A 144179-nucleotide genomic window follows, 5' to 3' on the forward strand; every position below is an offset into this window, starting at 1 on the left:
CTCTGGGGAGCGAGCGCGTGCCCGCGGAGGCGCGGTCACGGACCCCCCCGCGCGTGTGACCAGCGGACCCGATGTCCGCCGGTCACTCGGCGATCGGCGGGGGAGAGGGAGAATGTCAGGCAGCTTGTGTAAACAAGCCACCTGTCATTCTCCTCGCTGTAAAGACACTGATCACATGGATCTAGTATGTAGATCCGTTGATCAGTGTCCTTACAGCTCAAGCCACAGCCAATCACAGTAGAAAGCACGCCCCTAGGGATACACACAGCCCCTCCCTCCCAAATAAAGTTAACCCCTTCACTACCAGTGTATTTTTACAGTAACAGTGCATATGTATAGCACTGATTACTGTAGAAATGTCACTGGTAACCCCAAAAGTGTCAAAAATGTCAGTCAAGGGTCCGATCTGTCCGCCGCAATGTCGCAGTACCGCAAAAAAAAAAAAATCGCAGATCGCTGCCATTACACGTTAAAAAAAAAAACAACAAAAATGACAAAAATCTTTCCCTTTGTTAGTAAACGCGATAACTTTTGCGCAAACCAATCAAAATACGCTTTTTGCGATTTTTTTTACCAAACATAGGTAGAATAAAACAAATTGGCCGAAAATGTTAAAAAATTTTGATTTTTACATTTTTTTTGGGGGGAATTTCATATAAAAAAATGTGAAAAATATTGTTATTTTTGCAAAATGTACGCTCTTTTTTTGTTTATAGCGCAAAAAGTAAAAATCGCACGGGTGATCAAATACCACCAAAAGAAAGCTCTGTTTGTGGGGAAAAAAAAGGACGTCAAATTTGTTTAGGTACAGCGTCGCACGACCGCGCAATTGTCCGTTAAAGTCACGCAGTGCCGAATCGCAAAATACCCCCTGGTCGTTTAGCAGGAAAATCCTCCGGGGCTTAAGTGGTTAAAGTTCATGTAAAGGCAGGAGTCCCAATACTTTTGGTAATATAGCGTATGTAAACCCAGTCTAAGGCTCTGTTTACACTAGTCCAGCCTGAGCGTTCCGGTTGCAGGAATCGTATTGATTACCGCACCCGCAACTCAATTGCACTGCTTTTGCGGGACGCGCGGGGCTGCCATTCATTCTGAATGACACTCCCATGCATCTTAGACTGCAGCACCGTCGCGTATGCAGGAACATGCAGTTTCCCTGTGACCACGTTTTTTAAAAAGGCAGATGCACCTTTTTTGTGCATTTTATATGGCATAGCAGCCTATCCAAATAATGAGCTACCATGCCTACGCCAACGCAGGGCGTACAGTGTGACCCGAGCCTAACTTAAAGTGGAGTTCCGGCCACAAAAAAATATTTTCAATAAACATACCCCTGGGACAGTCAGGGCTAATACATTCCACAATGGCTAGCCTCTGATCTGTCCCAGTTCGCACTTACCTGCAAGAAGAAATACTTACTTTTAAAATTTCTTCTCCAGCGTTGCCATCTCTGATGTGGGCAGCTGAAGCCAGCGCGACCCTATTCTGCGTCCTCTTCCGTGTCCTCTTCTCCCAGAATGCGCCTTCACCGGCCCCTCTCGTCACTTTCCGGTGCGGCGCCGCATTCCTCCACAGCTTCTGGGCATGCCCAGAAGCTGTTTAGCGGGGAATGCGGCATCGCACCGGAAGTGACGAGCGGGGCCGGTGAAGGCGCATTGATTCCTGGGAGCGATGACATTCAGCTCCCAGGAATCATTGCAAACCGGAAGTGACGGAGCGGGCCGCGGCCGCCGAGGGAGGAAGTGGAAGAAAGGTGGGTATATTTTTCTTCAAAAACAAGGTAAGTAAAAAATCGTAACTATCCATTTATTTTCAGGTGACGAAAAGCAAGCGGATGGCCACAAAATCGATTATGTGGCCGGCAAACCGGCTTTAAGATCTATATAGGAGAATCAGGACCTCCTTCCTCCTTCTGGTGACCCCTCTTCTATTCTTTTTGCTTTTCCCATTTCCTGGTCACACTATTTGCTCATTTTGAAATCATCTAAAATAAGTGCCCCCAAATCTTTTTCCTATGTAATGCTGGCTAACACTGTACCTTCAATGTTGTACTCAAGAGATTCTTTTTTCCCCTAGGTGCATTATTGTACATATATGCAGCCCATTAACTTCAGAGAACAGTGAGAAGTTCACTTGTCGTGGGTGAGAGACTGGCAGAATGGAACCAGGTGGTGCGGCATTCCAGGAAGAAATATGGGCGATGACTTGCTCCATCTATATCACCTTAGAGCTCCCAAATCAGTTTCCTACCATCACGATGACGTCAATGCGTTTACACCGCAATGTGGGCGGACCGGTGTTCCTTTGTTTTTCGTTCTACCCTTTGACAACGATTCAATTGGCTGCCACAGACAAAGTAGTGAAGCCGCGTCAGCCATCTTTGTTCCGTGCGCTCTATTACTGCGGTTGCCGTAAAACGCGAAACTCGAAAGCCACCAAGTAAAGCCACAGGTTATACTCAACGTTTCACGGCAGCGCCTGAGAAGGCTTAGCTTCTGAAAGGAATAGCTCAAAAAACGGCTTTGTTTTGCCCGTAGTAAAGATGTCCGCTCGGTAGATCACGTGACGAGGGTCTCACCGGCTGCTGGAGAGGGATGTTTATGGCAACGGGAGTTGAGCGAGAGAGAACTGCAGGGCGGCCGCCGAGCCGTACACCAATCAGTGAGCGCTAGTGGCGAGGCTCCGCCTGGAGAGCCCGGCTTGGGAAGGAGCAATATGGCGGCGCTGTGTGTGGGATCGATGAGAGGTGACGCTTACAGAGGATAGGTCCATAGACATAGGAAGAGAGAGCGGCCGGCGTACCTTGTGACTGCTCAGTAAGTGTGTGTGGGACCGGCAATGGTAGGGGAGAAGAGAGCGGGGTATATGGTGGAGTGTGGGCTGAGGGAGCTGTGTATACTAAGAGCCGGGCCGTACGTTTCCCAGCATGCTGTGCGGCGGACAACCCGAAATCTGTCCAGTCATGGTGTGTGTGCCATTGTCACCATAGAGGAGGCTGGTGACATTTCTGTGAACGTGGCTGGGGGGTACAGGGCCACACAAGACACATGTATGACTGAGGGGGAAGGGGGACCTCATCCAAAAAGGAAAGTTCCTCTTTTAACCCCCTTGCCCTCAGTCTCTAATGACTATACTTTTTTTGGGGAGCACCTGGTACCTTTTTATTTTACAGGTACCCACTTCCTTTCTCCGTGGCTAGGCGAAGATGACATCCCATCAGACCACACCTTTATGGGATAATAAACATCCCAGGAAGCTGTGGGCTCAGTCTTCCTGTGCCGCAGGAAGTCACAGCTGGTGTTCTGTCCAATAGTGCATCCCTCCCTGACGATCTGCGCATGCGCAGTACGAAACGTCACTCTAGCTGATCTCTTGATCAGCTGGTGTGACGTCAGCCCTGCGCATGTGCAGATCGTCGGAGGCATCAGGGAGGGAGAATCAAATTATAGGCAAAAAGAAACAAAAAAAAGGGGTGCACCGACCTAGCGCATTATCCTCAATAAGGCTTTATTTGTATAACATATAAAAGATGGATACTCACAAACAAAGGTAGAAAATAGTCATATCAAGCTCAGTCGCTCCAGTGTCAGGAGTAGTTCATGTGTTAGTCCATATTCCTGTTAAGATGACAGCTGACGCGTTTCGAGGCTCAGCCTCTTCCTGAGTGGCTCTGAGGAAGAGGCTGAGCCTCGAAACGCGTCAGCCGTTATCTTAACAGGAATATGGACTAACACATGAACTACTCCTGACACTGGATCGACTGAGCTTGATATGACTATTTTCTACCTTTTGTTTGTGAGTAGCCATTTTTTATATGTTATACAAATAAAGCCTTATTGAGGATAATGCGCTAGGTCGGTGCGCCCCTTTTTTTTTTTTTTGCCTATAGTACCGTTGGACTACCCCAGTCCTTTTGTGGGCAGCAAGACTCTAGCCATCCGAGATGCCTTATGTGAGTCCCGTGGGAAGTGGGGCCGGGGAGCTTGGATTCTAAGCACAGGAGAAGGGTGTTATCACCGTATTGTTAGGGAGAATCAAATTGTCAGATGCTGCCTCACTTTCTCTGCGCATGGGTGAGACTCGAGCGAGGGAATCCGTCCTGCAGCACACCCAAATCCACACAATAACAATAGTATTCCACCTATGCCATTGCTCAAGTCTCTCACATGCGCAGAGAGAGCAAGGCAGAATCTGACAATTCAATTCTCCCTCTATGCTTTGCAGATTGTCGGATAATGCCTCTTCGCATGCGCAGTATTGCTGATCAGCTGGAGTGACATTCCATACTACACCATCGGAGGCATTACTTGACAGGATGCACTAATCGACAGATAACTGTCTTCCAAATCCAAGATTGCGTCACCTGGGACCCATGGGCCTTAAGAGAATCGGCTGAAGGAATGACAGCGGCGGGATTTGCGCTGGTAAACTCCGCTTTTTATCTTGTACGTACAGGTTAGTCCATAAGACTTGCCTGTAGGTACAATAAATATCTCCTAAACGTGCACCATTTAGGAGATATGTACATATGTAGCAGCTGGTGGCATCACCGGCACACTGCCCTTTCAATGGACGGGATGCCTTCCTTTGAAAGAGCTGTACCGTGGCAGTGACCCCTGCACTGACATCATCACATTTTGGCCGTTTAAAAGGTCCGAGCCCGCAAACCCAAAAGGAAGACTGGGTGAAAATGGATTCCCTGTCAGCGATGATGGCGCAGTGCTGGAGGGATCTTGTTTTTTTTTTTTTTAGGCAAGTCTGTCATAAAGTTCTAGTAAACAGTGCATGCTAGCACATTATGACATGAGCCTGCGGGAGGACCAGTATTTTCTTTTTTTTTTTTTGTTTTTATTACTACTGCTTTAATTTTCACATGCCAGGCTAAAGTTCCTCTCAACTAATTTCTGACCGCCCACCTGCAAAATACTGCAGGTAAGTGGCTGCTATAGGCAAAGCAATGTACCTGTATATCGTTGCCTACCTCTGGGTTTGTCTCCCGCTGTGATTGTACACAGCGGAAGTCTGTCAGCAAGTCCCAGCCAATGATTCAGGGCCGGGACCTGCTGATCGGCTGTGTACAATCACAGCCCAGAGCTCTGTGTAGGTAAACAACACAGTGCTCTGTACAGAAGGAGTGACCTGTCAGTTCTCATCCCTGCAATGCACAGAGAAAACACAGCCACATCTATTATTAAAAAGCAGCACATAATTCCACCTAGTTAGGAATACTTAACCCCTTGATTGCCCTAGATGTTAACCTTTTCCCTGCCAGTGTCATTAGTACAGTGACAGTGTATAGTATTATCACTGGTGATGTCAGTGGCAGTTAGTCAGTTCCCCCCAGCGTCAGATTGACCACTATACTATCGTAGTTCCATTCTAAAATGCTAATCTCTGCCATTAGTAGTAAAAAAAATTCCAGTATATGTACATTGGCATGGTCAGATATATGCGACACTACTATTTGGGTGTCCCCAATATTAACCACTTTACCACCGGAGGATTTTCCTGCTAAAAGACCAGGGGTTTTTTTGCGATTTTTTACTGCGTGACTTTAACGGACAATCGCGCGGTTGTGCGACGCTGTACCTAAACGAATTTCACGTCCTTTCTTTTCCCACAAACAGAGCTTTCTTTTGGTGGTATTTGATCACCTGTGCGATTTTTTGATCACGCGCTATAAACAAAAAAAGAGCGTAATTTTTGCAAAAACAACAATATTTTTCACTTTTTTTTTATATGAAATTCCCCCCAAAAAAAATGTAAAAATCAAAATTTTTTAAAATTTTCGGCCAATTTGTTTTACGCTACCTATGTTTGGTAAAAAAAATCGCAAAAAGCGTATTTTGATTGGTTTGCGCAAAAGTTATCGCGTTTACTAACAAAGGGAAAGATTTCTGTCATTTTTGGTGTTTTTTTTTTAACGAGTAATGGCGGCGATCTGCGATTTTTTTTTTTTTTTTTTTTTTTTTTTGCGGTACTGCGACATTGCGGCGGACAGATCGGACCCTTGACTGACATTTTTGACACTTTTGGGGGTACCGGTGACATTACTGCAGTAATCAGTGCTATATATATGCACTGTTACTGCAAAAATGACACTGGCAGGGAAGGGGTTAATAGTATTGGACAGGGAGGGGTTAAGTGTGTCCTAGGGGCGTGTTTCTAACTGTGCAGGGACAGGTCTACTAGTGTAAAAACAAAGATCAACAGTTCTACATAGTAGAACTGTCTGATCTTCACTTTTACACAGGGAGAACTGACAGGCGGCTTGTTTACATAAGCCGCTCTGTCTTTCTCCCGCTGTACCGGCGATCGTAGTGTGACCGGCGGACATCGGGTCCGCCAGTCACACTCCCGCACTCCTCCGTGAACGAGCCGAGGCGGGCGCGCGCCTCAGCGGGCGCGCGCCCGCCCGCTATTGGCTCTGGAAGGAGTGACAGGCGAGCGACGTAGACCTACGTCACTCTGCCTGGCCGGGGCCGACTGCCGCAGTAAATATACTGTGCGCAGTCGGCAAGCGGTTAAAGTGTTACCATAAATCTTTGTATGTGCCTTTAAATCAATACTCAATCATAAAGTGCTGCATGACTGCAAAGTATCAAAAAGGTGCTCTATATCTTTAGGCCCCTTTCACACAGGCGACCGTTCAGATCTGCCTGTCAGTTTTTTTGGTGGATCTGAACGGTCCCCCCATGTATCCCTATGGGGCATCGGATGTCAGCAGAGACATGTCCGCTGACATCCGATCCGTCGAATCTGGACGGATTGAAACCCTATTTTCCGTCCAGCGGATCGGATGAGAACGGACCGACGGTCCGTTCCCATCCGATTCCCCCATAGAGATGTATGGGTAACTGACAGCTAGGGCTGAACGATATTCGATGTAACATCGAATATCGTACTGCGGGCGTGGGTGATAGTCACATCGCCGGATCATGCGATATTGGGGACTCGCAGTGAAGGTAGAAGAATACAGCCCGACATCTGTCCCACATGTTAAGTCCGTCCTACAGCTCTCCTGACTGAGTGGTGAGCCTGCACACCTGATTGGTTCGCTGTACCGCTACTCACGACGTGATTGGTTCGCTGTGCTGTGGGGCGGAAGTGTATTATGGGGACTGGGAGTGTGCTTCCGGTGCGAAGGAGCTGCCTGGTGGAGAGGACTACAACTCCCAGCGTTGCCCCCCACTTCTCGCGTTTCCGTCTGCCCCCAGCCAGAGAGATTCCCCCTCCCTCCGGGAGAACCGACTTCACAGCCCGATCATGAGGGACAAACAGAAGAGGCGGAGGGAGCGCACGTGGGCCGAGGCTGCCAAGAAGGTACCAAATACGGAGGGGAGGCGACTGTACCATGTACACCAAGAAGAGGCGGGTATAAATACCGCAATATATATTGTTGGGGAAAAAATATCGCAATGTGATTTATTTTTTTCCCAATATCATGCAGCCCTACTGACAGCTGTCGCACAGCGCAGAGAACAGCTGTCATCCTCCTGCTCAACGGGGGATCGGCGGATTGATCCCCCGCTGAGATAAACGGAGTCCATCCGACGGACGGACAGTCTGAAAGGGGCCTTAAAGCGGAGTCCCGCCTCCCCCTCCACCCCCTCAAAAAATTAAGTCAGCAGCTACACCTACTGTAGCTGCTGACTTTTAATATTAGGACACTTACCTGTCCTGGAGTCTAGCGATGTCGGCACCTCAGCCGATGTTTCCATCGGCTGTCAGGTACTGCCGCCGCCATTGCCGGTAAGGGAACTCAGCAGTAAAGCCTTGCAGATTCACGGGTGGGTCGCTACTACGCATGCGAAAAGCGTGCTGCGCATTTGGATTGGCCCAACGACCGGGGGAAGGAGGAGGGGGCCAAACTTCAGAGGGATGGCGCCGCAGCGACGTCTCTCGGAAGTGGGGAAGGGTACCTGTCAAAAACAGGAACCCGTTCTCACCCCCCCCCCCCCCCCCGAAAGGTGCCAAATGTTGTCCCGGAGGGGGGAGGAAGCAAAAGAGAGGAAGTTCCTCTTTTGGGTGGAACTCCGCTTTAAGTGGCTATACTGTAAACAACATGTATGAATCTATGTGAAAGAAAGTCCATATCAAAAAAGTGCTCTATGCTTTACATGTACAACTCCATATATTAAAAAAAAAAGTCCATATTGTGTAAAAATAAGTAGAAAATAACAGAAAGTGCTCTGTGCTTTTAATCCAGCTTCCTTGTGAAAGCCACTCCATGCTCCCCTCTACACTCACCAGAAGCTTAAAAACTATAAGCATCTCATGTGTGAATTTCACTGATGACTGTCAACCTGTCCCCCGTGGCCCTCATAGGGTTGAAGCAGGCCCCTTTGATATTACTTTATCATGTATGGGGGAGATAAATCAAAGTAGCCGAGTACCTGTCATCAGAGTACCTGATGGACTTGTGACAGGTACTCGGGTACTCTGATGGGCTGGTGACAGGTACTCGGGTAATCTGATGGGCTGGTGACAGGTACTCGAGGAATCTGAGGGGCTGGTGATAGGTACTCGGGTACTTTGATGGGCTGGTGACAGGTACTCGGGTACTTTGATGGGCTGGTGATAGGTACTCGGGTACTCTGATGGGCTGGTGACAGGTACTCTGGTACTTTGATGGGCTGGTGACAGGTACTCGGGTACTTTGATGGGCTGGTGACAGGTACTCGGGTACTTTGATGGGCTGGTGACAGGTACTCTGGTGCTCTGATGGGCTGGTGACAGGTACTCGGGTACTTTGATGGGCTGCTGACAGGTCCTCTTTTTAGGGGGGGGGGGGCAATCAGCGTGTTTTAGAGTGCACGATAATCGGTAACCGTGGTCTTTGTTGACATTCTGTGACCGGCTGTGATTGGACACAGCCGGTCACGTGGTAAAGAGCCAATTTCTTTGGCTCTTTACCCTGATCAGGAATGAACTGTGCCAGAGTGACACTCTCCATCCCCGTTCGCCGCTCTGTGCGCCGTTCACAAGGGAAGTGCATGTGGCGGCTGTGATTGGGACACAGCCAGTCACATGGTAAAGAGCCATTTTTTTAATGGCTCTTTACACCGATCGGGGATGGGCTGTGCACCGACAGACACGCCACATCTCTGATCGCCGCGCTGCATGCCCCCGGGGGACAGGAGCTGGCGGACGTCATATGACGCCCACCCGGATCGACTGAGTATTACTGCCGGCGTCATTTGTCTGTGGCCCGATAAGGAAGTGGTTAAAATGTACATAAAACATTGAATATTACTCACATCGTATATAGGCTTGCATTACACAAGCATATATATACCATAGTGTGTAGGCGCTATAGCTTTCACACAAACTAATTATTGTACACTTATTTGTTTTTTATTATAATTAAAAACATGTAGCAGAATACATTTTGACCAAAATTTATGAAGAAACTTGATTTTTAAAACATTATTTTTTTAATGTTTTATAGTAGAAAGTAAAAAATATTATTTTTTCCCCAAAATGTATAGTCTTTTTTTTCGTTTATATAATAAAACCAAATAAGACCCGGTCCGCACTAGTGCGACTTGTCAGCCTGGCAAGTCGCGCTCCCTCGCAGTCCATTGACTGCTACGGGACCCGTTCTAATAGGAGCGACACAAGTCGCTCCGACTTAGAAAAAGGGTCCTGTACTACTTTGGGGCGACCTCGGAGCGACTTGCATACACTTCCATTATGTGAAGTCCCTGCAAGTCGCTCCGAAGTCGTGGTGCATGGGAATGCACAAGTCTCCCCCGAAGTAGTACAGAGTCGTGTCGCCTCAGTGTGAACCGACTCTTAAACAAAAACCCAGTGGTGATCAAATGCCACCAAATGAAAGCTCTGAGCGTATAATTTTCAGGTGTTTTTTTTGCAGGTTTAGGAGGCAGGCATTGACATCTAACAAAAACGCCTGTAATCTGCCAAAAAAGAAGCTCATGTACTTTTTTGAGCTTTAGGCGGCAAAATGCACATATGTGAACAGGGGTCATTGAAATGAATGGGATTTTGCTTGTTGGGTGTTTTGAGACTTCAGAGATGAGCGTTTTACGTGCTGAAAAACAGGGCCTTAGTGAGGACAGTTTAACCTCTTAAAGGCTAAGCCTTTTTCTGACACTTGTTGCTTACAAGATAAGATCAGTATTTTTTGCTAGAAAATTACTTAGAACCCCCAAACGTGTGTGTGTGTGTGTGTGTGTGTGTGTGTGTGTGTGTGTGTGTGTGTGTGTGTATATATATATATATATATATATATATACACAGTGGGTACGGAAAGTATTCAGACCCCCTTAAATTCTTCACTCTGTTATATTGCAGCCATTTGCTAAAATCATTTAAGTTCATTCTTCTTCCTCATGAATGTACACATAGCACCCCATACTGACAGAAAAACACAGAATTGTTGACATTGTTGCAGATTTATTAAAAAAGAAAGACCCTTTGGGCTCCATGCACACAGGGCGTCATAAAAACGTGCTCCAAAGCTGTTTACATAACGCCGGGAAACAGCAGCTGTAAAAACGTGCTTTCAGTAGCTTTTTCTACTAGCGTTATTGCACGTTTGGCCACAGTAGCTGTTAGCAGCGTTTTTTCTGCCTCCATTCAAAATCAATGGTTCCCTATGGGAGCCTATTGATTTGAATGGAAGTCACACCGCAGGTCGGATCAAGGTGATCCGACTTGCGGTGCGACCTGCACTGTGAGAATCTTGAGGGGGAACTCCACGCCAAAATGGGGAAAAAAACGGCGTGGGGTTCCCCCCCAGGTTCCAAACCAGGCCCTTCGGGTCTGGTATGGAATTTGAGGGTAGCCCCGCGCCGAAAAAACGGCGTGGGGTCCCCCCCAAAATCCATACCAGACTCTTATCCGAGCATGCAGTCCGGCATGCCAGGAAAGGGGAGGGGACGAGCGAGCGGCCCCACCCCCCCTGGATCATACCAGGCCACACGCCCTCAACATGGGGGGGTGTGGGTGCTTTGGGGCAGGGGGGGCTCTGCACCCCGCACCTCAAAGCACCTTGCCCCCATGTTGATGAGGACAAGGGCCTCATCCCCACAACCCTGGCCGGTGGTTGTGGGGGTCTGCGGGCAGGGGGCTCATCGGAATCTGGAAGCCCCCTTTAACAAGGGGGCCCCCCCAGATTCCGGACCCCCTCCCTATGTGAATGGGTATGGGGTACACTGTACCCCTACTCATTCACCCCATAAAATGCAGTGTATGGAAATAACGACAGGAGACGTTTTGGAAAATTTATTAAAAAACTTCATCCGGCTCTTGTCCTCTCCGGGGGTCTTCTCCTCTCCGAGGGTCTTCTGCTCTTTTGCTGTCCGCCCTTCTTGTCTTCTCTCCGGGGGTCTTCTGCTGTCTTCTCTCCGAGGGTCTTCTGCTCTTTTGCTGTCCGCCCTTCTTGTCTTCTCCTCTCCGGGGGTCTTCTGCTGTCTTCTCCTCTCCGAGGGTCTTCTGCTGTCCGCCCTTCTGCTGTCCAATCTTCTTGTCTTCTCCTCTCCGGTCTTCTGCTCTTTTGCTGTCGGCTGTCGGCTGTCCTTCTTCCTCCGGTCCTCCTCCGACGACGTCTTCAGCGATTATGCCGGCCTCTGGTCTCCGCAGCTTATTATATAGCCATTAGGGGCGTGGCCGCCAGATGACGTCATCGGGAGACCACGCCCCCTTGTGTCACAGGCGACGTCGCCTGTGACACAAGGGGGCGTGGTCTCCCGATGACGTCATCTGGCGGCCACGCCCCTAATGGCTATATAATAAGCTGCGGAGACCAGAGGCCGGCATAATCGCTGAAGACGTCGTCGGAGGAGGACCGGAGGAAGAAGGACAGCCGACAGCCGACAGCAAAAGAGCAGAAGACCGGAGAGGAGAAGACAAGAAGATTGGACAGCAGAAGGGCGGACAGCAGAAGACCCTCGGAGAGGAGAAGACAAGAAGGGCGGACAGCAGAAGACCCCCGGAGAGGAGAAGACAAGAAGGGCGGACAGCAAAAGAGCAGAAGACCCTCGGAGAGAAGACAGCAGAAGACCCCCGGAGAGAAGACAAGAAGGGCGGACAGCAAAAGAGCAGAAGACCCTCGGAGAGGAGAAGACCCCCGGAGAGGACAAGAGCCGGATGAAGTTTTTTAATAAATTTTCCAAAACGTCTCCTGTCGTTATTTCCATACACTGCATTTTATGGGGTGAATGAGTAGGGGTACAGTGTACCCCATACCCATTCACATAGGGAGGGGGTCCGGAATCTGGGGGGGCCCCCTTGTTAAAGGGGGCTTCCAGATTCCGATGAGCCCCCTGCCCGCAGACCCCCACAACCACCGGCCAGGGTTGTGGGGATGAGGCCCTTGTCCTCATCAACATGGGGGCAAGGTGCTTTGAGGTGCGGGGTGCAGAGCCCCCCCTGCCCCAAAGCACCCACACCCCCCCATGTTGAGGGCGTGTGGCCTGGTATGATCCAGGGGGGGTGGGGCCGCTCGCTCGTCCCCTCCCCTTTCCTGGCATGCCGGACTGCATGCTCGGATAAGAGTCTGGTATGGATTTTGGGGGGGACCCCACGCCGTTTTTTCGGCGCGGGGCTACCCTCAAATTCCATACCAGACCCGAAGGGCCTGGTTTGGAACCTGGGGGGGAACCCCACGCCGTTTTTTTCCCCATTTTGGCGTGGAGTTCCCCCTCAAGATTCTCACAGTGCAGGTCGCACCGCAAGTCGGATCACCTTGATCCGACCTGCGGTGTGACTTCCATTCAAATCAATAGGCTCCCATAGGGAACCATTGATTTTGAATGGAAGAAAAAAAACATAACGTGGCTTAACGCACGTTAAGCAACGTTATGGAGCCTTTAGCAGCGTCAGACGTTTTTTGCAGCTTGACGCTGGAGCTCCTGAACCCACAGTTTCTGGGTTTTTTTTGGAGCTGTAAAACGCCTATGCCACTTGGAGCTCCTAAAAGCTCTATGTGTGCATGAGGCCATAAAATAACATGGATGGGCGTTCTGCAGCTGCAAAAAAAAACGTCTGACGCTGCTAACAGCAGCTGTAAAAACGTCCAGTGTGCATGAGGCCTTGCTGTGACACTCATATATTTAACTCAGGTGCTTTCCATTTCTTCTGATCATCCTTGAGATGGTTCTACACCTTCATTTGAGTCCAGCTGTGTTTGATTATACTGATTGGACTTGATTAGGAAAGCCACACACCTGTCTATATAAGACCTTCCAGATCACAATGCATGTCAGAGCAAATGAGAATCATGAGGTCAAAGGAACTGCCTGAAGAGCTCAGAGACAGAATTGTGGCAAGGCACAGATCTGGCCAAGGTTACAAAAAGATTTCTGTTGCACTTAAGGTTCCTAAGAGCACAGTGGCCTCCATAATCCTCAAATGGAAGACGTTTGGGACGACCAGAACCCTTCCTAGAGCTGGCCGTCTGGCCAAACTGAGCTATCGGGGGATAAGAGCCTTGGTGAGAGAGGTAAAGAAGAACCCAAAGATCACTGTGGCTGAGCTCCAGAGATGCAGTCAGGAGATGGGAGAAAGTTGTAGAAAGTCAACCATCACTGCAGCCCTCCACCAGTCGGGGCTTTATGGCAGAGTGGCCCGACGGAAGCCTCTCCTCGGTGTAAGACACATGAAAGCCCGCATGGAGTTTGCTAAAAAAAAACATCTGAAGGACTCCAAGATGGTGAGAAATAAGATTCTCTGGTCTGATGAGACCAAATAGAACTTTTTGGCCTTAATTCTAAGCGGTATGTGTGGAGAAAACCAGGCACTGCTCATCACCTGTCCAATACAGTCCCAACAGTGAAGCATGGTGGTGGCAGCATCATGCTGTGGGGGTGTTTTTCAGCCGCAGGGACAGGACGACTGGTTGCAATCGAGGGAAAGATGAATGCGGCCAAGTACAGGGATATCCTGGACAAAAACCTTCTCCAGAGTGCTCTGGACCTCAGACTGGGCCGAAGGTTTACCTTCCAACAAGACAATGACCCTAAGCACACAGCTAAAATAACGAAGGAGTGGCTTCACAACAACTCCGTGACTGTTCTTGAATGGCCCAGCCAGAGCCCTGACTTAAACCCAATTGAGCATCTCTGGAGAGACCTAAAAATGGCTGTCCACCAACGTTTACCATCCAACCTGACAGAACTGGAGAGGATCTGCAAGGAGGAATGGCAGAGGATCCCCAAATCCAGGTGTGAAAGACTTGTTGCATCTTTCCCAAAAAGACTCCTGGCTGTATTAGATCAAAAGGGGGCTTCTACTAAATACTGAGCAAAGGGTCTGAATACTTAGGACCATGTGATATTTCAGTTTTTCTTTTTTAATAAATCTGCAACAATGTCAACAATTCTGCGTTTTTCTGTCAGTATGGGGTGCTATGTGTACATTCATGAGGAAGAAGAATGAACTTAAAGTGGAGTTCCACCTTAATTTTATACTTACCTCCATCTTCTCGCTCCGGATCACCTGAAAAACAAATGGCTAATCGCATTTTTTTTTTTTTTTTTTTTTTTTACTTACCTCATAGCGAAGAAAATATACTTACCTTACTTCCTTCTTCCTCCTTCCCCGGCCGCGGCCCGTCTTCACTTCCTGGCTCTGCAATGATTCCTGGGAGCTGAACGTCATCGCTCCCAGGAATCATTGCGCCAGCACCGGCCCCAATGTCGGTTCCGGGGCGCGCGCGTCATCCCCTTCTAAACAGCTTCTGGGCATGCCCAGAAGCTGTGGAGGGATGACGCACGCGCCCGGAAGTGAATGCGGGGCTGGCGCAGGGCATCGTGGGACCGAAGAAGGCGGAAGAGGACGCAGAAGAGGATCGCGCTGGCTTCAAGCTGCCCACATCTGAGATGGCAGCGCTGGACAAGACTTTTTCAAGGTAAGTATTTGTCCTAACAGGTAAGTGCAACCCGGGACAGATCAGAGGCTAGCCATTGTGGAATGCACTAGCCCTGACTGTCCCGGGGGTATTTAAAACAAAAAAAAAAAAAATTCCAGGGTGGAACTCCGCTTTAAATGATTTTAGCAAATGGCTGCAATATAACAAAGAGTGAAAAATTTAAGGGGGTCTGAATACTTTCCGTACCCACTGTATATATATTTAGCAGAGACCCTAGACCTAGAGAATAAAATGGTGATGATTGCAATCTTTTATGTCACACTGTATTTGCGCAGAAGTCTTTCAAATGCAGTTTTTTTGGGAAAAAAAATTCGCCTCCATGAATTTAAAAAAAACTAAACCATAAAGTTGGCCCGGTTTTTTAGTATAAGATGTAAAAGATGATGTTACGCTGAGAATCCTTACATAGTTACATAGTAGGCGAGGTTGAATAAAGACAATAGTCCATCCAGTTCAACCTGTGTAGGTGTGTGTGACTGTAATCATCTAACATAGCCCTCAATCTCCTGATCCTTGAGATGTAAGTCTAAGAGTCTTTTGAAAGTCACCATACTACCCGCAGAAACCACCTCTTGTGGTAGACAATTCCACAATCTTGTAGCCCTAACAGTAAAGAACCCCCCACGTTGCCTGAGGTTAAAACGCTTCTCCTCTAATCGCATTGTATGTCCTCGAGTCCTCATGCAATTCCTTCGAATGAACAGCTTTTCTTCTAAGCTGAGATCCCCATTAAGATATTTATAAATTGCTATCATGTCCCCTCTCAGACGTCCTGAGAGGATTGTGATCTTTATTCTGAGAAAAAACATTGTAATTCTCATTTTATCCAGAATGGTGCAGCTCTAATTTAATCCCTTTTAATTGTTTAAGCTGGGTTGTCTTCAATTCACCTACTCGCCCGCCCCAGCAAATCCAGCCTCATCCTTCTGCGGTCCTCCAATCAGGTGTCACAGATCAACTTCTGTTCAACCACAGTGCCCATACATGGGTTGAAATTTGTCTGGTCCCTGTTAAACCGACTAGATTTAGATCCATGTGACTTTAAATAGTTTGGACCTAGCTGGGATGACTAAGTCCCCATCTTGCTGGCAGAACACAGCATTGTATACTGTATACATACAGTTTATACAGCGCTCCCAGCGGATGCATCTGTTAGTGAAGCAAATAGTTAATTAGGACTAGCTTGATCCAAATTAACTTTTTGTTTGCATCCTATTCCCTCATCCCTACCCCCACCGCTACATTTGGCACTTTTTGGGGGGAGCGGGTACCTGGTTTTGGCAGGTACCCCCTCTCACTTCCAGCCAGCTGCACCTTGGCGATCTAAGCCTTAAGTTAGCCCCCCCCCCCCTCTCCTTCCTCTTGATTGAGGAATCGGCTTGGGTGATATAAACCTTTTTTTGCTTTAATGCTTTTCTTGCATTAGGTCCCATTCACACCTGGGCATTTGCAATCGCACGATTAAAAGCAGAATAAATCATTTTGTGCAAAACTTGTTGCCCAAAAGAAGTTCCTGCTCCTTTTTGAGTAACAAGCTTCGTGATGCGGTTGGCCGTGATTGCAGCGTGATTTATCATGGCAGAATCGCACCCGCCTTTAGGTGCCATTGCAATTAAGTGGCACCTTAAAAAGTGTGGTGCAATTTGTTAGTTTTGCAGAGCGAGTTGAGTTCCAATGCCCAGGTGTGAATAAGGCCTTAAGAAAATTTCCCACTACTTTTTCTGCTCTACCCCACCCCTGTCCTTTTAAACACTTACCTGTCTCCTCTCACTCTCCAATGCTCTCCCCCAGCTGTAGGACTGCTGTTCTTTCTTCCTGGTCTCACAGAAAAAAAACGGAAAGGAAGGAAAATCGGATGTCAGCGGTGTCACCCGCTGACATCCGCAATGCCCATAGACTTACATTATGTCCGCATATCATCCGCAAACGGATGGGATGATATGCGGACTTACGGAGCGGATGACACAAATGTCATCCGCTCCGTGAAAAAAAAAAAAGTCCCGCAGCGGAGCTTTCACACGGAGCGGCCATGTGAAAGAGCCCATACATTTGACATGACTGAACTGAAGCTATTTCAAGGGTACCTGCGTGTTATTGAGGCCTTCAATAACTTTGTTTTGATGTTTTTGGTATGGATTCATCATTTTATCTAGCTGTACTTGTCCTTCATGTTTATTAGAGTCCATTCAGACTAGCGCGACTTGGTCACCTGACAAGTCGCGGTCGGTCGCTCGCCGATGAGTAGTACAGGACCCGTTCTAATAGGAGCGACACAAGTCGCTCCGACTTAGAAAAAGGTCCCTGTACTACTTTGGGGCGACCTGGAGGCGACTTGCATTGACTTCAATTATATGAAGTCTGTGCAAGTCGTGCCGAAGTCGCTTCACAGGTCACCCCACAAAGACGTGTCGCGCCAGTCTGAATGGGCTGTAAGGGTTTTGCTGTTTGACAAGTAGATTCATTGTTTTGGTCTACACAAATGGCATCACAAAGTGTTGCCACGGTGTGAGATTTGTGCAGATTTTGTAAAATGTTCAAACTTTTTTAAAATGTATTCTAAAGCAGGATACACACTATATAACTTTTGTTGTTTACCTTTACTATGTAGTGCACGGGCCTGCCAGATTGCATACCAATTGAAAGTGTTTAGGTTTGACCTCAGATTATATGGTTTTGGTAAATCTAAAGAGGATTGTATAGTGTGTATGGCCCATTAGGCTCCTTTTACATGGCCACCTTGTTCTGTCCCAGCAGACTGATCCCTTATGAACCTGAATGGCCCCTTATGTAAGCGGTGTAAAGACACACAACCACTTAGTACATGCAGCTCCCCTGGCAGATTGCAGTCCAGTTTTGATCTGTCTAACCTCAGGTCAAAACAGTGTTAGAGGGACCTAAATGTATGATAAATGTTACATAATTTAATTCTAGTTTATTCCCAAAAAGAAGGGACTATGCTGCATTATTGAAAAGAAAAAAGAATTTGGTGTGTATGGTTTAAAAGTAGATGTAGATAGATAAATGACACCATCAGAAACAACTGCCATTTTTTTTAACCGAATACTTGCTTTTTACTTTTATCATGCTTTGTTGTATCTCAGTGCTGCTCATCTCATGCAGCCTCTTTGCAACCACTCTGTCCTTATGCAATGCATGGTGTGTTGAAATTGCCACTTCTCTCAAGTGGAAGTGTGTGTGACGGGATAAGGCAGTCATTTCATTGGGAGACAAAGACAGAGCATTGTCTGTTTTTACCAGGAAAAAGGTCTTTTATGCCAGCATCACCATGTATTATGTTAATGAAAGCTGCAGATTGAATGTATTGAACACTACATTTGAAAATGCTTTAGGCCCCTTTCACACTTGTGCGACTTGTCCTGCGATTTGGGACTGCAAAGTCACATGACAAGTCGTACTCTGTGATTTCCAATGAGTACCGTTCATATCTGTAGGACTTCAAAGTAGTCCCTGCACTACTTTGGACCAATTTTAATGCGTTTTGAGGTCCAAAGACATAGGCATTGCTTCAAGTCCAGTCAAAGTTGCGGTAAAAACGCGGCAACAAAATCACACGACTTTTAGGTCGCACAAGTGTGGAAGGGGTCTTAAAAGTGGATGTAAATCCTCTCATATACCCAGTGAAGTGAACCGCCTCAGATGATTCACAGAGATGAAACAAATCTCCTTACATACGTTTTACATGCATATCTGCTGTCTTCATTTTTATATCTTTAGAAAGTGCACATCGTGTTTAGAAATTTTCTCTTCTGTTCAGCACTGGGAGTGCAGAATTTGCATACACTGTGAGACCGCTGATTGGAGGAAAGGCACACTCCCCTACTCCTTAAGAGGTTTGAGAGGAGGTGTTTCAGGAGGCAGAGTCAGTACAGGAATCACTGCTTGCAGGCAGCAAGGTACCATGGGATATGTAGTCCTTAGAAATGGCAAAAGCTGAGGAGAAGCTTCAAAGCATGCGGTATATCCAGGAAGTTGTGGAAAGAGGTGGCCAGCAGATAAGCAGCAACATGAAAGGAGATGTTTAAAGTAAACTTGTATGAGGTTGTCAAAATGAAAGTGCATTCTGTGACCATAGAACTCACCCCCCCCCCCCCCCCCCCAATAAATAAGCCTTAGGGCTGTTCCCACGACATGGGTTATGGCAGCCCTTTCACTTATTTTGTCTAATTTGCAGAATGAGCCAAAAAATATGAATAAACCACTACTTCTGGCACTGCAGCACATTAGTGCATCCCAATGCAATGCACATTCATCAATAAAGGTGTGTTAGTGCCATCCAAATTCACTAACACTGTGTTGCACCAATGCAAGCAGTGTGCATTGTTATAAGGGTTTGTTCACACTTGACTAAATTTATACCAAGCCTATAGTGTTAGTATGGGCATTAGACTAGCATTAACAAGCTTTTGTATATGGGCGTTAGGCGTTTTTCAAGGCATTATGGGCAGCTCTGAAGTCAGAGGCGTAACTAGAACCTTCGGGGCCCCAGTGCAAGAAACCATGAAGGGACCCCTGGCCGGGGGCCCTTCCCTTCAAGATTGGGGCTCTTCCCACTGATCCTGGGGCCCACAGGGGCCCAGAGACAGCAGAACACAAGTGAACAGGATAAGAGGAGTGGCGGGGGCAGCATACAGAGGAACCAATCTCTTCTATTTTGCTCCTGCAGCTACAGGAGGAAAAAGGACAGTGATTTCTCTACATGCTGCCCCCGCCCCCCCTCCTATCCAGGTGTACAGGGAGCCACACAGGCCCCCTGGAGTGTGGGGCCCGGTTGCAATTGCAACCCCTGTAGTTACGCCCCTGTCTGAAGCGTTGACAAGCGTTAACCACTTAAAGACCAGGCCTATTTCTGACACTTGTTTACAAGTTAAAAATCAGTGTTTTTTTTTTTCTAGAAAATGACTTAGAACCCCCAAACATTTATTTATATATATATATATATATATATATATATATAATAAAAAAAAATTTGCGGAGACCCTAAAGAATAAAATGGAGATCGTTACAAACGCAATTTTTTTTGGAAAAAAATACACCTATTTGAATTTAAAAATAAGAAAACAGTAACGTTAGCCCAATTTTTTTTCTGTAATGTGAAAAAGCATGCTTCGCCAAGTAAATTGATACCTAACATGTCATGCTTCAAAATTGTGCACGCTCGTATAATGGCGACAAACTTTGGTACATCGGCGACGCTTTAAATATTTCTACAGGTTATTAGTTTAGAGTTGCAGAGGGGGTCTAGTGCTAGAATTATTATTATTTTTTTAAAGGTAGTGCTAGAATTATTGCTCTCAATGTAGCGATACCTCACGTGTGGTTTGAACACCGTTTACATATGTGGGTGCAACTTGCGTATGTGTTCGCTTCCGCGCACGAGCTCGGAGTTCCTTAAAAAAATTTTTATCTTATTCTTTTTATTTTTAAATCGTCCCTTTTTAAAAACATATATATATATTGTTTTTTATCACTTTTATTCCTATTACAAGGAATGTACATATCCCTTGTAATAGAAATAAGCGAGCAGGTCTTCTTTATTGTGAGATCTGGGGTCAAAAGACCTCAGATCTCACATCTACACTTAAAAGCAATAAAAAAAAAAAAATTTGGCCCTTTAAGGCCGTTGGGCGGAAACGACGTCTGACGTTGCTCTGGTCTCCTGAGGGCATAGGGTCGATTGGGGGCCATCTTGCCCATCAAGCAAGTAGATAAGATCATTTTCCCCTCTACCGACGGCTCCGGTAAGCGGAGAAAAGGACCAGAAAGTGGCGTGAGGGGGGTGGGCACCTCTCCCGCCACCCATAAGTGATCCCACAGCGAATCCGCCGCTGGGGCCACTTTTACGTGAAAGAGGATCACCGGCCTGTAAGAAAATACTGGGGTTATGGCAGCTAACCTCAAGGTAGCAAAGTAAATACGCGGTGGGCGATCCGGAAGTGGTTAAGGTGCGTTAAAACTGCTTCACAAACGCCTATTTGATTACAGCAGCCCTGGATTTTTCACTCGCCTTATCACGTACCTGGCGGGTGGAGCCTGAATATGCTGAGGAAGGCCTCTCTTACATCTCTGACTCGGGGCCCCTGGTAGTGTAAACAGGAGGCGCAGGAGTACAAAGTCGCACGAGTGCCTGATGGCGTGCTGGTTAATAGCAGAGTAGGATGTCAGGTGGCCACAGAACTCCAGTGGAGAGAAGGCAGCGGGTGTGACTGGGAGCTTCCAGGAACTGAAAGTAAGCAGAGTTAAACAAGCCAGGTCATACACAGGAAGAGCAGATCAGATTAAATCGTTGGAGCAGAAGGATGGTCAAGGTCAAGCCGAGGTCGATGCAGGCAGAAGGCAGGGGTGGTCAAAAGCAAGCCGGGTTGGTATTTCACAGGAGACAGGTAGCAGATGCAGGAACAAACAGGGGAAGCTGAAGACGAGACAGCACTGAACCTGTGTTCTGATCCAGCTTAAATAATGCTGTTCCTTGATGAGAAGGGTGGAGCCAGGATTAGCCTGTGGGTTTAACTAATCCTCTGCCAGAGCTTTCCTGACACGCCTGCTCGCATTTTGAGAGTGGAAAATGATTGAGGGAGAGTGTGGGGTTGCCTCGTGAGCCGTTCTCCCAGCAATCACCCAGGGGAAGGGAGAGGAGAGGAAGAGGAAAGCTGGGCGGGTAATCGGAACGGGGATCGCCCCGCTGTAACAGCTTTCATTTGAATTGCCGGGTGCTCGCCGTCACACACAGCACCTCCTCCTGGCACGGCTCCTTTGATAGACAGAATACTGGTCCAATCCTGGGATGTGTGACATCTATCATAGGAGGCGATCCAAGAGGCGGGACTGTGTGTGAAGGAGAGCGCCTGGCATTTCAAATGAAAGCTATTACAGCTGGGCCATCCTCACACATTTAAGTGTAATTTTATGAAATAATTTATGAGGGCGTGTTTAGGGGCAGGGTAGGGCTTGGGAGGGGCAACTGGTGGTGAGTAACTGTTTTTAGGCCTGGCTAGTAGCTTAGGACATTAAATTTTGAGCCCTGCATTAAAGTTAATTAGCTAATCTTAACACTCCACAACTGCCTGCCAGAGCATTTGGGAAAGCATTACTATAGACTTGAATGGGAGGCGTTGAAAGGCTTGAAAACGCCTCACCACTAGACATGAGGCTTCAATTTTGAAGCAATGCGACGCTAATGCTTCGTGTTTTGATAGTGTGAACAGCACTGTGTGCTGTCTATTGGATTTTGTGCATAAGTGTGTTAATGGGCACAAATAGAAAAACAATTTTAATTTTTCAGAGCTGAAAAATCGAAGGAACTGTTTGGAAAGTTCTGGCGAACGAACGATAAATTGAAAGGTTAATGTGTTTCTCGCCCAAACTATTTGCACTAGGCATTTGTGACAAAATGAACAAAAAACTGATTCTTTTATGTCCATTGAACAATTTATTGTTTAAAATTCGGTCACTACATGATGGCAAAATCACGGGTGTTCCTTATTTGAACTAGTGTATGGCCAGCATTAGTGTTAACGAGCCTTAAAAATGGTAAATCTGTTTTATAAACACAAGTTCAGCACTCTTTGTAGGTAATGAGTTGCCATCACTAGCCATTGTATAGGGAATGTAAATGGAATGAATGTAATTGTAACCACCCCATGTTGGTAAATGTATATGTGAATAGAACAGATTACTGAGCAATTATTTTATAAATTTGCCCCTCAAGGAAAAACCTTCCACTGCCCGTTCTTTGCTGTGAAGTAGACTGTGTAAAATATGATTTTAGGCAATTAAACTAGCCGTATTTAAAGCAGAACTAAAGTTTCACTGTCACAAAATGCAAGCAAGCAGGCTCTTTATTGTAGAATAGACATGCTCTTCTGCAATAGGGTGCACCTAATTGCCTGCGTGATGTGTTTTCGAGCATGTACACTGAGCTCCACATGTGCAGCTCGGCTAGCGTCGCTGGCATGACTCGTGCAGTAGTGGCGGCATCCCATGGTGGGCCGAAGACTGGCACCCAGCAGAAGATACCGGCAAGGGACAGGGACCGTTGAAGGGATGGGAAGTTTAGCCCTGCTTTAACACTGATATTTATTGAACACTCAGCAAAACTAAGGCTGCATTTACACATGATCGAGGGCAGAATCGCCGCAATTCCGCCCCGTGATTTAAATGGCTGCAAAACGTGGGACACAATTGTGATGCCTTACTTCTAATTGCACCCCAATCGCGCTGCGATGGTCGCGCGGTAAATCGAGCTGCAGTTGCAATGCACAACGGTTGTCATTCAAAAAGGAACATACAGTACTCTTCTTTTGGGCGACAGCGTGGCAATTTGCTGAGATTGCGGCACGATTGGGGTTTTGTAGCAATTTAAATTTGCAGGGCGATTCCACCCGCAATCATGTGTGAAGGTAGCCTAAATTCGGTTTCTGGATCTCACTTTAATAACCATTTTGATTTCTATTTTAGATGTGGGACTAGCTATCTGGAGTCAGAATGGACAAGATTTTGGAAGGCTTGGTGACTTCTAACCATCCTCTGAATTTGAAGAAAGTTATCGTTAAAAAAGTTGTCGAGTCTGCTGAAAATTCTATTAATGAGGAACAATGCAAAGCTATGTTCAGTCTCACCACTCGTTTGATATTAGAAGGAGATGACTACTTTCAAAAGCAAGTTGGGCACCAAGTTTTGGAAGCCTATGCAAGATATCACCGTGCTGAATTTGAAAATTTTTTCAACAGAAACTTCGTTCTTACCCTCTTGCAAGAAGGCTATGGATCTTTAGACCGGAAGGATGTAGCTATGATTGACTACATTCATAGTGGGCTCAAGTTAATTATGAGTTGTCCATCTGTTTTAGACATATTTGCTGTTTTGCAAGTTGAAGTATTAAGAATGGTATGTGAAAGGCCAGAGCCTTTGTTATCTGCTAGGTTAAGTGAACTACTAAGTGACTTTGTGCAATGTGTGCCCAAAGGTAAAATGTCCATTGCATTTTGCCAGCAGCTTGTTCGGACAATTGGACATTTTCAGTGTATCTCTACTCTGGAAAAAGAGTTAAGGGAGTATGTTTCTCAAGTTACCAAAGTTAGTGGTTTGCTGCAAAAAATCTGGAAAGCTGAGCCATGCACTTTACTTCCATCTTTGCAAGAAGTGTTTGCAATCATTTCTTCCACAGGTAAGTGTTTTAATATGTCTGCTAAATGTTTTACTTTTCTTTTGTTACATGATTTACAAGCCAGTTCATCAAAGGTCAGTTTTAGCACATGTTCTGATGGCCCCTGGACTGAGCTGATGGATTCCTGACTGTTACATTAAAGCGGATCTTCACTCTTTCAATTGACTTGGCTCCTCTCCATCCCACCCCTTCTGCTACACATACAGTATAATGATTTTTTTTTTTTGCTTGATTTTTTTTACATTAAGTTTTGGCCCTCCCCTTATCCTTCACTTTTCACCTAGGTAAATTACGTCATGCTTCCTGGAATATACAAGGAAGGTGTGATCTGGATCTCCCATAAGAGGGGTAGCCTCCATACCAAATTTAGTACAAACAGGAAATGCATTTGCCGGTGGACTTTAAATGAGGCTACACACTCAAAAATAACATGGTGCAGTGTTATACCAATAGTTCAAATGTTTTATTAAACAGCCATATGGATAATAATCACATTCAATAAAACCATGTTGGACTGATCAATAGTAAAATACATGTACAATGTGTACAATATAAAATAGAGTATACAAGTAACAGCATCAACATGCATTGTGAGCACATACAAGCATGTACAAAAGACATAATAAAATATAGCACCCTTTATACTCTGCGTGTTTCGCTAACTATAATTCACTTCCTCAGGAGAAGGTGTACATCATAAATCTATAAGGTAAAATAGTATTGTAAATGATATGTGTGTGCACATATGGAGTGTCAAATAAAGGACGCAGCAAACATGAAGGCTCCATACTTACTAAATCAGTCTTAAGCCTATCACACACGCAACGATTATCGGCCGACCGATCGTCTGTCTTTTGTCCAGAGTGGTGTTTTGTTGGTTGGAATGTGCCTAGACTGCACACGAATTTTCTCGCCCCACAAAATTCTACTTCAGAAGTGATGTCATGTGTTGGTTTGCTTTCTTTGTGTTCTTTCTTCTCTGAGCATGCCCAGTCTTGCTCATTAGATTTTTCCCTGTCGAAATCTGTACCGACTGCATGAAAATCGGACAAAAATTTTATAGCCTGCACACCAGATTTTTTTTGGCCGAAAAGTCGGAGTCGGTTGTCGGAAGCATCATACTAACAAGCCGAAAATCGGCAGATCGGTCGTCGGACGAAAATTCCCTGCCGATTTTCGACGCGTGTGTACGAGGCATTAGCATGGAAGCACTGGAAACGGTGGTCTGACCACCTCTGTCCTTTTAAGCTTTATATTCCTTACATTAAACTAAGCCAGGAGCAGCATGCTTGTCTAAACAGAGCCCACAGAAGACTATTGATAAAGTTTTTCCCTGTAATGGGAAGACTTTGAAGATGTCCTTATCAGACAGGAAATTTGATATTAAACCATATACAGCTCCCAAAGGACAAAAAGTAAATTAAAAAAAAAATCATAAGCTTGTAATCGTATTTAAATATATAAAGTAAGTTAAGTTAGGCTAAGTTTAAATGTTCCTAAAGCCCAACTCAAAATCAACACTTGTATTGGTAATAACGTGTCTCTTTTTTTCTTAGCGCCTTCTGTAACTAATCTTAAGCTCCTCTTAACTGAATGTGTATAAAAACAAAATATGAATGAAAAATATCTTAATAAATTATTTTTTTATGTGTGTGTGTATATAGTGTATATGTGTGTGTGTGTGTGTGTGTGTGTGTATATATATATATATATATATATATATATATATATATATATATATATATATATATATATATATATATATATATATATATATATATATAATAAATAAAGTCCTCATGCACACAGGGTGTCAGAAAAAATGAGCTACAAAGCCATTACCGACGCCAGAATAGAAGATCGCGCTTTTAGTAGCTTTTTGCATTGGCGTTAATGCGCCTTTAGCCCTTTTTAGCAGTGTTTCTTTACCACTATTCAAAATCAGTGGTTCCCTCTCAGAGCCAAGGTCTGGAGACTGGCTAGGCCACTCCATGACCTCAATGTGCTTCTTCTTGAGTGAAGGACTGAAATCCTGCAGTGCCCACAAGGTCTCCCTGCTTAAGAAAGCAGATGTAGGGGGCCGTTTGAAGTTTGCTAATGAACATCTGAATGATTCAAAGGAGAACTGGGTGAAAGTGTTGTGGTCAGTTGAAACCAAAATCAAGCTCTTTTGCATCAACTCAACTCACCGTGTTTAGGGGAGGAGGAATGCTGCCTATGACCCCCAAGAACACCATCCCTATCATCAAACTTGGAGGTGGAAACCTAATTCTTTGGGGGTGTTTTTCTGCTAAGGGGACAGGACAACTTCACCGCATCAGAGACGATAGACGGGGCCATGTACCATCAAATCTTGGGTAAGAATCTCCTTCCCTCAGCCAAGGCATTGAAAATGGGTCGTGGATAGGTATTCCAGCATTAAAATTACCCAAAATACACAGCCAAGGCAACAAAGGAGTGGCTGAAGAAAAGAAGCACATTAAGGTCCTGGAGTGGCCAGGACAATATGTGGAGGGAGCTGAAGGTTTGAGTTACCAAACGTCAGACTCAAAACCTTGGGTAGTAAGGATAAGGGTGTCTAGTTTATTTTGAATTGCACTGTGAAAAAAGACCTGCTGCCTCTTGTATGTGTGTGTAACACAAATAAACATGATGTAAAATGGGTAAAGTGGGCGCTGGTGCTAGTGTATGTAAATAATAGATAAATAAAGATCTCGTGTATTTAAATGTTTAAAATACCAACAGTATATAATAATCCAGCAGTAATCAAAAAATGTGGAAAAGTGCTCAGATAGGACCAGTGAATTATACCATAAAAGCTGTGTGGTGTACCAAATATTCAAAGATACGCTGTGCTTGGGTGTGATCCTTAAATAATATAGTGGAAAAAAACAAGGAGCCACTCCTTCACCTCAGTCCTTCATATAAAATCCCCTGGATATTGGTCTCAATCGAGTACAGAGTGGGAAAGACAGGAAGCCAAAAATAGTGTAAAGGCCCGTACACACGTGCAGATTGTCGGCCGATTGTAGGCTTGTTAGTATGATGCTTCCGACAGCCGACAGCGCACTTTCGGCTGAAAAGAATCTGTCGTGCAGGCATTAAAATTTTTGTATGCCGACACCAGAGCAGCCGATTGTTCGCCAGTCAATACAGAATTCGGCCGACAGACAGCAGATTTGCAAGACTGGGCATGCTCAGAAAAGAAAAAACACAGGGAAAGTTAACCATCACATGACATCACTTCTGTAGTCGGCGGACAAAATTCTTGTGCAGTCTTTTGCACTTTTCAACAGACACGACAGCCCGGGGACAAAAGACGGCCGATCGTTCGGCCGACGATCTGCACGTGTGTACAGGCCATTAGGGCTCTTTCACACGGTCCGCATTCCGTTGCGGTCCGTGCTCTGCTCAGTAGGGATCGATCCGCTGAGCCGGCGGATGACAGCTCTGTCTCCGCACTGTGTGTCAGAGCCCTGCTGCTCTCTATGGGGAACCGCCTGTCCGCTCTCATCCGATACGATCCCCAGGACGGATGGAAAATAGGGTTTCCATCCGTCCGAATTTCACGGACAGGATCGGATGCGGATGGCAGTGGGTGTCAGCGGACATGTCACCGCTGACATCCGCTGCTCCATAGGGCTGAATGGGGCATCCGATCAGATCTGCCTAAAAAACTGACAGGCGGATCTGATCGGACCGCCCGTGTGAAAGAGCCCTAATACTGTTTATTAAATCTTTTTATAAACAAAAGTAGTAAAATGGGTGCTTCTATGAATCTGTGCCCACCTGGCACAGGAAAGGTCGCTTTTAGAAGAATGCCCAAAAGTATATCCTAATCGTGAAGAACACTTAGGCAAAATCGATTTTATTTTAAATAATCCTACTAACAAAACAAGGTAAAATACTGTATATGGGCATATTGCAATGTACAAAGTAACGGCCCCAATCTGGCCTCACTACACAGGTCTGATGCCTTCTGTAAACCTAAAATTGTGACGCATACAGTTATCTTTTTTTTTTTTTTTTTTCAAAGTCTCTCTATTCTTGTCCTTGTTTCTTGTCACAGGACCAGACACGCTATCTGCATGGTGACGGGTCCCCGCCATATAGTTTTTGGCCATGCTAATGAAAACATGTCACTGTGAGGAGTAACGTGGGTGGGATTATTACAGTACTGATATGTGCAGCTTTTCTGACCTGTTCCCATTCCGCCTCCCTTTTGGTGTCGATGCCAAGCTTGTATGTAGTTATCAGTTAACCAGTTGCCAACCGCCCGCCGCAGTTATAATGCGGCAGGCAGCCGCTCCTGCGCAAACCGGCGTAGGTATACATCGGTTGCTCGCCTGCAGCTAGGGGGCGAGCCACGTGCCCCTGGCAGTGCGCTCCCGCTTGTCAGCGGGGACTCTGATGCATGGGGCAGACGACTCCGATTGCCGTCTGACACCCACGATCGTTCCCCGGTGAGAGAGAAGAACGGTCAGCTGTTGTAAACACAGCTGACCGTTCTTCTCCCTGGAATGATCACGGAGCGCCTGTGATCCTGTTATATAGGAACACAGGTCTCTGTGATCATTTCACAAGCCACGCCCCCCACAGTTAGAAACCCACCCCTAGGTACACATTTAACCCCTTGATCACCCACAGTGTTCCCTTCCCTGCCAGTGTCATTATTATAGTAACAGTGCATATTTTTAGCACTGATTACTGTAGTAATGTCACTGGTCCCCCCAAAAGTGTCAAATATGTCTGTCAGGGGTCCGATCTGTCCGCCGCAATGTCGCAGTCCCGCAAAAAATCGCAGATCGCCGCCATTACTAGTAAAAAAAAAAAAAGCAATAAAAATTACACAAATCTTTTCCGTAGTTAGTAGTCGCGATAACTTTTGTGCAAACCAATCAAAATCCGCTTATTGCAAGTTCTTTTACCAAAAATATGTAGCAGAAAACAAATTGGCCTAGAATGTTAAATTTTGATTTTTTTTTTAAAAAAAATTTTGGGAATGTTCTATAGCAGAATGTGAAAAAATATTATTTTTTTATTTTTTTTCAGAATTGTCGCTATTTTTTTTTGTTTATAGCGCAAAAAATAAAAACTGCACAGGTGATCAAATGCCACCAAAAGAAAGCTCTATTTGTGGGAAAAAAGGACGTAAATTTTATTTAGGTACAGCATCAATTGTCCGTTAAAGTAACGCAGTGCCGAATCGCAAACTATGGCCTGGTCATTAAGGGTGCAGATCCTTTCCGGTCCAGAAGTGGTTAAAGGAAATTGTTCTAGTACACAAGAAACCTCTGAAGGGGGATTCATGTGACCAAAAGATACCAGATGTAAAACTATCCACACTGTCACGTTTATCTTGTTGGCCCATGAACTCCAGCTTGCTCTCCAGGGCAGAAAAAGACCACTATTCAAGGAATCAAGAGTACCTAAAGTAGAAGAAACATGAAGCAAGCATATTAGAAAGCATAAACATGATGTGCCTCATATAATGTAAGAACAATCTGTTCCATACTTGTTAATATTATGTGTCACTATGAGGTCTCTTGCTTGCCAGCCTTAGCAGTAGTCTAGTTCTAAGTAACCTGGTTTACCAGACTACCGCTAAAGGAGGATTTCTAAGAGCAAGAGCTCTCATACTGACAGTTATAGTAGTAAGTGTGGAATGGTTTTACTGATTTACATTTAATTTTACATTATATCAGGCACTTTGATATGCAGGCTTCATACTGTTTGCTCTGCTCTGGGTACGGTTTTTGTTTCCTTGGATAGTGTTCTTTTTTAGTAGTGGATCTGAGGTCTGTAAATCCATCAACAACTCCACTTGCAGTTACATTCAAGGACAGGCAAGAGATGGTGAATCATGGCACATGTAGTTCAATAACACAGGAGGAAAGGATGGGACATTGCTGCAAAAACCCTCCTTCAAGCACCAGAATATGACTTAAAAAGTGGCTGCAGCATGATGACATCACAATTGGTAAAATGGATTTCTCTTCTCTGCAGGTGGTTATTACAAAATTGAATTTATGGATGGGTATAAGTACTATATAAGATATGTCAGGAATCTCAGAGTTAGGCTTTGATGATTATTAAACCAATGTAGATCATAATATACATGACTATATGGCAAATACAATGTATCATATTAAAGCAACGTTTTAGAAAGTAATAACATTTATGCCAAAAATATGTATCGGAGGCCTTCCAGTTATGTTTTTAATGCTTAAGAATTAACATTTTGTTTTCTTGTTTTTTAAATGTATTAATAGCCAAATCTTCATGTAATCTAACCTTCTATGGCTAAAAACTGACAACTTAAATTCTGTGTTTCAGATGCTTCATTTGAACCATCTGTTGCTCTGGCAAGCCTTGTGCAGCACATTCCCTTACAGATGATTACTGTTCTCATCAGAAGTTTGACCACTGATCCTAATGTGAAAGATGCAAGCATGACTCAGGCTCTCTGCAGGTATTTTATGCCATACTGGCTACAAAGTACTATTTCCACACAACTTGTAGACAAAGGAAATTACTGTGGAAGTCTTAAATAACCAATATAGGCTAGGGATAGACAGATTATCGGCAAAGCTGATATATCGGGGGCTGATATGCACTTTCCCCGATATATCAGTATCGGCCCCCGGAACTGGGCGATATTGCCAATATTTTTGTGACGTCATTCTGCCTTCTTAGGCTGCCTCCCTCACCTTGGACAGCCTTGTCTGGAGTCGGGACTAGTCTCGCGGGAGTGTATCACAGCCATACACCCACCCACCCACCCACAGCAGCCCGGTGCCAGCCATCCACATCCACCGGCCCTGTGCCAGCCAGCCAGCCACCCACCCACCACAGGGTGCCAGACACCCACAGGCCCTGTACCAGCCGCCCACAGGCCCTGTACCAGCCAGCCACCCACCACAGGGTGCCAGCCAGCCACCCACCACAGGGTGCCTGCCAGCCACCCACCACAGGGTGCCAGCAAGCCAGCTATTAAGCATTAAACAAAAATTAACATGTTCAGTACCAGATTTGTGTCAAAAATTGTCTTTTATTTTTCAAAACTTTAAATGTACAAAATATCGGCTGATACCGATACGTTGTGACCAGTATCGGCCCTGAAAAAAACATATCGGTCTTTCCCTAATATAGACATTGCCTAATGGCTACACTCACTATTGGTGTTAAAGTGATTCCTCAGTCAGTTCTGCAAAAATTAAAAAGTCAGCAGCTACAAAAACTGTAGCTGCTGACGTTTAATAAACAGACACTCTTTTGTCCAAGGATCCAGCGCCATCCTCACCCGGTCTGGTTCTTTTTCGGTTTTTCTCTTCAGATCCCAAGAGCTAGTATGTTAATTGTGGGCCAGCCGTCTGTGACTCCTGCGGCTTCACAACAGTTGGGCACATTAGTCAGCAAAAGTGTGGATAAAACAGCCGGTGAGGCGGCATCACATCACTTCCTCACCACCTATCAGCAGCCTCTGAAACACGATCCGAACGCTGATCATGCTTCAGAGGAAAGGGTAATTTAGATGTGCATCTAAATCTACTCTAAAGGCATGACCGTAAAACAAAGCTGAACAGTATCTACTGGTGCCTCTGAACTTCATAGGCTATTTTCTGAAAAAGGTGAACCAAAGAAGCCAATTGAGCATCTATTTATACTACTGCTGGTCGTCTCCTTTAAACCTCTGTAGTGTGCAAACTAGGGATGCACCCATACCAGTTTTCTAGAACCGAGTACCGATAATTTTTTCTAAAGTATTCGCCAATATCATGTGCTTTTCGGTGAGTTTTTTCAGCCTGTTCACATGTGTGGGACGGACGAAGTGTGATTTGAAAAAGAGTTCTGTGCCATTTCAGTCCAGTTCAGGTGTGATTTAAAATCTCATACACTGTCAATCGCATCTGAACTGGACTGGGCTTTGAAATCACGCTGCAAACCGGCCCACACATACAGTGGGTACGGAAAGTATTCAGACCCCCTTAAATTTTTCACTCTTTGTTACATTGCAGCCATTTGCTAAAATTATTTAAGTTCATTCTTCTTCCTCATGAATGTACACATAGCACCCCATACTGACAAAAAAACACAGAAGTACTTGTGCAAATGCTTTGTTTAAATGCAACGCAAGTGAAAAACAATTCGATGCTCCAGAGTCCCTTCTTTTTTCCCCCCATCTTACTTGCTCTCAAGTGTCAGAGAAATTATCCATTCACCAGGACATTGAGCTAAAAATACAGTACACGGGCCATTACATTAACCTATTACTCAGATTCAGTTGCTTCCTATTTCTGAGTTACCAGTTAACCAGATAGTGGCAGAAATCTATTGATTTCAAATGATCTTCTGGCTTTAGAATTGTTGACATGCACAATAGCTGCAATCATTTGCTTAAAACTGGGAAACAAATGAAATTGTGGGTGCCGTATTGCAATAACATTGTGAGGAATAAGGCCAACATTTGACTCTTCCCATCTTGGCTATCCCATATCCTACATCCTACCAAATGGTCATCGGGCTTGTGTAAGCAGATGCTCGCTTGCTGGGGTTGTTGCAAACTTTCTTGCATATTCTGCTTTTTGTTTTTTTTTCAATACTTTTTTTACCTTGCGTTTTCTGGCTTTGATCACTTTTAGGAGCAAATTACTTATAGGATGTTGTCTGTTCACTGAGTCTGTATGGCAATGTTCAAGGAAAACATAACCATGTTTACTTCTACTAGACTGGCTCATTAGTACTTCTCTCATTAGAAAAAATGTCTAATTATTTATTGAATCTCTTGTGGCTAGAGAAGCTCAGTGCTTAGAACCCGATGTCCCTTCTCTTTCAGGATGATTGACTGGCTTTCCTGGCCTCTAGCACAGCATGTGGAGACATGGGTGATCGCTCTGCTGAAGGGACTGGCAGCAGTCCAGAAATTTACTATTCTAATTGATGTTACTTTGCTTAAAATTGAACTGGTATGTAAGTTAATATTTCTACTAAATGGTTTCAGCTATAGATGTACTTTTTATTGCAGTTCCTGAAGAGCAAGGGTTATATAAATTTGTTCTGCATAAGTATCTGAGTACTTGCTAACATCTGTAATCCTGATACTTGCAAACTACTATATATAAATAATTGGATCTGACCTTTCTGCCAGGTCAGAGAGGTTCTTCATTTGATTGCCGCTTTGACAGATTAATTACTTGGAAAATTCTAAAACTAAGCTTCGCAATTTTGAACATCAAGCTATCAGTTTGTAAATATACTGAGTTTTAAACTTTTTTATTTTTTAACCACTTGCCAACCACAATACCCTGATCGCCCCTGGTGTTAACCCCTTCCCTGCCAGTGTCAGTACAGTAACAGTGCATATTTTTTAGCGTACTGATTACTGTAGTAATGTCACTAGTAACCTCCCCCCCCAAGTGTCAAAAATGTCAGGTTTCCAATCGGTCTGCTGCAATGTCGCAATTTTTTTGATAAAAATCACTGATTGCCACCATTACTAATAAAAAAAAAAAATAAATAAATAAAAATGACATAAATCTTTCCCCTAGTTTTGTAGATGCCATAACTTTTGCACACACCAATCAATATACGCTAATTGGGATTTTTTTTTTCTTTTTTCCCCAAAATATGTATCAGAATACAAATTGTCCTAAAATGATGAAAAAAGTAGATTTTTCGTTTTATTTATTTTTTTTAATGGAAATGTTTTATATAGCATGTAGCAGAAAGTAAAAAATATGTTTGTTTTTTTTTCCCCAGAAAACTTTTTTTTAGTTAATAGCGCAAAAAATAAAAATACCACCAAAAGAAAGCTCTATTGGTGGGTAACAGAAAGGACATCAATTTTATTTGGTTACAGCGTCACAGGACCGCACAATTGTCAGTAAAGTAACGCAGTGCCGTATCGCAAAAAATGGCCTGGTCATTAGGGGGGAAACCTTCCGGTCCAGAAGTGGATAAAGTGGTTTGTCCAGATGCAGTGGACAGCTTTAAAGGCCTATGGGCATATATAGGCATGAGGAGATGGGTCAATTAAATCTATAATTTTACTGTTGTACTCGCCCATTTGGGTTCTGCGTCGCCTCTTTTTAGCCGCCTTTTTTTTTTTTTAGTTTAGGATAGAGTGGTGAGAAATGATAGCTCCTTGTAGATTTTTAATGCTGTCTATATCCCAGCTGGGGAGATTTATCCTATTTGTTCTGCTGACCATTATCCTAGAGACTGAAAGTGAGGAAAATTCACTGCTGCATAAATTAAAAGAAAATCTTCTCAATGGGACATAGATTGGGGGGAAAAAAATCTAACGGGAGTTCTGACCATCCCTACTAATATCAAAGTTTAAAAAAAAACAAAAAACCTTTCACCAGTTTATACTGCGATGGGTCAAAAGGATTTAAGAGTCCTTTTACTGAAGTACTGCAAAGAAGAATATACCTTTATTAAAACAGGTTTGTTGTAACTTTCAGTATGCTGTCTCTTTTTTAACTACAATGATTTGGCTCTTTACCCATGTGATCGGCTGTGTCCAATCACAGCCAGTCACATGTAAATGAGGAAGTGCTATTTATCGGCTCTCCTCGCCTCACACAGTCAGTGTGTGGCGAGGAGAGCCGGTCAGCGGCGGCTCCTCAAAGGGGAACACAGAAAAGGTTATCAGGGCTGCTGCTGCCCATCAGTGCTGTTCGTCAGTGCCACCTCTTAGTGCACATCAGTGCGGCATATTAGTACCTCCTCATCAGTGCCACCTCATCAGTGCGGCATATTAGTACCTCCTCATCAGTGCAGCCTATCAGTGCCCATCAGTGCTGCCTCATGAGTGCACATCAGTGAAGGAGAAAGATTAATTATTTTCAAAATTTACTGACAGAAAATAAGAAAAACTTTTTTTTTTTTCAAGATTTTCTGTTTTTTTTTTTTTCTTTTTTTTTTTTTTATAGTAAGAAATAAAAAAACCCAGCAGTGATTAAATATCACCAAAAGAAAGCTCTATTTGTGTAAAAAAAAATGGTAAAAATTTCATTTGGGTACAGTGTAGCATCACCGCGTAATTGTCATTCAAAGTGTGACAGCGCTGATAGCTGAAAATTGGCTTGGGCAGGAAGGGGGTGAAGTGCCCGGTATTGAAGTGGTTAATATAAAACAAAAAATAAAGGTTTGATTCCCCATTTTCAGTAAATGCGTGGAGCCATTCACGTGTCTCTGCTACTCTTATAGCACATATACAGCTTACATTAGAGTCATTTATTCTAACTTGTGTATAGATGTTTTCTGGTATTTGCCTCTCATAAGTGCTAGGCATGGAACACATGACTTATAGGAGTATACAAAGGACATAAACTCAGTGTGATGACATGAGGTTATGTTTTAGGATGGCTAACGCTTTTTTTTAGTGATGTAAAAGGGCCTTTTGGTTGCTTTCAGCCTATCTCAAAATAAAAAAAAGTTTTCCTAATTGGAGTATTGTTGTGTTAAATAGTTGTGAGAATTGCAGGTTTGAGTGGGGCTCAGGTAAGTATTAGGGGATGCTGGGGAGCCTGCTGCACACAGGTTTTTTTGTCTTAGAGGTTGTAAACTCCGTTAATTTTTTTATTTTTTTTTTACAAGCTGAAAGATAAACACATAATGAGCTAGTATGCATCGCTTACTAGCTCATTATGAAATACTTACCTTAGAATGAGCCCCTGTCGTGCCGTCCTCTCACCTCTATGACGGGCGACATGTCCAGCGCCCGTCTTCCGGGATCGCGGCATCCGCCATCTGATTGGCCGGAGCAGCGGTGACGTCACTCCCGCGCACGCGCGCGGGAGCCGACAGTCACGGCACGGGTCTCTGAAGAAACGGCACCAGCAGCCATTCCTTCAGAGCGCATGCGCCAGTGATGTCACTGGCTGCATGTAAGGTAAATATCTCCTAAACAGTGCATGTTTAGGAGATATTTACAGTACCTATAGGTAAGCCTTATTATAGGCTTACCTATAGGTAAAAGTGTCAGAGGAGGGTTTACTTCCTCTTCAATGCATTAAGATAAAAAAAACCTTCTGACTTTTACAACTCCTTTAGGTGTCCCAGACTTCTTTTTACCCTTAAAGTGGAGTTCCACCCTGAAATTTTTTTTTTAGATAAAAATACCCCCGGGACAGTTAGGGCTAGTGCATTTAAGCAACGATAGCCTCTGAACTGTCCCCTGTTTCACTTACCTTTTAGAAGAAATACTTACCTTGAAAATGTCTTGTCCAGCGCTGCCATCTCAGGTGTGGGCAGCTGAAGCCGGAGCGTCCTCTTCGGTGACGTCGGAGTCCCAGAATGCCCTGCACCAGCTTCTGGGCATGTCCAGAAGCTGTTCAGCAGGGAATGACGCCTGCACCGGAAGTGACGAGCAGGGCTGGTGCAGGCGCATTGACTCCTGGGAGCGATGACGCTCATCTCCCAGGAGTCAATGCAAGCACGAAGTGACGGCGCGGGCCTGCGGTTGCAGAGGGAGGAAGAGGAAGGAAGGTAAGTATATTTTCATTAAAAAGAAGGTAAGTGAAACAAAAAAAAAATTAAATTATCCAATTCTTTTTCAGGTACATTAAAGCAAGCGGATGGTGAAAAGTTGATTTTGAGGGTGGAACTCCGCTTTAACACTGGTTACAAATAGATAATTCAATTTCTTGTTTCAATTAACTTCATTGTGATGAACCTATTTGAGGTTTGCATTCTATATGGTGGTGTACTTGGTCAGATTTGTCTAACAGAATCGTAATGTGTGCGAGTAAATGATCAGATTTTATTATTTTAATTGATCACTAAAAAAAATTGAAAGTAATCAAATAAAAAAAAAAAGACAGAGTGTGTGGCATTACTTTAAGGAAATTGTGCTATGTTGTCCTTTGGCTAGTCTTAGTAGACCATGTTGTAAATAGATCTGAAGGAGATCAAATTACACATATTACCAGCGGAATGGATACACTGTACTCCAGCCTTTTTCAACACCCTGGTGTGCCTCCTGGGTTCTTCAGGGGTGCCTTGGCAAAATGGCATCAAATTGCTGCAGGTTTTTACTTTGTAGAATTACAACTCTGGGCACTGTGCGGGTCAAGCCACTGGCACCCTGACAACCAGTGACATCCCTGGTTGATAAGGAGAATGCCGGGTGCTTGCGCAGCATCCTTATTTACTCCTCCTCCTCCCTTCTCACATTAGCAAATAGAAGAATAGAACCCGAGGGAGAAGAGAAACCCTAGAATACTAGTCCATACCAGCTTGTAATAGTGGAGGAATAAATCACTTCTAATGTTGGATGACCCATGTGTATGGATGTTGCTGCCTTATGTAAAACTATTAGTTTAGGGTTTTTTTACATTTTAGAATGGGGTGCCTCAAGATTGTGCAGAATTGTTAAGGGAGCTACAACTGAAAAAAGGTTGAGAAACACTGCTGTACTCTTATCTCTGCTAGCAGAGACTAGGACAATTTGTAGCAGTAAGCCCGGCCACAAACACGGTTCGAATCCGAGTTGTGAACCATGAATGGGCAGGCTGAATGTACCCTAGTTGATCGATCGATTGATTGACTTGGGTACAACCACCTGCTGGATTTTACATGCGATTATCGCTAGTGGCTGGTATAGCCGCTAACATAAATCACTGTGCTCTCCCAGCATAAACAGCCCGTGGTTGCAGGAAACAAATTTGGTCCGTCTATAGCCAGCTTTAGTTGAACAGAGCCTATTAACAAGTATTCAGGCAGCACTTCATATAGTATTACTATTCAGCATGTATTTAGCGCCAACAGTTTGGGCAGTGCAATACAGCTAGAAATGCTATGGGTGCACTCTGAGTTAAATGATTTTTTGTTAAATAAAGGTTTTAAAACATAATAGTGAAGATCATATAAACTATTAGTAAATTGACCAAAAATGACTACAAAAATAATTTTTCCTTTTTTTGAGAGCATTTCCAGGCAACAAATTATGCCAGTCAATGAGATATATTTGTAACCATCAACACTGAAACTGTACTAATCACCATTCTAAGCGGAGTTCCAGCCATTTCTGTGTTTATTATAAGTCAGCGGCTACAAAAAGTCTAGCTGCTGACTTTTAATAAACACACTCTCGCCAGTCCCAACAATCCAGCAATGTGGCGGCCCAAAGCCTTGGTTGTCTCCCTCGGGTCTCCCCGGCGTCACTAGTGTGGGCACCCGGCTGTGACAGCTAGCGGCTGTCCTGAATGGCCGGGCAATCTTCTTGGATCTGTGATATGTCCCAGGAGATTGCAAGCAGGGAGGGGGGAGAAGAGAACTTCTGCTCGAGCTGCTTAGGCAAAACTGGGTAACCGCTCCCCCCCCCCCCCCAAAAAAATGTCAGGGGGTCAGGAGTCCTTTTGGGTGGAACTCTGCTTTAATGTACCAGAAGCCAAAATAGCTATATTCTCTCTAAAAGCCAGTGCCTCACAAGTTCATTGGGAGTGTGCTTTGTGTAGCTTGTGCTGTGCAACATGCTCAATCTCCAGTCAGTTTCAGGCTTTTAAATCTGAGTGGTGGCTGGATTACATTTTCTTTTTTTTTTCTTTCCCCTTTAATTTCACCTGTTGCAAGTAACACCCTTTCAGTCCTTTGACCAAACTCCTCTATTGTTCTCCATAGAAGAAGATAGTTTGGAGAACAATGTACTTGATAACAGTCTGTACTGGACGGAAGCTATCGGGTCACAGGAACTATAAAGCTTTATCAGATATAATGAAAGTCCCTCAGTGGTATGTTTAAAAGGCAACACATAAGGTGAATGCGAACCTTAAAGCGGAGTTCCACCCTAAAAACTATTTTTGCATGTCCGCTAGCTTGGATGAACCTGAAAAAGAATTGGATAATTAAAATATTTTTCTCTTACGTCCTCCGACAGTCGCCGCCACTCCATATTCATCACTAATGGGGTTATTGACCTTTGCTTCGCAGGAGTAGCTAGGCAACAAAATTTGTTAATATCAAAGCTTTTAGCATATCCCACCCCTAGGGGGTGGTCCCCTCAGTCAATACCTCCCTGCTTCCTGCATTCCCAACTCAGTTTCTAATGCCTAGCTTAGGAGTAGCAAGGCTGTTTCTGTGCTGGGGCTCTCAGTCTCAGCCTCTTTTCTCTTTTTGATTTTATTTTGAGTTTTTTTCTCTTTCTTTTACTTAGCTGTTATTTTTCAGCATTAGTTAGGTTCTTCGGATGAAGATGATTATGCGGAGCTGGGTCTCGGACTGGCCACCCTGGATCCCAGGGTTCAGGGCCAGGGGCTTCCCAGCCTGCCATCGAGCGTTCAGCTCAGGTTTCCCTGGCATATTGAACGACCCATCCCTGTTCGCTGCAGGGATGCTATCGGTGAGGTGGCTACCTCACTGGACGCCATTGCGGTTTCGCACCGCAGTTCCACTGCGTCCTGGCTGCGACACTCCCTGTCCTCAGTGCAGCGGTTTGGTCGCTGGAGAAGGCTCCCCACGCCATCCGGACTGGTAAGTGTACATCTATGTGGGGACCTGTCTATTTGGGTGTCAGTCTGGGACTGTGTGACCCTGCATGTCTGTGAAAATGCTGAGCTCCCTGTCAGATTCCTGTGTGGAATAGCTGCCTGTCTGTGGGCTGCGAGGGGGGGGGGCTCTCCCGCGCTGCTGTGTAATGCATGAAGCAGTCTGGGCTAGACATGCAGTGCGGCGTTCGCTACTGCAGCCCGCCATTTTTTTGCGCATATTTTATGGTGCCCGGTCCTGTGAGGTATGGCGCGGCGTTTTGGCGCCAAATGCCACCATTTTGGCGGCGATCGATCAGGCCACATGTCGGCGCCATTTTCCCTGTGCCTCAGGAATCCTCAGCCGAGTGGCCATGTTGGTGTAGCCTTGCAGAGGCTTTATAGGGCGGTCAGTCATTGCATCACTTCCTTTTGCTCTGGGACAGTGATCGGTGGCAGCAGCCTGTGTGATCTCTCCAGGTTTTTACCTTTTCTTTTTCCTGTATTCCTTGCCCAGTGTTCTTATCCCTGTGGGGGTCGGTGTATTCAGTAGGGTGCGGTGGGCTACGCTCACCGCGGTCTTAAAGGGGCAGTACTCCTTTTTTTCTACTTTTACTGGGGCATGGATTCTCAGGATTGCAAGTTTCCTCCCACCTTGGTGGGGGGCCAAGGGGCTGCTGCATCCCCCGAGGGGGCTGATCTGGCTACTATTGTGGCGAACTTGGCTGCTCAGGTGCAGATGCTGGTGGCTGATCGATCCACCAAAGGGCCCAGAGTGTCTATTTCCTCTGATTCAGAGGGCGATGGGGCTGCTATGGCTGGAGTGCCCTTCTCAGAGTCTCACTCATCTCTAGACCTTGTGGGGTCTGAGGGGGAGGCTGAGGTAGAAGGGGTTGATAATTCTCCCCCTGGCTCGTCTGAAGAGCTTGCACTTATGGATGAGTTGGTTGCTTCTATCAAGCAAACGCTGCATTTGCAGGATGAACCATGTCCTCCTGTTTTGATGTCCTCTTATGGGACGCAAAGAAAACGCAAAACATCTAAGGTTTTTCCTTGCTCTGTGGAATTTCAGCGCGCGGTTGATGAGCAATGGCGCAATTTAAAGAAGCCTTTTGCTGTGCCGAGTAGGTTCAAACTGCGTTATCCATTTACAACCACCACTGATGAGCGTTGGTGTGTGCCGCCTCAGGTGGATCACGCGGTGGCGATTTTTAATAAATCCACTGCGATCCCTGCTGAGGATACCCCGGTGTTCCGGGACCCGACGGACAGGAGATTGGAGTCTCTGGCCCATCATGCTTATACGGTTGCTGGTTCTATGCTGAAGCCTATTTTTGCTTCCATTATGGCAGCCCAGGCTATTGCGGATTGGACGCAGGTGCTCAGGCGCACCCTGGTGGCTGACTCTGCCCCGCCGACAACTTTGGCTATGGTGGATCAAATTCATCAGGGTGTCATGTATTTGTGTGATGCGGACTTAGATATGGTCCCTTTGGCTGCGCGTCTTTCAAGTGTGGCAGTATTGAACCGTCGCCTTATATGGCTGAAGTGTTGGTCTGTTGACCAATCTTCTCGCAAGACTTTAGCTAATTTGCCCTACGCAGGATCTCGCCTTTTTGGCGAATCTTTGGATACTCTGATAAAGGAAATTTCTGGGGGTAAGAGCACTCTCTTGCCCCAAACTCACAAGAATAAGTTTGTTCGTGGTAAGAAGAATACCTCGTTTAGGCCCTCTCAGGGGTCCTTTCGTGCCTTTCGGTCGCACTATAAGGGCAAGCTCTTCAAGGGCCAAGGCTCCCAGAAGAAGCCGTGGACGGGTAAGCAGAAGTCCGGCCAGTCCGGGTCCGCTGCCCATAACAATACGGCCTGAAGGGACGCCCTCACCCAGTTCTGGGGTGGGGGGACGTTTGCTCGGTTTTATTCAACCCTGGCTGGACCGCATTCGGGACAGGTGGGTTCAGGAAATCGTTCGATCTGGATACAAGATCGAGTTTCTCTCTCGGCCAGCGGGCAGATTTTTCCCCTCAAACCTTCAGCTGACTCCGGAGCGCTTGTAGGATCTGCACCTGGCGGTGCGGGACCTGCGGGCCCAGGGAGTGGTAGTTCCGGTGCCTCATCGGGACAGATTTCGGGGGTTCTATTCCAATCTGTTCACTGTGCCCAGAAAGGAGGGCAAGGTACGTCCGATTCTGGACTTGAAAGCTCTGAACCACTTTGTGCGGGTTCGCAAGTTCCGCATGGAATCCCTGCGCTCGGTGGTGGCTTCCCTGGTTCCGGGGGAATTCATGGCCTCCATCGATTTGAAGGATGCGTATCTTCACATTACAATTTTCGAGGGTCACCAGAGGTACCTTCGATTCGCCATTGCGGAGGACCATTTCCAATTCGTGGCGTTACCCTTTGGTCTTGCTTCGGCTCCACGGGTTTTCACCAAGGTGCTTGCACCGGTCCTGGCCTTATTGAGAGCCCAGGGCATCTCTGTATTGGGGTATCTGGACGATATCTTGATTCGGTCTGCGACCAGTCAGGGCCTGGTGAACGACCTGTCCATCACGATGCAGACTCTGCAGGAGTTCTGTTGGACGATGAATTTACCAAAGTCAACGTTGTGTCCGTCAGTTCGTCTTCCCTACCTGGGGATGATACTGGACTCTGTTCAAGCGAAGGTCTTCCTGCCGGAAGACAAGCTCCGGACACTTCAGAACGAAGTCATGTCCCTCAGGGACAATCAGTGCTCGTCCCTCCGGACGTGTATGAGGTGTCTGGGTTTGATGGTCTCGGCCTTCGAGGCGATTCCCTTCGCCCAGTTTCACACACGGGATCTTCAGGCGGAGATCCTGGCCAAGTGGGACGGGCGTCCGCAATCTCTGGATCTGCGGGTTTCGTTGAGCCGCCTCACCAGTCCCCAGTGGCTCCAGTCCCCGGCGGTGTCGGGGGGGCAAGTCCTTTCGTCCTTTGTCGTCGACGGTGATCACCACGGATGCCAGCCTGTCGGGCTGGGGTGGTGTCCTGGGCGTTCTGTCCGCCCAGGGAACTTGGTCGGAGGAGGAATCTTCCCTTCCGATCAACATTCTGGAATTGCGAGCGATAAATCTCTGCCTTCTGCGTTGGACGGACAGGTTTCAGGGCCGTCCGGTTCGGGTGCAGACGGACAATGCCACAGCGGTGGCCTACATCAACCACCAAGGGGGCACCAGGAGTGCCCGAGCGGCTCGGGAAGTAGCCGACATTCTGTCTTGGGCCGAGACGCACGTCCCGGCGATATCTGCAGTTCACATTCCGGGGGTGGAGAACTGGCAGGCGGATTATCTGAGTCGCCAGACCCTGGACCAGGGAGGATGGTCCCTTCACCCGGATGTCTTTCAGATGTTGTGCGCGAAGTGGGGTTCCCCAGATGTGGACCTGTTCGCGTCTCGTCTAAACAACAAGGTGGAAAGGTTCGTGGCAAGGACGCGCGATCCTCGGGCAGACGCCTCAGACGCGTTAGTGGCGCCCTGGCATCAGTATCGTCTGATGTATGCCTTTCCACCGATTCAGCTGCTGTCGAGGTTCCTTCGCAGGTTGGGCTCGGAACCGCACACGGTGGTTCTGGTGGCGCCAGACTCGCCTCGCCGGTCTTGGTACGCAGACCTCGTGAATTTGGCGGTCGACGCTCCGTGGCGTCTGCCTCTTCGAGAAGATCTCCTGTCTCAAGGACCGATCTTCCATCCTGCTTTACAGTCGCTGGCTTTAACGGCCTGGCTGTTGAAAGCCAGGTCCTGAAGGATAGGGGTCTCTCCCCTGAGGTCATTCCCACTTTGATCAAGGCTAAAAAAAGCCTCTTCGGGGAAGATTTACTACCGTACTTGGAAGGCGTAGTTTGCCTGGTGTGAGTCCAGGGGGTATTCCCCTCGCTCGTACTCGGTATCGAGAGTGTTGGCTTTCCTTCAAACGGGCGTGGACCAGCGTTTGGCGTTGGCCACGATTAAGGGTCAGATTTCTGCGCTGGCCGTTCTCTTTCAACGCCCTGTGGCGTCTAACTCTTTTTGGTTAGCACCTTTGTTCAAGGGGTGCGACACTTGGCCCCTCCTTGGAGGGACCCTTTACCTCCATGGGATTTGAACCTTGTTCTGTCCGTGTTGCAACATGCTCCCTTTGAAAAGATCAGGGAGATTTCGTTGTCTCTGTTGTCCAAGAAGGTTGCCTTTTTGGTGGCGATCACTTCGGCTCGCAGGGAATCGGAGCTGGCGGCCTTGTCCTGCAGCTCTCCCTACTTGGTGATTCACTTGGATAAGGTGGTCTTACGACCTAACCCTTCTTTTCTTCCGAAGAGGATCTCGGAATTTCACCTCAATGAGGACATTGTCTTGCCTTAGCTTTGCGCGAAGCCTAAGCATCCGAGGGAGGTGGCTTTGCATTCCTTGGATGTTGTTCGGGCGATCAGGGTTTACCTGTCATCGACGAAATCCTTTCGCAAGTCGGATTCTCTTTTTGTTCTTCCAGAGGGTCCTCGGAAGGGCATGGCAGCGTCGGCTGCGACCATCGCCAAATGGATCAGACAGACCATTGTGCAAGCCTATGCTTTGAAGGGGAGGGTTCCTCCTTTCCCTGTGAAGGCGCACTCTACCAGATCTCTGAGTACGTCTTGGGCCTATCGTCATCAGGCTTCTGTGGCCCAGGTGTGTAAGGCGGCGACTTGGTCGTCTGTTCACACCTTCTCCAAATTCTACAAGGTGGATGTTCAGGCATCGGCAGATGCTTCCTTTGGCCGCAAAGTTCTTAGTGCAGCAGTGCCTTAGGGTCCCTTGTTTTGGGTCCTTGGCTGTTGGGATGTCTTTATCCCTAGGTTACTTGTTTTCCTGGGTTGTTGCTCCTGTTGAGCACTGTTTTTTTCCTGTTGCCCAGTTGGTTCTCTTACTTTGGTAAGGTTCCTTTCTCTGATGTGGGTACTGCGTTGCTTTAGGCGTGGCTGCGTTTTTTCCCACCCCTCATGTCTACACTGCTATGGGACGTCCCCATTAGTGATGAATATGGAGTGGCGGCGACTGTCGGATGACGTAAGAGAAAACTGAATTTTTGTAAAATCTTACCTGTAAAATTCCTTTCTCTGAGTCCTCCGACAGTCGCCGCCCCCGCCCCTCTTTTGGGGTTTGTTTGTGTACTCTACTGCTATGCTACTGAAACTGAGTTGGGAATGCAGGAAGCAGGGAGGTATTGACTGAGGGGACCACCCCCTAGGGGTGGGATATGCTAAAAGCTTTGATATTAACACATTTTGTTACCTAGCTACTCCTGTGGAGAAAAGGTCAATAACCCCATTAGTGATGAATATAGAGTGGCGGCGACTGTCGGAGGACTCAGAGAAAGGAATTTTACAGGTAAGATTTTACAAAAATTCAGTTTTTTTGTTTCACTTACCTTGTTTTTAATGAAAATATACTTACCTTCCTTCCTCTTCCTCCCTCTCCGACCGCGGCCCGCGCCGTCACTTCCTGCTTGCATTGACTCCTGGGAGATGAGCATCATCAATCCCAGGAGTCAATGCGCCTGCACCGGCCCTGCTCGTCACTTCCGGTTCAGGCACGTCATTCCCTGCTAAACAACTTCTGGACATGCGCAGAAGCTGTGCAGGGATGACGCGACTGCACCCGAAGTGGCGAACAGGGCATTCTGGGACTCTGACTTCACCAAAGAGGACGCTCCAGCTTCAGCTGCGCACACCTGAGATGGCAGCGCTGGACAAGACCTTTTCAAGGTAAGTATTTCTTCTAAAAGGTAAGTGAAAGGGCATAGTTCAGAGGCTATTGTTGCTTAAATGCATTAGCCCTGACTGTTCTGGGGGTATTTTTAGGTACATTTTTTTTGCCTGGAACTCTGCTTTAAGGTCAGCTATAGATAGAGCGAATTTATTTTCTGCAACCATGGGAACAGTGTTGACAGGGGAATCCCTCCCGGCGAGGGAAGCTGTTCCCGCTGGGAGAAGACAGTGAGTATAGCTAGTGTTTATTACAGACACTAACGATAATCGCATGTAAAATCCAGCAGGCCGGTTGTACCCAAGTGGATTGATTTAACTTGGTTATATTCATTTAGTCTGTACATAGTTTGAATCTCGAATTTGAACCGTCTATGGCTGGCCTAATCCACAAAGGGGATTTGTTTCCTTTGTCCTCAACAATGTACTTTTTTATAAATTTATAAAAAAAAATTAAAATACATTATGTACCTGGTGATCCTGTCAGCCCCCTTCATTAATACACCTGTCTGTTCCCTTCTGACTATGCTAGGCATGGAAATGGATCCATCCTATCATGGTCAGTTTGCATCTGTCTTCTGCTTCGGAGCTCCAAGGTGCTGTACTTAAACATATAGTGTGCCTTGTACTGCTTTGGTCAGACTGCTGTTCACAGGCACCCTCAGCCCTGCACATTTTTGGTGACAGCGTCTGGGATATGTGATGTCTGCAGAAGCTGTCAATCATCGTATGGAGTCTCCACTCCGCAGAGCAGGTCCTGCATAGTGGTCATGTAACCACTTGTAAATAATAGATGAAAAGAGACCTTTAGGCCCCTTTCACACTAGCGGACCGTTCAGATCCGCCTGTCAGTTTTTCAGGCGGATCTGAACAGATGCCCCATGCATCCCTATGGAGCAGTGAATGTCAGCAGAGACATGTCCGCTGACATCCGGTCCATCAAATCTGGACGGGTGGAAACCCTATTTTATATCTGTCCAGCGGATCGGATGAGAACGGACAGGCTGTCCGTTCCCATCCGATTGCCCCATAGAGAACAGCGGGGACCTGACAGCTGTCTCTGCACACAGCGCAGAGACAGAGCTGCCATCTGCCTGCTCAGCGGGGGATCGGCGGATCGATCCCCTGCTGAGAAAAAGGGAGTCCGCTGACGGACTCCCATGTGTGAAAGGGGCCTTTTATTTTTATATATAAATATATATATATATATATATATATATATATATAATATAATATAGTTTTGCTTTACAGTAGTATTATAGAATGCTCATATGTTTTAATTTTTAGGGTGAACATATATTTCAAACATTATTGTTGCTTTTATTTATCCCTGCCACAGTTGAAATGTGGTTTTCAGTATTATCATATAAGCATGGCACAAAATGAATTTGTTCTTTCAGTAGTTGGGAGATACATGTAGTATTTACAAATACAGTATATGATATACATGATCTCTTTCTATGTATTTATTTATAATATTGTTTCAGGTATTCAACAGACTGTGGTTTCCACTGGTAAGACCTGGAGCATTGGCCGTGCTTTCTCACATGCTGCTTAGCTTTCAACATTCTCCAGAGGCTTTCCATATGGTAGGTTTTAAGAAAAATATATATGAGCATAATTTTTCACCATTCAAATACAGTAATAAGTCTTCCATAAACCATTTTTCACCTCACTTTAACACAAATTGTTTCATCAGCATTTTTATGACTATCACTCTAGGTATGTATTATATTGTGCACATTTGTTTCATTTATGGTGGAGTTCTTGCAATAATGCTGCGTATCCTGTAAAAATCTTCCCAGTCATAATGTTTTTGAAGCAACCCTGTTGCTATTTCAGACATAAAGTAACTTATACTTGTGTAGAGTGTATACTGTTCTGTATATTTGCCTCTCCTGCTTCTCTCTGATCCCGAGAATTGGTCCAGCAAAGTCCACTTAGGAAACTGTCACTTCTGGAAGTTTCTAGCTCTCCATTAGTCTGCAGTTCTTCATGTTGACCTCCCTATGTCACTACTGTATTCTGTAACGATGACCGCAGGAGGAATTGTTGAGGGACCAAGGAGATTGATACTCCTGGAAGTGTCCCGGTGGACTTTGGTGGGCATTTTCTTAGGATCAGAGTGGTGTTCAGGGGCATGGATAACAGGAGAGGTATATACTTCTTTTTACTTGAATAGTTTGCTTAGCCATGTTAATATAATGTCTTTCAACATAGTGTGTTTTTTTTTTTTTTTTCTCGAAGCATAATATAGTAATTCCTTATGTGCACTGACAGAAATAAGGTATCCAGTTCTACTTTAAAACATTCTTTACTGCTTGCATGAGTTGAACTTACAGCATATTTTTCATAAAATGTAAAAAAAAAGATTTAAGCCAGAACGTGGCGCTCGATTACCGTTTTATTTGTTTTCAGATTATACTTAACTGTTGTATTGAGTAAAGCCTGTTTTACAAAGCCCGGTAGCTGGAGCTTCAGTTTACACACATGAATTAATGAACAATGGTGACTCATCCTTCCTTCTCTTTCACTGCCTGCTCAACTCAAGAGTTTTGACATGTCAGTTGGTAGACAAGAGCGTATGAAAGTAAACCGCTTCTGCTGTGTTCTTTGTGCAAAGTGCATCACGTTAGGGAAGACAACAAACAACAAAGATTTCATGCCAAATGACCCCAAAAACATTGCTGTTTTCTCTAGAAGATGATCTACAAACTTATATCTAAATAAATAAGAGTGCAGGTTCAGATTTGTTTACTTTTCCAGCATATGTGTAATACAAACTTTGTCAGTTAGAAAGGATTACCTATTAGGTGAACAGATTATATAATTATGTAAACTTAAGCCCCGTACACACGTACCGATTGACGGCCGAACGATCGGCCGTCTTTTGTCCGATGGCTGTCTTGTCTGTTGAAAACTGCAAAAGACTGCACACGAATCTTGTCGGCCAACAACAGCCGACTGCAGAAGTGATGTCATGTGATGGTTAACTTTCCGTGTGTTTTTTCTTCTCTGAGCATGCCCAGTCTTGCAAATCTGCTGTCTGTCGGCCGAATTCTGTACTGACTGGCGAACAATCGGCCGTTCTGGTGTTGGCCAACAAAAATTTTAATGCTTGCACGACAGATTCTTTTCGGCCGAAAGTGCGCCGTCGGCTGTCGGAAGCATCATACTAAGAAGCCGAAAATTGTCCGATCGTTCGGCGGCCGAACATTTTCGGCCGACAATCGGTATGTGTGTACGGGGCTTAATTCTAACACTAACACCTCAATATGGGCCAAAGAAATCTTCAACAAAAATAACACTGTAATTCACCATTACATGAGTGATAGGTTCTCAGACATACAAGGAGTTATTTACTAAAACTGAAGAGTGCAAAATCTGCTGCAGCTCTGCAAAGAAACCAATCAGCTTCTAGGTGTTGTTGTCAAAGCTTAATTGAACAAGCTGTGAAGTTAGAAGCAGATTGGCTACCATGCACAGCTGATTCTGAGTGCACTAGGTTTAGTAAAATCTCCCCCACAGAGTGCGGTTATTCACTGTATATTTCTCAAAGGGTTTAATGCTATTTGGATGGTATTGAAATATTCTTTATCTCAACGCTAGATGAAGCAGTTTTTTTTTTTTTTTTTTTGTATTGACATGGCAATATATTAGGATCTTCTATTGCAAATGTTGATATTTGCTTGTCATAGATACATTCTTGGTATCTAGTTTCTTAGTATCAATGAGGTTCTACTGGGAGGTGCATAAGTTCCAGCTGTTCTTTAGAAAGAGACCTGCAAGGTGAGGTTGCGAAGTAGAGGTGACACCAATTTCTTGCAGACAATTTTAGTAAAGTTTCTTAATCTAGTAAGATGTCAAAAGGCAAAATGTGAATACAATGTAAATAACTTGCACAGGTAAATGGATATTAATTATGTGTCAATATTACTAATTGACTCCAATTTACTGTATAGCTGCTCATTGGTCAGCATGTGTTTCAAAACAAACTAGTGTAATACAAAGCTTATGAAGTTCGCCAAGCAAAAAAAGAGTGCCAACTATGCATCAGCTTGCTTTCCCCTTCAAAATTCCAGAAACTCTAATAGTAAGCTGAGCCAGGTATGATTCACTAACACTGTAAACAAATGCCCAACACTTAAGGATAGGAGGATTGAGGACAAAATCAAAGGATAGAGGAGAGTACAACCCAGGAATCACAAACATTGATTCTCCTTAATGTATCCATGTAGACTTGACCAGTTTGTGGAGAAAAATATAACCTAATAATTATTGTATGAATTCCAAAATGTGTGATTCTCTAGACAGCTATGCAATAGTTCAGGTGAAACAAAATGTGCAAGTTAATTTAAAGGAGTTGTAAAGTCAGAAGTGTTTTTTTTATCTTAATGCATTCTATGCATTAGGATAAAATAGCCTTCTGTGTGCAGCAGTACCCCTAACACTTACCCATTAGTTTCTGCTGCTGTCAATCAAAGTCAGCTAGCCGATCGAGAGAGAGGGGGCAGAGCTCTGTGTCTGAATGGACACAGGGAGCTGTGACTCGACTCGGGTTCCTCCATAGCAAACTGCTTGCTGTGGGGGCACTGAACAAAAGGGAGGGGCAAGCATCACAGAAGAGGGACCTGAGAAGAGGAGGATCCGGTCCACTCTGTGCAAAACCAACTGCACAGAGCAGGTAAGTATAACATGTTTGTTTTTTGTTTTTTTCATAGGAAAGAAAAACAAGACTTTACAATCGCTTTAATGATCACCAGTGCTGGGTTGCCAGTAAAGCCTAGCGCACGTGGGCCGAATGTCGAGCGGAATCGGCCGGTTCAATAGAAACCGGCCAACATTCAGCCTGTGTGTACTGCAGCCAATCTGATAGAAGCTTGCTATTCGACCAGCTTCTGTCGATGGGGCATGATCGGAAAAGGTCTGCCGAGCGGCTCCCAATCAGCGCTTTCAGCCAATGGTTGAGAGCGCTGACCGGAGTGTTCTGGCGGGGGAGGGGGTGTCAGTCTCCCTGTCAGGACACAGTAGTACGGCGGGTGAGATGGCTGTACGAACATTGGGTAGTTGGTACAGCGGCTCCTCCTGAGCTGTCAGGTTTTTTTTCATTCAGCCCGCTAGGTTGAATGACAAAAAAACTTCTGGTGTGTACTTGGCTTTAGGGCTTACATCTGTGGGATATTAATATGGGTGGAAGAAATTTGGGGAGGAGAAAAAAGGCATATGCAAGAATGAAGTCTAAACCGCCAGCTTTATTAAAAAGGCTATGGTTCCCTTTAAGATTACTCCACATCATGGGGGTTGGTTCTCTAGCCCTAGGTTTCTTAACTCCGGTCCTCAGGGCACACTAACAGGCCAGATTTTAAGTATTACCTTGGGGAGATGTAGACTACAATACTGAAAACACTGAGCAGCAAATGATATCACCTGTGATGTATTTCAGTTTTCTTGCAACCCTGGCCTGTTAAGTGTGCCCTGAGGACTGGAGTTGAAAAACACTATATAATTGGAATAATATAGTTTATGCCTTTGGCACCATGGGTTAACAGTCTCCAATGTAGTTGAATCTAGTGGGTTTTTTTGGGGGTTTTTTTCTTTGTGTGTGTGTATATAGTTACATTTTTCCTAATTTTTTTTTTTTTTTTTTTTTTTTTTATTGTTTTTTCTTTTAGATTGTGCCACATGTTGTAAATCTGGTCCAGTCTTTTAAAAATGATGGCCTCCCATCCAGTTCAGCATTCCTTGTACAGTTTTCCGAACTGATGCACTGCATGATATATCACTATTCTGGATTTCCAGACCTTTATGAACCTATCTTGGAAGCTCTTAAGGTAAAAGCTACCTGTATCTAACAGCAATCTAGAACTGCATGGTAAATGTTTTATGCTAAATAAGGATCCCCACGGAGCCTTCTTTTGTTCACTCAAACTTTTCCTCAGGGTCCCCTAGCAGACTGTCTTCTCGATCTTCCTAGTTGAATGTGGGAAATACTTAAGAGTGTTTAAAGGATAAGTTCACCTTTTGTTTCACTCACTACAGCTGCAGCAGAAGGGACTTTTACTCACTAACCACAAATTGCTCAGCAGCCACTGAGCCGTTATCACAGGGAGCTGTAAGGGACATCCGCCGCCTTCTGCTGCAATGCCCGGGTCTCCCGTCCCACCGACAAGCCAGAGTGACCAGCCAGCACATTCGCCAGCACGAAGCCGGTCCTGTACGAATTACAGTATTCAAAAATGCAGATTTTGGCATTTTGCATACTTTTAAATGCAAAGGAGGGATTTGGGGTCTTTTAGACCCCAGATTCCTCCATAAAGAGTACCTGTCGCTGCCTATTACTGTCACAATGGATGTTTACATTCCTTGTTACAGCAATAAGTGATCATTTTTTTTTCTTTTAACCACTTAAGCCCCGGAAGATTTTACCCCCTTCCTGACCAGGGCCTATTTTGCGATTCGGCACTGCGTGGCTTTAACGGACAATTGCACGGTCGTGCAACACTGTACCCAAACGAATTTGACGTCCTTTTTTTCCCACAAACAGAGCTTTCTTTTGGTGGTATTTGATTACATGTGCGATTTTTACTTTTTGCGCTATAAACAAAAAAAAGCGTCAATTATGCAAAAATAACAATATTTTTCACATTTTTTTATATGAAATTCCCCCAAAAAAATGTAAAAATCAAAATTTTTTTAACATTTTAGGCCAATTTGTTTTCTGCTACATATGTTTGGTAAAAAAAAAAATCGCAAAAAGCGTATTTTGATTGGTTTGCGCAAAAGTTATTGCGTTTACTAACTAAGGGAAAGATTTTTGTCATTTTTGTTTTTTTTTTTTAACGCGTAATGGCGGCGATCTGCAATCATATAATCTGATCATATGTTAGTAACGCCTGCAAATGTAAGCGCCGTGATCGTCATTTTAGCAAAAGACCTCCTCTGTAACTCTAAACTGGTAACCGTTCAAAATCTCCATGGCATCCTCTTTCACAATATACAAAAAAAAAGGAATTCAGCTAACTAAACTGTTTAATTTTTTTTTTTTTTTTCTAATTCAGTCAAGTGTATTTTTTTCAAAAAAAATTGCGTTTGAAAGACCACTGCGCAAATACCGTGTGACATAAAATATTGCAACGACCGCCATTTTATTCTCCAGTCTTTGCTTAAAAAAAATATATATATATATGTTTAGGGGTTCTAAGTAATTTTCTAGCAAAAAAATACTGATTTTAACTTGTAAATAACAAGTGTCAGAAATAGTGACATAGAGAATAGTGAAATAGCTTGGTCCTTAAGTGGTTAATAAAGCCCATACAGAGAAATACAAGGGGTCCCATTTCTGAATTGTACTTTTTTTTTTTTTCCTACATGCTAAAACAAGTGTTAAATGGTGCACAGCATGTAGTTAGCTTTTAAAAATGTATACATTTAGTGCATAGTTTAACTCAAGGGTGCTGATTGCAAATTTAGAAGTTTGCTTTAATGCAAAAGTATAACAGAATCTGAAAATTTTCTGTTTTTCTTTTTTTTTTTATTATTATAGTAGCCGTACTAGAAAACACAAACCTCATTTATAGGCCACATAAATGTGTAATTTGATCACATCGTTTGTGGAAAAGCAAAGCATGAGACTGATTTAAAAAAAAAAAAAAAAAACTCCCTAGTACAAAACACACAGTACCCTAAAATGCTTCATTGTGTGAACTGTACAAACTAGAACAATGGTAAATCTATACAATGCATGTAACACTGAACAAAAGCACTTTGTGAAAAGAACCTTCATAGAACAAGCTGAAAGCGCAACCTATATAGAATGCAGAGAAAGTGAGACTAACCATATTGTTTCAGGGACTAACCCATTGACAGATTCCATTGTTCTAGTGTGTACACCTACATTTAGCAGATCACATTCATAATTCTATTTAAAATGGAGTTACACTTTCTGCTTTAAAGAGAAAGTGGGCATCTCTGTGTCGTAATGCGCATATATATCCATCCAAAACTCTTGCATAGATTTAGTACGTATGTACAGTATATAAAACGGGAAGATGGTATCTGCACTGAAACTGAGGTCATTGCCTTGATGCTCTGATGAAGTGAAGACTCTGGGCACTCTGAGAACTTCAAAAAAGGAGTAAAATGGCACATAAAAGGTTTAATCCGGACTGATGTTTCATTGGAATGCACCTTGAGAAACCTTTTGAATTTAAAGCTAGTATTAGTTATTCACATTCAGCTGGACTTGTTCTGAAATGTTGAAGACATTTTTGTATTTTCTCCAAGTTTTTTTTTTTTTTTTTCAGTTGTAAAGATTATTAGGAAGATACTAGCGATGCACCAATCTGACTTTTTTGGACCCGATACCGAAATCTGGTGTTGTGAAATCGCCTATACCGGAACCGATCCAGAGCTACACACAAAGCAAGCGGCTGCAGTACAGAGCAAAGCCACTGCTTCATGTGTATGGCTCCTCCATTTACAGGCGGAGTGCACCTGATATCACTCCGCCTGTGAGCCGGGACTGTACAGGAAATAGCGGCTCCCATCCCATACTACTACTGCACCAAGTAAGGGATGGCTGAGCCTTTACTAAGCAAAAACCGGATCGGGCAGTGGATCGGTCAATGTTACCGATCCCCCGATCCAGCTATAATGGCCATATCAGCGCCGATATCCGATCGGAATATTGGATCGTGGCATCACTAGAAGATACCCCAGCAATCTATATTAGTTTGTTTCAAAGAATTTTTATCTGCCATCATCAAGATGTGCTGTATACATTATTCTAAGCAAAAAAATTTGTGATTCTCATGTTATTTAGAATCGTCTAGCTCTACTGTTGATATTATTAACACCTGCTGGCCAGAACCAACCATTAGACACCTGCAATTCCATACAAAATTTAAGTGCCATGCAAGTCCTGCAAAAGGTAAGAGCCGTTGCAGTGACTCAAGGCAGGACGATATTAGCCAGGAAGAGCCCTGGCCTGCCACAGCTTACTTCAGGTTTCCATGTCAACGTGTACACAATCTGTGAGGCTGGCCTGTTGATCTGGCACTGCCTCTGATGTCTAAACAACCTACACAGTCTGGGAAAGGTTGTGGATCACCGAAAAGCAGAAGGTCGAGTAGGATGTCTGTGACAAGTGAAGGAAAATGGCAACCCATAATATCAGAGTATGTAATATAGCACATAGTTAAACCACACACAAAAAGGGCTAATATAAATAGCTTGCTTAACACACATTACTATGCAATGATAATGTAATAGAATGATAATCTTGAAATAGAAGTCCTAAATCTATTACTAGGATGTAATGTAATTAAGTAGAAAGATACCTTTTAAAAATTGCATAATATAAAGAAACTTGAATTTCATAATGAATGAAAAGTAACAAATAGCAGATGGGGTGCACAGACATTTATTAAAACAGATGGGTAAAATTTGCTCCCAGCTCATAGTGTTGTATAGTTTATAAGATCACTCCTCCAAAATTATATGTTAAAAAAAAATATTAATATTAAACATCATTTTTAATGTTTTTACAAAGTGCTGTATTGGGTCCTTTTTAATAATGAAATAAATTATGGTTTACTGTTTTTCCTTTGTCACAGACATCTTATGCAATCTGCTATTTATCTTCTACCTTTCCTAAATTGTTTACGAGTTGTTTAGACAACCAAGTGGGCATAGCGAGGGGTAGTGCCACATTAACTGGCTAGCCCTGTTTCTGACTGCCAGACTTGCATTATTCAGGATTGTGTACAAGCTGTTATGATGACATAGGCTGCGGTGAGGTGCTCCTTTTTTTGGCTACTACCACAGCTTATAAACACCTCTTACCTTTTGCATGACTTCTATGGTGCTTGAATTTTGAATCCTGTATGGAATTGTACAGGTATTGAATGCCAGTCAGTTTCTGTTGAACAGTGTGTATAGCTGTCTTTCCAACAGAAGCCAGTCCAACAGTCCATCTTGTCAGAACACAAAAGCACAGTGGGAAACGTTGCCGTATTAACATTGCATGTGTTAGTACAGCCATCTATCTGTTTTTCTGGGGTTTTTTTCAGCCCACTGGGTAGAACATTTCTTATTTTTTTTATACATGGTGTACCAAGCTTTAGGGCTGGTTCTGGTCAGCAAGGGTTTGTAATATAAGCATCACTGGGGGTGAGGAAAAGGGGTCGAGCCCCAGAAACACATCAGCCATTTCCAGCTGTTGGTTAAACCTCTTCTTGCATGCTGTCTGATGAATGATGTTTAAATGCTGATATACACATAAGTTGTATCTAGTTTTTTTCTATCCTATAAGTGTCCATTCACACTGGTACGACTTGTCAGGCGACTTGGTCAGCCTGACAAGTCGTGCACCGTCGCTCCCATAGTGTAGTACAGGACCGGTTCTAATAGGAGCGACACAAGTCGCTCCGTCTTAGAAAAAGGGTCCTGTACTACTTCGGGGCGACCTGGAGGCGACATGCATAGACATTCATTTTATGAAGTCCGTGCAAGTTGCACGCAACTTCACAGGTCGCCCCCTAAGTCGGAGCGACCTAGTGTGAACCGGCACTAAAGAAGCTTTTGCAGACTTCACAAAGCCACTGTGCTCTGTGTGTTTTGATTTGCATTATGTCTGTCAGAAGTATTATGGCAATGCTGATACAGGGAAAGAAAAAGATAAAAGGTTTGCGCACACATGAGTTTTGGAATGCAAGTCACAGTCTTTGAGTTTCAAATATATAGTAAATGAGGGGAGAGACTTTGACCTTTCAACATTGGATTTTTTTTGTAAGCTCTTTAAGAAATTTTTGTTTGCATGTTATTCAAAGTTAATAAAGGGTTTTATCCCTACAAGTGACAGTAACGTGAGAATTCCATGATTTTCTAAATGCATTTGCTAAAGTGAAATGCAAAAACTGTTGACTGAATATCTTTTTTTTTTTTTTTTTTTCTTATACGTTTAGGACTTGCCAAAGCCCCCTGAAGAGAAAGTAAAACTCGTATTAAACCAAAGTGCCTGGACATCCCAATCCAATGCTTTGGCATCATGTCTACCCAGGCTATCAGGGAAATCTGAAACTGGAAAAACTGGTCTCATTAATCTAGGGAATACCTGTTACATGAATAGTGTCCTGCAGGCACTTTTTATGGCTACAGAGTAGGTTCTATCATGTTTATTTTACATATTGTACACTTGTACAGATATACAGCACTGTGCAAAATGTTCAGGCAGGTGTGTAAAAATTCTGTATTTCGGAAATAGAAGTGTTAATAGTTTTATTTTTATCAAATAACAAAATGGAAAGTAAATAAACAGAAGAAAAATCCAAATCACCCTTTGCCTTCAAAACCGCATCAATTCTTCTAGGTACACTTGCACGCAGTTTTTGAAGGATCCTGGCTGGTAGATTATTCTAAACATCTTGGCGAACTAGCCACAGATCTGTGAATGTAGGCTGCTTCAAATCCTTATCTCTTTATGTAATCCCAGACAGACTTGATGTTTAGATCAGGCCTCAGGGGGAGGGGGGGGGGGGGGTTGTCTCCTGCTGTAGAATACATTTTAGGCCAATCACACACCTCTCTGATGGTTTGGCATGATGGATAAGTATCTGCCTGTATTTCTCATCCTTGAGGACACAATTGACCCTAACCAAATCTCTACACCCCAGCACCTATGTTTTTGTGCGTTGGACATGGAAACAAGGCTAAGCGATTTAAAGGTCCTAAGGGTTGGAAAAAGTTGATCATTAACTACTTAAGCCCCCGGAAGATTTTACCCCCTTCCTGACCAGGGCCTATTTTGCGATTCGGCACTGCGTGACTTTAACGGACAATTGCTCAGTTGTGCGATGCTGTACCTAAACTAATTTGACGTTCTTTTTTTCCCACAAACAGAGCTTTCTTTTGGTGGTATTTGATCACCTGTGCGATTTTTTTTTTTTTTTTTTTTTTTTTTTTTTTTTTTTTTTTTGATCATGCACTATAAACAAAAAAAAGAGCGTCAACTTTGCAAAAAAAAAATGTAAAAATCAAAATTTTGTAACATTTTAGGCCAATTTGTTTTATGCTACCTATGTTTGGTAAAAAAAATCGCAAAAAGCGATTTGCCTGTGAGGGGCTGACCGCCGCAGTAAATAGTCGTGTGGCGGTCGGCAAGCGGTTAAACAATATAGAGTGCAAGTAAGAAAAGATGATTGCATGGGAGTTTCTTACTTTATGTAAGAGAGTATTGAAAAAAATTTCTGGGATACACTCTTTTCTCACGCAGGACAAAGTGACATGAGCTCATCAGAACAGAGTGGTGAATCTTGGTAATAGCAGACATCAGTAAAAGCTTGACATTGGGGGTGTAATTCTTCTCCATGCCGTCCAAAACTAAAAAAAAGAAAATGTCTAGTAATACGCTTTTAATTCTTAGTGAAGTTTCATAAAATGTAAGTTAACTGATCTTGCTGTATGATAATGGCATGACTTTGTAATATAAATCTGTATTTAGTTTCAGGAGGCACGTGTTGTCACTGAATTTGAATGGATGCAATTTGCTAATGAAAAAACTGCAACATCTATTTGCTTTTTTGGCACACACTCAGGTACTTTTTTACCATTCTAGACCTTGACCATTGCCTTTTGTCAGTTGTGACTAAGAAGAAAATAACTTTTATTTCTCTTTGTGCAGAGGGAAGCTTATGCACCTCAGATTTTCTTTGAGGCTTCTAGGCCACCTTGGTTCACACCACGATCCCAGCAGGACTGCTCAGAGTACCTCCGCTTTCTTTTAGACAGGTAGCTTCATTTTCTTACAATTTTTGCTCTTAGTATATAAGGCAAGAAAACACTATGTTATATCCCTTTTTTTTTTTAAATAGATGAGTGTACTTTTAAAAAAGAATAATGGTTGTCTCTCTAGCATATGCTGGAACATTTTACATGAACACATTTATATGCCTCTTTTAAGTCAAAATAACATTAGAAAAAGACTGTGGATTCTTGTGGTATTTGGATGGATATTGCAAAGTGCCCATAGCAACTAGTCTGATTTCACCTTACTGTACTTGAAAGAAAAAAGGCTTCTATTGGCCACTATACCCTACATATAAACATTGCTTTGTTGAATAAGATTGGTTATAAATCTACGGGGAATGATTTTCTAGGAAGAAGTAAAGAAATAGCCTGCTATTTGTCAAGAAACAGTGATTTAGAGCTGAACTCTCTGCTAAAAAAAAAAACTGTGAAGGCTGGTTAATTCAAGGGGTACAGGAATAGGAAGTAGCACTTGCCTTAGTCTCAGCTGTAGTAAGCTTCTTTCGTCCATGTGACCAGTCCAACGCTGTTGTCTCTCAAAGGTGCTCTTCTGCAGTTGCATGATCGCCGCCTCCATGTACAAGGCATTGTACATGATGACGACAAAGAACCACCCAGAGTGCCAAGGAGAATAGGACCGTACAGACACTACCCGGAGCGGGGAGTATGTTAAATAATCTCTTCTAGTAGCCCTAGGAATAATACGGTCTCTTCCAGTACCCCTAGGAATAACACATATTTAATGCATGCAGTTCATACATAGTTTTTTTTTTTTTTTTTTTTTTTTTTTTAATTCCAGAGTTCAGCTTTAACTTCATCTCTGTGAAACTTGCAAACAGTAATAGTTTTTTTTAAAGATTTTGAAATGGTCATTCAGTACATTAATGATGTAATTCGTGAAAGAGTTTATTAATTTATATCTTTATTTATAGACTACATGAAGAAGAGAAATCCTTCAGAGCTCTGTCCTCCTCCATGCCTGCTGCTGATCCAATGGTTACTGATGGTGGTGGGCAATCACCAGCATCTGGGGGGACAGACATCCTTCCCCGAGTGCAGAACACAGAGTGGGGTCATGAAGAGAAGACTTTGATAGAGAGTATGTTTGGGGGCAAGATACAAACTACCATTTGCTGCCTGAACTGTAGAAGCACTTCTCAGAAGATGGAAGCCTTCACTGACCTTTCTCTGGCCTTTTGTCCGTCATCTGATAAACCTGTCCAAAGCATGATCTGCTCCCCGAAAGAGAAAGATGATGATTGCATAGAAATAGATGTTTCTCCATCTGGTGAAGCACAGAGCGTTTTTGTTTCAGCAAAAGAGGATTGTGGAAAGTCCCCTAAACTACAGTCTACTGTAGGTGGTTTTCAGTCCAGTAGTAACACCTCTGTGGATGCACCAACATGTGACAACACATTGCCGCCTAACAGTGACCAATGTAGAAAGGCTGATAAGGATGAAACCCTTTCTGTTACGGACTTGTTGAGCTATTTCCTAGCACCAGAGATACTTGATGGAGAAAATCAATATCATTGTGAAAAATGTGCTTCCCTCCAGAACGCTGAAAAGACTATGCATATAATAGAAGAACCAGAATACCTCATTTTAACTCTGTTAAGGTTTTCATATGACCCTAAATGTCACGTGAGACGGAAAATCCTGGATAATGTGTCCATTCCACTGGCACTTGAATTGCCAGTTGAAAGGTCTACCTCAGTGGCCTGTTCTGCAGATAGAACTCAAGATGCAGATGTTCCTGATGTCAGTGAGAACCTGGCTAAAAAGCTGAAACCATCTGGTATTGAAGATCTATGCTGCACAAAGCTTGTCCCCTATGTTCTAAGCTCCATTGTGGTCCATTCTGGTACCTCTTCAGAAAGTGGCCATTACTATTCATATGCAAGGAATGTCACCAGTACATCACGATATCTCTGCCATGAGAAACCTCATCAAGGTCATTTAGTGAGCAAAGAGACCTCAAACTCAGTTGTTGAAAATAACACTGCATGTAATGACATGACTAAAGAATGGTTTCTATTTAATGATAGTCGAGTGACATTTACTTCATTTCAGTCTGTTTTAAATATCACCAGTCGGTTTCCAAAGGACACAGCTTATGTGCTGTTATATAAAAAGCACAGTTGTAGTGATACCAGTAATGTGCATCCTAGTTTAGTAAATGGACTTTGGGTAAATGGGGAGCCACCACTTCAGAAGGAGCTGATGGATGCCATTACCAAGGACAATAAGCTCTACTTACAGGTACAATTACATCTAGTATTCTGTTTTTTTTCTCCTCACATGCCTACCCAGCAATTCAAAGAAACAATTCTAAAACCTGTTGCAGTTGTTAAACATAGTAATTGCACTGAGAAATCTGTTATTACGCTAAATACAAAAGACGAAAATAATTTACAGCAGACTTATGCTTTCCCAGTTTAAGGCAAAGTAAAATGTGTGCTTTAATATCTATGTTGAGCCAAAACTTTTTTTCTAGAGTGGGTGTCGATTAAAACTCTTGTTAAGTTTTTACGGTTATTCGGGGTTCCTTTAAAACGGAGGTCCGCAACTCATCAATTGCGAGCTACCTGTCAACCACTGGCAACCGACGAGTACATCGCGTTTGAGTCCCCGCTCTGCCAACCTTTCAGGGCTCCTTATCACCTGATCTCTCAAGTCGGGAAGCAGTCAAAGTGAGTCCTAGGTAGCGGAGCCATTCCCCGTCCCACATCCGTACATGCAAGAGGCATGCTGCAAGACAGGGAATGCCTCTGCCGCCTTAGATTTGCTGTTGGATGTAACAGCACTCAAGCAAGTTTGGGCTTTTATCTCGGTGGGGTTGATTTACCAAAGCTGGAGAATGCAAAATTTGGTACAGCTGTGCATGGTAGCCAGTCAGCTTCTAATTTCAGCTTGTTCAGTTTACCTTTGACAAGAGGTGCAGAGCTGCACCAGATTTTGCACTCTTCAGTTTTGTAAATCAACCCCCCTGTGTGCAGTATGCTGATCTCCGCCGGCTCTCCTACTGTGTTCATTTGAGGCTATTATGGGTAACATCATGTGATGAGAGAGGAGGCCTGGTGGGGTTAAGCAAACAAGAACAGCTACATCTGGCCTAGCAACTTCCTTGTGCTGCTCTGGATTAAAAAAAATAAGACTCACAAACCCTCCTGATCCCTCTGTAGCATGTCCTCCTGCTGTAATTTGCCCTCCTGACCCCTCAGGACTGTGCCTTTCTAAACCCCAGTACTGTGCCCTCCTGACCCCCCCCTGTACCAGGCTCTTCTGACCCTCCCCCCCCCCCCCTTAGCAGTTCCTCCTGACCCTTCTGTATTGTGCCTTCCTGAAGACACCCCCCCCCCCCTTACATTGCCCTGCTGACCCCTTGTCCTTCGCCCTGTTGAAAACAAGAAACAGAGGGCGCATCGGCCCTGTGCATTATCCTTAAAACAGTTTAATATATAAAGGTATAAAAGGGGGTACCTATGGATGTTTTTATTCATCCTGTTGGGATACTGTGGACTTCATAGTCCCTTTTATGATATGCCTATACCAAACACATGTTTGTGAGTACCCCTTTTTAAAAAATTAAACTGTTTTAACAATAATGCACAAGGCCGGTGCGCCCTGTTTGTTTTTTGTTTTTAGCTGTACAGACTTCCCCGGTCTTGTAAGGGAGGCAAGGCAGTATTTACTTGTACCAACCTGTATACAGAATCTCTGTCTGACCCCTCTGGGACCCACCTCTTTAGCGCAGAAGTTTTTAGAGTGCCTTTGCCCTGTTGCCATGCCTTGCTAACCCTGTCCTGCTCATCCCTTTCATCTGCCCTATTGATCCCTGTACACTGCTTTACATTCTAATGACCTCTGTACACTGCCCTACCGATTAACCTTTGTACACTGCCCTGCCCACTACTGACCTAAAGGGGCTTGCTAGTTAACTTCTTAAAAAAAAAAAGCAAGCAGTGGCTTTTACAGTGATCTTTGCTCTCTTCTATGTTGTCATGGTAGATCTCCACCTCTCAAAGGTTGCCTACCTATACTTCAGAGAGATTTACCCCCACTTCTTATCATATGGACATTGTGTGCACCAGACAGGAAAAATCTGCAACAAAAACACAGATCGATAGAAATAAAATGGCTGCAGAAGAGCAGATATATTACAAAAAGTTTCTCAAGGGTCATTTAGGTGGTTTACATATATAAAGATATGTATCTATTAATAAAGGCTCCCTTTTAATTGCAATTTGTCTGTTTACACAGGAACAGGAACTTCATGCCCGTGCGCGGGCTCTGCAAGCAGCATCTGCTTCCTGCTCCTTCAGACCCAATGGATTTGATGACAATGACCCTCCTGGAAGTTGCGGGCCAAGTGGTGGTGGTGGAGATGGGGGTTTCAGCACCATCAGCAGACTTGTCTTTTAAAAAAAAGAAATAAATTAAATAGTGTCCATTATGCACTGATGACTAGACCACACTGGACATTTTGACTTTGAAGTCCAATCTTCTCACTTCTCCAAAGTGTTGACATATCACATTTTTCCTTCAAACACAAATATAATTAATAGGCAGCTTATAATTTATATTTGCAGAGATAATGCGTGTGATTTGATACACACCAACATTTGTTTCTCATAACGCCTTGAACTGGTTAAACAAAGATAAATGTATATAGTGGTGCTTTAATGTAAGAACTGGAGTGGTAACATATACAGATGGTTTTTGTTCCCCATGCAGAAATTTGTCCAGAGATAGTATTGTGTTATATATGGAACACCTGGATTTGTGTTCCATTTTCCCAACATATTGAAAGCTTTATGGTGCAACCTATGCGGAAAGCAATAACTGTCTCTATTGTGTTCTAGTTCAGGGTATTTTTTTCCCCCCCACTAAAGCTTCATATAAACATCAGAGGATGTATGTATATAATCTGTGACATCACTTTTTAAAAAAGATTGCATGAAATTCTACAGTTTTTAACCAGAAAAAAATGCTAACTTTATAGTATTTCTAATTTCTCAGAATTTTTAAAAAAAATTCTATTTCAGGGATTACATCTGCCATGTATAAATGAGGGAAAATTATGTATGTGCCTTGCAGTCCTGTAAATGAGAAATGAAATCCCTTTGGATTGTAGAGTGTATTATGTATTCTGCATTGTCAATATTAAGAGTTGCATCTTGAACTTATTTTATTGCCAGAAAAAAAAAAAAAAACGTTGGTTCCATAAATTGCTTTGAGTCATTTATTGCAGTTTTTCTGGTCTTTTTATGTATTGTATTGGTGTTACTTGGTGGAATTAAGACATTTGTGTAAAGGAATCTAAATCCAAGAGCAAAAATGTCATTTATTGCAGCTTACCAGTCATTAGATATTGTGGCTGCATTTGTTTTTGTCTCTTTCAGGTTACAAACATTTTCTGCAATTACAGAAAAATATTGGTTTGAAACTGCCAAAAATCCATTGTACTTGTAACGTTTTGTTTACTGAACCAAAATCTCAAACCATGTTATCAGCCTTCCCACTCCTTTCTGTGTTTGGAGATGAGGGGTAGAAAAGGTGTTTTGTACTAAAACACTGTGTCCTAGGTAGACAGCACTGCGTGTTCACATTTTTTTGTGTATGTATATGGTGTGTGTGTGTATGTATGTATGTATATATAGTGTATGTGTATAATACAGTGTCTTGCAAAAGTATTCACCCTCCTTGGCATTTTTTCGTGTTGTTGCCTCACAACCTGGAATTAACATGGATTGTTTGAGGATTTGCATCATTTAATTTACAGAACATGCCCACAACTTTGCACTTGTGAACAGTAATCTTTAAGTCTGACCACAGATTTTCTATAGGCTTGAGGTCTGGGCTTTGACTAGGCCATTCCAACACATTTTACATGTTTCCCCTTAAACCACTCACGTGTTGCTTTAGCAGTGTGTTTGGGGTCATTGTCCTAGAAGGTGAACCTCCGTCCTAGCCTCAAATAACGCACAGAGTGGTACAGGTTTTGCTTAAGAATATCCCTGTATTTAGCACCATCCATCTTTCCCTCAACTCTGACCAGTTTCCCAGACCCGACTTCTGAAAGACATCCCCACAGCATGATGCTGCCACCACCATGTTTCACTGTGGGGATGGTGTTCTTTGGGTGATGTGATGTGTTGGGTTTGCGCCAGACATAGTGTTTTTTTTGATGGCCGAAGTTCAATTTTAGTCTCATCAGACCAGAGCACCTTTCTCCATACATTTTGGGAGTCTCCCACGTGCCTTTTCACAAACTCAAAACGTGTCATTTTGTTTTTTGCTGGAAGTAATGGATTTCTTCTGGCCGTAAAGCCCAAATCTATGGAGCGTACGGCTTATTGCCGTCCTATATATAGATACTGTAGTCTCTGCTGTGGAACTCTGCAGCTCCTCCAAGGTTGCCTTAGGTCTCTGTGCTGCCTCTGATTAATGCCCTCCTTGCCTGGTCTGTGAGTTTTGGTGGGTGGCCGTCTCTGGCAGGTTTGCTGTTGTGCCATGTTCTTTCCATTTGGTTACGATAGATTTGATCGTGCTCCTGGGGATCATCAAAGATTTGGATTTTTTTTTTATAACCTAACCCTGACTTGTACTTCTCAACAACATTGTTACTTACTTGTTTGGAGAGCTCCTTGGTCTTTATGGCAGTGTTTGGTTAGTGGTGCCTCTTGCTTAGGTGTTGCAGCCTCAGGGGCCTTTCAAAAAAAAAAGGTGTGTGTATGTAATGAAAGATCATGTGACACTTAGATTGCACACAGGTGGACATCATTTCCCTAATTATGTGACTTCTGAAGGTAATTGGTTGCACCAGAGCTTTTTATGGGCTTTGTAAAACAAAGGGGGTGAATACATATGCACATGCCAATTTTCTGTTTTCTATTTCTAAAAAAATAGTTTTATGTTTATATTTTTCTCTTTTCACTTCACCAACTTAGACTATTGTATTCTGATTCATCACATAAAATTCAGATTAACAAAACCTTGAACTTAAGGCTGTAATGTAACAAAATATGTGAAAAGTCAAAAGGGGGGTGAATACTTTTGCAAGGCACTGTGTGTGTGTGTGTGTGTGTGTGTGTGTGTGTGTGTATATATATATATATATATATATATATATATATATATATATATATACACACACTTTATTAGGTACACCTTGCTAGTACTGGGTTGCAGGGCCACTGATAGGGCAGTACAACCAGCCCTGTTGTACCGGGCCCGGGCTCCATCACAGTTCATTTCTGCATGTTAAAAAAAAAAAAATAATAGGTTTTTCTAAACTTTCCTAATTTTTACTTTCTTGGGGGGTGTAAATACATTTTCCTGGGCCCTATTATGTCAACAGAAGGGCCCAGGAGGTGAGTGCAGTAGATGGATTTATTTTTTTTAAATAATTTTCGGGGGCGCATGTATACATAGCGTGCAGTCCCATGTTTATTTGCTGCCATACAGTCCTGGCTGCCGCACTCCACTGCCTTCCCTGGCGGAGGGATTCATTAATGCTCTGATCAGCCCCGCCTCACATACCCAGATCCCGAGAGGGATCATGTAAGGCGGCAGAAGGCTCAGCAGCTGACAGGGAGCAGAAGGAAGACAGCGTGGCTGCATTGGATTTGGACACAGTGAGTGAAGAACAGAGGATAGAGTCCTCACTGTGTCCAATGATCATCAGCATGAAAATCACACAGGCTGCAGGTGCCCTGTCACAAGGTCACATGGCTGCTGAGAGTGCTGACTTAAGCTATAGCTGTACTAAGTGTTACCGCCATAACAAAGTCAGCAGCCATGTGACCCTGTGCCAGGGCACCTGCAGCCTGTGTGATTTTCATGCTGATGATCATTGGACACAGTGAGATGCAACTTTAAACTTGCATTTGAGGGACAGTAAACATGTGCAGTCAAACCACTCCCCTTCAACCTCTTCCCACCCATTGATGTATCGGTGTTCTGTCAGAATAGTGCTACCTATCGGATTCTGCTACCGGAAGTGACATACAGACTAGAACAACTTGCTGCGCATGAGTTCCAATATGGCCGCTATGCGTTCCAATAGGTTTCCTAATGTGACAGAACACGAAGCAGCAGCGGACATCTTCTTACACCCACATAAGTCTTGAATTTTACTTTTTTTTTTTATCAGTAAACTCACCTTATATACTGTGGTAAATGTGAGACAGCGCTCAATATTGTGAATCAAATTTGAATATGTAAATAAGTGAATAAATTAAATACACAAATCCCAAAAAACACAATCAGTGAAAAGAAAAAAAAGGGGATAGAGTCTGTATTCTCCAGGATAGAATACATAGATGTTTTTCTACAACTTCTGGTACCTATACTCCCTCCCTTCCTACAGGATAGCAAACACTTGATTAACATCTTGAAAGACATGACGGTAGAAAGAGACACCTTATTGGTAACTGTTGACGTTGAGTCCCTTTATACTAGTTTACATGAAAAGGACGTAATGAAAATTACGGAGCTAGCCCTTTTAGAAAAATCTACTATCAAGGAGGAACAAAGAAGATTTATATGCAATGCCTTAGAACTTGCCATGAATAATAACTATTTTTGGCATATTATTCCAACCAAGTTAAAGGCGTCGCGATGGGCGCAAAATATTCTCCAAGTGTAGCGAATATTTTATTAGGAAAATGGGAGGAAGAAGAGATTTTTGCCAAAATGGAATCTCCATTAAAATTGTTTAAGAGGTATATAGAAGACATTCATTCTGTGGGAGGGCTCTGAAGAATCCCTTGTACAATTTTTTAATAGAATCAACCAGAATAAATATGGACTGAAATTTTCTGCCAATTGCGACAAAAAACAAATACATTTTCTGGACTTGACTCTAGAATAAGAAAATGGAATGGTAGGTACGAAAACATTCTTTAAGGGAACAGATCGCAACTGGTATATACCTACTAGCAGTTGCCATCACCCTAAATGGATTAAAGCCATTCCAAAAAGGCAATTTATGAGAATTCGAAGAAATTGCAGAAATAACTCGGATTATGAGACACAATCAAAGATATTACTAGAAGGATTTGAAGAAAAAGGTTACGACCCAAAGGAGTTAGGAAAAACCCAAGAAAGAGTCAAAAATATGAATCGAGAAGAAATGCTTAGATCTAGGAATAAAGAGAAAAATAAACAAGGAGAAATGGCAATTTTAACCGCGACTATAGACAATTTGAGGCTGTTATCCGTAAACACTGGCCTATATTAAAACAAGACAAGACACTTAATAATATTTTACCTAAAAAACCTGTCTTTATATATCAGAAAGCAAAAAGTCTTAGACACATTTTAGCTACAAATATACCAGATCCACCAAAAAGGACTAGTACTTTTTTAAACTCAGAATAGATTTTATTATTGCAAGAGATGCAAAGCCTGCAAGAGCACTCTGAAGAATAAACCTAGAAAGATCAACTCCTTTCTATCAAATACTACTAGAAAGGATTATGAAATCAGAAAATGTATAACATGCCAATCCACTTTTGTGACATATCTGTTGAGGTGTCCCTGTGGTTTGGAATACATTGGTAGAACAACCAGAAAATTGTGCATACGAATTAATGAACACATCAATAATATCGTTAAAGGCTTCCCAAAACACAGAGTCTTGAATCATTTTCGTCTACACAACAACAAAGATCCATCAGGACTCCTCTTTTTCGGGATAGATAAAGTAGAACCGCATTGGATGGGGGGAATTAAAGTTCAAATGATTTCCAGAAATGAGACAGAATGGATCTCTCATTTAAATACGATCCAACCATACGGGATGAATGTAGACATAGATCTTAACTGTTTTATATCTAATTATTAATATTTATAAATGATTTTAAACAATCTTATTTATCCATCCTCATCAAATAGACTAAAGCTTATATTCCAATAAGTTCTTTATATCATAATTTCAGCATCGATTAATATTTATTAAATAATTGATTATTGATTAATTATTAATATATTAATAAATTAACAATAATTTATATCATCCAACTATTGCATCAGTATTCTATAGGCTTCAAAATATATTACAGATACAATATTTATTTAATAAATAAATTTGGTCCATATTAAGATTTTAGTAACAATTTACTTAGTTTTTAGCGTCATGATTGAACTAATATATTTTAGGAGTTTTATTTAATATAAATTATATTTAGGAGTTTTTATTATTTAATTAAATAAAATGTTAAATCATAGGTGCAATATGTATGGTGAAATGTATGTATAATTATGACTTTGTAATTTATATACCTCAGATAACCAAATTAATTCAATATAAAGTGAACAATTATGGTGGGTTTGTTGATGAGCAAATTAGCTAAATTCCCCACTAGATGGTGCACTATTTACAACTATAAATGTCCATCCTGTGCACAATCTCCAAATGTCCACCAGAGGGCCATTGATTATGTATGCATCCCCGCGCATCCTTCTATTGGCCATGACTCGCTTCAGAGGTTAATAAATAAGCAGACATTGAGCATAGCACGCAATCCCGGATGACGTCATACGCTTGATGATGAAACGGGTTGGGTCCCGTCCTACACCCTATGTCACTTCTGGATTCTGGAACGCAAACCGGCCGCGGCACTGTTTTTCAGTTGATTCTATGAAACTCCAATTGTAACTGACTACTTTCTTTTATTAAACCGGAATTTATGCATACTACACCATGAGATTCTTTGCATCTTTTATGTCATGCTAATACTGCCCTACGCTTGAACGGGACGGAGATTGGGATCCAAAGCCAGCCCTTGTAACCAGCCGTAGGAGATCCTGGATATTTTCTAGCGGGGAGATAGGAAACACTAGGAGTAAGAGATTTCATTTACCTACGTTAGACCCCAAGGGGTAATCTGGTAAGTGAGCTGAGCATCAGGTGAAGGATTCCCCATTTGCATGAAGAAATGCAATTTTGCTGCACATGAAGCACTTTAAGAATGAGCACATAATTGTTTTTGCTGCACATTTTTGCACCTGCACTTTGAAATTACAAAGACTGCCAATATATGCACAATCACTTTAACATTTGGGCACTTTGGGGATAAAATCCCCCTTTTTTTCTTTTCACTGATTGTGTTTTTTGTGATTTGTGTATTTAATTTATTCACTAATTTATTTACATATTCAAATTTGATTCACAATATTGAGCGCTGTCTCACATTTACCATATTTTACACAACCTATTGTTGTTTAGACTAGCTGCTCAAATTTCTTTTCTTTATTGTATATACACAAAAGTAATTTACATTTGAAAATACCTAAGCGCGATCACGTGAGTAATTAATACTTACAAACCTTTTCCATTACCTTATATACGGACATAGACTATTTCACCGCGAGTGGGTCAAATAGTCTGTTTCACTATAGAATCAGTTTGCCGAGCACTGCGGGGTGTACCAAGATGTCTGTCACCACCTTCTGGCTGCAGGATTCTTGCTATACTTACTAGAATACACTTAATAAAACAAATGTAATACTGTTATTTTTTTTCTATAAGGTGAGTTTACTGCTAAAATAAATGTAAAATTCAAGACTTATGTGGGTGTAAGAAGATGTCCGCCGCTGCTTCGTGTTCTATCACATTAGGAAACTTATTGGAGCGCATAGCGGCCATGTTGGAACGCATGCCGCATTCGCAGTAAGTTGTTCTAGTCCCTACCTCACATCCGGTAGCAGAATCTGATAGGTAGCGGTATTCTGACAGAACACCGGCACGTCCCTGGATTGGAAGGGTGATATCTTGGTCATCCCTGCAGCATTATAGCCCCAGTGACTTTGCATAAAGTATAAGTAATCCTAGTGGCTAAAAAGTCACTGGATTACTTTTACAGGTGACGTGTATTTCATAATTTCTGGTTTCTGTATATGTCTGTCATCAGTCTGGCATGTTCCAACTTCTAGGTTGAGTGCTCCTCTTTTCTTGGGGCGTGCAGATTGTTTATCCCTACTCTGCAATAGTGTGATGGGAAACCATATCTCAGAACTTCTCATTACTTATCCTGCAACTTTTTCTGTATGGAATAGACAATTACCTAGCCCTTGGTATCCTGTAGGTCTTGGTTGGGCCTTCTATAATATTTTACAAACACCTTGGATTCCACTCTCTCATTACACTCTCTTTGCAAGAAGTTGCTCTTTTTTGTCTCATGCTGCAACCTTCTGTGTCCTTTTGGGGTCTTCTTTAGATGCTCTTGCTCAGGCAGAGCCCTTTCCATGTGTTCAAAGGCTCAAGCCCCGTACACACGATCAGATTATCGAGCAATCTGTCGTCCGTTTTTTGTGGCATGCTAGTCTGATGTGGAAAGTGAAGAGGTTATTTTCATACGAATTTTCCCGTATGACAGAATTCTACTTCAGAAGTGATGTCATGTGTTGGATTGCTTTGTATGTGTTCTTTCGTCTCTGAGCATGCCTAGTCTTGCTCTTAAGATTTTTCCCCGTCGAAATCTGTACTAATGAGACGAAAATCAGACGTGTGTTGACGGAGGACAAAAATTTTATAGCCTGCACATCAGGATTTTGTCAGCCAAAAAGTCAGAGTCGGCTGTCGAAAGCACCATACTAACAATCCGAAAATCGACAGATCGGTCGTCGGACGAAATTTCCCTTCCGAATTTCTTATCGTGTGTACGGACCTTTACTCCCTTACAAAGTTCCCTGTAAGACTGCAGCCTTCTTTTCTCTATTGCCCCTGGCAGCTGTAGATCTGCCTTGGCTACCCCAATTTCCTCTTTGAGAGCCCCCTCTACTTCATGGAGACAAAGTATCCTGGAGGCCAGTTCTTTTTGCTTTCTTAGTGTTCTTATCATCTTCTGTAGAAATAATCATTCTCCCGCCCCATGTCCTGCCTTGAGTAATGTCAAACCCTTTATGATTCACTTTGTGGGCAGGGTCAGGACTATCATCTATGACTACCTGCCAAATCTTCCTTTGATTCCTCTACTGTAGGATGGTCCCTCTATGGGGACCCCCCCCCCCTTTTTTTGCACCCAGCTGGGTGGTTATTTTGCCCTTTTTTAGGGCTTATGCTTTCAGGGAAAGTGTCCTTCCTTCCCTACCTGAGCCCAGTCTCCCAGAGATGTTGAGGTTCTTGGGCAGTGGCGGCCGGTGCGTTGGGGGCGCAGGGGACGCCGGACGCATGGATTTCAATGGGGCTTTTTTTTTTTTGGCATCACCTGATTAGAGCCAGAGGCTCTAATAGGGCGATGCAAAGGGTGGACCCAGGGCGCAGAGCAGTGCGTCCCGAGCCCACCAATTGTGTGACAATAGCGAATGAATATTCGCTATTGTCACACGAATCCTCCTCCTGGCCAATCAGGGAGCGCATCCGATACGCGCTTCCTGATTGGCCGCAAGGCAAACCCCATGCCATTGCCCGAGGAGGAGGCGGGAGGACTCGTGGAGACGCCGGGGGATTGAAGAGAAGCCGGCCGCCGGGACACTGAGGAGAAGGCGCCACTGCGGCTGCTCCAGGTAAGTGCACTGGTCTGGGGGGGGCACACTGCATTGAAGGGGGCATGTGAGCTGGTCACTGCATTGAAAGGGGGCATGTACGCTGGTCACTGCATTGAAAGGGGGCATGTACGCTGGTCACTGCATTGAAAGGAGGCATGTACGCTGGTCACTACATTGAAAGGGGGCATGTACGCTGGTCACTACATTGAACGGGGGCATGTACGCTGGTCACTACATTGAAAGGGGGCATGTACGCTGGTCACTGCATTGAAAGGAGGCATGTACGCTGGTCACTGCATTGAAAGGAGGCATGTACGCTGGTCACTGCATTGAAAGGGGGCATGTACGCTGGTCACTGTGCATTGAAGGGGGCACGCTGGTCGCTGTGCATTGAAGGGGGCACGCTGGTCACTGTGCATTGAAAGGGGGCACGCTGGTCACTGTGCATTGAAAGGGGGGTCACTGTGCATTGAAAAGGGGCATGCTGGTCTCTCTGCATTGAAAGGGGGCACGCTGGTCTCTCTGCATTGAAAGGGGGCACGCTATACCTTAATAACTGAAGGCCCCTTTCACACTTTTGCGACCTCAAAGTCACGCAATTTTTTTACAGCGTTTTTTGCCGCAAAGAAATGCCTATTACATTTTTCTGTTTGCGCCCCCCCCCCCAAAAAAAAATTTTGAGCACCAGCCACCACTGTTCTTGGGCTTTTTACAGCATCTAGCATCTGATTTTCTCACAAATTGCAGGGCAACCAATTAATCCTCTGGTCTCTATTTAAAAATCATTTTTTATCAGGTAGGTGTTTGAGCCTCTACTGATGAGCATTTCAGCTGCAAGGTGCTTCTTCTGCCAGCTGTCTGTTCAGGTCCCTTGAACCTTCATGTTTGCCGTGTTGCTGCTACTTAGGCTTTTTTTCTTGCCCAGTCCACAAATTATTGCTTGGAGACATTCCATAGTCTATGAATCAATTCTGGTGTCCTGTACTGCACATAAAATATATTTTCTCTTACGTCCTCCGACAGTCGCCGCCTCTTCATATTCGTCACATATGGGGTATTAGACTTTGCTCCGAAGGAGTAGCTAGGCAACAGAATATGTTAACATTAAAGCTTTTAACATATCCCACCCTCAAGGGGTGGTCCCCTCAGTCAATACCCTCCTACTTCCTGCAACCATATCTCAGTTTTAATGTCTAGCTTGTCAGGAGTGGCTGGCTCTCTCTGTGCTGGGGCTTTGTGCCCCAGACTCTTTCTTCTTTTTTGATTTTTTGTTTGAGTTTTCTCTCTACCTTTACTTAGCTGTTCTTTTTGTCAGCATTAGTTCTTCGGATGAAGAGGATCATGCGGGCTGGGTCTCGGGCTGATCCCCCTGGTCGCAGGTCGTGGGTCAGTGGCTTCCCAGCCTGCCATCGAGCGTTCAGCCAGGTAACGCTCCTGGCACAGTGAACGACCAATCCCTGTTCGGTGCAGGGATGATTGGTGAGGTGGCTACCTCACTGGACGCTGTGCGGTTTCTTAACCCCCATTCTGTGCGTCTTGTATGCGACTCTCCCTGCCTCATGTGCAGCGGCTTGTTCGCCTGTGCGGGTCCCCCACGCCACTGTGAGGTAAGTGTATTTATGTGGGGACCTGTCTGTCTGGGGGGGTGTCAGTCTGGGACTGTGTAACCTGCCTCTATTCACACTGTTTGTCTCCCTATCTCTCGGCTGCATGCTGTGGGCTGCAAGGGGGGGGGGGGGGGGGAGCTGTGTGACACTGTGTGTGTCAGCCTTGTCAGTGTGAGAAGCTGTGTGCTGTGGGGCATGTTTTGTGGCATGTTTGGGCATTATACAGCGATCGCTGCGGCGATCTGACATGTTTTTTTATATGGAGACGTGTGCATTACTGTACTGTGGAGCGGCGGTTTCGGCGCCAAACGGCGCCATTTTGCCTACACTCGCTCCGGCCGCATGTTCTACATGCATGGCGGCCATTTTCTTGTAGCCTCCCATAGGCTTTCATAGAGCGCCCTGGCAGCATCACTTCCTCTTCTCCAGGAACACCGATCGAGGCAGCAGCAGCGGCGAGGGTCTCCTCAGGTTATATCCTTCTTATCCATTGCCTGTGTCAGTTTTATTGTCCCTGTGGGGGTCTCATTGTGCTTGTGTTGTGGTGCGGTGGGCTGCGCTCGCCGCGCGTGTTAAAGGGGCAGTTAACCCTTTATTATCCGGCTTTTGTTGTTGGGGCAATGGATTCTCAGGAGGGCAAATTTCCTACCGCCTTGGTGGAAAGCCAGGGGACCGCTGTTTCCCCCCCAGGGGGGGATTTAGCCACTATTGTGGCTGGCCTTGCTGCTCAGGTGCAGATGCTGGTGGCTGCTCAATCTACTAAAAGACCCAGAGTTGCTCTTTCCTCTGATTCTGAGGGTGAAGGTGATGGGGTTGTTATGGCGGGGGCCTCCTTATCGGGGTCCCGCTCCTCCCTGGATCTAGTGGGGTCCGAGGTGGAGGCTGAAGTTGAAGGGGTTGATAATTCTCCCCCTGGCTCGCCTGAAGAGCTTGCAATCATGGATGAATTGATTGCTTCCATAAAACAAACGCTGCGTTTGCAGGATGAGGTGTGTCCCCCCGCTGCCTTGGCGGCTTATGGGACGCAGAGAAAACGCAGGACGCCGCAGGTTTTTCCCTGCAATGATGATTTTCAGCGCGCTGTTAAGGAACAATGGCGCAATCTGCGCAAACCTTTTGCTGTACCAAGTAGGTTCAAGCTGCGTTATCCTTTCTCGCCTTCCACTGATGACAGGTGGTGTGTGCCACCCCCAGTGGATCACGCAATTGCGGTTTTAAACAAATCCACTGCGATTCCTGCAGAGGATTCCCCGGTGTTCCGTGATGCCACGGATAGGAGATTGGGGAGTCTTGCCCGTCATACTTATTCTGTTACGGGTTCTATGCTTAAGGCTCTGTTTGCCTCTCTCATGGCAGCCCAGGCGGTCGCAAGTTGGACGCAGATGCTTCGGCGCGTCCTAGTGGCCGATTCGGCCTCGCCGGCGACCCTGGATATGGTGGATCAAATCCACCAGGGTGTCATGTATCTGTGTGATGCGGACTTGGACTTAGTCCCGTTGGCTGCACGTGTACACAGCGTGGCGGTGTTGTCTCGCCGCCTGGTTTGGTTGAAATGTTGGTCGGTGGACCAGTCTTCACGTAAGACCTTAGCCAATCTGCCTTATGATGGGTCTCGCCTTTTTGGGGAGTCCTTGGATGTGTTGATTAAGGGGATCACCGGAGGTAAGAGCACTCTCTTGCCCCATTTCCCCAAGGCTAAGGGGGCTTCTGGGAAGAAGCATGCTAATTTTCGGCCCCCTCAGGGGTCCTTTCGTGCCTTTCGGTCGCACTACAAGGGCAAACCGTTCAAAGGTCAAGGCTCTCAGAAGAAGCCCTGGTCTGGAAAACAGAAGTCCGGTCAATCCGGATCCGCAGCCCATAACAGTGCGGCCTGAAGGGGCGCCCTCACCCAGTTTTGGGGTGGGGGGACGCTTGCTCGGTTTTCTTCAGCCCTGGTTGGCCCGCGTGCGGGACAGATGGGTTCAGGAGATCGTTCGATCTGGTTACAAGATCGAGTTTCTCTCTCGGCCGGAGAGCAGATTTTTTCCCTCAAATCTTCTACTGTCTCCAGAGCGTTTACGGGACCTGCACCTGGCGGTGCGGGACCTGAGGGCTCAGGGAGTGGTAGTTCCGGTGCCTCATCGGGACGGATTTCGGGGGTTTTATTCCAATCTGTTCACCGTGCCCAGAAAGGAGGGCAAGGTTCGTCCAATTCTGGACTTGAAGGCTCTGGACCGCTCTGTGCGGGTTCGCAAGTTCCGCATGGAATCCCTGCGGTCGGTGGTGGCTGCCCTGGTTCCGGGGGAATTCATGGCCTCCATCGATTTGAAGGATGCGTATCTTCACATCCCCATTTTCGAGGGTCACCAGAGGTACCTTCGATTTGCCATTGCGGAGGATCACTACCAGTTCGTGGCGTTGCCTTTTGGTCTCGCCTCGGCTCCGCGGGTCTTCACCAAGGTGCTTGCACTGGTTCTGGCATTATTGAGGGCCCAGGGCATTTCTGTCCTGGGGTATCTGGACGACATTCTGGTTCGGTCTGCGACCAGCCAGGGTCTGGAGAAGGACCTGTCTGTCACGATGCAAACTCTGCAGGAGTATGGTTGGACGATAAATTTTCCGAAGTCGACACTGAGTCCATCGGTTCGTCTTCCCTACCTGGGAATGATTCTGGACTCGGTGCAGGCGAAGGTCTTCCTGCCGGAAGACAAACTCAGAACTCTTCAGGAGGAAGTCAGGTCCCTCAGGGACGTTCCGCACTCGTCTCTGCGGACGTGCATGAGATGTCTGGGATTGATGGTCTCGGCCTTCGAGGCGATTCCCTTCGCCCAGTTTCACACGCGGGGTCTCCAAGCGGAGATCCTGTCCATGTGGGACGGGCGACCTCAATCTCTGGATCTTCAAATCTCGTTGAGTCATCGCACCAGAAGGGACCTTCTGTGGTGGCTCCAGTCCCCGATGGTGTCCGGGGGCAAGTCGTTTCGTCCTATCTCGTGGACGGTGATCACCACGGATGCCAGCCTGTCGGGCTGGGGTGGTGTTCTGGGCGTTCTGTCCGCCCAGGGAACTTGGTCGGAGAGGGAGTCTTCCCTTCCGATCAACATTCTGGAATTGCGTGCGATAAATCTCTGTCTTCATCGCTGGACGGACCGGCTGCAGGGCTGCCCGGTTCGGGTGCAGACGGGCAATGCCACGGCGGTGGCCTACATCAACCACCAAGGGGGCACCAGGAGTGCCCGAGCGGCTCGAGAAGTGGCCGACATTCTGTCTTGGGCCGAGACTCATGTCCCGGCGATAACGGCGGTTCACATTCCAGGGGTGGAGAACTGGCAGGCGGACTATCTGAGTCGCCAGACCCTGGATCAGGGGGAATGGTCTCTCCCCCCGACTGTCTTCCAGATGTTGTGCGCGAAGTGGGGTCTTCCAGATGTGGACCTGTTCGCGTCTCGTCTCAACTACAAGGTGAGAAGGTTCGTGGCAAGGACGCGCGACCCTCGGGCAGACGCGTTAGTGGCCCCGTGGCATCAGTACAGGCTGATGTACGCGTTTCCACCGATTCAGTTGCTGTCCAGGTTCCTTCGCAGGTTACACTCGGAATGCAGCACGGTGATTCTTGTGGCACCGGACTGGCCTCGCCGGTCCTGGTACGCAGACCTCGTGAATCTGGCGGTCGACGCCCCGTGGCGTCTGCCTCTTCGAGACGATCTCCTGTCTCAAGGACCGATATACCATCCTGCTTTACAGTCTCTGGCTTTGACGGCCTGGCTGTTGAGAACGAGGTCCTGAAGGAGAAGGGTCTCTCCCCGGAGGTCGTTCATACTTTGATCAACGCGAGGAAGTCTTCCTCGGGGAAGGTTTATTACCGTACTTGGAAGGCCTATTTTGCCTGGTGTGAGTCCAGGAGGTTTTCACCCCGCACGTACTCGGTTTCCTGAGTGCTGTCCTTCCTTCAAACGGGTGTCGATCAGCGTTTGGCGCTGGCTACGATTAAGGGTCAGGTGTCTGCGCTGGCCGTTCTGTTTCAACGTCCCGTGGCTTCCAACTCCTTGGTTGGCACTTTTGTTCAGGGTGTGCGGCATCTGGTTCCTCCTAGGAGGGATCCTTTGCCCCCTTGGGACTTGAATCTCGTTCTGTCTGTGTTGCAACGTGCTCCCTTTGAACAGTTCAGGGAGATCTCGTTGTCTATGTTGTCCAAAAAGGTCGCCTTTTTGGTGGCGATCACTTCGGCTCGCAGAGTGTCGGAGCTGGCAGCTTTATCCTGCAAGTCTCCGTATCTGGTTGTTCATTTGGATAAGGTGGTCTTGCGACCTAATCCTTCTTTTCTTCCGAAAAGAGTTTCGGAATTCCATCTTAATGAGGATATTGTCTTGCCTTCGCTGTGCGCGAAGCCTAAACATCCAAAGGAGGTGAGATTACACTCTCTGGATGTTGTTCGGGCGATAAGGGTTTACCTTAAATCGACTGAGTCTTTTCGAAAGACAGATTCCTTGTTTGTTCTTCCAGAGGGTCCTCGGAAGGGCATGGCGGCGTCGGCCTCTACCATCGCCAAATGGATCAGGCAGACCATTGAACAGGCCTATGCCTTGCAGGGGAAGGTTCCCCCTGTGCCTGTGAAGGCGCACTCTACTAGATCTCTGAGTACGTCTTGGGCCTGTCGTCATGGGGCTTCTGTAGCGCAGGTGTGTAAGGCGGCGACTTGGTCGACCGTACACACTTTCACAAAATTCTACAAAGTAGATGTTCAGGCATCGGCGGATGCTTCCTTTGGCCGCAAGGTTCTTAGTGCGGCAATTCCCTAGGGTCCCTTGTTGGGGACCTCTGGCTGTTGGGATAAGTTTTTTATCCCATGGTTATTTGTCTTTTCCTGGGTTGTTGCTCCTGTTGAGAACTTGTTTTTTTCCTGTTGCCTAGCTGGTTTCCTTCCTTTGGTAAGGTTCCTTTCTTTGATGCGGAGACTGCGTTGCCTTTTCGGCGCGGATGCGTTTCCCACCCCTCATGTTTGCACTGCTTTGGGACGTCCCCATATGTGACGAATATGAAGAGGCGGCGACTGTCGGAGGACGTAAGAGAAAACTGAATTTTTGTAAAATCTTACCTGTAAAATTCCTTTCTCTGAGTCCTCCGACAGTCGCCGCCCCCGCCCCTCTTTTGGGGTTTGGTTGTATACTCTACTGCTATTCCACTAAAACTGAGATATGGTTGCAGGAAGTAGGAGGGTATTGACTGAGGGGACCACCCCTTGAGGGTGGGATATGTTAAAAGCTTTAATGTTAACATATTCTGTTGCCTAGCTACTCCTTCGGAGCAAAGTCTAATACCCCATATGTGACGAATATGAAGAGGCGGCGACTGTCGGAGGACTCAGAGAAAGGAATTTTACAGGTAAGATTTTACAAAAATTCCGTTATTTTGACATTTAAATTCCATATTTTGGAGTACAGGGCAGGACACAGGTCCCTTCCCTCCTTTTCTCTGTGATTTCCTTTGTTTGCTAAAAAAAAAAAAAAAAAACTCTAGCCTCTGGATTGCATACTACATTTGAGGTTTTGTAATCTGAGTCCGTTTTCTTCTGTTCTCTGGTTCTATAATAGAAAAATATTTTAGTTTTTTTAGCTCCTCAAATTTCTTTTATTTTTACAAATCATCCTGTTTGCAATACACTTATTAGGAAGAAACAGTGGAATCTACTGACAAAACCTTATCATACGGTTGATATGCACTTCCTTCTAGTTAACACTAGGTGGCATGTTTGTAGTACAATTTGACAAATGATGACAAAAAAAGGTTCTTGATAACCATGCTCATCACAGTTGTATAATGCCTGCATCTTCAGTGCACTGGTCATGAAAATGCAAACTGTACTTCTAATTAAAGAAAAAATCTAATGCCTAAAGCTGTGAAATTAACATACTGGCCATGCATTTCATTAAAAACTTTCCTGGGGAGAACAGCCAATGGGAAGGGTTTTGGTTTTTAGTGTCAGCATATTATTAGGAATCCCCCTCCCTTAGTAAACTGATACAAATGCAAACTATAAAAAGGAAACAAAAAATAATGACTATTGCCTATCCTTTATGTTACGTAAAGCTGCAAGACCCAAGCTAGTTATTGTCATAAAAAAAAAAAATGTTTTGTTTTTTTAACCTAAATTTTCCATTTATTATGAATGAGAGTGGTTTTTTTGTGTGTGCATTGTATGAAATATTTAAGGGTACTGAGAAAGAGCTATAGCAAACATGCTCAGCTGTTTACAAAATGATGTACTTAATGATAGAATATCTAGAATGCATATTTATTTAAATATACTGTATAGAATTATATTAATTTCATTTTAAAACATACGACAAAAAAATTATACTAATTTCATTTTAAAACATACGACAAAAATATCTCGTTTAAATACAGATACAAAATTTGCACGATTAAGCAAAGTACAGTGGGATGAAATTATTTTGCCAGTGGTTATAAATAGCTTGAAGGAATTTGACAGGACAGGAACAGAATGTAAAAGGTATCACAAAGAATGGTGCCCCATGAGTATTATGATGTAAATTGTCTTTGTCAGAAGCAGCGACTGAGCAGTTTTATACCATGAGGCTCTGGAAGAGCAAATATTTGATATGCGTCTTGTCTTGCTCTCAGGAAAATCAAGAAAAGGCAGAAACACACAAGAAAAAAAAGAATGAGAGGTAAGGTGGGAGATCCCTTATTGTGTCATATAATAAAGAAATCAGGGATTACTACTTAATCAGAGTGCAGTTAAATGACCTATATCTGAGGAGGTTTCAGACAATCTATACAGATTTTTTTTTTTTTTAAGCCCGTGGTGTGTGAAACACACTCAAAAGACTTACGTGTCACACACGCAAACGTGAGACACACAAAAAGTGCACAAGGCGTATACATAGCCCTCCTCCGAAGAGGAAGGGCCCTGACCCTGATCCCCCAGGGCGCGAAGCTCCTGACGGGGACTGAGGTACTCACTTTGGTCCGCCCAGCCGAAGCCAGACAGACCCCGTTCTCCAGGGGGACTGCCGAAACAGCCCACCCCAAGTACTTGGTGGGGCTCCCCAGAAGGGAGACCCTATGAGAGAGGGTGAACTAAGCCAGAAGGCCATATCCACCCCCTCCCAAGACTTTCAGGGCAGGCCCGAGGACCTACGCCATACTAGTGGTGCAAGTGACAACCAAAAAGGACAAACGTGAACACACAACAAAGAAAAAAAGAGTGGGGAAGGGGAAGTGCTGGGTAGTGCCAAAGTGCGAGACCTTGACAGGCCCCCCCGGCCAGGAATAAAAAATTCCTCTGGTGCTGGCCAAAAGGCCCGCCCCAAGAGGCAGGTGCAGAAAAAGTGTGATGGTGCAGTGACCAAGGTGCCACAAAAACTCAGGTGAGCTGCCCCTCACCAGTGAGAATTGAGGCACCCCTGGGCTGCCACCCCAGGGGCACGTACACCGCAGGCTTTTCCGGTCTCAGCCCCCGGCCAGACCCAGTGTAGCCCATCCTACCAGGAGGCATCGGAACTTTAGACAGCTTTAGGGAGAGCCTGCCTACAACTGGGGAAAAAGGCCCTCCCTATTAGGCCAGATTCACCCAGGAGGAAAAGCTCTCCCACCGCCATCCGCCATTCCTTACCAATCACATCCAGGAGTAGTACTAACCGGTGTACCAAGCCGGCTTTCTCGCTCCCTTCAAACTGATAGGGCGGATCCCATTCAAATCAGAAGGCGGCGGACCCATCCGGCTTTCTCTGACATTTTCTACTTCCCGGTCCCCCAGTTACGCCCAGGGCGCCCCGGTTCATTTCAGCCCCTGCCGATACTAACTATCAAGGTCCATACCAACTGATAAGAACAGATACTACACTTGATCTTAGCCAAAAGGCAGAGAAGCGACAACCAATACAGATGGTGTGCTCAACCAGAGGTGATGCTAGGGGGTGCTTAAGTATGCTGAAGCAGTGCAATCTAGGGACCTTCTGTCTCCATACAGGTTCCCTAGTTGGTGCTTCTCGATGCTTACTGAGGCCCAATCCTAGTTTTACTTGTAAGGTTTGAGGATAGGAAAAATGTATGGTAAAAAGCAGAAAAAGCCCATGGGTTTCAGTGGTAGCAGAGGCACCCTAAGCTAGTTAACATCCCTAAAAGGAAGGACTTAGCAAGGTAGAGATAACAACCCAAGAATATGACTTTTTTAATTGAAAATTAAATTTACTGTAACACCAATAATGTATTTTGTAACAAATGGTCACTTGTTCAGATGCAAATTTGGTACAGACTCTATAATCAACAAAAAAGAGAAGAAAGTTGGGGGGGGGGGGTAAAATAGAACAATTAATGTGTTATCATTATTTTTTTCAGATCCTCAGAGAGTTCTTTGCCATGAGGTGCCATGTTGAACTTCCAGTGACCAGTATGAGAGAGTGAGAGCGATAACACCAAATTTTAACACACCTGCTCCCCACTCACACCAGGGACCCTGTAACACTAACGAGTCACATGACACCGGGGAGGAAAATGGCTAATTGGGCCCGATTAGGACATTTTCACTTAGGGGTGTACTCACTTTTGTTGCCAGTGGTTTAGACATTAATGGCTGTGTGTTGAGTTATTTTGAGGGGACAGCACATTTACACTCTTATACAAGCTGTGCACTCACTACTTTACATTGTAGCAAAGTGTCATTTCTTCAGTGTTGTCACATGAAAAGATATAATAAAATATTTACAAAAATGTGAGGGGTGTACTCACTTTTGTGAGATACTGTATATCGTACCAACTACAATCTTTAAGCTTATGCAAACTTTGCAACTTTCTATGTGTCATGTGGCTAGAATAAACACTTAAAATGGTAGTGCATATCAGTAAAAGTTAGAGATCTGGTTCTTAACCAGTTCTCAAATTCACAAGAACTCAGCTTTAGGTATTTACAACCTTCACTACTGTTAGTCAGAAGATTTTAAAAGGTTGGATCACATTGTTCAGTGTTTGTCAGCATGTGGTAGTGCAGACACGTAGGTATGAATAGACATATATAGTTTCCCTTTCTATTTCACACTAAATTGCATTGATGTTAACCAGCCAAATAATGAAGGAAGGAACTTGGTTTCTACTTGCATTTTCATGCAGTAAATTGCATGAGTTGTACTCCCTTAAAAAGGAATGGTGTAAATAAGCTCTAAGATTCTGTTCAGTTTTCAAACTTTGTTTCAACTTGAAGAAGAGTTTAGCTTTGTATCAGTACCATGTGTAACACAAGTTAATATTGTCATATATGGTGAGGTCATAAAAAGTAGCTTATTATTCTTTATTAACATTTTCCATAAGATAATTGCTGGAATTTAGCAAATTTCTTTGCAAATAATCACCTCCCTATTGAATCCAATCAATACATATTCTAGGCAAACATCTTATAGTCTCATTGCCGCGAGACAATTTTAACACTCAGCACCCACATGCACATGGATATATATGCATTTCAGGCAGCAATGCTGAATGACAGTGTAAAATAGGTAAATGTTTCCAATCAAACTTAAAACCCAACTGAACTTTTAATTGAAATCAGCTAAATACGTTGCTTTGCTGAATGAAAGAAATATTATACCATATGGCCAGCTAAATGCGGTAGTAAACCGCACTTTAAAAAAAAAAAAAAAAAACCCTGCATAGGAATAATAAAGGCATAATGTGCTGGTATGCATACTTACCGTAGAACGAAGCCTTCCAGCGGCACGCTGTCGTCGCTGACAGGGCTCCATCTTCACCCGGTCTTCCTTCCTGGTTTGCGTCTTCCAGCTGTCTGATTGGCCGTGCCGCAAATCACAGCCCGCAGTACGGAACTCTGCAGGGACGGCACGGGTATGCTGTCCTTTCAGATCGCAAACGCTGATGACATCACCGGCTGCATGCAGTGGGAATATCTCCTAAACCGTGCATGTTTTGGAGATATTCACTGTACCTACAGGTAAGCCTTTTTGCCCACCTTTAGCATGTACCTGTCCTGTAGCTGATGCATCTATGCAGCTAAAAATAATTTTTCCAGACAAGTTTACTATTTATGTAACAAGAAGACCTTTGCAACAGACATAAATCATATTAAATTATTATTTAATCCTATATAAGAAAAATAATGTTATTTGGCTATTTCCTGCTTGAAGAGCACTATGCATACAAAAACTTAATCTTCATATCTAAATTTATTTCATCATATTGTTTAACACAATGTAAATTTTTGGATATTAAGATACTTCCAAATTATCATCCTATCCTGCCGGTGTCTTTAGGACTAGACAATGACCGTTTTGCCTATAGGCTCCTCCAAACTGACTCTCAGATGTCCAGGCAATCATTCTAATTAGAAAACGTCTTTGTTTATTTGACTTTTCTTGAAGGAGCCTGTTGGAAATTTTCTGGCTGGACAGTGTCTACACATCCAATCAGATGCAGGCACTGATTGGGTATTTTGACAGCTGGCACCCCCAGAAGGGGTATTCTGCCATCCATGTTGTTTAGTGTGAACGGAGGAATATGTTTGAATTATTTTGTACAGACCGCACACTAGATGAAAAAAATCTATCAGTGTACGTGCGGCCAGATTTACTTCTTCCTTGAAGATTTGCTACCATCTGCTTCTGTAGATGAGGCTTCACTCACTTAAATTAGAAGAGAAGCGGTTTAACCTTAAACTGCATAAAGGGTTCTTTACCGTCAGAGTTGTAAGGATGTGGAAATCTCTTCCACAAGCAGTGGTATCAGCGGGGAGCATCGATAGTTTAAAAAACTGTTCGATGGGCACCTTAACCACCACAACATACACGGGTATACAATGTACTATTGGCATAAACACTTACACACGCAATCATTATAGGTTGAACTGGATGGACTGGTGTCTTTTTTCAACCTCACTAACTATGTATCTTTGTAACTATGTAAAAGCCAGGCTGGGTTATTTTTATAGGTGATAGCTATTGTTTTCCCAAAATAAGACTGGTGACAGAAACAGACTTTTTATCATGTGATATAAGGATGATGAGACATCTTCAACATTATGCCCCATACACACGTGCAGATTATCTGCAGACTTTTGTCTGCAGATTTACCTTTTCTATGTAGTGCAAGGGCCTGCCGGATTGCATACAAATTGAAAGTGTTTAGGTTTGACCTCATATTATATGGTTTTGGTAAGTCTGCAGACAAAAGTCTGCAGATAATCTGCACGTGTGTATGGGGCATTACAAACCAGTCCAGCTGAATGTGACTAACTACTACTACTCGTACCATGTTGCTAAAAAAAAAAATTATATTTTTTTCCCCCCCATTAGCCTTGCCACTTCTGGACCTTTGCAGCTAAATTCAGAAAATAAACTGGAGGGAATGGTGTTTCTGGCTTCATTCTGAAGAATTTCCGTGTTCTATAGGTCAAGTGACATTCTGCCATCTTCACTTTCTTGTATTAGGTGATTGGTACAGTTGAATAAAATTCTAGCTCTGCAAATAAACCAGGCAACTCATTCTAGTTTTAGATTTCACAAAAATAATTTTGTAGGAAAAGGTATGGAACATATACAAAAAGATGTCACCATGCATGTATGTCTAGGGAAGCATTATGTTCAAATACTGTCTTGGAGACACCTCCATCAAATATCTGGTGAGCCAGGAGCATACATAGGTAATTGTAGTCTGAGGCAGCCATTTTTCTGCCTGCACCCCCAGAAACATTAAAAATCTTCTTGTTTGGTGGATCTGGAGTTGGTTGCCACAGTTACGAGGATGCTGGTTTTTAAATGTTTCTAATGATTCTGCTATACTGTGGCTCATGGTCACTCTAGATCAGCCTTTTTCAACCAGGGTGCCTTGGGGTTTCTTCAGGGGTGCCTCGGCAAAATGCCTAAAAATTGTCCAAGAATGTATACAAACCTGCATGTGGATGAAGCCTGCCTTTTAGTTACACTAATGCCTCGTACACGCGCAACGATTATCGGCCGCCCGATCGTCCGTCTTTTGTCCAGTGTTGTTGTGTTGGTTGGAATGTGCTCTAGACTTGCACTGGACTTTTGTTGGCCGACAGAAAATGATGTCACTACGTTTGACGCACGTCCGACGCTACAAAAGAGGAAGTGAGTTTTTGGCCGTGACCCTTCTGGGCATCTCGCGCTGATTTCGGTAGCATTTGTTTGGTTAACAACATTTCGCTATTTTCCAAGACATCGTTCAAGAATTTATTATGGAGACCGAGGATTCGACTCTTGCTGTAGTTGGGCTTGGAGTTATGGCTCTGAGGCGAGTTATGAGCAAGAGGAAGAAGAAGCGGACCTCCTGGACAAAAAATTGGTTGCTTAACCGTGATCAATTTTCACACATGTCCTTGCTGAGGGAGCTCCAGGAAAATAATCCTGATGACTTCAGGAATTATTTGAGGATGACAGATCCCATCTTTCACCGTCTTCTTGCCCTTGTGTCCCCCTATATTCTGAAGCAGGATACGTGTATGCGGGTTGAAATTACTCCTGAACCAAGGTTAATTGCAACTTTGAGATATCTTGCAACAGGGAGAAGCCTGCAGGATCTCAAATTCACCACAGGCATCTACCCCCAAGCTCTTGGAGTCATCATCCCTGAGACCTGCTCTGCTATCATCAAAGTCTTGCAGAAGGACTATATCAAGGTATGTTTCCTTTTTTTAGATTACATTCCATGTATTTGTCATCTCATCAGAATTTTGCTTATTTTGGATGTTGTAACGCTCCTGCGTTTTTGTATATAGGCTGGATTTGCAGCTGCAAAATCTCCACTAAGTAGTCATGCAGAGATATGTTGAATACCAGATCCAACTCTCCAGGACTCATCACCGTGGGTCTGTCAGCTTCAACATACAGATATATACACACTCAATGAGATGTTCCTGGAGTGATAGGATGTATATGATAGTATGAAGGTGATGTGCTGAAGGGACAGGTGTGAACAGTGACAAGGATGGTAAGCACTTGATAGGTTTGTACAGGAGAGTTCAAGATGGTATTTAGGAATGCAGATAGGTTAGTATCGAGTATGTTAGTAGGTGGTGAGGACAGCAGATGACAAATACAGGATAGACTAACCCAGTGCAAGGATAGATAGTAGTAGACAGGAGAGCTAGCAATCTGTGCAGCAGTGCAGATGATAGATGGTAATAGTCTCAAGAGCTAGCAATCTATATGATAGTGCAGATGATAGGATAGTAGTAACAGTCCTTAATGCAAATAGTAGTAGTGTAAGTTATGGGGGTTTCCCCTGCGGGGTACTTATCACTATAGTATAGCAGTAGAAGGTCCGGTGATGAGGAAGTGATCCGGTAGCGAGATACAGGGATCAGTAGCGAGGTTCCACAGTGAGACACGCTTGTAAGCATATGAGCTTCAAGGCAGGTTGAACGAACATGTGAGTGAGAACGCCGGCGGTTGAAATAGCCGCTCTGCGGCGCTCAGTGATGACAGCATCGGTCTTAAAGGTGTATGCGCACCTACCAAAAGAGAATGGTGGGACGCATACATGAATGGAAAGTGGAATAAAGGGTACCAGAGGTACCAGAACATTACAGATGTACATCAAATTACAGATGTCATTATTTTGTAACTACCCTCTGTCCGCATGCACATAGTAGTAAAGCTTTATATTTTCATAACCATTTGTAAAATTACCCAGTAACCACCCCAGCATTCTCTCCTATGTGTCCCTAAACGCATTGCCTGTTAACAGTATATTGAATCTGTGTCATTTTCTGACTTTCCCTGAACCAATTATTCCTTTGCAAATGTTTTAGTACCTAGTTTATAATTTATCTTAAAGACATCAGTCCATCCATTCCAACCTATGATTGTGTATGTTTATGTAATGCTGTTAAAACGTTCAGTGGCCACAAGCCCTTATTGATGTATAAAGGCATAGTTTTACTTACCCACCCACCCATGCTAAATGTAAAAGTCAGCATATACCAAAGCTCTAGCTGGTGAATTACAATATAATCACATTAGGAGGTGCAAAATAAATGTATGTAGATGTCATAACCCAAAAAGCTAAAGATTTCCTTCATGTTGTTTTTATCTTAAAGTTGCATAAGCATTTAACAGACAAATGTGTGTGTGATAATGTGATGTGCTAAAGCACTAATTTATTTATTTTTTTTCTTCCCACAGTTTCCTTCAAACGCAGCGCAATGGCTGGAGATTGCTGCTCAATTCCACGAACAGTGGAATTTTCCCAATTGCGGGGGGTGCTATACATGGGAAGCACGTCTGATGGGAACCTCACCCCCGGGCAAAGGATCTTCAATTACCGGTTGTCCAGAGCTCGCAGAGTGGTGGAGAATGCCTTCGGGATCATGTCGAACCGTTTCCGTATATTCCTGACCTCCATTCATCTGGCACTCTATAAAATAGATCACGTAGTCCTGTGTTGCTGCATTTTACACAACTTTTTACCAGGAATGCTGAGAACTATCTAACTTTGCAGCAACTGGATACTGACCCTGCCATGCCAGGGCCAAGTGGAGAGGCACAACCACGTGAGCAAGTGGAGTCCATGACCTCAATGGAAGTCAGCCGTTCTGGATTGGCATCCCATAGTGCCCGTGATATCCGTCAAAAATATCTTGAATATTTTGTGGGGAGAGGGGCTGTTTTGTGGCAGGAATTACTGCCAGACACATGATAAATTTGATATATCTAATAATATTTCTGCAATAAAAAAAATTGCAATGATTCTGTATTGGGTATTCTAATAATTTGGGCACATATCAAATACAAATTTTTTTGTGTTCATCATGTGTTATATATGTGTGACTTTAGAAGGGTTAATACATTCATCAGTGTGTTTATCTACTGTTGTCTCTCCCCAGCTGTTCAAATGTGATTATGGCCATGTGTTTTTTGTTTACCAGTGGTCTAAATACAAGGGCCTTCTGCACCCCTTTTAATTTCTACAAACCCTCTCACCTTGAGAAGTAGGTCACACCCAAGGTTCATCCAATGTCACCTTACACTGGTGGTCATTGGCCAGAAGGTGCCCATACTATATATTTATTGTAATACATTAGTGTACTAACAACTTACCTACACCTGTTATGTTGTGTTCATTTATGACATCCTTCTCACTGCCCACCAATGTAAGGAGATGTCAGTGTTATGTGACACTATATATCTCCCTATACTGATTGCTACTGCCCATCTAAATGCCATACAGAATCATAGGAGTGCTAGTCCTTTAAATAGAACCTGTATTTTTGTAGACTGATTGCCACTCAGTTCACAGATATCATTATGCATTCAGTGTACTAGTGAATATCACTTGTTAGATGTCCACTGGTCCTGAAGGCACAAACATTTTGGCCGGCTGATAATTATACACACAATCAAAACTGCTTTAATTAACATGCAAATATGTGAACAGGACAGCCATCATACATTTTGTGCTACTTTACCCAGCCCCCCCCCCCCCCCCGAAAGTCAAAGAAAGAATCGAACACACATTGTTGAGTGTAAAAATTATTTATTAAAACACATTCACAGGGTTAGAGTTAGGGTGTTGTAGGGTGCTTCATATGCATAGGAGCCCTGTCTAAAACTGTAACAAACTTGGGGACACCTTTTACAGATGATGATGCATGTATTGGCCAAAAAATAGGCCATGAAATTTTAAATGAACATCGGGAAAAACAAAAAAATCCCAATAAAAACCTATAAAATATATAAAAAAAGAAGCTTAAAATTTGGCAAGCATGTCAGCAAAGTCACGCATTTTTTTTTGTAAGGCTGTAACAGCCTCCTTCATTTTCTCAAGCTCAGAGCAGAATTGTAGAGCCTCAACTGTCATCCTGGCTATAGTGCAACTAGGAATAACATGACCTGTTAATAAAAAATCACATATTAAGTACATGCCAAGCAACTAGATGAGGTCATAATATCTAAACATTTGGGGTCTAGTTCATCTTAAACTAATGAAGAGTTAATACCTACCCTGCGCTTCGGATCTTCTCCTCTCCGCTCTTCTGTTGTCCACTCTTATGCTATTTCTGCTAGGCTCTTCTTCTTCCTCCTGTCCTCTTCCGATGCTGTCCCCGATGATTATGCCGGTCTCCGGTCTCTGCAGCTTATTATATATCCATTAGGGGTGTGACCACCCGATGACGTCATCGGGAGACCCCGCCCCCTTATGTCACAGATGACGTCGTCTGTGACATAAGGGGACGGGGCCTCCCGATGACGTCATTGAGAGGCCACGCCCCTAATGGATATATAATAAGCTGCAGAGACCGGAGACCAGCATAATCATCGGGGACAGCATCGGAGGAGGACAGGAGGAAGAAGAGGAGCCAAGGGTGAAAGAGCAGAAGATTGGACAGCAGAAGAGCAGAGAGGAGAAGATCAGAAGAGCAGAGTGGAGAAGACCGGATGAAGATTTTTAATAAAATTTCAAAAACGTCTCCTGTCGTTATTCACATACACTGCCTTTTATGGGGTGAATGGGTAGGGGTACAATGTACCCCATACCCATTCACATAGGGTGGTCCGGGATCTGGGGGTCCCCCCTTGTTAAAGGGGGCTTCCAGATTCCGATTAGCCCCCTGCCTGCAGACCCCCACAACCACCGGCCAGGGTTGTGGGGATGAGGCTCTTGTTCTCATCAACATGGGGGCAAGGTGCTTTGGGGTGGGGGGTCAAGAGCCCCCCCTGCCCCAAAGCACCAACACCCCCCCATGTTGAGGGCATATGGCCTGGTGTGGTCCGGGGGGTGGGGCCGCTCGCTCATCCCCTCCACTTTCCTGGTCTGCCGGGCTGCATGCTCGGATAAGGGTCTGGTATGGATTTTGGGGGGGACCCCACGCCGTTTTTTTGGCGTGGGGCTACCCTCAAATTCCATACCAGACCCAAAGGGCCTGGTTTGGAACCTGGGGGGGGACCCCCACGCCGGTTTTTCACCTTTTGGCGTGGAGTTTCCCCTCAAGATTCTCACAGCGCAAGTCGCCCCGCAAGTCGGATCATCCTGATCCGAATTGCGGTGCGACTTCCATTCAAATCAATAGGCTCCCATAGGGAACCATTGATTTTGAATGGAGGCAGAAAAAAACGCTGCTAAAAGCAACGTGGCAAAACGTGCAATAATTCAAATGGGAAAAGCTACTGAAAGCACGTTTTTACAGCTGCTTTTTCTGGTGTCAGAACTTGCTTTGACGCACGTTTTTTCTAACGCCCCGTGTGCATGGGGCCTAAGAAAACCTGCAAATGTAGAAAATATATGTTAGGTCGAAAATGTGAATCAGGTGCGCAAAAAATTTAGATCACGTGTCAAATATATAATCATATAGTGACAAATCTACACAAATGGAGAAAACGTTAGAAGATTTGTCACTATATGATTATATAATTGACACATAATTTATAAGTTTAGAGCACATAATTCACATTATTTAACAAACAGGTAGTTCCTTTGAAGCATTACATCAAATACACCAAACGAGAAATGCACTTGAAAACACATTAAAAAAATACTTACTTGGGCAAAAAACTGGCTCCCCAACACTTGTTTCCTGATCTGGATCATTTGGAGAAGAGCTTGCAAGTCTGGTCGGAATGCTGGCAGGAGATCTTGCATCCGAAATTTCCACATCCAATCTGGCTGGAGGTGACACATCCCATGGATCAAATGAGGCAACCTCTGCAATGTACATTTTTTAGGAAATGCAACAATAGAAGGTTAAACAATCATCGCAAATAAACATATTTTTAGTAACCCACTACAAAAAAATCTGTGCCTACCAACCTTGCTGTTGCTGTGGTGGCTGCACAATTGTTGGCTCCACCATGCTGCACTCTGGACTACTGTCTTTATCTACATAATAATAAAAATGTGGCATGTAATAAAATTCACAGGAGGTACATTTGCTAGGACATGGTGCACTGCTTGACAGCTATTTTCATAAAAAATATTCAGACATGTACATGGTTATCTCCTAAAAAGTAGGGACATTAATGTTTGACTCAGCATTGGAAACAATTACCTTTTTGGGAATGTGTGACAGCATCAGGGCCCATGTCCTCTGGTTCTTCATCCAATGTGGATGGAGCAGACACTGTCGATGCACCTCTCCTCCTCTTTTGCAATTATTTTTGTTTTGCTTTTCGTTTTTGCCCTATTTAAAGGTTACAAAAAGAATATGTAAATAATATGTTTTTTGGGTTAGAAAATTCGTTGCAATAAAGAAAATTTGTTGCAATCAAATGCATATATAGTTTACTGTGGATTCCTGTCTTTTAATGTAATATACAAATAAATCATCAATAGATCAATCAAATCAAGACATGACCAATAAAATAACAAAATGGAAAGTTTTCATATACATTATTATCTATACATTTCTACACAACATACACCAAATCGACCAAAAACATATTGCTTGATAAAATTAAAAAACTTACTTTTTTTTAAGAATATGATGTATGTGACCAAGCTGTTCTTGCTCCCGATGCTTCAAATCTGACCATCTTTTTCGTATTTGGTCTTTTGATCGCTCAACACCATAAATTTTATTTAAAGATGCTACCACCTTATCCAGAATCCTGTCTTTTCTGGAGTTGGGCTTTCATAGTTCTGCAGCCGGCCATCATAATCATTCTTCTCAAGAATGGCCACCATCTCCACCATTTCAACCTTGCTCATAGGTGTTGCTTTTGATTTTTATTTTTTTGGCCCAACCACTTCGGCCTTCACTTGTAGAACTCCGAGATTCTGCCATCTCTGCAACGGTTTTTCCACCGACTCACATGTGTGTGTGTCGCATGCAGCCTAATATTCGGCACGTACACGCCCCTGCGTCAGCGCGCCACTGGAGGCGGAGTTGACGCATGCGCTGTCTTTAAAGGACGCCAGATCTTTCGGTTCGACGATTCGCTATCGGACAAATCGTTTGGAGGAGCAAGATCGATCGGCGAACCATGATTCTTCCGAGCAAACAAAGGTACGACTTTAGATTCAAATGCGGGTGTTTTTGGCCCTATACAGCTTATATTGGGCCTATCTTTATTATGTGACAAAATGCATGCTCTTTTACTAGGTTTTGTGTTGTGTTGTGTCTTGCAGGCATATACTGTACATCATCATCATGGTGGATAAATTCACCTCTCCAGAATTTATGCAAAACTTTATAGATGAGTACAGAAAACTGCCCTGTTTGTGGAAGGTAAAAAGCAAGGATTGATCCAATAGACAAAAAAAAAACTAGGCATATTTGAAATTAGTGGACATGTGCAAAACAATTTGCCCAAATGCCGATGTCAACTATGTCAAACAAAAAATTGCAAACCTCCGCACAGCATATAAAAGGGAGCTAAATAAAATTTAAAAAAAATGAGAAGTCTGGAGCTGCTGCCGAGGAGATATACGTCCCAAGGCTATGGTATTTCGAGAGCCTGCGGTTCCTGACGGAGCATGAGGAATCCAGGCCATCCCTGTCCACACTCCTTTCCACGTCGGCAGAGGGCTCATGTGATGCCAGCCAGGAGAAAGATATCCTGGAGCCAAACTTGACACAGGTATAGCATTTCACAATATATTGTCTGCAATAAACATAATGATGGAAAAAAAATATTCTCAAGACAATAATTCACCCTTTATGTAAAGTCTGCTATTTGGTTAAAAAAATCCAACAAACATTACTTTTTATATACAGTACACTATAACATTCTAATAAATTGTTCATTTCATCAACAGGAAAGTGTCACTGTGGAGGAGGCAGGTGTCAGCCAGGAGTCTGTGGAGGCATCTGGATCCACCCAACCTCCGGCAAAATGGCGCCTGAAGCAAAAAAATGTGGACCAGATAACTGAGTTTCTCAGCCAGGCCTCTATAGCCCTGAAGAGAAAGCCTGACAAGCAGGAAGCATTTGCCTTCTGACAGCAAACAAGCTGCGTAAATTGAAGGTGCCACAACGCCAAAGGGCAGAGCTCCTGATCATGCAGGTGCTGCATAGAGCGGAATTGGAGGAACTAGAGGAACACACCCACCTCTCCAATTCTCACTCATCCCCTCCACCTCCACCACAGCAACCCCAGCCACCACCTCCACCACAGCCACAACTGCCACATGGCAGTCAGTGGCAATATGGCCCTCCTGATGCCCACGTCCCCTTATGGCCACATGATTACCGGTATTCCCAATTGTAATTGCCCCTAATTTCTAACCTGTTATTTGTGTTACCCCTTTTTATTTATTTATAGTTTCTATGAGGAGGAAATGTCCTTTTTTATTTTAATAGTTTCAATACGGAGAGTATTTATATATTTATGTTGGAATTTCTTAATTTAGAAAATAAATATCATGATAAAAAAACGACTTGCCTATCTTTATTTTTTGAAATGTAGGATATTGGGAGTAAGCAGCAATGTATGTTTTAGACATTAATTACGAAATGAATAAAGGGGCACATCAATAGTTAGATATTTGAAGTAAAAAAAACAAAGAGAATGGTGAAGAGTTTTAAATATTTAATTTTAAAAATACATGCACCATATAGAATAGCCAAATCATTATCATCATCATAACAGAACACATGCCTCTTTAATTGTAAAATATAGAATTATGAGCAGCATCTTCCTTCTTCTCACATTAACCAAGATGAGCATGTGCTCCGCATTTCATATATTTTTTGGACTGCCGCGAGACGAAAGTTCTTTCTTGATAAAATGGCTAGTTTTCTTGAGAAAATTCTTCCGGGTTGTTATTTGGTTCCGATCATGCGTGTTCCGATTAGTAGATTTTTGTCTGCCGAAATCTGTACTGACTGACGGAAAATTGGCCGTTGTGTTGACGGCCAACAAAAATTTTATAGCCTGCACACCAGATTTTTTTCGGCCAAAAAGTCGGAGTCGGTTGTCGAAAGCATCATACTAACAAGCCAAAAATCGGCCGATCGGACGTTGGCCGAAAATTCCCGGCCAATAATCGATGCGTGTGTACGAGGCATTAGTCACAGGTTTTCTTTGTGCTCCATTACGACCTTCTACCTGACAGGGTCCTAATGACCAATAGCGTAATCCATGCTTGTTTGACCCTTTCCTCTCTCCATCAGCATTGGGGTCACATTAGCCGAGTGATGGAGAAAAACTGAGGGAGAAGAGAAACTTCAGAATTCTAGTCGGTACCAGTTTGCAAAAGTGTATTTGCTTTGGAAGAATAAATCACCACTAATGTTGAGTGTCCTACGTTGACTTGTAAATGTTACTGCATTATGTAAAACCATTAGAATAGTTTTTACATCTTAGGATGGGGTGTCTCGAGACTGTCCATAAATTTTAAAGGGTGCCTTGAGATTGTCCATAATTTTTAAAGGGTGCCTCGAGACTGTCCATAATTTTAAAGGGTGCCTCAAGATTGTCAATAATTTTGGAGGGCGCATTGACTGAAAAAAGGTTAAGAAACACTGCTCTAGATGCTACCCCATGTGACTATTTTTGCTTCCCCCACAACCCCCTTTGGTTGCTAGGACATTGCCACAGCAACCCATTTGGTTACTAGGATGCTGGGTGCATAGCATCATTGGTTGCTAGGACACAGGTGGCTGGGTGACACAGCATCATTGGTTGTTATGGTTCAGGTGACTCCAGCATCCTAGCAACCAGCTCAGTAGTGCTGCTTTATGAATACAGGGCACCAATATTGAACTGCAGTGAGGAAGGCATGTATGGATACTCCAGCCTCTGTGGCACCTATCAGGGACGTGCTGGCCATAGCATGGCTGAAGCTACAAGGAAAAGGCCAATGCGCAGGCACGTTCATGCAGGTGCCTGTTTTGCCGGGCACAGGCGAATGCCTATGCACAAATATTTGCGTGTTAGCAATAACACTGGCGAGAAATGGCCAATATAAGTGCAGTAGTAGCTGCCCTAGTTCATTGCTGTCTGATCTGCAACTTTACCTGTATACCCGTTCCTGTGATCTCTGCTTGATTCCTGTGTTTGACCCGACTTATCCTGACCACGCTTGCACTACACCTATCTTGACCTCGGCTTGCCTTAAAGACTTTGTTATATCTTTCATCTGCCTGATATCCTGTTGCCAACCTCTGCCTGCACCTTGACAATTCTCTGCCTGCCGTTTATGCTTGCATCTGATCATCTGTTGCTAACCTGGCTTGTCTGACCCTGCATCCAGTTAACTGTCCTGCTCTGCATGGTGCCTGGTGATGCCAGTCCTCCATCCACTGTGTGTCTGCATCTACTGTTCCTGCTGCCACCTGCTGCTTCAGCTATCCAGCCCAGCTCTGGTGAGGCACCTGCCACACACCTCTGTGATCAACGGAAGAAGATCCTGCAGGCACTCTTACCTCACTGCGCTCTCACGGCCACTGTCACAACACCAGTGGCCCTTGAGCCAGGGCTGTATGAGAGGTCTCCCTCTACTTGTCAGGCTCTGCCACAAGGTAAGTGACAGCACCTAACCCGAATGCCCCTGTTGCTAGCCTTGCAATACTACAGAGCACCCAAGGATCTATGAATGATTTTTTTCGGCAAATTCATTTGCATTAATTATTTTATTTTGCCTAGGCATTCTAAGAAGGGAAACATTCCAACATGCTTACATTTTGACTTGTTATAGCATCTCTACTGCAAGCATTTACATAGTACGAGGGGGGTGGGGGTTTTTGATCTTTAAGGTGGTGTGAGTAGGTTTTGCCTCAGTCCCTATATCTTGAAAAAAGAAGGGTTTTTTTGGTGGTGGGACTTTGTGGGCAAGTAATATCAAATCAAGGTAAATAAAAATTATATCTCAATTTATTACCAATATTACATAAAAGTAAATAAAGTAGTATTGTATCTCACATATGTGAGCATTGGTGTTGGGTACAGGCCCAATGTGATAACAACACCAATGCTCACATATTTGAGATACAATACTACTTTATTTACTTTTATGTAATATTGGTAATAAATTGAGATATAATTTTTATTTACCTTGATTTGATATTACTTGCCCACAAAGTCCCACCGCCTTGGCTTGAGACACCAAAAAACCCCTTCTTTTTTCAAGCATTTACATAGTAAACCCACAGACAACTTAAACTGAATATGTTTGCAGTTACAAAACAAACAATTTGGTTCACTCACCTCACCTTATATTCGGTCCTAAGCAACTCCATTTACCTGTGGGAACAATGTCACATACTTGGGACCGTACAGTATGGGGGAGCATAAGCATTTCTCCCTTCCATGCACCACTAGGCACCTAAGTGACCAGTTGCCAAGCTCTGTCATATTTTAGTTTACTCTGGTGGTTAAATGGGAAAATTTGGCGGTGAGTATAAGCAGCAGGGGGAGGTAATTTAGTGAACTTATTACTTTAAGCTTCATGTGCAATTCAATAAAGATTTAAAAGGAAAACCAAAATAATATTGGTCAAGCAAGCTTTGTATTCCTTATGGATTTGTTATATATATGAGTACTTCATAAAATATTACAATTACTAGGGGAAAAAAATCCTACTTCAAGATATGTTCCAAACATGGATAACTAACTGCCAACAGTAATGGTAGAATGTCGACGCTGTAAGACAACTTAGACAGACCATGTGAAGCAATGTAACTATGTATGTTAAAGTCCTGTTAAATACTATAAACCTTTGCGGAGCATTGATCTCACCGAATCAGTTGGTTAAGATGTCAAGAAAATATGTGCTGTAAATCATCTACACTAAGTCTGTACTTTCGGTGTAATTCTTGTATCATTCAGTGTCTCTTATTGATACTAGCAAGGTGTGGAATCCCTTTGGGCATTGCATTCCACAAGGTTCAGTCTCAGTGTAACTTGTTGGGGATGATGGTACAAAGAAGAATCAGCTATTTCCTTGCTGGGGTGTGTAGCTGTGTCATGCTGTGAAAAGACCCTTTTTTGGGCACTCCTAGTTTTTGTTTGCTTTCTGTCACCAGAGGGGGTAGATTTACTAGAGATTCCGATTTTCCATGCACACGCAGATTTCACCCCCTTACAGTAAAATAGAACTTTATTTTGTTTTAAGCCTGAAAGGAGCTACTAAGGCAAATAGCAACTTACTTTCAATATTCTGAAATGGTCTTTCCTAAGGACAGAGTTTTTATGCTTCCCCAGGGAAACATGATTAAAGCCTTCTACAACAACCCTTGAATCATTTTTATGGAGAACAATAAGTCTACACCACACTATAGGATCCCCTATATTGTCTGATATATACGTATGAAGATTACAGTTTTTTTTAACAGATAAAGGTTTATTCAAATAATGCACAAATTAATTACAGGTGTACAGATAAATATGCATAGTCAACGTACAGCACATATTGACATTAGTAGATGTTACAAACAACTTCACAGTAACGTTTCCAACAGAGCTTCCATAGGACTTCACTGGGGGGGGGGGGGGGGGTGTCTAATCCCACCAACTTCCTTCCACCAGAGGGGGGGGAAGGGGAGCAAGGATTGGGGCAGGACAGAAAGGTATGAAACAAGGGGGGGGGGGGCATGGGGAAAGGGAGGATGAGGACATGAGAGGGGATCATCTATCAAGAGACTCAACAGGACCATGAGCATCAATCCAAGTAGACCACACTTTGTCAAACTTCTTTGGACAATTTCCACTCACATAGGTTAATTTATACAGTGGTAAGACTGCATTAACTGCAGAGACCCAATTAGCTATTGTGGGCAAGGTGGGCTGCTTCCATCTGAGAAGGAGCTCTCCCCGTGCGTAATAAAGTGCATAAAATTAGAGTAACTTCATATACCTAGACCTAGAGGCTACAATGTCATCCATAATATCCAGGAGCATCATGCATGGATCAGGCTGAAGTCGCTCAGGTCAATTAAAGTATCCAGGACCGATTCCCAGTAAGAACGGATAGCCGGACATTGGAAGATTAGAGTTTACTGGGATGCTTCAAAATTTTGGCACCCCCTGCCTCACTGGGGGTTCTCTCTTTTTTTATTTACCTGTCGCAAGTGTGCAAGGGGTTACTATGCAAGGCGGGAATCAAATAACATTCAAAATGATGAATGTCCAAGTTTAACGCTATCCTTTTTTACTTTTCTCCATAACACAAGCTACTGGGAAAAGCAATTGGCTGAACATTTGAGCTGAATAATGTGGCTTTGCAGCTCTGGGGTGCTGGGTTTCATTAGGTTCGAATAGGATTCCAGTTGGTGCTTCGATTTTCATTGATTGTACACTTGTGGAAGGTTATACTGTGAGCTCCCTATAGGATGGGGCAGAAGTGAATGGTTGATAAGCAGAAACTGGCAATATTCAGTTATATGTTGGTGCTCTTTGTCTTTCTGCTGCAGCAGGGAGTTACATATCTTGGTATATTCTTCCTTATAAAAAAAAAAAAAGATAGAATATGCTTTCTTTAACTATTATTACTATCATTATTGTGGCTAGTGAGTAGATCTAGCAACTCAAGCAGTTTTTATTTTCACTAGGGTCTTGAAGAGATATGCCTGATTTATCTTGTCAGCATGTTTAGTGGAATGACGTTCTGTAACAAAATGAAGAAATTAGTGTTTCTCAGTAATTAAACATTGGAACATTTGTTGCAAAAATATCAACTTATACTGGGAAAGATCTAGAGAGTCTATTAGTATTTGGAAAGGAATATATTGAGTCAAGACTGATTTTTCAGTCTCAATCAGAAAAGGTAATTCCTAGACTTTTTGTTATTATTGGAGAAATACTGTGGCTGCAAACATAACGGGCAATGGGTGCCCTTGAAACCTGCAGCAGATTGCACACCCAGTGTGTTTTGAACGTGGTGCAGGAAACACGCATTGGAAAGCAGGTTTCCCGCAATACGTTCTGGTGTGAATGGACCCTTAGGGTAGTGACATACGGTGCCATCCAGTGCACTGTGGAAAAATGCAGTAGGGCTGCATTATTCCACAGAGCACATCATATCAGTATTGTGGTGTGAATATGTAGGCAGGTGCAGTCTACTTTCTCCACAGCAGGTGGTGCTCGGCTGTAGTAGCGCTGTTGCTGGAGAGGAAGTCAGGAGGAATAAGGTTTCTAGGTGGTTTTCTGGGTCACTGGGGAAGCTATCCTATTGGATGCTGTCACCCCATGTGACTCAAGCAGCCATCTTGGGTCAGGCAGAGCTTATTTAATGCCCCGGTTCCCAGGTTTTGGCAAGTTTTGGCGAATGGACAGAGGAGGGACAGGTACCCCATCTGTAACAGTAACAGCGCTAGGGAAAGGAGGGTAAGTGTAGGTCCTCATCTCTTCGGGTCGACTCCCGATTGGGACCGGATGACCAGGCCACATTAGGTCTCCTCTCAACAGACGCTGGGCTCTGTTCACAAAGCAGTATCTTACCGCATCTGAGTATTCTGTAAGATATTCTGTGAGTTATTTTCTGAAGTTAGGGAGTATTTTATTAGTAAAAGACTGCAGTAATTTACTGCCAGCAGTAGTTACTGTCCTCAACACAGCCTTTATATGGCGGTTTGCAATGGAGCGGGCGGCCGCTGGCGTCCTTAACAATCAGTAACTGTCATGGTTGATATAGAGCTGGTTGACTGCTGACTAGGGATGATCGAACGGTTCGGGTCGACCATCGGTTCGGCCCAAACATTGGGTGTTCGAGGTTCGGCCGAATTTAGAACTTTTTGCCCAAAAAGTTCGGAATTCGGCAACCAGAACCGCCCAAAATGCAATGCTTCAGGAAATGGGCTTTAAAAGCCCGTGATTGGACCAGAACCATTAGCAAAAGCTAATTGAGGGGGCAGGAGAATGCTAGGAATGTGATTGGAGTGACTAGGGGGTCCCTAGACCAATCATTAGTGAATACGCCCCCCAGTATATAAGATCGCCCCCGCCATATTCCTAGCATTGTTATACTGGACATGGAAGAGAGTGGAAGCAGTTCTGTTAAACTTTAAAAGTGTCATTTAGCTATTTTTAGTGTGAGGAAAGGGATATCTAGTGTAGTTAGAGTGCTCCTTTACACTTAAGTTAGCTTCAAAAATTTAGTTTCTGTAGGGAAAGTATGAAGTGTCAGGGGACCGTAGTGTAGTGTAGGGTTAACTGACAGTGACTGCTATGGCAGGGTGACCAAACCCTTCCATAGCAGGGTGACCGCTATAGAGAAATGATCATTTCTATGAATAGCTTCGGGACACCATTATGGCTTCTCACCAGCCAAGCATTTTTTATGCTGCAGGGGCTGCCACTGTCAGTGCTTTTTTGAGGACATGTTTGATGTCAGACATGACATCTGAACATGTGTATAGGGGGTATATATATACATATATGTCTGTATATACACCCCTAGACATATATAGATGTGATAGTAGCAGAAATAAATGCTTGCGCTAATTAAATCATTTACACAGATATATTTCTGCTACTATCACACCTTATATATGTCTAGGTGTGTATATAAATATATGTATGTGTGTGTATATATACCACTATACACAAGATCAGATGTTTTGCCTGCCTCAAAAGAACCCAAAAAAATGCCAAAAAAACGCTAGCGTCAAAAAAAAAAAAAATGCCCAGGTGTGTTTATGCTGGCATTTTTTGGGGGGTTTTGGAGGCAGGCAAAACATCAGAACTTGTGTATAGTGGTGTATATACACACATACATATATTTATATACACCCCTAGACATATATAGGTGTGATAGTAGCAGAAATAAATGCTTGCGCTAATTAAATCATTTACACAGATATATTTCTGCTACTATCACACCTATATATGTCTAGGTGTGTATATAAATATATGTATGTGTGTATATATACCACTATACACAAGTTCAGATGTTTTGCCTGGACATGCTACAGAGCTGAGACTTCACAGGTACACCTTTAGACCCCCCAGACACAAAATCACACAAAAAAAGTTCTTAAAAATTTTCATTTTTGATAAAAAAAAGCCAATTATTGAAAAAAAAAGAGATTTTTTGATTTTTACTTTGGATTTCGTATCTGGTGGGTCTAAAAGGTGTGCATGTGAAGTTTCAGCTCTGTAGCATGTCCAGAACCAGAAAAAAAAGATTGTTTGTATTAGAACACTTTAAACACAGGTAGTTGGCTTCTCTCCCGGTTTAATAGCAGGCATTTTTTGGGGTTCTTTGCAGTCAGGAAAAACATCTGAACTTGTGTATAGTGGTACTGTGCACAAGTTCTGATGTTTTGCCTGCCTCCAAAAACTCCCAAAAAATGCCAGCAAAAACACACCTGGGCATTTTTTTTTGGCGCTAGCATTTTTTTGGCATTTTTTTGGGTTCTTTGCAGTCAGGAAAAACATCTGAACTTGTGTATAGTGGTACTGTGCACAAGTTCTGATGTTTTGCCTGCCTCCATAAACTCCCAAAAAATGCCAGCAAAAACACACCTGGGCATTTTTTTTTTGACGCTAGCGTTTTTTTTGGCATTTTTTTGGGTTCTTTTGAGGCAGGCAAAACATCAGAACTTGTGTATAGTGGTGTATATACACACATACATATATTTATATACACACCTAGACATATATAGGTGTGATAGTAGCAGAAATATATGCTTGCGCTAATGAAATCATTTACACTAATATATTTCTGCTACTATCACACCTATATATGTCTAGGTGTGTATAAACATATAAGTATGTGTGTATATATACCACTATAGACAAGTTCAGATGTTTTGCCTGCCTCAAAAGAACCCAAAAAAATGCCAAAAAAAACGCTAGCGTCCAAAAAAAAATGCCCAGGTGTGTTTTTGCTGCCATTTTTTGGGGTTTTTTGGAGGCAGGCAAAACATCAGAACTTGTGCACAGTACCATTTTACACAAGTTCAGATGTATTTCCTGACTGCAAAGAACCCAAAAAAATGCCAAAAAAAACGCTAGCGTCCAAAAAAAAATGCCCAGGTGTGTTTTTGCTGCCATTTTTTGGGGGTTTTTGGAGGCAGGCAAAACATCAGAACTTGTGCACAGTACCACTATACACAAGTTCAGATGTTTTTCCTGACTGCAAAGAACCCCAAAAAAATGCCTGCTATTAAGGCCCCATGCACACGGGACGTTTTTAACGCTGCTGTAAGCAGCGTCAGGCGTTTTCTTTTTGCAGCCTAAAAACGCCCCTCCATGTTATTCTATGGCCTCATGCACACTCAGACGTTTTTGAGCTGTAAGTGGCTTAGGCGTTTTTAGGCTGCAACAAGAACCCACCACCTGCGCGTTCTGAGGACCAGCGTTACAGCGTTAAAAACGCCTGACGCTGCTAAAAGCTGAATAACTTTGCTATAACGTTGCTTAACGTGCGTTAAGCCACGTTATACGTTTTTTTTTCTTCCATTCAAAATCAATGGTTCCCTATGGGAGCCTATTGATTTGAATGGAGGTCGCACCGCAACACCGCAAGTCGGATCCGACTTGCGGGTGACTTGCGCTGTGGGAATCTTGAGGGGGAACTCCACGCCAAAATGGGAAAAAAACGGCGTGGGGTCCCCCCCAAGGTTCCAAACCAGGCCCTTCAGGTCTGTTATGGAATTTGAGGGTAGCCCCATGCCGAAAAAACGGCGTGGGGTCCCCCCCAAAATCCATACCAGACCCTTATCCGAGCATGCAGCCCGGCAGGCCAGGAAAGGGGAGGGGACGAGCGAGCGGCCCCACCCCCCCTGGACCACACCAGGCCACATGCCCTCAACATGGGGGGGTGTTGGTGCTTTGGGGCAGGGGGAGCTCTGCACCCCCCACCTCAAAGCACCTTGCCCCCATGTTGATGAGGACAAGGGCCTCATCCCCACAACCCTGGCCGGTGGTTGTGGGGGTCTGCGGGCAGGGGGCTCATCGGAATCTGGAAGCACCCTTTAACAAGGGGGCCCCCCAGATCCCGGACCCCCTCCCTATGTGAATGGTTATGGGGTACACTGTACCCCTACCCATTCACCCCATAAAAGGCAGTGTATGGAAATAACAACAAGAGACGTTTTGGAAAGTTTATTAAAAATCTTCATCCGACTCTTCTTGTCTTCTCCTCTCCGGGGTCTTCTCAGGGGTCTTCTGCTCTTTTGCTGTCCGCCCTTCTTGTCTTCTCCTCTCCGGGGTCTTCTGCTCTTTTGCTATCCCCCTCTTCTTGTGTTCTTCTCTCCGGGGTCTTCTGCTGTCCCCTCTTCTGCTGTCCTCCCTTCTTTTCTTCTCCTCTCCGGTCTTCTGCTCTTTTGCTGTCGGCTGTCTTCTTCCTCCGGTCCTCCTCCGACGACGTCTCCGCTGATTATGCCTATCTCCGGTCTCTGCAGCTTATTATATAGCCATTAGGGGCGTGGCCCCGATGACGTCATCGGAAGGCCCCGCCCCCTCATGTCACAGATGACGTCATATGTGACATGAGGGGGCGGGGCCTTCCGATGACGTCATCGGGGCCACGCCCCTAATGGCTATATAATAAGCTGCAGAGACCGGAGATAGGCATAATCAGCGGAGACGTCGTCGGAGGAGGACCGGAGGAAGAAGACAGCCGACAGCAAAAGAGCAGAAGACCGGAGAGGAGAAGAAAAGAAGGGAGGACAGCAGAAGAGGGGACAGCAGAAGACCCCGGAGAGAAGAACACAAGAAGAGGGGGATAGCAAAAGAGCAGAAGACCCCGGAGAGGAGAAGACAAGAAGGGCGGACAGCAAAAGAGCAGAAGACCCCTGAGAAGACCCCGGAGAGGAGAAGACAAGAAGAGTCGGATGAAGATTTTTAATAAACTTTCCAAAACGTCTCTTGTCGTTATTTCCATACACTGCCTTTTATGGGGTGAATGGGTAGGGGTACAGTGTACCCCATACCCATTCACATAGGGAGGGGGTCCGGGATCTGGGGGGCCCCCTTGTTAAAGGGTGCTTCCAGATTCCGATGAGCCCCCTGCCCGCAGACCCCCACAACCACCGGCCAGGGTTGTGGGGATGAGGCCCTTGTCCTCATCAACATGGGGGCAAGGTGCTTTGAGGTGGGGGGTGCAGAGCTCCCCCTGCCCCAAAGCACCAACACCCCCCATGTTGAGGGCATGTGGCCTGGTGTGGTCCAGGGGGGGTGGGGCCGCTCGCTCGTCCCCTCCCCTTTCCTGGCCTGCCGGGCTGCATGCTCGGATAAGGGTCTGGTATGGATTTTGGGGGGGACCCCACGCCGTCTTTTCGGCATGGGGCTACCCTCAAATTCCATAACAGACCCGAAGGGCCTGGTTTGGAACCCTGGGGGGGACCCCCACGCCGTTTTTTTCCCATTTTGGCGTGGAGTTCCCCCTCAAGATTCTCACAGCGCAAGTCGCCCCGCAAGTCGGATCCGACTTGCGGTGTTGCGGTGCGACCTCCATTCAAATCAATAGGCTCCCATAGGGAACCATTGATTTTGAATGGAAGAAAAAAAAACGCTGCTAAAAGCAACGTGGCAAAACGTGCAATAACGCCAATGGAAAAAGCTACTGAAAGCACGTTTTTACAGCTGCTTTTTCCGGCGTCAGAACTAACTTTGACGTACGTTTTTTCTAACGCCCCGTGTGCATGGGGCCTAAACCGGGAGAGAAGCTAACTACCTGTCCTGAAAGAAAGTGTTCTAATACAAACGATCTTTTTTTTTTCTGGTTCTGGACATGCTACAGAGCTGAAACTTCACATGCACACCTTTTAGACCCCCCAGATACGAAATCCAAAGTAAAAATCAAAAAATCTCTTTTTTTTTTTTTTTTTTCAATAATTGGCTTTTTTATCAAAAATTACAAATTTTAAGAACTTTTTTTGTGTGATTTTGTGTCTGGGGGGTCTAAAAGGTGTACCTGTGAAGTTTCAGCTCTGTAGCATGTCCAGAACCAGAAAAAAAAGATCATATAGGTGTAAAAGGAGGGTCCCACATCCCTGTTCTACCGAAAAATTATCTTTTTTTTTTTTTTTTTCATGGTTCTGGACATGCTACGGAGCTGAAACTTCACATGCACACCTTTTAGACCCACCAGATACTAAATCCAAAGTCAAAATAAAATAATCTCTTTTTTTTTTTTTTTTTCAATAATTGGCTTTTTTATCAAAAATGACAATTTTTAAGAACTTTTTTTTGTGTGATTAATAGTTAATGGGGCATGACCCAGAACCCTGGGCACTTTTTAGGGGCGTTTATTGGGTTTTAGGGCTTAAAAATTGTGTTTTTTGATTACCGAAGTTCAGGTCCCATTGATTTCAATGGGGTTCTGAAATCTGGGCCGAACTTTCGGGAAGTTCAGATGTTCTGGCCGAACCGAACTTTTCAAAAGTTTGATCATCCTTACTGCTGACAGCTGAATATATTTAAAAAAATGCTGGTAATGAAAAAATTAAGAAAAATAATAGTTGCCCCCCCCCCCCATCCCCCCTCACGCACAAATGCAGTATTTGAGAAAACACCTAAATATCACATGCAATCTGGTTCTGTGAATTCTGGCTGGAATCTACCCTGTCTAGCTACTGAACTGTAAGTGTGAGTGGCTGTCCCACCGGGCTTGTTGTGAACCGTTGCTATATTCCGTTCAGTGCAAGTCTTATTGCACCAGCCTGTGTGAATTATTGTCTCTGCACCCCACCTGCAAATAAGAAAGTCTGAATGACAGCATACTATGCAATCTGCAAAACATTTTAACAAAAGCCTTGCAATGCATATGGTCCCCTGGAGAGGATTGTATTTTTTTAAAACAAAACTAAAGTTTCAATGTTCATTTTTTTGAACACTGTGTCAATTGCATATTAATAATTTTAATAATATTAATAAAGTATCAATAGCAGGACACAGTGATGTGTGAATAAGAAATGTGTCTCGTGGCTAGTGATACCATGACAAATACTGTCTGAATTGGTTCGAATCCACCACCTATCACAATGTGATTGAATGTTGTCCCCGGGTAGTGTGAGATTCTTGCTTTGGTGTGTCCTTTTGGCTGGGGGGCTTTATTGTAGAGCAGCCTTTGTCGACCAGGTTTCTGTGGTATATCCTAAGGTACCTCCAAAGGTTGCTAAATGTTCTTTGAGCAATGAGCAATTTCTGCATCTCAAATAAGTTCCATTGATCTTTTTAGCTACCTGTAAGGGGGAGGGGGAAATCTTCCCAATGACCACAAGTTTAAAGGCCCGTACACATGGTCAGAAAAATCATATGAAAAATACTGCTTTCAAATCAATCGTACAACAATCTGATTGTTAGTACACCGCTTTCAAGAGCCATTTACAACAGTTCATCCAAAATTATCCGAAGGGACAAATACAAAAATGTTTCTCGTATGATACCAGATCGTACGATTTGCGTTTAATCAGTACAGTTGTCATCCGAAAATACAATACAAATACACTACAATACATTACATCACTTCCGAATTTTTATTCTGTCATACAAGAATTTTCATAACTTTAGTACTTTTATTTTCGATATGAGATTAGCATGCAAAAAAAAAATGGACAATCATTCGTCCAATTTCATCGTTTGTACCAGGCTTAAAGTGGAGTTCCAGCCTTTTTCTTTTTTCAAAACACGCCCATGATGTTAATACCTAAATCAATTTAAAAAAATATACAAAGTATATATATTTAATGTAATGGCATTATTCTATATGCTTTTTTTGTTTAAATTAAGATCTCTCTTACTTTCCGAGCGCACTCCCATCTCCTATTTGGGCATGTGAAGCCCACTAGTATCTTACTGTATAAGGCGCTGCTGGCTACCCAGCATGCAACTCCCGATCTCGCGCATGCGCATAAAGCACAAAGCGCAGTACACGCATTGTTGTTTGTGTTGCCATAGCAATGGCGATGTCAGAGGAAGTTCCCAACCCGTTGTTGTGGCAACCTGTCACTCAAGAATAAAACCCAGAAGCAAGATAGCCTAGCACTTTGATGCTGCTTCTGCTGGGCTGGGCTGAGGTGAACACATTTTTGTTACATTATAATTTTTATCCTTAATTCTATTATTAATATAAATTACCATTATTAAGAAAGCCAACCTAAATGTGTCAATATATATCAATATATATATATATATATATATATATATATATATATATATATACAGTATATATACTCAGTATATACACCAATCAGCCATAACATTTTGACCACTGGGAATAAAGGGTAAAGGGAATATCTTGTTACAATGGCATCTGAAGATTTGTGGGATATATTAGGCAGCAAGTGAACATGTTTTCCATTAAGTTGATGTGGTGAAAGCAAAAAAAAATGAGCATCGCAGTTCATTGTGTATGGGGCTGTGAAGCCCATGGTGACCCCAGTGGCGTACCTAGATCATTTGGCACCCGGGGCGGATCCTATATCTGGCACCCCCCCCCCCAACTTTAAAATGTAAAAACACCCACAAAAATTTGTAATGTTTTCAAGAGTATTTATTGAACCTATTTCACAGCCCCCCATCACAGGGCCCCTTGCAGTCTGTCCCCCCCCCCCCCTTGCATACATGATACAAGAGATGGTCAGACTGAAAAAATATCTTGTTACAATGGCATCTGAATATTTGTGGGATATACAGTGGGTACGGAAAGTATTCAGACCCCCTTAAATTTTTCACTCTTTGTTATATTGCAGCCATTTGCTAAAATCATTTAAGTTCATTCTTCTTCCTCATGAATGTACACATAGCACCCCATACTGACAGAAAAACACAGAATTGTTGACATTGTTGCAGATTTATTAAAAAAGAAAAACAGAAATATCACATGGTCCTAAGTATTCAGACCCTTTGCTGTGACACTCATATTTAACTCAGGTGCTTTCCATTTCTTCTGATCATCCTTGCGATGGTTCTACACCTTCATTTGAGTCCAGCTGTGTTTGATTATACTGATTGGACTTGATTAGGAAAGCCACACACCTGTCTATATAAGACCTTCCAGATCACAATGCATGTCAGAGCAAATGAGAATCATGAGGTCAAAGGAACTGCCTGAAGAGCTCAGAGACAGAATTGTGGCAAGGCACAGATCTTGCCAAGGTTACAAAAAGATTTCTGCTGCACTTAAGGTTCCTAAGAGCACAGTGGCCTGCATAATCCTCAAATGGAAGACGTTTGGGACGACCAGAACCCTTCATAGAGCTGGCCGTCTGGCCAAACTGAGCTATCAGGGGAGAAGAGCCTTGGTGAGAGAGGTAAAGAAGAACTCAAAGATCACTGTGGCTGAGCTCCAGAGATGCAGTCAGGAGATGGGAGAAAGTTGTAGAAAGTCAACCATCACTGCAGCCCTCCACCAGTCGGGGCTTTATGGCAGAGTGGCCCGACGGAAGCCTCTCCTCAGTGTAAGACACATGAAAGCCCGCATGGAGTTTGCTAAAAAACACCTGAAGGACTCCAAGATGGTGAGAAATAAGATTCTCTGGTCTGATGAGACCAAAATAGAACTTTTTGGCCTTAATTCTAAGCGGTATGTGTGGAGAAAACCAGGCACTGCTCATCACCTGTCCAATACAGTCCCAACAGTGAAGCATGGTGGTGGCAGCATCATGCTGTGGGGGTGTTTTTCAGCTGCAGGGACAGGACGACTGGTTGCAATCGAGGGACAGATGAATGCGGCCAAGTACAGGGATATCCTGGACAAAAACCTTCTCCAGAGTGCTCTGGACCTCAGACTGGGTCGAAGGTTTACCCTCCAACAAGACAATGACCCTAAGCACACAGCTAAAATAACGAAGGAGTGGCTTCACAACAACTCCGTGACTGTTCTTGAATGGCCCAGCCAGAGCCCTGACTTAAACCCAATTGAGCATCTCTGGAGAGACCTAAAAATGGCTGTCCACCAACGTTTACCATCCAACCTGACAGAACTGGAGAGGATCTGCAAGGAGGAATGGCAGAGGATCCCCAAATCCAGGTGTGAAAGACTTGTTGCATCTTTCCCAAAAAGACTCCTGGTTGTATTAGATCAAAAGGGGGCTTCTACTAAATACTGAGCAAAGGGTCTGAATACTTAGGACCATGTGATATTTCAGTTTTTCTTTTTTAATAAATCTGCAACAATGTCAACAATTCTGTGTTTTTCTGTCAGTATGGGGTGCTATGTGTACATTCATGAGGAAGAAGAATGAACTTAAATGATTTTAGCAAATGGCTGCAATATAACAAAGAGTGAAAAATTTAAGGGGGTCTGAATACTTTCCGTACCCACTGTATTAGGCAGCTGGTCAGAGACTGCAGACATGATACAAGAGATGGTCAGAGACTGCAGACATGATACAAGAGATGGTCAGAGACTGCAGACATAATACCAGAGATCGTCAGAGACTGAGGATGTGATACAAGAGATGGTTAGAGACTGCTGACATGATACAAGAGATGGTCAGAGACTGCAGACATGATACAAGAGATGGTCAGAGACTGCAGACATGATACAGGAGATTGTCAGAGACTGCAGACATGATACAAGAGATGGTCAGAGATTGCAGACATGATACAAGAGATGGTCAGAGACTGCAGACATGATACAAGAGATGGTCAGAGACTGCGGACATGATACAAGGGATGGTCAGAGACTGCAGACATAATACAACAGATGGTCAGACTGCAGACTTGATACAAGAGCTGGTCAGAGACTGCAGACATGATACAGGAGATGGGCAGAGATTGCAGACATGATACAGTGCCTTGCGAAAGTATTCGGCCCCCTTGAACTTTGCGACCTTTTGCCACATTTCAGGCTTCAAACATAAAGATATAAAACTGTAATTTTTTGTGAAGAATCAACAAGAAGTGGGACACAATCATGAAGTGGAGCGAAATTTATTGGATATTTCAAACTTTGTTAACAAATAAAAAACTGAAAAATTGGGCGTGCAAAATTATTCAGCCCCTTTGCTTTCAGTGCAGCAAACTCTCTCCAGAAGTTCAGTGAGGATCTCTGAATGATCCAATGTTGACCTAAATGACTAATGATGATAAATAGAAACCACCTGTGTGTAAATGCACCTGCACTGTGATAGTCTCAGAGGTCCGTTTAAAGCGCAGAGAGCATCATGAAGAACAAGGAACACACCAGGCAGGTCCGAGATACTGTTGTGGAGAAGTTTAAAGTCGAATTTGGATACAAAAAGATTTCCTAAGCTTTAAACATCCCAAGGAGCACTGTGCAAGCGATAATATTGAAATGGAAGGAGTATCAGATCACTGCAAATCTACGAAGACCTGGCCTTCCCTCTAAACTTTCAGCTCATACAAGGAGAAGACTGATCACAGATGCAGCCAAGAGGCCCATGATCACTCTGGATAAACTGCAGAGATCTACAGCTGAGGTGGGAGACTCTGTCCATAGGACAACAATCAGTCATATACTGTACAAATCTGGCCTTTATGGAAGAGTGGCAAGAAGAAATCAATTTCTTAAAGATATCCATAAAAAGTGTCGTTTAAAGTTTGTCACAAGCCACCTGGGAGACACACCAAACATGTGGAAGAAGGTGCTCTGGTCAGATGAAACAAAAATCGAACTTTTTGGCAACAATGCAAAATGTTATGTTTGGCGTAAAAGCAAGACAGCTCATCACCCTGAACACACCATCCCCACTGTCAAACATGGTGGTGGCAGCATCATGATTTGGGCCTGCTTTTCTTCAGCAGAGACAGGGAAGATGGTTAAAATTGATGGGAAGATGGATGGAGCCAAATACAGGACCATTCTGGAAGAAAACCTGATGGAGTCTGCAAAAGACCTGAGACTGGGACGGAGATTTGTCTTCCAACAAGACAATGAACCAAAACATAAAGCAAAATCTACAATGGAATTGTTCACAAATAAACACATCCAGGTCTTAGAATGGCCAAGTCAAAGTCCGAATCCAATCGAGAATCTGTGGAAAGAACTGAAAACTGCTGTTCACAAACGCTCTCTATCCAACCTCACTGGGCTCGAGCTGTTTTGCAAGGAGGAATGGGCAAACATTTCAGTCTCTCGATGTGCAAAACTGATAGAGACATACCCCAAGCGACTTACAGCTGTAATCGCAGCAAAAGGTGGCGCTACAAAGTATTAACTTAAGTGGGCTGAATAATTTTGCACGCCCAATTTTTCAGTTTTTTACTTGTTAAAAAAGTTTGAAATATCCAATAAATTTCGTTCCACTTAATGATTGTGTCCCACTTGTTGTTGATTCTTCACAAAAAATTACAGTTTTATATCTTTATGTTTAAAGCCTAAAATGTGGCAAAAGGTCGCAAAGTTCAAGGGGGCTGAATACTTTCGCAGTCCACTGTAGAAGATAGAAGAGCACTAGGGGGGCCGGAGAGCACAGAGGAAGCAGAGAGCACTGGAGAGAATTAAGGGGGGGGGTTGTAAAGCATTGCAAGGGGGTTGGAAAGTGTGAGGGGTGGAGAGCACTGGGGGGGTGGAGGGGCGGGTGCTGGAGAGCACTGGGGGGGGGGACTGGAGAGCACTGGGGGAACTGGAAATCCCTGAGGGGGGAGCCAGGGTGCACAGGGTGGTGGAGAGCACTGGGAGGGGGGGGACTGGAGATCACTGAGGGGGAGCAGGGTGCACAGGGGGGTGGAGAGCAATGGGGGGGGACTGGAGATCACTGAGGGGGGAGCCATGGTGCACAGGGGGGTGGAGAGCACTGGGGGGGGCTGTAGATCACTGAGGGGGGAGCCAGGGTGCGCAGGGGGGTGGAGAGCACTGGGGGGGCTGTAGATCACTGAGGGGGGAGCCAGGGTGCACAGGGGGTGGAGAGCACTGGGGGGGAAACTGGAGATCACTAAGGGGGGGGAGCCAGGGTACACAGGGGGGTGGAGAGCACGGGGGGACTGGAAATCACTGAGGAGGGAGCCAGGATGCACAGGGGGGTAGAGAGCACTGGGGGAACTGGAGATCACTCAGGGGGGGCAGGGTCCACAGGGGGGGTGGAGAGCACTGGGGGAGCCAGGGAGCATTGGGGGGAGCTGCAAAGCACTGTAGGGAGCTGAAGAGAACTGGGAGGAGGGGGGCTAAAGAGCACTGGGGGGAGCTGGAGAGGGGGGTTGAAGAGCACTGGGGTGGGGGGGCTGGATAGCACTGGGGGGCCAGCAAAGGAAGTTGTATATTAGGGGCGGTGGGACAGGTGCATAAAGAGGAATTGATCTTTCCATATATCTCCTGCATCCGTTGAATGCCTGCAGAAGGGTGTGAGGAGGAGAATCAGGCATTCAGCAGGCACAGGAGGAATATGAAAAGATCAATTCCTCTTTATGCAGCTGTCCCGGCCGCTTCTCCTATCTAGAACATAGCACTTACCTTCTTCCCGCCCCCTGCTATTGCAGCTGCCTTCACAGGGAGATGCGTGCCAACCCGACGGCGCCGGCAGGCACCCCTGAGCTGCCTGACAGCCCCCCCCCCCCCCCGTGCGTGGCACCCGGGGCGGTCCGCCCCCCCCCCCCCATTGGTACGCCACTGGGTGACCCATGTCTACAGCCAACGTTTTCTTTTACATCTCGTTTATGGCCAGGTGCGTGTGTGTCACTTACCTGGGGAAGAGATGGCACCGAGATGTAGTATAAGAAGGCAAGTCGGCAGAGGGAATGTGATGCTTTGGGCAATGTTCTGCTGGGAAACCTTGGGTCCTGCCATTCATGTGGATGTTACTTTGATGTCCATGCCTCAATAAGACAGGGTCTGTTTTATCAAAAGGGGGCATACTCAATATTAGAATATATACAATATCTCACAAAAGTGAGTACACCCGTAAAATTTTTGTAAATATTTTATTATATAGAAAGAAAGGCTGCTGTAGAGAGTGAGAGAGGGAGAGAGAGAAAACTGAGGTCCAAGTTTGTTAGGGCTGATATGTGGCCTACTATATGTTGTGTTGCTTTATGTACAACTAATGCTCACTTCATCAGAAGTAGTGCCTGGTGGCTGCCCCCCCCCCCCCATTTTCTTTTTTTTTTTTTTAGGTGTAATAATATAAAAAATATTTGTAATGATAACATTTATGTGATATGTGCTCTAAATCTCTGTCTTATTGTGGAATGAATTGTGCATTTATATATCTTTGCTTGTAGCAATGAAATTTTCTATAAATTACTCATCATGGTACAGCTTGTAATTACTCTGCTCTCTTTATAAATTGTCTCCCCAAAGTGCTTGATTATGCCAAAGCAAACATTAAATTTGAAATAGAATAGTCTTTTTACAACAGGTGCTTTTATGATATACAGATCATATATCCGGGAATAAGTGTATGGCATTTATTTAATGGATACAGGCCCGGTGTTACTGGCTCCGCTCAATAGATTCTCTGTGAATCTTGGCTCTGATCAGTATTATTCAGTGGTGCACTGTAGCTGCATTGTATAATATAATGTTGTGGTTGTGAACAGAAGCATAGTTGATTTGTTTGTGAATAATTTAACAGGCAGCGAAAATAAAGACTTGATTATAATACTTGTAGTCTTTTTTTCTGGGCATCAATATTCCTGTTTTGAATCTGTGTGCTCAGTGTAAAAACAATGTGGACATCTAAATTCCACTTTACATTCTATAGACAATGTCTTGTGATAGCGCAGAATAGGAAATAAAAAAGCAGCTGATTCCTGTGCATACTAGAAATAACGGCTCTACAAAGATGTTGTAAGCAATGATCTGATTTATTGTGCAATTCTATATAATAAATTAAAGTCAATCAATGATCGGTTAATGCCACCCAGAAAATCCACTGCCTTGTACATAATCTATTATTGCAACCTAATTCTTAAAGCAGAAGCAAACCTATAGATTTAGTTGTTTCCAAAAACAGTTTACATTCAAGGCATGCTGTGAATGATAACTGTCACAGCTACTTGTGCTCTCAACTGAACTGTCAAGCTATCAAATGGCTGATCTACCGTTGCCACGTGCAGCACCATGACAACTTCAGATCTAAAACAGGCTAAGATGGCAGCTTCCTTGGTTGTAAAGGATAGAAGAGTTTAGTTCCACTTTAACCACTTTACCGCTGCTCACTGAGCATCTACTGCGGCAAAGTGGCTCGATAACGTCTGACGACGTAGACCTACGTAGCCAGACATTCCCCTCTCTCACGCCGCCGGAGGCTCGCTCCCGCTGTATTCAGTCACAACGGGAGTCGGGCCAGGGGAGGAGCGGCGGTGATCACTGCCGCTCTTCCCCGATCGTCGGGGAATCAAGTGTGGAGATCCGCCCGCTTGTGTAAACAAAGCGGGCAGATCTCCTAAGTGACAGGCAGGGGCAGATTGCAGGGTTCAGCATAGCTGAACCTGCGATCTGTCCCTGTGTCACTCAGTCACCTCCCCCCACACAGTAAGCACCAGGCATACATTAACCCCTCCCTCTCCAATAAAAATTAACCCCTTCCCTGCCAGTGTCATTTTTACAGTAACAGTGCATATTTATAGCACTGATTACTGTAGTAATGTCACTGGTACCCCCAAAAGTGTCAAAAATGTCAGTCAAGGGTCCGATCTGTCCGCCGCAATGTCGCAGTCCCGCCAAAAAAATCGCAGATCGCCGCCATTACTCGTTAAAAAAAAAAAACACCAAAAATGACAGAAATCTTTCCCTTAGTTAGTAAATGCAATAACTTTTGCGCAAACCAATCAAAATACGCTTATTGCGATTTTTTTTACAAAAAATATGTAGCAGAAAACAAATTGGCCTAAAATGATAAAAAAATTTTGATTTTTACATTTTTTGGGGGGGGGGGGGGATTTCATATAAAAAAAATGTGAAAAATATTGTTATTTTTTCAAAATTGTCGCTCTTTTTTTGTTTATAGCGCAAAAAGTAAAAATCGCACAGGTGATCAAATACCACCAAAAGAAAGCTTTTTGTGTGGAAAAAAAGGACGTAAATTTATTTTGGGTACGGCGTTGCATGACCGCACAATTGTCAGTTAAATTCGCACAGCGCCGAATCGCAAAAAGTGGCCCAGACGTAAGACAGTAAAATCCTCCGGTGGTAAAGTGGTTAAAACCTTTCACCATGCTTTTTAATGGAATCCCAGCCTCGTGTCACATGATTCTGCGCTGTGCAGGTCTCACTTTAGAAAATCCTAAAAGCTCTGCTGTAATACTAGTGACACCAGTTTTTCTTTATCGCAAGAGACATTTAGAGGAACATGTCGCACTAGGCCATTTTCATCATTTGGGCACACACCTTAATCACAAATTTTAATGAATTAGGGTTTCTGACTCTGACAATGATACTAAATCACATTAAAGCCTTAAAGTGGTTGTAACCCTAAAGAAAAAAAAAAGAGATCCTGTTCCCTTATAGCAGGTTAAACAGCACAGTGATTGTGCTGTCTAACTTGTGCCACTCTAAGCTGTAAAAAAAACCTGGCTGATCCTGCCTGTTACTGTGTCCCCCTTGATGTGCTGAAAAAAAAATAGTAAAAAAAGAATCCCTGATCACCACCACACCAGTCAGATGATGACGCTGTACTGCACTGGTTGACAGTATGTAAAAACAAATGACGGTATTTAATTTCTTCATTTTCCCAAAAAATTTTACCAAAAATGATAACTTAAAAAAACTTGCCATGCCTCTTACTAAACACCTCTGTCTACTTTCCACAAAGGGGTCATTTGGGGAGTATTTGTACTGTCCTGCCATTTTAAGGGCCTCAAGAAATTAAATAGGTTGTCGGTACATTAGGATTGATCAATTTTCAAATCTATATACCATAGTTTGTACACGCTATAATTTTCAAACAAACCAATTAATATACATTTACAGGGATTTTTTTTTTTTTTAACCAAAGACATATAGCAGAATACATTTTGGACTAAATTTATGAAGAAATTTGATTTTTTTTTGGATATATTTTATAACCGAAAGTAGAATATTATTGTGGTTTTGTCTTCAAAATTTTTGATCTTTTTTAATTTAAGTAGCAAAAAATAAAAAACCCAGGGGTGATCAAATACCACCAAAAGAAAGCTCTATTTGTGGAAAATAAAATTATATAAATGTAATCTGCATGACCGCACAATTGCCAGTTAAATTAGCACAGTGCTGAATAGCAATAAATAGCCTGGTCATGTAGTCAACCGTAAAGTAGATCTTTAGAGAGTTAACCTATTCAGGTGATAACTGTCTAAGAGGGGATATGCCCTCTCTTTGGAGACATCTCTTCTTACTCCATGCTGTGTCGCTGGGCTCAGGAGATGAAGCGAAATCTCTCCGTCAGGACACAGACAGGAAAAAGAAAAATATGACAGAGGTCTTAACTATTTCATACTCCATCAAGGAAAATGTTTTGGCTTTATATACACTTTAAATACTTTAGATGTACATTAAAATTTAATTAAATCAACATGTATTATAAATTACTGTCACTGAAATCTCCAAAGAGAGAAAGAGCACACTAAAGACTCAACTCACAAAGCCTAGGATGAGGCGCTCTAATTTAGCCATGTGCCTTTTAAAAAAGTATATATATCCTGGTGTGATAGCTTTGTTTATTAAGGGTATTGTTACTTAGAGGACACCTTTTAGGGTTTTTTTTTTGGTGTTTCACTCTCTGTCTTTGGCTGCCCATAATAAATCCAAAAAATGTTTCCAGTTTAGAGCACTAAGTCATTTTCTGGTGTGCTAGAGGGAAAAAACTGATGGCATACACATCATAAGCACTGATTATCACAAAGTAAGATTTTCCTTGTGAGCAATGTTACCATTCACTTTGCTATGGAGAGGAGTAAAGGATCTGAAGGATGTGCTTGTTATGCCTGCACGCATCTAGCAACGATTAATTTCAAAGAAAATGGGTAATGTGCAAGAAAAAGGTGCTCAAGTCAACTTCTTATTATTCATCACTTTGAATGCTCTTCAAAAAAACTTGTAAAACTCTAACCAGGTGACATTGTTTGCCAAAGCACGTTGTATTATAAATAATCGCCATGTTTTTCCTTTTAGAAATTACAGTTTTTACCTGTGTTGCTACTATCCTGCAGTGGATCCCTGTGCAACCATTTCTTGTCTATATTTGTTGGCACTATGGTATTCATTTATAGAAGGAAAGGGTCACCTAAAAAATAAATAAATAAACACACATTTTATTGCAGGCAACTGTTTTCTTTTTTTTTTAATGCCTGTGTAAAGCTTTGCACCCGCGATCAGCAGATTGCGGGTGCAATGTCAGGCTCCTGCAGACTGCCAATGTAGCTGTGTGTAATTCATTAAGGACTACAAGTCATCAGCTGCAAAGGCCCCCCCATCCAATGCGTCCGGCCCCCTAATCTACATGCAGGGCGCCGGGCGCATGGAGTTCAATGTTTTTTTTTTTTTTCTGAAGCACGTGATTAGAGCCAGAGGCTCTAAAAGGCTTCAGAAAAGGGTGGGCCCAGGGCGCAGAGCACTGCGCCCTGAGCCCACCCATTTGTGTGACAATAGCGAATTAATATTTGCTATTGCCACACAGATCTGCCTCCTGGCCAATCAGGAAGCGGGTCTGAGACCCGTTTCCTGATCGGCCGAAAGGTGAACCCATGCCATTGGCCAAGGAGGAGGAGGAGGGAGGACTCGAGGAGACGCGGGGGACTGAGGACTGAGGAGAAGCCGCAGTTGAAAATCAGGTAAGTGCACTGGTCACTCTGCATTTATGGGGGCACACTGGTCACTCTGCATTTATGGAGGCACACTAGTCACTAGTCACTCTGCATTTATGGGGGCACACTAGTCACTGGTCACTCTGCATTGAAGGTGGCACACTGGTCACTGGTCACTCTGCATTAAGGGGGGCACACTGGTCACTGGTCAATCTACATTGATGGGGAAACTGGTCACTCTGCATTGAAGGGGGCACACTGGTCACTCTCCATTGATGGGGGCACACTATACCTTGATTACTGAAGGCCCCTTTCACACTTTTGTGACCTCAAAGTCACGCAATTTTTTACCGCATTTTTTGTTGCAAAGCAATGCCTATTACATTTTTCTGTTTGCGCCCCCCCCCCCCCCCAAAAAAAAAAAAATTGAGCACCAGCCGCCACTGTGCAAAGGTACTTGAAGACATTCATTCACAGAAGTCTGCGGAGCCCCGCACAGTAACACGCTTTTCAAATTGTTACAGTAAGTGCGGGGAGAAGATCCCAGGCCCGCTGTCACAGGATGGGGGAAATCATGAGGAGAGCTGCAGGAACATGTTACATGTTCCACCCTTCATAAACTCTGAATGCTGATTTATGAAACATCCTACAAAGAAGAGAAGCGATCTACAAATGATGTGGACACAGGAGAACAAATAATGCAGGTTGTAATCTCGCAAGACATTGCAAGATTACATTGATATGAAATGTATGTAGGCAGTCTCAGTCTGCTTTCTCCACTGTAGGTGGCGCTCGTTCGCAGCGGCATTGCAGTTGGAGAGGAAACCAAGAGGAACATAGTTCCTCTACGGTATCCTGGGTCACTGGAGAAGCTATCCAATTGGATGCTGCTGCCCCATGTGGCTCTAGCAGCCATTTTGGGTCAGGCAGAGCCTATTTAAGACTTGGAATTTGCAAGTGGGTAGCATCGGGGCAGGTACCTTGTCTGTCAGGGACACTATTAGTGACAGATGAGGAGGAAAAGCGTAGGTGTTGCAACTTCTCTGGACGGCCAGGCCATATTCTGCCCCTTCTAACAGGCGCTTTCCCTGCTCCCTACATGCTGTTGGGGTGTTCTCGGTTTGGCTATCTTCCTACTGGGTTTATTGTGAACTGTCTTTGCCTTACTTCAATACAAGTTCTTTGCATTGCACTTGGACTGTGTGTGTTATTGCCTGCACTACCCTGCCCCCACTTACATGTAAAGTGAAAGTAAATCACAGAGACATACGATCCTACATAGCAGTGATTTGTGTCACACCTATCTACACATACACTATATTGTCAAAAGTATTGGGATGCCTGCCTTTACACACACATGAACTTTAATGCCATCCAAGTCTTAGTCTGTAAGGTTCTATTTTGAGTTAGCCCACCCTTTGCAGCTGTAACAGCTTCAACTCTTCTGGGAAGGCTGTCCACAAGGTTTAGGAGTGTATCTATGGAAATGTTTGGCCATTCTTCCAGAAGCGCTTTTGTGAGGTTAGGCGCTGATGTTGGATGAGAAGGCCTGGCTTGCAGTCTTCATTCTATTTCATCCCAAAGGTGTTCTATTGGGTTGAGGTCAGGACTCTGTGCAAGCCAGTCAAGTTCCTCCACCCCAAACCCACTCATCCATGTCTTGGAACTGTTTGCTAGCAGTGAGTGTGACATCTGCATGCTGTCTGGAAGGCTCCACAAGTGGACTGTGACCTGCTAGGTGAGCTAACCTGTGTAAAGGTCTTTAGCTCTGGCTTTCCTATAAGCCTGTCTGCTGCAGAAACTTTACCTGTGTGTAGGAACTGTATTTGAAGACAAGCCTGACGTTTCTTCCATTTTTTTTTTTTTTATTTGTTGAATAAAGCACCTTTTACTTTAATTGAACTGTCTCTGAGCCAGCTGTTCACCCCTCTGATCCCGACTATATATATATATATATATATATATATATATATATATATATATATATATATATATAGATATATTTTAGGGACGTGCAGTCAGGTGAGTCAGGTGAGGCAGAGACATAGGTTAGGTAAGGCATGAACATAAAAATAAAAAGGTTCCAACTTCAAGGGTCGTAGCTGAAGTCATGCCCCACCACTGGTCAAAATGTGGATCTCCTAGCACATATGGTTCCGGAGATACAGGGCTGCTTGCTCAGCTTTTTAGAAGCTGCATACAGTGCGGCCAGTATAAGTACAAACTGGCACACACTGTTTGCAGAATATTAAGAGGATGAGCTCACAGTGCCTCTGACTTCTTGTCAGAGGCACTGAGCTTGATGGACAGCTTGGAGCCTTGGACTAATGGTAAAGCACCATTGGTTCAAGCTGTCCAATAAAAATGCTGCAGTGGAGGCTCTCCTCTCAATGCAGTGTCATAGAAGGGGGTAAGTGTCTAAAAGAAAAATGTTCCCTTCCAGCCCAACCCGCTTAACTACAAGGAAAAAAACATGGGTTTATGGGTATAAGGTTTACCCATAATCCCATGTTTTTCTCACACAGTTAAAAGGGAGAATCTGTTGCTGCTAAAAATGTACTTTTTTAATCAAGCAAAATAATATATTATTATGCTATATGTTATAACATAATAATTTGTTATTTATCTGTGAAATTACTGATTTGAAGTTATAACTTCAAACTTCAGTAATTTGTCCGTTAAGCCACCTGCTTGAGGACAGTTTTTTTTAAATATAGTAAATTACCCTTAAAAACAATATATAATAATTGTTTGTATATTACTTGCGTATGGTAATTACACACTTGCCACCCAGGCCAATTTTGACACTTCTCTCCTACATGTCAAAATCATCTTTTTTTTGCTAGAAAATTACTCAGAACCCCCCAAACATTATATATATTTCTCTATCGCTCATTGACAGACGTAGTCTTCTTGATTCTCAAGAGCTGGGTTATGTTGTCTCCGCAGGAGTAGGACTAGGCAGAAAGACAAAACGTTCTGGCTCCACCTTAGGGGCAGTCCCTGAGGGTATATCCTCCCTCTCTCTGCTACAGGGAATCAGTTTTTTTCTGTCTAGTCAGGAGTAAGGACCTAAGTTCCTTGCTGGGATCTTTTGGTCCTGGCAAGACTTTTTTCTTTAAGAAAAAGACATTTTTTAGGTAGTTTTTCTCCAGTGTTTTTCCTGTGAGATCTTCAAGCAAAATGCCGGACTGGGCGACACTAGTGGTCACCCCAGCCGGCCTACGAGCGCGCGCAGACCATGGCATTGCGCTTGGTCGGCCGCGACACATTCAAGTAAGTATGCGGGGCCGGGCGACGGGCTGGATGTTGAGATCCAGTGGTCACCCCGGTTTCTGCCTACGAGCGCGTGCAGACCAGAGCTCCGCGCTGGGTCGGCCGCGACGGAGTCCCAGTGGAGGGACTGACCTTGCGAGTTAAAAGTCTCGCTTGGACGCCAGGAACCAGAGAGTCGAGGCGTCCGGAGTGGTCCACAACCCCCCACCCCGGTGGAGAGGGTATTGTGAAGAGAGGGTGCCTGTCGGTTCGGTATGGTGAGTAAACGTTCCCTTTTTTCTTTCCTCGTTATGAGGCAGTATGTATTATGGGCCCCTCCATATATGGTCAGTATATATCTGATACTTACAAGTCCCCCTTGTAATACAGCATGTGTTTGTGGGAAGTGGACTTGGTTTAAGAGCTAACACTCTACCCAGCAGACTGTAACATTACAGCTGACATAGGAGGTATAATCCTACCTTATGTGTAGTATATCTTCTGTAGATCCATATATCGCCTCTTAGCAGAGATGCAGGTGGATGTGCTGGGAAAACGATTTCGGCGGTCCGCCGCCATTTTGCCGTAGACCAAATGCATGTATGTCCTCAGGTCACGCCGGCCGCCATGTTTTTGGAGTCTTATGTCTCTTCTATGGGGGCGGCCATGTTTTGTGAGCCCAGCTACCTCATGGAGAGCTGGGAACGCCGGAAGGCGTACACAGGGGGCGGAGCCACGTCCTTCTACCCGGGAAAAAGCAAACAGCTCCTTCCAGTCTGTGTAAGACAGACGATGACTGCAGTTGGTTGGAAACTGCACTGCATCGGTTGGTGAGCCTTGGGGGTCCCTCTCTCTCTCTGTGGGATCGAGAAGCAGGTACTCTGAGGGGCGCTATTGCGCTAGGGGGAGACACACAAAAAAAAAAAAAAAAAAGTTTTTTTGTTTTGCTGGCAAAGGTGTCCTGAATTAACATGGACCCTGCCACTCATGTATCTCCTCCGGATCCCCTCGAGGGGTCTGCGGGATCCTCCAGCACCCCATTGACAATTGAATCATTGTCAGCTATTATGGAAACTTTTGTGTCCCGGGTGGAAGTGGCTTGTCAGGGACAGGGCGCAAGAAAGCGACCCCCGCCTAACCCCATATTATCTGAAACCTCGGATTCAGACTCTGAGCCCATTTCTGCAGTTGCAGGTACTTCATCTGGGATTGGTGTCTCGGGTCCTGTCTCTTCAGACAGTGAGGAGGATGTTTCGGCATCCGCCAAAGCCCGAGAGGAAGCGTTGGTAAACGCACTCATTGTATCTGTTCAAGAAACCTTAAGGTTACAGGGTACTCCATCGGAAATAGCTGAAACTGAAATCCCTTTTGGGACTAAAAAACGCATCAAAGTGGCGAAGGTTTTTCCATTGCCCAAATGTTTTGGCAATCCAATCGAAGAAGAATGGCGTCTGCCAAAACGCACTTTTACTATTTCTAAACGCATTGACAGGCGTTATCCGTTTGAGGAAACCCTTATTAAGAAATGGACAGAACCACCTGTGGTGGATTCACCAATTGCTAGATTGAATAAAGCCACGGTTATTCCTTTAGAACAGTGGTTCTCAATTCCGGTCCTCGGGACCCACTAACAGGCCAGATTTTAAGTATTACCTTGGGGAGATGCAGACTAGAATACTGCAATCACAGAGCAGCAAATGGGATCACCTGTGATGTAATTTAGTTATCTTGCAAACCTGGCCTGTTGGTGGGTCCCGAGGACCGGAATTGAGAACCACTGCTTTAGAAGACTCTCCGTCTTTTAAAGATCAAGTGGATCGCAAGATAGAAGCTATGTCTCGCACCATGTTTTCCTTGATTGGATCAGCTTTCAGACCTATAATAGTGTTATATTCTCCGTGTTGTGAGAGACACAGGACTCTGGTCTGGAACAACGGTTGTTTATTCAGGACTCACTGTACAGCATTACAGGACAGCTCTGCATATCAATACATCTCTACATGTGTCTAAAGATGGCCACTCTGCCCCTTGACCCTTGTCATCACTCCTGGGTGGAGCCAGCCTTAAAGTGACAGTACATGTGAAACCCTTCAGGTATAACACCTTCCATCCATACCTAAAAAAAAAAACAAAAAACAACAAAAAAAAAAAACAACAAAACAAGAACAGGCATAAAACAGTAACTCATAATTGTCCAATACAGTCCTCCAACTCAGGAGATTTACATGGTTTCTTCCACGTCCGGATGTGAGAACAACTTCCAGGGAAGCTCCGGGGAGAAAATGGCAGCGGATCACTTTCGGCGGGCCCGTCGAAAGTCTCGTAACCGGTCTTGCATTTGAAACCGGTCAGGAGGGCGACAGTGTCGTTGAGGACGGGCACCCAGCGACTCGGGGCTGGAGGAAGCAGGGCTGGCCGGAATGGACACCGGCGGGGCCAAGAGGGGATTCCCTAGCTCAGAGGGTGAGCAGACCTCTGGACCAGGGCTGGAGGGCTCTGTTGGAGCTGAGTTCAAAAGTTCAGAGTCTCCCCAAGCATCAGTCTCAATGCCTCCTGATCCGGTAGGAGCAGATCCTTGAGACACTGGAGGTGCAGCCGATGTCAGGGATTCGGGCAGCTGAGAACGAGAACGCAATTGGTCCACATGCCTTCTGCAAATGGAACCATCTTCCAGGCAGACCCTATACATTTTGGGTCCCAAAGTCTCTGCGACGATAGCAGGAAGCCAACGAGTGTTGGAAGCGCCATAAGATCGGGCCCATACCTTTTGCTGGGCTGTAAACCGGGGAATCTCGTCGTGTTCGACCCTCTTGTCTTGGGACTGCCGTACATGTTCCTGGACCGTTTGAGGGCGGAGCATATCCAAAACAGTCCATGGCTGCCGACCCAAAAGAAGTTCAGCTGGAGTTTTCCCAGTGGTTGCATGTGGTGTGGTTCTGTAAGCAGAAAGGAAGGAGTCCAGCTGCTGGGGTGACAGGGACTGTTGTTTACTTGTAGCCACAGTAGCTTTGAAATAGCGTTTGAAGGTCTGTACAAACCTTTCTGCTTGACCATTTGTAGCCGGGTGGTAAGGTGCGGTCAACTTGTGTTTGATGTTGTGGGCAGTCAGGAAACCCTGAAACTCCTGGCTTGTGAATTGTGCACCGTTGTCTGTGACAATTTCTCTGGGGTATCCAAACGTAGCAGCGAGATGTAACAGTATGGAAATCGTCGCCTTAGTTGTTGGCTGAGTAACAGGAACGACCTCAGGCCACTTTGAATGGGCATCAATAATGATCAAAAAGGTGTGTCCTCTGATCGGGCCTGCAAAGTCCAAGTGTAGGCGAAACCAGGGAACCGTGGGCCAAGTCCAGGGCTGGACGCACCCTCGAGGAGGGTCTCTCGCAGTTTGTGCACATCCAGCACACGCATTCACATATGTCGTGATATCGGAGTCGAGGTTTGGCCACCACACATAGCCTCGGGCCTTTTGTTTCATACGTGTGCCCCCGGGATGACCAGTATGTAGCAATTCCAGAATGTGTCTCCGGAGGGTCTGTGGAACGATCACTCGGTCTCCCCATAAAACACAGTTGCCAGACACAGTTAATTCCAGACGCCTACGGAAGTAAGGCTCATAATCCTGTGTGACAGTTGCAGGCCAACCGTACCGTACCCAGGAGAGTATTGTCTTAAGGAAGGTATCCTTGGCTGTATGGGCTGCTACTTCCCCGGAAGACAGAAAGGACAGGCTAGTGTAACGACAACTCTTGACAGGTGGAGAAGAGTCTGTTAATGTCCTTGTCAGACGGGACATGGCGTCTGCATTAGCGTTGGCATCATGGCTGCGATACTGGATTTTGTAGCTATATGCTCCCAAGAATAGGGCATAGCGTTGAAGACGGGCTGCAGTCGTCTGGGAGATGCCTTTGTCAGGGCTAAAGATCTGAAGGAGTGGTTTATGATCAGTCAGTATGGTGAATTCCCTACCATACAGGTAAAGATGAAACTTCTTAATTGCCCATATGAGCGCCAGAGCCTCTTTGTCAATGTGAGAGTAATTGCTTTCTGCTTTTGTCAAGGACCTGGAGGCGAATGCCACAGGTTTCTCTGACCCATCTGGTAAAACGTGAGATAGTACAGCCCCTAGACCATAGGGTGAGGCATCACAAGCCAAGGTGAGAGGCCTTTGGAGGTCATAGTGCACGAGCATGCGTGACGCCAACAGCTTTCGCTTAGAAACTTCAAAAGCACGTTGGCATGCAGCCGACCAGTTCCATCTGGAGTGTTTCTCCAAAAGCTTGTTTAATGGAAACAAAGTGTGTGCTAGATCCGGCAGGAATTTGTGGTAATAGTTCAGCAAGCCCAGGTATGATCGCAGCTGCTGGACGTTGGTCGGGGCTGGAGCTTTTACTAAAGCATCAACTTTGGCTTCCGTGGTGTGTATACCCTCTGCATCCACAAGGTGGCCACAAAACTCCAATTTAGGTACCATGAATTGGCATTTCGCTAAGTTCACTTTTAGACCCTGCTCTTGGAGTCTGGCCAACACAAGCTCCACGTTACGCTTGTGTTCCTGGTCCGTCAGGCCCGTGATGAGCATGTCATCTAACAGGCACTGTGTGAAAGGAATGTCCGCCAAAATCTCATCCATTTTGCGTTGCCAAATGGCTGGGGCGGAGGCTACCCCAAACACCATCCGATTGTATTCATACAGTCCCTTGTGAGTGTTGATTGTTAGAAACTTGCGGGACGAAGGGTGGACCTCAAACTGTAAATAAGCTTGCCTGAGATCAAGCTTGGTGAACTTTTGACCTCCTGCAAGAGAGGCAAAAATGTCATCTACTCTGGGTAGGGGATACTGGTCTATCTCCAGTTGAGAATTTAGTGCCATGCGGAAATCGCCACAAATGCGTAAGTCCCCATTCGCTTTCTTTACTGGTACAACTGGTGATGCCCACTCGCTGTGCTCTACCTTTGAGATGACACCTTGTTCCTCCAGCCGGCTTAGTTCAGCTTCCACACCTGCTCGGAGTGCGAAAGGTACCGTCCGAGCTTTGAAGAACCTAGGCTGGGCATTGGGTTTCAGCCTGAGTCTCACACAGTCATGCTTTATTTTTCCCAAATGGTTATCAAAGACTTGCGGGAATCGCTGTTTCAGGGACTTCACCCATCCCTCTTCATCCCCTGATGGGATGGTCACGGTGTTGCAGGGGTTAATGGCGATGTCTGGCATGCCAAAGTGAGCAATCCAGTCTCTCCCAAAAAGAGGGGGTCCCCCATGTTCTAGGATATATAATGGCATTCTCTTTGTCTGACCCTTGTAGGATACCTGTACTTTCACGTACCCCAGTGGGTGGAGTATCTGCTTTGAATATGTCTGCAGTTTGATTGGTGTTGGACGGACAGTTGTTCGGATCAGAAGTTTTCTCCATTGTTTCTGGGTGATAACTGAAACTGCTGCTCCTGTGTCTACATCCATCTTGAGTTTCTTTCCTTCCACGGTTACCTCTACAGTCATTGCTGAGGGTGCTGAATGCATATGATGTATGTCCAATCTGTGGAGCACTTCCTCATCCTCTGATTCAGATGACGATGTATATCTTCCCACCATATATGCCTTTGTCCTGGGGTTCAGAGGTTGTTTATTTCGCACCTTCTTACTACGGCAGACTCGTTTCAGATGGCCTGCCTTACCACAATTATGACAGAGCTGATCCTTAAACCGGCAGACTTTGTGATCATGGTCTGTATTCCCACAACGGTAGCAAGCTGACGTCCTGGTTGGTGAGGTTCTATATTTACAGTTAGCTGCAGTTTGCTTGACTGCTGTTCTGAAAACTTCCTCTTTAACCTCTTCCCTTCTGCTCTGGGGGTTCAAAGCTTCTGTATCTTTCACAGCCATTTCCATCACTGAAGCTATCTCAATTGCCTTTGTAAGGGTAAGGTCTTTCTCTGTTAACAGTCTCTTTTGGCTAGAGTCACTATTCAGTCCCATGACAAACTTATCCCTCAGTGCAGTTGGTAAATACTCCCCAAAAGAACAAGTTGAGGCTAGTCTGCGAAGGGCGAGCACATAAGCCTTAATATCTTCACCTGGCTGCTGCTGCCGCTGATAGAACCTGAATCTTTCTGCAATCTCTAGTGGTTTAGGCTGGAAGTGATTTCCTAACAGTGTCAGGAGCTCTGCCAAAGTCTTAGTTGCTGGTTTTTCAGGGAAAAGGAGATCCCTAAGAGTGTCATATGTCCTAGCACCAACCACTGTCAGAAACACTGCTACTTGCCTGTCGCCTGGGATGGCATTTGCACAGAAATATTGTTCTAATCTTTCAATCCAAGAAATCCACGTTGTCTGTTCGCCATCAAATTCACTTAATGTCCCGATCAATGACATTTTCCTGCTGGGCTCTGTGGGTGTTTGTATTCCTGACAATCCAGAGTTTTTTTTTTTTTTCTTCCTTTCCTTTCTCACACGGATAGTAACCTTGTAAATCCCATCCTCGTCGCCACTGTTATATTCTCCGTGTTGTGAGAGACACAGGACTCTGGTCTGGAACAACGGTTGTTTATTCAGGACTCACTGTACAGCATTACAGGACAGCTCTGCATATCAATACATCTCTACATGTGTCTAAAGATGGCCACTCTGCCCCTTGACCCTTGTCATCACTCCTGGGTGGAGCCAGCCTTAAAGTGACAGTACATGTGAAACCCTTCAGGTATAACAAATAGCTATTGGTCTGGTTTCGCAGGCTGTAACTGAATGGACCAAGTGGTTACGCCGGGACTTAGAAGAGGTCCCTCAGGCGGTATCAGATTTGTTGGAACAAATGATACAGGGGTTACAGTTTGTGTGTGATGCGGCGTTAGACGCCACTCCATTATTGGCGCGAGCATCAGTCTCAGCAGTGGTTCTCAGGCGTACACTGTGGCTAAAAGGTTGGTTAGCCGACCAAGGTTCCAAAAAAGCATTGGCTAATATCCCCTTTTCAGGAGAGCGTCTATTTGGAGCCAACTTAGATGAGATCATTAAAGATCTCACGGGTGGAAAGAGCACCTTTTTACCGCAAAATTTTAAAGGTAGAGGAACTCGTCAAAAACGAGGGCCTTCTTTTTCTGCTCAGAAGAGGTTTTTTCGTCCCGCGGGTGAAAAAACTAAGTCCTCCAAAGCTCCTGCAGGAGGCGTCAGGGGTCGTTGGTCGGGCAAGCAAAAGCCCGCCCCCCCCAGACCTGAAGATAAACCATCCAAAGCCTGAAGGTGCGCCCCCACCCATAACTGGGGTGGGGGGACGTCTTCGCCGGTTCCCGGATCCATGGCTTTCCAGAATCCCGGACAAATGGGTTTGCGAAGTCATAAGGTCAGGGTACAAGATCGAGTTTCGATCTCTCCCACCGGCGCGATTCTTCCCTTCCAATATCCGACTATCCTCAGATCGTTTAGAAGATCTGCGGAGAGCAGTCACAGATTTACTACAACAAGGAGTGGTAGTCCACGTTCCTTGGACAGAACGGTTTCAAGGGTTTTATTCAAACCTATTTACAATACCCAGGAAAGAGGGCAAAGTGCGTCCAATTCTGGACTTAAGAGCACTCAATTCTTTTGTCAACATAAGAAGATTCAGAATGGAGTCCATTCGCACGGTAGCAGCCTTCCTGCATCCAGGGGATGTCCTAGCGTCCATAGACATCAAGGACGCCTATCTTCACATTCCCATTTTCGCAGGACATCAGCGGTTTCTACGCTTTTCCGTAGAAGAGAACCACTATCAGTTTGTGGCGTTACCTTTCGGTCTCGCCACGGCTCCGCGGGTCTTCACAAAGGTGTTGGCCCCAATGTTGGCACTTCTGCGCCAAAGAGGCATATCGATCCTTGGTTACCTAGACGATCTTCTGCTTCATGCAGAGTCTCCTCAGACCTTGCTACAAAACATAGAAATTACTATGATTTCTTTACAGGAATTCGGGTGGCTGGTGAACCAGCAAAAGTCATTTCTGGTTCCCACCCAGAGGCTCGAATATCTGGGTCTAATTCTAGACACAGTCAGGACAAGAGTTTTTCTTCCGGTAGGGAAACTCCGAAAGATTCAATCAGCAGTCCAGTTGTTACTGTCCAACAGCTGGTCTTCCCTTCGGACTTGCATGAGGGTTCTGGGGTTGATGGTGGCTTCGTTCGAAGCAGTCCCATTTGCCCAGTCCCATACCCGAATTCTTCAGCAAGAGATTCTTCTCAGATGGAATCGGAATCCGGAATCCCTGGACAATCAGATCCGATTGAGCAAACAGACCAGAGAGTCTCTGGTCTGGTGGCTTCGGTCTCCGATGCTCAGCCAGGGAAAGTCATTTCTGCCAATATATTGGACGATAGTGACCACGGATGCCAGTCTATCCGGATGGGGAGGAATTCTCGGTCAGTTATCTGTCCAGGGACTTTGGTCCCCGGAAGAATCCAGGTTACCGATAAATATATTGGAACTGAGAGCGATCAGACTTTGTCTGATTCACTGGACCGAGCAGCTCCAGGGCAGCCCGGTTCGGATTCAGTCGGACAATGCCACGGCCGTGGCTTATGTCAATCACCAGGGGGGCACCAAGAGTGTCCGAGCGGCCAAAGAAGTGGCTTGCATTCTTCGCTGGGCGGAACGATTTGTTCCAGCAATCTCTGCGGTGTTCATTCCGGGGGTGGAGAATTGGCAGGCAGATTATCTCAGCCGTCAGACCCTGGATCAGGGGGAATGGTCCCTCCATCCAGACGTTTTCCACCAGTTGTGCCTACGGTGGGGCACCCCGGATGTGGATCTGTTGGCATCACGATTCAACAGGAAAGTTCAGAGATTCGTGGCTCGCTTCCGCGATCCTCTAGCAGAAACCGCAGACGCACTGATCGCCCCGTGGGGGCAATACCAGCTAATATATGCCTTCCCTCCTCTCGCGTTACTGCCAAGACTTCTTCGCAGGATAGAGGAGGAAGGAATTCCAGTAATCCTGGTAGCTCCGGACTGGCCTCGTCGAGCTTGGTACGCCGACATGGTCAGACTGGTGGCGGACGTCCCGTGGAGACTTCCTCTCAGGGAGGATCTACTGTCTCAGGGACCGATCTTCCATCCTGCTTTACGATCGCTGGCTTTAACGGCCTGGCTATTGAGACCCAGGTGCTGAAGGACAAAGGTTTGTCAGCTTCAGTTATTCCTACTCTAGTTGAAGCAAGGAAAGCGACTTCCAGAAAGATTTATCATCGCACATGGAAGTCCTACATTGCATGGTGTGAACCTTTGGGGTTCCGTCCTCGGTCTTATTCGATTAGTCGAATATTGGCTTTTCTGCAACAAGGGGTTGAGCAGAAACTGGCCTTGAGTACTATCAAGGGTCAGGTCTCAGCGTTAGCCATCTTCTTTCAGAAGCCTTTGGCTACTCATTCCTTGGTGCGGAATTTCATCCAGGGGGTGCGACATCTGGCTCCGCCAGTGCACGCGCCGTTACCCCCCTGGGATCTTAATTTAGTGTTGTCGGTTCTTCAGAAGCCTCCCTTTGAAGATATTAGGGAGATTCCTCTACCTACGTTGTCCCAGAAGGTGGCCTTCTTGGTGGCTATTACTTCTGCACGCAGGGTGTCAGAACTGGCCGCATTATCTTGTCGTTCCCCATATCTGGTGGTTCATAAAGATAAGGTGGTTCTTCGTCCGAATCCATCCTTCCTACCAAAAGTGGTTTCAGAATTTCATCTGAATGAAGAAATTGTATTACCTTCCCTGTGTCCTAAGCCTAGTCATCCTCGGGAGTTTGCTTTACACTCCTTGGATGTGGTCCGGGCGATCAGGGTATACTTGAAAACGACAGACTCGTTTCGCAAGACGGATTCACTTTTTGTGATCCCAGATGGACCCAAAAAGGGGTTGCCTGCATCTGCCGCGACCATTTCCAGATGGATCAGACAGACGGTAGTACAGGCTTATTCTATTAAGGGTCGGGAGCCCCCGTTCCCTGTTAAGGCGCACTCCACTCGGGCACTTAGTGCGTCATGGGCCTTTCGCCATCAGGCGTCAGTGGTCCAGGTGTGCAAGGCGGCTACCTGGTCGTCGGTGCATACCTTTACTAAACATTATAAAGTTGATGTAATGGCATCATCTGATGCCTCGTTTGGCCGCAAGGTTTTGCAGGCCGCAATTTGAGGAGACCAGTGGTCTACCTCGAGGGTTTTTTCCGTTGGAAAATTTTTCTTTAGTCTCATTCTTTGTTTATAATGAGCCTTTAAAACTTCTAGTTTGGCACCGGTTGGGCCTTCTAGATTGGATTTGATTTGTCAATCCCACCCCTCCTTTGTGGCACTGCTTCTGGATGTCCCAGCTCTTGAGAATCAAGAAGACTACGTCTGTCAATGAGCGATAGAGAAAAATGGATTTTTGTAAGATCCTACCGTAAAATCCTTTTCTCTTAAGCTCATTGACAGACGTAGTACCCGCCCCTCTATCATTGAGTTGGGTTGGGTTAAATTCTCTGTACTGGTTTAAAACAGAACTGATTCCCTGTAGCAGAGAGAGGGAGGATATACCCTCAGGGACTGCCCCTAAGGTGGAGCCAGAACGTTTTGTCTTTCTGCCTAGTCCTACTCCTGCGGAGACAACATAACCCAGCTCTTGAGAATCAAGAAGACTACGTCTGTCAATGAGCTTAAGAGAAAAGGATTTTACGGTAAGATCTTACAAAAATCCATTTTTTTTTAGTTGGACTGTTTCACTGTTTTACCATTTGTTTTAAATTCTATGCATTTCGGCTTTTAGTAAATAACCCTGAAACCTTTATCGTTTACTTGTTTATTACTGAATAATATTGTATTTCTGGCTTCAGAAAATAAAGAGACATGTTTTATTTTTTCTACAATCTTTATTGTCATCTTTGCTAGTAATATTGTTTCCAGCATTAACCACTTGCCGACCGCCGCACAACCATTTACTGCGGCGGTCAGCCCTGTACAGGCAAAGTGACGTAGTACTACGTCGCTAGCCTGTGAGCCTCTAGGGGGCGCGCTCCCGCCCCTGCTCGTTCCCTAACAAGTCCGCGCGTGTGACCAGCGGACCCGATGTCCACCGGCCACTCGCGATCTCCCCGTGGAGAGGGAGGAAGACAGGTGGCTGATGTAAACAAAGCCGCCTGTCATTCTCCCTGATGTAAGAACAGAGATCATACGATCCTGCTATGTAGGATCGTATGTCTCTGTGCTTACATCACTAGCCACACCTCTTTACAGTTAGAAGCACGCCCCTAGGGACAAACTTAACCCCTGCATCACCAATAAAGTTAACCCCTTCCCTGCCAGTGTCATTTTTACAGTAACAGTACATATGTATAGCACTGATTACTGTAGTAATGTCACTGGTAATCCCAAAAGTGTAAAAAATGTCAGTCAAGGGTCCGATCTGTCCGCCGAAATGTCGCAGTCCTGCAAAAAAAATCGTAGATCGCCGCCATTACTCGTAAAAAAAAAAAAAAAACACTAAAAATGACAGAAATCTTTCCCTTAGTTAGTAAACGCAATAACTTTTGCACAAACCAATCAAAATACGCTTATTGCAATTTATTTTACCAAACATATGTAGCAGAAAACAAATTGGCCTAAAATGTAAAAAAAAATTAGATTTTTACACTTTTTTGGGGAATTTCATATATAGCGTTTATAGCGCAAAAAGTAAAAATCGCACAGCTGATCGAATTCAAGGTTCCCTTGATAAAGTCACATGATCTAGTGACGCAACGCGTCGGGAGGAGCCGGGTGACGTCACTTCCGTGTCCATGGCCGCGACCGAAAGTTCTATTGTAGACCGCTTGTTAGCGGTATCAAGTTTGTACCTACTTGTTTTCTGTAAGTGCAATACTTTTATCTAATAAACATAACTTTTAAGATATCACACCATGAGCGATCTCTCCGTCATATCCCTGTGAGGTGTATCGGCATCTGTGATATAGGAGTCCGCAGCGGAGGATCTGTGTCATTATATGGGAATCGGTAGAAAGAAGAATCCAGCCATCCACTCGGTAGAGAGGAACGATCTGTGGAGCTGATCGGGAGCAAAGTTATCCTCATCATTGGATGTCACACATACGTGCATTGTATGTGTTTGAGGTAAGCGGCCACTGCGCACTCTAAGATCACCGAGATCTGTATCTCTATTTGTTTTTCCTTCCATCACATTGTTGGATACTTTTTATGAAGATTGGTTTCTTGCACATAGGAGTGCACATCTCAGTTGCACGAAAAATTTTGGATTCATTGGGACAATTTGTTTATTATTCATGGATTTTTTCTTGGACATTTGTTTAATGTTTTTTTGCACATAGGAGTGCACATATTTCATTTGCACAGATTGCATCAAATTAGGACAATTTGCTACATTGATGAATTTATTCCTAGACATTCTTCTATTGGCTAATTAGTATCGTTTTTTTTCATGCATTGTGTATAGATTCATCATTGAGACTTTGTTTTCAGCACGCTTTTATTTATTCCACTGTTCATCATATTTATACATTCACAATTTGTTATTATTGAAAGGATACATTCACTCATTCACTCATCCACATCACGGATTTTATCCATTTACACTATATTTATCCATCTGCACTTTACTTATCCATTTTTACACTATTGGAATTGTAATTAATTTTTTTAATATCACATATAAAAGGATATATTTATTATTTTACCCATTCACATCACGGATTTTTTTCCATCACTTTATTCATTCATCTGCACCTTATTTATCCATCTGCACCTATTAATTTTTTTACAGCATTGGAATTTTAGTCTTTTTCAATTTTTATAATAGAAGATACATAGAGTTTTTTTATTCGACATAATTTTTACCACACGGGTTCATCCATCGGCACCTTATCCATCCATCTGCACTTGCTTGAATATTATTGATATTTGAGTGTTGGTTTGCAGATTATCACATAAGAAGTTATACAGGTAAAAATATTTTTTTCCTATATATTTTATTATATCCTGGACATTAGATTTATCCCATCATATTGATTTGATATCGTCTTTTATTGTAATTTATTGGAAGATCAAGAATTAGCGCCAATTTTTTTGAGTTTTTTATTGTATTGTTCACAGTGGGGACACTGATTAAGATTGGCTGCCTTTTTTTTGCGGATTTGCACACCTATTACTCCTTCATCTTATAAGCAGTTCCTGAGGTTTAACCCTCTAGGTAGCGCACTGGTCCTCGGCTTTTTTACAGCTGATCAAATACCACCAAAATAAAGCTCTGTTTGTGGGAAAAAATGATGTCAATTTCATTTGGGTACAGACCGCGCAATTGTCCGTTAAAGTCAAGCAGTGCCGAATCGCAAAATAGGGCCTGGTCAGGAAGGGGGTAAAATCTTCCGGGGCTTAAGTGGTTAACAAAAAGGATGACTGAAAAACATCTTAAAGGGACAGCGCTTGTAAATATTTTTGTTAAATGAGTATAACTAGTAGAACTGCAATGGCCTACATAATGAGAATGGAATACATAACTTGTGAATATGTAACCTGTGTGTATCTGGCTCTGATACTAGCCAGTACCTCACCAGCCATGGACCTCACCGCATGTCCCTGATATATATATGAGTTTGTAACCACCTCTATGGGTTTTTGGGTGTGTGTGTGTAATGGGAGCTGATATGATTTTCACTTTTCTCTCTTGGCTTGTATGGATGGAGGAAGCAAGAAGTTAATCAACTTCACAGCCAATTCTCTCCTCTCTCCCTGCCAACTCAACTTCTGGGTTGGAGAAGCAGGGAGGGAGATATTTTACAACGAAGGCCAGTGAGGTGCTCAGATCCCACTTTCATAAGCCGGCGGTTTGCGTAAAAGTGAATGAGATAAAATGAGAGAAGCTCTATGTGTTTAGATAATCAGTAGAATAGCTCTGCTGATCATCTCCGTTACATAAACTGCTAATGATTGAAGATGAGCCGTGATCATTACGATTGCAGCCTATCTCAGTTTTCTAATCGGACACCTATTGCGGACACATCCCCTCCCCCTGCATAGCTAGTGAGGACACCTGTCTCGAAAAGCACCTGTTGTCCAAGACAAGCACTGTTAAGTATAGCTAATGAAATATTTGTCTCCTTGTTAGTATAGTGGTTGGACAGTGGTGGGGAGGAGGACCGTTGTAGTAAACACTATCTCAGCGATGAGACAAGCGAATAAGAAGTGACAAAGTTCTACATGCACTTTGTCGCCTGGAAGAAGACAGTTAAAGACAATGTGTTGTGAAATTTCTTCTTTAAAGGATGTAAAATGTATTTCCCCTTTGTATTGATATGAATGTCTTGAAAAAACAGAACAAGCTTTGTTGTGAAATTTGAAGATGGAACATCTGAGAATTGTGTACTTGGCAAGTCACGAGTTCTGATGTATGAACACTCAACACTCTATTCTTCATAGTCTTCAAACACATTATAGAGGGTGGGGACAGACTTGCATTATTTTACATATTCTGACATTTCTGATAGCTATAGCAGTGAAAAATTATATGTCAGATGAAAGCATGATACATATATAAAAGATATTCAGTATTTTTCTTGATAGCTCAAGCTGAAGATTTTCAACATTTTTCTTCTGTAAAAACCATGTGTGACACAAAAACAGAATTAAACACAATGGTAGAGTGACTACAACCCACAAATGTGTTTTTGTAGGGTTGGAAAAAAACACAAAAGATCAAAAAAATACAGGAACCTATAAAATGTAACTATAGGCAAAACTTTTTTTTCACTTTGGATAGAGTAAGGGAGGGGTTTTTTTTTCTGCCATCTGTGTACCATGGGAGAACTTCCTGCTCCATAGCCAAAACAGAGAAAAAAAATCCCTTTAAAGCGGAGTTCCAGCCATTCACTCACCTGTCCAACGGTCCAGCGATGCGGCCGCCCGAAGCCTCGATCCTCTCCCTCGGCGCCGGCATCACTGCTGTGGGAACCCGGCTGTGACAGTTTGCGGCTTCACAGCCGGGTACCCACTGCGCATGCGCGAGTCTTGATTGGCCGGCAATCTTCTGGGACCTCTGACGTGTCCCAGAAGATTTCAGGGAGAGAGGGGGAGAGGAGAACTTCCGTTCAGGGCGCCGCGGCGCTCTGAGCGGAAGTGGGAGCGGGTACCTGTCAAAACTAGGTACCCGCTCCCCCCCCAAAAAAATGACATGCCAAATGTGGCATGTCAGGGGGTCAGGACTCCCTAAAGCGGATGTGAGGAAATCTCAGGGTGTGTCACCAAGGTCACCCAAACTAGTGTTCTTATTGGAAGATTTCCCCTCTATCACTGTTCTGATGTCAACCCAAAATTTAGGATTTTTTTTACTTTCACTTTTGACGATAACGGTAAACAGGACAAATAGAAAGGGTAAATCTCTCTAACAGGGACACAGGCAGTAGTAAAAACTGACAGGGGTTCTACTCCCTCTCCACTTTATCCAAAACTTATTAAAAAAGTTTTTTTACTTTTAGTTACACTTTAAGGTAAATGCAATTTTGAGAAGTCAAAAAATAATGCTACCTCATTGATTTCACAGCTAGAAGATTTAGCATATTTTAGAAGTTCTTCGAAGGCCAGTTTTTGCCATCAAAGCTGACCTTTTTAAGATTAATTGTGTTCTGCTCAAAAGGTCTTGCACTACCTCAATGAAAAGTTGTGCACTGAGCATATATTTAATACCAAGATTGGCTATCCATCTTTTTCCATGCTATCCAATCCTTTGATTATTTACTAAGAATCTTATGCCCCATGATAAAAGTCCCCTTTACTTTGGTGGTTAGTTGGGCCTTATGCCCCCCTAATCAAAGCTTCTTTAAGATTGGGTTTTGTGGTTTGTATGAATAATATTATTACTGTGACTGAATCACTTGAGAACCAGCATCACATATAAATATAATTTTACACATATAATCATAAAACAGCCTAAAGTACAAATCCCAGAATACAATTTTAAAGCCCATTTCCAGGCTAAATGTTTTATTTGAAAAATGTCCCCCAGATGTCATTCAACTCAGAAGACTAAAGACATACATTGAGTGTATGATGGCATGGACCCACCCCCTGAAGACTTGTCACCATGGGGCCTTCATTTTTTTGTGTAATAAAGCAGAGAAATGTGCTGAAATCATCACACCAATAGGAAGTTAAAAGAGAGCAAGAGGACCCACAGCGGCACTTAAATGATCTGAAGGCTTCAGACAAGGAAATATTCTATTATGGAGAACTATATAATATGCAGTACAGTATATGCTGTGTGTAGATACTATTGTGCTAGCATTGTTATTGTCCATGCAATCTGGTCACCCCATACTGACTGCCACTCCATCAACAAACATTGAGTCAGATGTCTCATCACAGAAAGAACTTGTTGAGGCATCAGAAGTTCCTTACCTACTCTCGCTTTGCCCAGTAGAAGACTATTGGCACTTTTCCACTGCAAGTACCGGCTCGGCTCCACTCGGCCCTGCTTGGCTCTGTTTGGTTTTCCACTGCATGGTAACGCATGGTACGGTGTTGGAACGGTTCAGTACGGTTTGGTACGGTTTGCTTTTCCACTAAAGTAAAGTGGGTGGGATAACAACGATTCTCTGACCAATCAGTGGCTAGTAGTGACAAACAGTCAAGGCTGCATGCAAAGGATTGTGGGATATGGTACCGGTACGGCCCTCTCGGAACCACAACTGAGGTGGTACTGTTTAAGCGAGCCTTACCGTTCGGTTCCATGTAGTGGAAAAGCGCCACCGTACCGTACCGAACCGTTCCAACACCGTACCATGCTGTACCATGCAGTGGAAAAGAGCAAAAATGAGCCGAACCGTTTGGTTCCATGCAGTGGAAAAGCGCCATATCTGTGTTGGTTTCTTGCTGTGACTGCAAAAGTAAGAAAGCCAAATTGTTCCCAAAGTCAGACAAATGCTTAGGGCTAGTTTACAATATTTTTTTGGGAAACTGAATTGAACATACATTTTAGGAAAATACAGGGTTTGATTATTATGTCTGGGCCCCCCTCCCCCTGTAAAAATCACTGCCTGAAAGTACTTACTGGAATGTGACTATGCCAATTACCTCTTCCAAGCGGTTGTTAAGGCATTTCCTGCTTGGTGGCTATCCTCCTAGTGGGCAGTTAAGGGAAGTAACAAACCAGTCACCTGAGAGCTCACTTCTATTCAACAATGGCAACCCACTGGCAGGCTAACTACCCAATACCCAGTCCCAGTCCTGACCGCAGCTAACCGAGACCTGCCATCTTCCAGCGGCTCTTCCAGCGGCATCAGCAGGGAAACCCAGGAATGCTGCAATACTTCCGCAGCTCCCCTTGTGGCAGTATACAGTAGGGTGCAGCTTTCACTGTCAGAACCTTCTGTTCCCTTCACAGTAAGAAGTGCCCCACTAAGGCATGAGGAGCTAGGGCAGTGTTAATGTCCACGGAGCAGGTGGCTGCCATGCGTGGTGACGTCACGTACGTTACTTGTGTGAAGACATGAAATCCAGCATGTTTTGCCCAATCAGATTGGGCTTTTTCATGGATGCCACACTCTTAACCAGAGCCCACAATGATGCTGAGTGCATTTTCTACTCCCCACTCACTCTCACTCTTATCCCAGCCCAATACAGAAATGGGATGCCCAGTTGGGTTCTGATTGCATTTTAACAACTTTATTTAAAGTAGTTGTAAACCTTTACATATACACTGTGAAGTGACTGGCCTCAGGTGATACACAGAAACAAGTCGTCCTATATAAGTTGTCCCTGTTTATCTGCAGTATTCTCTTCATCCATTCAAAGTCCAAAGTTTATAAAACTTGTCTGAGCTGTCAGAAAAAAAAGCAGAAAACTTAAATTACACCGCAGGCCTCAGTGCAGGGCCCTAGTATGTAAAATGTATGCATGTTTTTAGCCCCCAAGTGCATAACTTTACATTTATCAACATTTAGCCCTGGTGCACACTGGTGCGATTTTTCATGTGATTTGACAGTTCAGAATCACATGACAAGTTGCACCCATTGCCATCAGTGGAACTTTTTAAAGCTGCAATGAAATCAGAGGTGCATATTTCACTGATCTGCAGCATTGAAATCGTGCTGAAGTATCACGATTTCAAAGCCACACTGGTGTGAACCAGGGCTAAACCTCATTTGTCACACAGTTGTCCAATTAAACAGTGCATTAAGGTAAATTGGCCTGTAAGGATGTTATTCCACTGCATAGCTTGATGTCATCTGCAAAGACTGAAATGGTACTTTTAATCCCAGACCCTATATTATTTATAAATGTATTAAAAAGTAATGGTCCTAATACACCAAAGTGGTATGGGGTCCAGTAAAAAAAAAAATAATAATAATAATTCTACTACTTAAGGGCCTAGTATTTTTGGAGTGGGATGTGTGCATAAAAGGTATTAAACTGATGCTCAGTGCACAATTTTTCATCTCCAGGGGTGTCCAAACTTTTTTCAAAGAGGACCAGATTTGATGAAGTGAACATGCATGAGGGCCGACCATTTTACCTGACATTCTTTGGATTATTCAAATTAAATACAAACTAACTATTTTATGCAAAGTTTATTGCAAACGGCATACTTTTCCTTTCATCACATGGATGACAAATCTAAACGGATGTTAAATCGCTCCGCCTTTCATATCTGAAAGCCAGATGAAAAAAAAAATCCAGGAAGCTGAAATATGTCAGGAACATTGTAAAGTACATTACATATTATTGGTAATAAAGGTTGTCTGTCAACTTTTAAGTTAAAAAAAATATGAACAGGAACCTAACACCAAGTATACATGTTGTGTTCAAATATATTGATAACTGATTTAGTCCAAATGACATTAACTGATATTTTACAATGTATTCATCTCAATCCGGAGCATGCGTGCTCCCTAATCAGTCCCACAAGGGTTAACCACATATAAGCGCTATATGAACCGATAATGATTAATGATGGCAGCAAAAAAAGTCATGAATGATGCCAATGTATTTTTCCAAATGACCTGTGGGGCCGTATTAAAGCAGCCCGGGGGCCGCATTTGGCCCGCGGGCCGGACTTTGGACATGCCTGATCTAGGCGGTACAAGTCTTTTTGAGCAAAACATGCTAAAACTTTATTTTAAGAAGGTCAGCTTTGCTGTGAAAAAATAAGCAGCAGACACAGCCTGCAAGACCCATATGAAATGCATTTTTCAAAAACACATTAGTGTTAGTTTTGGGCACTTTTCAATATTTTTTCCAGATTTTAAGTGCTTTGCTGTCAAGTTTTCCAAAAGCACAAATATTCTGGTCAATATTCTGATTTTCAGATGCTACTAAAAATACAAATACTATGTTGCATAATGATTTTTTTTTTTTTGTTTGTTATTGCATCCTGTAAGGCTCTGTTCACACTGTGCATTGTGGGAACCAGTCATTTTGTGAGAACAATTCTCATGCAATTCCGTGTGTTGCGCATATGGCAGCCCATTCACTTCAATAAGCTGCCATATGTGTGTTTGTCGTAACTCAGGGACCAAATTTTTGCCCCGGAGTCAGGCTCAGCTTTACAAATGCATTTTGCCTCAATTCCCACGCATTTTGTTGTGCGACAATTTCAGCAAGATCAGACTGCATTTGAGGTGCCACTCAGAATGAATGGCACCCTAAGGCATGTCGCATGTTTTGCCATGATTTGGAATTGTGGGCACAATCATGTCAATTCTGCCCATGATTCCTAATTGTCCAAGTGTGAACTGGGCTTAATGAATAGGCTCAATATTTACTTGTCCTGCTGCTTCCAATTTTTACTCTCTGGAAGAACTTTGATAAGATCTGATGAAGAGTCCTCACCTTTCAGGGACAGCACAGTGCCGGACCAGGCATCTGACAAACTTGGAAATCTTTCAGTTGCTGCCAGCATAAAGAGAATAAAGTTTGATTGGTGGGTAGCAGTAGGCAGGCCAGGTAAGTATAAAAGCTTTTCTTTACAGGGTGGACTTTTTTATTTCTTGATTATTGTATAATCTAGTAATTCAGTTCCTTTAAAGATTTTTTTTTTAGATAAAAACATTGCAAAAGAGTGTTAGGTCTGCAGCCAAGTACCAAAATCAGCAGACACAGCATCTAAACTGAGATGATGTCCTCGGTCTGCTGCAGGCAGGAATAAGAATTTCCTTAGTGTCCTCACTCCCCAGAAAACAGACTACACCATTGTAAGCTTGAAGCACACGCTGAGAGGCTGCAATAGGGGGCTGATCTGTGTCAGACATTTATTAAAACAACTAATAACTGCACAGACACAAGGATTTACATGATTGCAAGCAGATGCTGACCCTGGACTATGCCCACACAGAGATTAAAAAGGATCAATATCCCTCCCTTCTAGATTGTAAACTCTCACGGCAGGGCACTCTGATTTCTCCTGTATTGAATTGTATTGTAACTGTACTATTTGCCCTAACGTTGTAAAGCGCTGCGCAAACTGTTGGTGCTGTATAATCCTGTATAATAATAATCAGATGAAAGCATTGTCCAGCAAAGTACTGTGATCTGAAAAAAAGTAATGTTACTTGTATACATTGCTTACCTATGTACAATTTCCTCTATCCTTTCATGCCTTATTCTTTTCTTTACTGTTGTTTTTACTCCCTCTCCTTTTCTTCAACGCTCCCCCAAAACTTTGGAAATGGTAGATTACAAAATAGTGTAAATGGGAAGCATAATGTTGCATCCTTACAGGTGCATCTCAAAAAGAATTAGAATATCATCCAAAAGTTAATTTATTTCAGTAATTCAATTCAAAAAGTGAAACTCATGTATTATATAGATATATTACACACAGAGTGATATATTGCAAGCATTTCTTTCTTTTATTTTGATGTTTATGGCTTACAGCTAGTGAAAACCCAAAATGCAGCATCTCGGAAAATATGAATAGTACATAAGACCAATAAAAAATTAGAGACAATGGAGACAATCAACCTGTGCCACTGTGGAGGTGTTATGGAAGCCCAGGTTGCTTTGATAGTGGTCTTCAGCTTGTCTGCATTGTTGGGTCTGGTGTATGGCTAGATACACACTTTACAATTTTCTTTAGATTTTTTCCTTTAGATTTACCAAAACCATATAATAGGAGGTCAAACCTAAATACTTTCAATTTGTATGCAATCAGGCAGGCCCTTGCACTTCATAGGTAAATCTAATGGAAATCTACCAACAAAAGTTGTATAGTGTGTAACCAGCTTATCTCATCTTCCTCTTGACAATACACCATATATTCTCTATGGGGTTTAGGTCAGGCAAGTTTGCTGGCCAATCAAGCAAATTGATACCATGATCATTAAACCAGGTATTGGTACTTTTGGCAGTGTGGGCAGGTGCCAAGTCCTGCTGGAAAATGAAACCAGCATCTCCAAAAAACTGGTCAGCAGAGGGAAGCATGAAGTGCTCTAGAATTTCCTGGTAGAGGGCTGCGCTGACTTTGGACTTGATAAAACACAGTGGACCAACGCCAGCAGATGATATGGCTCCCCAAATCATCACTGACTGTGGAAACTTTACACTGGACCTCATGCAACTTGGATTCTGTGCCTCTCCACTCTTCCTCCAGACTCTGGGACCTTGATTTCCAAATGAAATGCAAAATTTCATCCGAAAAGAGGACTTTGATCCACTGAGTAACAGTCCAGTCCCTTTTCTTCTTAGCCCAGGTAAGATGTTTCTGACGTCTCTGGTTCAGGAGTGGCTTGACACAAGGCATGCGATAGTAGTAGCCCATGTCCTGGATACCTCTGCGTGTGGTGGCTTTAAAGCACTAACACCAGTTGTAGTCTCACTCAAATTCTTGAACGGCCTTTGCTTCACAATCCTCTCAAGTCTGTGATTATCCCTGTTGCTTGTGCACCTTTTTCTACTTCACTTTTTCCTTTCACTCAATTTTCTATTAATATGCTTGGATACAGCACTCTGTGAACAGCCAGCTTCTTTATCAATTACCTTTTGTGACTTACCCTCCTTGTGGAGGGTGTCAATGATTGTGTTCTGGACAACTGTCAAGTCAGCAGTCTTCCCCATGATTGTGTTACCTACTGAACCATATGGAAAGACTATTTGAAGGCTCAGGAAACCTTTACAGGTGTTTTGAGTTAATTAGCTGATTAGAGTGTGACACAATGAGTCTACAATATTGAACTTTTTCACAATATTCTAATTTTCTGAGATACTGAATTTTGGGGTTTCATTAGCTGTAAGCCATAATCATCAAAATTAAAATAAAGAAAAGCTTGAAATATAACACTCTATGTGTAATGAATCGAATCTATATAATATATGAGTTTCACTTTTTGAATTCAATTACTGAAATATATTAACTTTTTGATATTGATTTTTTGGAGATACACCTGCATTATAGATTCTATAAATGTGATAATGATATACAGTATAATTGTATTCAAAATGCCACAGAAAGCTATCTTTATGGATAATTTAGGCATGCTTATGCATATATTAATACTGTTTGTGTTTTATAATAGCATTAGAGTGGCTGTAAACTAAATGGACAAATTAACCTTTTAACAGAGCAGATTTCAAAAGAGATCTATGGGAATGTAGTGTGCTCCAATGTAATACAAATAAAACTAATAACTAAAAGAGACAATGGGCGTTTAGAACTATAAACGTGTTTTCATTGTCCATTTTATTAAAGTGTATATCCAATATGGATTTTTCAGTATTTTTGGCATTGTCTTTTAATCAAATGTTTTTGTGAACTGCTCACCAAAATATTAGACCCCACTATCCCACATTTTGGTGAGCAGTTTGTGAATACATTTGGTGAAAAAGAGCATTATTTTTGGATAAACCACTTTTGTTTTCCAAGCGCTACAGTTTTCTATGTTAATATTTAAGGGCTCTTTAAATTGAGGATATTGGGGGGCTTCATCGTTTACAATCATTTACATACACTATACTGTCAAAAGTATTGGGACGCCTGCCTTTACACGCACATGAACTTTAATGGCATCCCAGTTTTAGTCTGATTATTGAGTTGCACCCTTTGCAGCTATAACAGCTTCAACTCTTCTGTGTGGGCTGTCCACAAGGTTTAGGAGTGTGTCTATGGGAATGTTTGACCATTCTTCCAGAAGTGCATCTGTGAGGTCAGGCACTGTTGTTGGACAAGAAGGCCTGGATCACAGCCTCTGCTCTAATTCATCCCAAAGGTTTTCTAACAGGCTGAGGACAGGACTTTGTGCAGGCCAAGGTCCTCCACCCCAAACTGACTCAT

General features: G+C 43.9%; 1 protein-coding gene across 1 annotated transcript; it reads left to right on the plus strand.

Annotated features, from left to right (window-relative positions):
- The first annotated feature begins 2522 nt into the window (after positions 1-2522).
- Positions 2523-62532, plus strand: USP38 (ubiquitin specific peptidase 38). The gene is made up of 11 exons (XM_082267445.1): positions 2523-2816; positions 23372-24080; positions 30417-30552; positions 32917-33046; positions 46772-46873; positions 50957-51115; positions 56249-56442; positions 57784-57877; positions 57964-58070; positions 59021-60350; positions 62352-62532. Exons 2-11 carry the CDS (start codon positions 23399-23401, stop codon positions 62511-62513), a joined length of 3096 nt encoding a protein of 1031 aa, XP_082123571.1. The 5' UTR covers positions 2523-2816; positions 23372-23398; the 3' UTR covers positions 62514-62532.
- Positions 62533-144179: the final 81647 nt, after the last annotated feature.

This window comes from Pelophylax lessonae (genome assembly GCF_965119305.1).
Source record: "Pelophylax lessonae genome assembly, chromosome: 1".
Classification (NCBI taxonomy): Eukaryota; Metazoa; Chordata; class Amphibia; order Anura; family Ranidae; genus Pelophylax; species Pelophylax lessonae.

Bases quoted from the DNA above. Each gene is read 5' to 3' on its own strand.
- USP38 (XM_082267445.1), top strand. From the start codon at position 23,399: ATGGACAAGATTTTGGAAGGCTTGGTGACTTCTAACCATCCTCTGAAT. The intron at 56,443-57,783 runs GTAGGTTCTATC...ATCTGTATTTAG, and splicing joins GCACTTTTTATGGCTACAGA to TTTCAGGAGGCACGTGTTGT. The intron at 57,878-57,963 runs GTACTTTTTTAC...CTCTTTGTGCAG, and splicing joins CTTTTTTGGCACACACTCAG to AGGGAAGCTTATGCACCTCA.